This window comes from Akebia trifoliata, chromosome 2, assembly GCF_017979445.1.
Source record: "Akebia trifoliata isolate Shusen 1 chromosome 2, ASM1797944v1, whole genome shotgun sequence".
Taxonomy (NCBI): domain Eukaryota; kingdom Viridiplantae; phylum Streptophyta; class Magnoliopsida; order Ranunculales; family Lardizabalaceae; genus Akebia; species Akebia trifoliata.
The window spans coordinates 18,063,038-18,207,216 of NC_141376.1; the positions used below are offsets into that span (position 1 = coordinate 18,063,038).

The 144,179-nt window shown below is 36.4% G+C and overlaps 5 protein-coding genes across 9 annotated transcripts; 2 read left to right on the forward strand and 3 right to left on the reverse strand.

Moving 5' to 3' along the window:
• Positions 1-3,202: 3,202 nt before the first annotated feature.
• Positions 3,203-7,931, reverse strand: LOC147409848 (uncharacterized). Its single transcript, XM_086432021.1, has 2 exons — positions 7,926-7,931; positions 3,203-4,357 (listed from the first exon to the last, which is right to left on the reverse strand). Exons 1-2 carry the CDS (start codon positions 7,929-7,931, stop codon positions 3,203-3,205), a joined length of 1,161 nt encoding a protein of 386 aa, XP_086288147.1.
• A 4,741-nt stretch (positions 7,932-12,672) lies between these two features.
• Positions 12,673-19,610, forward strand: LOC147409849 (Photosystem II reaction center PsbP family protein). Of its 2 annotated transcripts, XR_015175439.1 has the most exons (4): positions 12,673-13,185; positions 13,351-13,506; positions 17,124-17,455; positions 18,187-19,610. XR_015175439.1 is itself a non-coding variant. In XM_086431930.1 (3 exons), exons 1-3 carry the CDS (start codon positions 12,700-12,702, stop codon positions 17,382-17,384), a joined length of 903 nt encoding a protein of 300 aa, XP_086288056.1. In that variant the 5' UTR covers positions 12,673-12,699; the 3' UTR covers positions 17,385-17,524. The 2 variants fall into 2 exon arrangements, 1 of the variants encoding a protein (XP_086288056.1); XM_086431930.1 differs by lacking the exon at positions 18,187-19,610 and having other exon boundaries at positions 17,124-17,524.
• A 15,580-nt stretch (positions 19,611-35,190) lies between these two features.
• Positions 35,191-40,777, forward strand: LOC147409850 (amino-acid permease BAT1 homolog). The gene is made up of 7 exons (XM_086431931.1): positions 35,191-35,500; positions 35,581-35,763; positions 37,839-37,958; positions 38,046-38,237; positions 39,133-39,435; positions 39,529-39,711; positions 40,125-40,777. Exons 1-7 carry the CDS (start codon positions 35,399-35,401, stop codon positions 40,626-40,628), a joined length of 1,587 nt encoding a protein of 528 aa, XP_086288057.1. The 5' UTR covers positions 35,191-35,398; the 3' UTR covers positions 40,629-40,777.
• Positions 40,778-43,567: 2,790 nt separating this feature from the next.
• Positions 43,568-107,708, reverse strand: SECA2 (Preprotein translocase SecA family protein). Of its 3 annotated transcripts, none has more exons than XM_086431933.1 (31): positions 107,346-107,707; positions 107,123-107,257; positions 106,956-107,025; positions 106,813-106,874; positions 106,589-106,709; positions 84,971-85,062; positions 83,659-83,724; positions 83,498-83,562; positions 83,332-83,419; positions 83,156-83,221; positions 82,914-83,029; positions 82,541-82,631; positions 81,512-81,595; positions 81,308-81,400; positions 81,047-81,142; positions 80,875-80,960; positions 80,328-80,406; positions 80,079-80,192; positions 74,132-74,227; positions 73,974-74,037; positions 73,234-73,523; positions 70,584-70,639; positions 67,041-67,158; positions 66,868-66,948; positions 50,958-51,037; positions 45,549-45,603; positions 45,391-45,460; positions 45,062-45,251; positions 44,853-44,976; positions 43,987-44,061; positions 43,568-43,910 (listed from the first exon to the last, which is right to left on the reverse strand). In XM_086431933.1, exons 1-31 carry the CDS (start codon positions 107,502-107,504, stop codon positions 43,746-43,748), a joined length of 3,147 nt encoding a protein of 1,048 aa, XP_086288059.1. In that variant the 5' UTR covers positions 107,505-107,707; the 3' UTR covers positions 43,568-43,745. The 3 variants fall into 3 exon arrangements, with proteins under 3 accessions (XP_086288059.1, XP_086288058.1, XP_086288060.1); XM_086431932.1 differs by having other exon boundaries at positions 106,813-106,877; positions 107,346-107,706; XM_086431934.1 differs by lacking the exon at positions 66,868-66,948 and having other exon boundaries at positions 106,813-106,877; positions 107,346-107,708.
• A 19,593-nt stretch (positions 107,709-127,301) lies between these two features.
• Positions 127,302-134,507, reverse strand: PAD4 (alpha/beta-Hydrolases superfamily protein). Of its 2 annotated transcripts, none has more exons than XM_086431935.1 (4): positions 134,356-134,507; positions 133,865-134,189; positions 129,032-129,748; positions 127,302-128,466 (listed from the first exon to the last, which is right to left on the reverse strand). In XM_086431935.1, exons 1-4 carry the CDS (start codon positions 134,373-134,375, stop codon positions 127,690-127,692), a joined length of 1,839 nt encoding a protein of 612 aa, XP_086288061.1. In that variant the 5' UTR covers positions 134,376-134,507; the 3' UTR covers positions 127,302-127,689. The 2 variants fall into 2 exon arrangements, with proteins under 2 accessions (XP_086288061.1, XP_086288062.1); XM_086431936.1 differs by having other exon boundaries at positions 128,243-128,466; positions 129,046-129,748.
• Between the last annotated feature and the right edge of the window lie 9,672 nt (positions 134,508-144,179).

Genomic DNA, 144,179 nt, shown 5'->3' on the forward strand with positions numbered 1-144,179 from the left:
AGCTTTCGAGTTCTTTGTGATCATCATTAGGAATTTACGGTAACCGGGTGACGAATTGTCTAATTAGGCAGATGCAAAAATGGGGTGTCTACAGATGCCCCTCTTTGGCAGAGGGTGGAAGCAAACTAGATGGCCAATCTATTGTGATAGATAGTGTGACATCCGAATGCCAAAGCTAGTGACAGCTCATTTTGCAGCCTGATTCGATAATTTGTCAAAATGTCCAGATCCTTGAGGGTAAGTTCTCCTTGGACTAAAAATGTCAAATCCTTGAATTTTGAAAATTCTCCTTAACTGATGCAAGTGCGTGTGTGTGCAATAGTGTAGTGAGGATTTTGAAAAGGCACACCTCCATTCTGCGCATTCATGTTGGGAGGATAACAAGTTTAACGATAGAGAACGTGTGTAAACATAAAATTTGAGCGAACCCTGAGCATAATCCGGGAAAATCCTCATCGGTATCTGAGCATATCTGAGCATAATCTGAGAAAATCCTCGGCGGCATCTGAGCAAGGTCTGAGCATAATCTGAGAAAAATCCTTGGCGGCATCTAAGTAAAATCTGAGCATAATCCGAGAAAGTCCTCGGCGGCATCTGAGCAAAATCTAAGCATAATCCGAGAAAAACCCTCAGCGGCATCTGAGTAAAATCTGAGCAAAATCTGAGAAAACCCTCAGCGGTATCTGAGCAAAATCTGAGCATAATCTGAGAAAAACCCTCGGCGACATCTAAGTAAAATCTGAGCATAATCCGAGAAAGTCCTCGGCGACGTCTGAGCAAAATCAGAGCATGATCCGAGAAAAACCCTCGGCGGCATCTGAATAAAATCTGAGCATAATCCGAGAAAACCCTCGACGGCATCTAAGCAAAATCTAAGCATAATTCGATAAAACCCTCGGCGGCATCTGAGCATAGTCCGAGAAAGCCCTCGGTTGCATCTGAGCAAAATCTGAGCATAATCCGAGAAAACCCTCGGCGGCATCTGAGCAAAATCTGAGCATAATCCGAGAAAACCCTCGGCGGCATCTGAGCATAATCTGAGAAAAACCCTCAGCGGCATCTAAGTAAAATCTGAGCATAATCTGAGAAAACCCTCGGCGGCGTCTGAGCAAAATCTGAATGTCTTACTCTACATACTCGGGGTGGAAGAGTAATGCATTATTTTAGGCAAAACAACACTTTCAAAAAGTTGAATTTTATGAAGGTCTGGTCAACGTTTTAACTTTCTTCGAACCCTGGGGGTTTCAAAAAAAAATGTTATCAAGAGGGTAACCTTTAATTTAGAGTGAACCTTATCCTTTGGGGTCAAAATTGACTTAGCTTCAAAAAATGCCCCTAGTTTGATGGGGGGTGTTATACTGAGGATATTTGAACATATTTGAAAGACGGAACTGCCCCTAGTGTAGGGGGAAATATACTTCTAAAGAATAAGGGATATCCCTCAATATGAAAATTAGAAGTCTTAGATTACCACAAGTGCAATAAGGGTTTACTCTTAATTTCAATTTTATTGGAAATCATGAGTCGGGCTCAACTGTTGGAACCGAGTCTCCACTCTTGAGATTCATCTTGGAGATCACATTCTTCTCATTTTAGTTCGCTTAGGAACATAAAACTGTTCAGATCAATCGTGGACAAGATACGTGTGGTTTCTAAGTCATTGCTTGGTTTGAGCTGAGAATAGAGGATTGGTCGTTCAGACTTCTGATGCTCTAGTTCGCCTTACTTTTCAACTCAACGAAGATTTTATTTTATTTTTTGATTGCTCTAATTTTTGCCTAGATTGCCTTTTTGGGTTTTCAATCTAGCGAGCATGCTCTAGCTTTTGCCTAAATCGCCTTTTCAGGTTTTCGATCTAGCGAGCTTACAATTTTTCTTTTTCTTTTGCTCTAATTGTTGCCAAGGCCGTCCTTTCAGATTTTCAACCTCGCGAGCTTGCCTTGATTTTTGCCTAAGTCGCCCTCTCGGGTTTTCAACTTAGCAGGTTTTATTTTTCCTTTTCTTCTTTTTTGAACTTCTGAAGTTACTATCTGATCAAGCTTTGTTTCCTTCCTTGACTTTTTCGCATGGTACTTAGGAGGACTTTCATAGGTAAGCGTAGGACTGGGCATAAAAGAAGGGATTTTAAGGCTCAAAACCCGAATGCCCCTTGTGTAGCATTTCTTTCATTTTGCTTTGAATTTTTCTTCCCCATTTTGACAATATTTTTTTTTTAATTTTTTTTCTTTTTGGATTTTTTTTTTTGTGGGAGAATTTATTTTTTTATTTTGATGTAGTCGGGCCTAAAGTAACTTCTCAGGTTGCCTACGTACCCCAAAATTTTGGGATCAGACCAAAACGTAGTTCGAATTACATTCCCTCCCCTAGGTTGGATGATCGGGCTAAGAAAGAAAAAAAGTAAGATTTTTATTTATCCTTTTTTGAAAAGGGCTGCGAGGGGCTGAGAAGGGAGATATTTAACTGGGTAACAGGGAACTTGGATCGGCCAGAGATGACCTCCTTAAATGTAGTACCGTTTGATCTGGTCAAGGTTCGTTGGTTCTGGCAATTTGACACCATCGTGATCTTGGAGTCTGACAGCTTTCCCAGGCAGTACCTCTTTAATGATAAAGGGGCCCCCCTAATTGGGCTTGAATTTGCCTCTAGGATCGAAAATGGGTGCTCGATTCTCTTTAAGTACTAGATCCCCAATTTGCAAGTCACAAACTTTAACTCTTTTATCAAACGCCCGAGTGACTCTTCTTTGATAAGCTTGCACGTGGTACAGGGCTCTAAGTCGTTTTTCATCAATTAAATGTAGCTCTTCGTACTGGTGACGAACCCATTCTACTTCTGATAATTGACTTTCCATTAGGATCTTGAGGGAAGGGATTTCCATTTCAACCGGTAAAACAGCTTCCATTCCGTACACAAGTGAATACAGGGTGACTCCAGTGGAGGATCGTATTGAGGTGCGGTACGCCCAGAGCGCGAATGGTAATTTTTCAGACCAATCCCTGTGCGATTGACACATTTTCCTGATAATCGTCTTGAGATTCTTGTTGGCTGCTTCCACTGCTCCATTAATTTGAGGACGGTAGGGAGATGATTTGTGATACCGGATCTTGAATTTTGAACACAGTGTAATGACTTCAACTTTGAAATGTGACCCATTATCCGAAATCAGTTCGGAAGGTACCCCATATCGACTGATGATATGCGCTTAGATGAACTTGGCAACTTTAGATGCGGTGAGAACGACGTACGAAGCGGCTTCTACCCATTTTGTGAAGTAATCAATGGCTAGGATGTACTCATGCCCATTCGATGCTTTAGGTGTGATTTTGCCGATTATATCAATTCCCCAAATAGAGAACGGCCACGGAGAAGTCAAACCAACTAGCTGAGATGGAGGAACGTGTATGAGGTTAGCGTGTATTTGACACTTATGGCAGGTCTTCACCAAATGATGGCAGTCTGTTTCCATTGTCGGCCAATAATACCCTTGCCTCATGATTCGTTTAGCTAGCATTTTCCCACTCATGTGAGGTCCACAATCCCCCGAATGTAGTTCTGACATTATCCATTCAGCTTGATTTTCATCAATACATGCCAAATGGATTCCGTCATATGATCTCTTATATAAATTCCCTGCACATAGTATGAATTGGGATACGAATCTCTGCAGAGTTTGTCGTTCTTTCCTAGATGCTTCAACTGGGAACTCTTGTTTTTCTAAGACTTTCTTGATGTCAGTATACCATGGCTTTCCGTCAGGAAGTCGAGCAGCGATGTCGACCTGGTAGCAATATGCGGGTTTATCTTTGATTTCGATGGTGATGGGCCTTAGTTCCATGCCTGGAGGTAAATGGATCATTGAAGAGAAAGTAACTAGGGCATCTGCGAATCTGTTATTTTCCCTTGCTAGATGTTGAAACAAGATGGTTTTGAATTTTCTCACCAGATTTAACATATATTCATGATAAGGTTTCAGTTTCGCATCCTTGGTTTTCCACTCTTCCAACGATTGATGTATGATCAAAGCCGAATCTCCAAATACTTCAATTTCTGTTATACCCAAATTCAATGCAGCCTCAAGCCCGGCGATGCACGCTTCATATTTAGCTGTATTATTCGTATTGGAGAAAGCCAGCTTAACAGCGATCGGAATGTGGCATCTTTCGGGAGATATCAAAACCGTCCCTATTCCATACCCATTTTGATTTGCAGCTCCATCGAAGTATAGTTGCCAAACTTGGTCTCGTGGTTCTTCTTCAAGGTTCAGGATATTTTCATCCAGGAATTGATTGACAGGTCTTATTCCCTCTATTACGGGATGATCGGCCAAGTACTCTGCTATTGCTCTTCCCTTAATAGACTTTTGTGTAGCATGCGTGAGAAATGTTCATAGGACGAAATGTACAAAGAGAACCTTATTGAGAAATGTTGATTTTTTTATTGTACTAGAAGTGTCCATATAAATCATTTTGATGTAAACAATTTTTTATATTTTTTATGAATTTAATATCAAAAAGATCCTTTTGACATTATATTTATTCATTGTATTCAAGTGTCCATATAGGTTCAAATGTAAATTGCATATATGGAATCTTTTAGATATAATTTTTTTTAATGAATTCAATGTCAGAAGAATCATTTTGTCATTATATAAATTATATTATTATCTCATGTCTAAAGGATCCTTTTAACATTGTATACAATACATTCTGATATAATGTCCTTCTGACATTGAATAAATTACATTCGTATCTCATGTCAAAAGAATCATTCTGACATTGTATACAATACATTTTGATATAATGTCTTTCTGAACTTCTAATATTATATTCAGAACATTGTACTCAAGTGGCTACAAGATGAAATGTACAAATGAATCATATATTTATGAAACATATCATAAATTTACTTTTTTCTAAAATATGAACAATGAATGAAAATTACAATCATTGTATGATTATAGTCAAGTTTAAGTTCTTTTTACATATATAGATAAATATGACATTAATTGTAGATACTACTAAGTATATGAAATAATTATGATTTATTAAGATTTAAGGTTATATTGTATTGCTTATTAAATTAATTAATTACTTTTCATTGGTCTACGTTAGGTCAATTGTGTTGCAAATTGTCTTTCATATACGTTAACATGGTATGTTATTATCTTTTAATGATATTAAATTCTATATTTTTTGTACATCTTGAAATATAAGATGACATATCTTAATATTTGTTTCAAACGCGTGTTATGTGTAACGCAAAAAGATTTAACCAATTCTTTTCAAATTTAATAGTTGAGTAGAAAACATATATAAATTCTATGAGCTTTACTCCACTACTATTTATGCCACGTGTCCCAATATATAGTAATTTAAATTTTCTCCTTATAGAGAAATTTCATCTAAAAAATTGTTACTTTTCATTTAGAATTAAAAATATTTCTATTTCAGAATATGAGGTTGCATTGACTTTGGGATGTTTGTATAGTAGTGATGAAATTGGTTCTATCTTAAATGAATGCAAAATTTGTGTACAATTATTTTAAAGTAAGTACTTTGACATGCTAATAGAGATAACATTATATTCTTTTGAGATTGTACTTAATACAGTCTTAAAAAATGAAAATATTATTGAATCTAAAAGAATATTTTTATTATACATAGCTGTTACATTTTTTACTTCTTAAGGACTCATTGAAGATTAGTAAAGAACTTTTAAGTACAGCATGGTGCGATGAGATCTTCAATGGGATCTCATGAGATAGATTAGTACACAATCACCTTTTAAAGTCTTTACGTATTTGTGCGACGAAGTTTAAGAAAATTAGTAAATATGTACATGTCGTTGGTTGTGCATTAGCACTTCAGGTAATTGAGGAAAAGTTCGAGTTATTAATTTAATCTTAGTTATAAGGACTACTTTTATAAATATTGAAGTTTATTTAAGTACTTATCATGTATTCTTATGCACTTAAAGGTATGGATATTTAAACATTTCCCGATAATAGTCCCTACACATTTTCCAATCATTTTCAAAGGTATCTCAAGTACCCTTATTGTTTTAATAAGAAATGAGAATTTTACGTCAGAAAGTTTGTCAATTGTCCGGTATGAATTATTGAACTACAATTTTAATCATATATATATATATATATATATATATATATATATATATATATATATATATATATATATAACTTAATATAATACTATTGATTTATATGTATGTATTATCTTGAATAGCTTATCAATAAGTTGAAATTGACCGATTCAGAACTTTGTGAGGCCGTCCTTACTCTATTTTGTAAGGGTTATAAGAGGAAAAAGAAAAATGGTATTCAGTTTAAAAAGAAAAACTCAAAGGTTAATAACTTGAAGAAGAAAATGACAGTGATGGAACGAAAGTTGAAAGATCTTTCTAAAGTTATTAAAGAATTGAAAAAGGACATTAAATGTTTGAAGTTATCTAATGAATCTGACCCTAAGGTATTGTCCCTCTACCATATGTGATGAATCCACATAATAAGTTATATTCACTTAGAGATCATTATGAATGATTGTTTTAATATCTAACAATACATCGTTAAATTCAACAAAGCCCCATACTTTACGCCTTCGGAAACCAAGTCATCTCCCCCTACCAACACCTCCGTCGATCCTCAGATATGCCTAAGGCATTAATCTACCAATGACTTAGTCAATCCTTCAAGTATGCCCAAGTCATCGTCTTTTAAAATCACCTCGACCATTTTTTCACTGGATAGCGAAGACGGACCAATTGGTAAATTGGGGATTTTCTAAGAACTGGTAGTCGCTACATAATTTAGGTATAGGAATCATAAATAACTCCAAAAATAAATCGAGTTGGTCCACAGATAATAGAAATGGGTAAGGGATTAGATTACGGGTTTCGGAAGGTATTAGGCATTGAACCCGCCCGATCAAAGTGATCGGTCTTTATTACGATCCAAAACTATCATACGGTCAACGGGTAAAAATTAAAGTCAAGCTAAGATCCCATCATCATCAATTTATATCGGGTGTGATAAATGAATCTTATGGTTAAAATTTTTCCAAATATTACATGATTTCTCAAATTTCACATAAAATGGAGAAATTTGAAAAAACCTTAATTTTATCCAACGTTCTAAAATTCACGTGGTGACATTTCAATCCACAGGTCCACATATGCAAACATTTATTGAATCAGCTAAAATAAGAACTTAATAAAAAATTTCAAATTTAAAAATCATGAATGTGAAATTGCTAAATAGGTAACTCATGAATTTTCTAAATTAGGAACTCGAAATTTCCTAAATTAGAAATAAATAAATACGTGATGAGTTCCCAAATAAAAAAATTCACAAATATGAATTTTCTAAAATTATGATTTTAGAAAAGTCCCTCGAGTCAATGAAGAATCTGAATTTACATGAATCTCCCAACTTGGCAACTATGATTTTCAAAGTTTAATTTTGTCATGTGAATTCTTCAAATTTCACATATTTAGATCTCACGATTGATAAGGCTAACATGCAATGAATTGATTTACTAAAAAATAATTTGATCGATCCACTAATACCAAAAATCAATGAGTCAACTTATTAACTTTGTGTTTAAAAATTAATTGAATCAATCTATCAATATCAAAAATCAGTGAGTCGATTAATATCAAAATTAGTGAGTCGATTCAATAATATCAAAACCAGTGAGTCGATCTATTAATGTCAAAATCAATGAGCCGGCTTACTGACTTTGTATATAAAAACTAATTTGATTAATTTATCAACGTTAAAAATCAATGAATAGATTCACTAATATTTTAGAAAATCAAGAACCGCTATTAGTGTCACGTGCACAAAAATCGGTGAGTCAATTTAGGTATATTAAAAAACTAAGAAATCAAGAATAAACGAAACAACTTACCTTCATCGAACATTTTGATTACTTGGATCCCTTAAAAAATTGAAATTTAGATGATCCTTATCGAGGTTTGAAATGAGACGTTATGAGATCAAGGTGTTTGGCTAGATTGAGTCTCAAGATCATGATGGTGGATGAGCATTATTCCTTCTAGTGTAATTTGAAATAATTTGAGAGTTCTTATAATAAAAGAGAGTATGGAGTAGAAGTGGTTTCCTCTGCTAGAGAAGGTGTAAAGATGATAAGGGAGGTGTTATGAAAAGAAGATATTGAAAGGATGATGGAGAGGCTATTACTGTGAGAAGAAAATGGCATGCTAATGGAGGACATTTGGGGATGCTAGTGGAGGGCATTCAGGGGTTGAAGGTACTGTAAATAAGAGTTGTTAATGGATGACGTTCGGGGGTTGAAAGTACTATAATATGGGTTGCTAATGGAAAATGTTTGGGCTGAAGGTGTTGTAATATGGACTACTAATGAAGGGCATTTGGGGGCTATTAATGGAGGACGTTTGGGGGCTGAAGGTGTTGTAATGGGGACTGCTAATAAAGGAGGGTGGAGAAGAAGGTGGGGGTCTTAGATGTGATGGAAAAGAGCTAGTCTTCTTTTCTTTCCTTTCTTTTCTCTTTTGCAAAATCTTTTTGTTTTGTTATTTTTTCTCTTACTTTTTTTATTCATTTTTTTTTGTTGTCAAAAAAAAAAAAAGGGAGTGGGGACATGAGAGAGAGTTGAGAAGAAAAAGGGTTGAGATTGGGACCTTTTTTGGAGAGAAGAGAGACTATCTTTATATAAAAAAAATTATTTCTATTTCTTCCTTCCCATTTCTTTCTTATTATTTTATTTTATTTTCTTTCTTTTGATTGTTTCTTCTTTTGATTGATCTAAAAAGATATTTTCTCTTTCTATTTGAGTTTTAGTGGAAGTAAGGAAAAAAACCATGATCTCATGCTTCGCAACCCATGGTACATTGGTAGGTAATTAATTTTCAATTTTGATTTTGATTGATTGATTAAGCTAAAATTTTGAATGATTTAGGTAAATTAATTTTTAATTTTTAATTTTGATTTGATTAAATTAAAATTTTAATTTGATGGGTTAATTATGTTTTATTTTTTTTTATCTTGATTGGTTAATTAAATTAAAATTTTAATTTGATTGATTGATTATGTTTTGATTTGAATATTGATTAGTCGATCGATTGGGTTTTTATTTCAATTTAATTAATCAATTGGATTTTAAATTTTCAAGTTGGTCATTTAATTGAATTGAATTTTTTTAATTTTGATTATTTAATTTGATTTTGGTCGTCTTTTCACGTGGTGGAAATCATAACTTAATATTAAAATGTTCGTCATTTTATGTCAAAAGTTTTGATTTTCCTAAGCGTAAGATTTCTAAAATTTTCTAATGTAGGTGAATTTTATCATAAACTTATTCTTAATCATGTTTTCCTAGGAATTGAGGTTTCTAAGTTGAACATCAATGGTCATTTTAGTTATTTTTGTAATCTTTTATAAAATTCACCGTTTTCATCAATTTTAGTCTCGTTAGAGTAGAAATCACATTCCAAGACTAATGAAGATATTTTCAAAACATTTCGGATGTGTGAGACCCATGAGGGGTATTTTTGTCATTTTTTGTAAATTTTAGCGTGAGGTTTCTTTTGATCACAATATGATTATTTCTAAGTCTTAAGGTCTCATTTTCCTAGTATTGCAAGGTCTTTAAGTTATCGACATGTGTAACAAACTTAAACATGCCTACTTAATAATCGAGTGTATGGTGTAGCGATTCTAAACGTGCATAATTCTATGTCACGTGATAAGGAGAAATAATATAGTAGAATTAGAAGGACTAAGAAGAAATAACGGGAATTGGGAAGAATGCCTCTCCCAAGCTTTCGAGTTCTTTGTTCTCATTACTAGGAATCCACAACAATTGGGTGACGAATCACCAAGTCAGGCAAATGCAAAAATGAGGTGTCTACACCTCTGATAATGGCTTCTACTATTCTTCTTAGTATACACAAGGCATCTCCCTCCACGAATGTCTCCACAAATAAGTATCTACCTAACAAAGAGAAAATTGGAATCGATATTGAAAAGACATATGAAATAATACCAATGAACAAGACACTTGGAGTATTATTCTCCTCCTCAACAAAGTACAAGATACCTTGCATGAATAATGTTAAAAAATATTTGGAGTAAGTTTTTATGATCATTTCCTATTTCTTTTTATTCAATTGTCTACTAAGGTTGATAACGGACGTACTTCGCCTAATATTTTCAAATCTAATTATCTTAATAATGAATAAAAATCGGAATTCAAAATCGATGTTGATAAAGTATGTATATACTTATTATTTAAAATTTTAATGTAGAAAAAATTACTCACATTTACTTCAAGTGTTGTCTAATTTTTTAGACTTATATGTTATTAGTTCGAAAATTGTTATCTATATAATAAACATCTCTCCACTGCTTTGTGTGGGTTTCACTTTATTATTTTTCTCTTTAGCCCTATTTCAATAGTACCCTCTCTAACTTCTATTTTTTATAGGATGGACTCTCATCTCCTCATATCAAGCCCGAGTCTGAAGACATCGACAATCTAGTCAAGGGGAAATCATATGATTTTGATAAAAATGTATGTGATCGATTGTCTTATAGTACCGATATGATCTATCCGGTATATATATTTTATGTTGTAAGAATTTCAATGAATTTATTTGGTTTTAAGACATTCAGTCGATTTCTTTGATTATAAATGTGTATCTATGCACATTTATAGTTTCTAATTGCATATTGTTGAAATTGTTACAATAAAATCAAAATTTTTATCCTCGTATCGTTGGCATCTATTGCAAATAAGGTATATAAATTTTGAAAAATATATCATTTAAAATGTTATATCATGATCAATTTAAATACAGTTCATTATACTCATATACAATTGTTTACTTCATATTTTAAATGTGTGAAATATCATACGAATAATTTACGTAATGTTGTCATTTTTTTATAGGAGGGTGGGTACTCCATGAACCTTGAGAAGCCTAAAATGGATGTCAAACTTTTAATATATTTCAAACCACGATATGTACCTTCAGATACATGAAAAAAAAAATGCAAGGAATTGAAGTAGGATGTATACGTGATTTGGATTTCATTTTGTATGTTCTAGTATTATTATGAATGAAATGTAATTATTTTACATACTAATTTGCGGAGCTACATTCGTAATTAATTTCATGATCTCAAGTATCTATTAATCAATAAAGAATTAACGTTGATAAATTCACATCACACTAATATAAATTTGGAGGATGGGTATTATATTTCAAGTGCATCTATTGATTTACTTAGGAGGGTTGGGTGGTTGAACGATCAGGTAACATTTTTCCATATTTAAATTTCTTTTTTTGTGACAATCTTGGATTGAACAAATGTCTTTAACTTTGTTGTCACACATAGATAATTGATGGATATTGCAAGTTTCTTAAAAGGAGAGAGTTACAATATCCAGATCATTTCCTCAGATGTCATTTCTTTAGTCCAATGTATATTATACGTCCAATTGACATAAGCACGTCTTTTATATATCTTTAAGTTAGATCTATATATATTTATAATGCATGTTGTATTATATCGGTGTAGGTATTACATAAAGAAGCTCAACAAGATTACTTTGCTTAGTTAGTGGGTAAGGTCTTGTTGAATAATTTTGAGAGTGTGTCGGACAAAAAATTGAAATAAAATAAAAACCTCAAAGCATTTATCAAACCTAACTATCTTAAATATCATATAACATCTTATGATAAGATTTGTTATTTTTTTTATCTTGTGCCTCCGTATATTTATTTTGTTGTTAAATCATATCGTATTCTCACATTATTATTAATTACTAGATATTTTTCTCTACTCATGCAGACGTTTATTGGGTTGTTGCAATATTGAACATAAAACATAAGAAATTAGAATTTTTGAATTCCTTATCTAAGGTAGTCGTATATCAGTCTATAAAGTTGAAATTCAAGCATTAATAAATTATTTAATAATTATTGCGATAATTTAATAAGGAATTTCACGAATACTTATCACATTATATTTTGTTAATGAATAGAAAGAATTCTTCCCGATAATACTTGAACAGATGGGGTCTGTGAAGATTAACATTCAAGATTAGACTTATTACGATCGAAAAAACATTTTTCAACAGACCAATACATGAGATTGCGAAATATTTATTTTGAAATATATTGATTATGCAAGCTGCGGGTTGAAATTTAATTTCGATCGGGTACTACTATATCTCATGTATATATCTTTAACTTAATTCAGAAATATTTAATTAGTAAAATTGATGATTGTTTTACACATCACTCTTTCTAAGAAGATATGTTCTATTTCAGGTTGCGGATTATTCTTGGGTGGTTGTACAGATTACATTACCTTAAGTTTTGTTTGTTTTTATTTTTATTCATTACACTGTTATCGACAATCTAATCATGTGTGAATTTGAAGATTTGAAAATTATAACCAATCGGGTGATTAGTCCATCTTTATTGAAAAATGTAAAGTTATGGTCTTCATATTTAAGTTAAAAATTTTAATTTTTATTTATTGACCTTAATAAAATTATAGATTTTATGTAAGGACTTGTGTGGACAAAATAAAAAAGTATAATATAATTACATGGTCACGAAAGCATTCACGTTGGAATGTTCTTATTACAAGTAAAAGTTAGAGTTCTAATTCCTAGAGATTCTAACAAAATGGATTTAAGAATCCCTAGGATTTTTATATCTGCTGCAAAACATGTTAAAGCCCTTGGTTCTGAAACTAGTGATGAGAAATGGTGGTTGAAGAGAAGAAGAATGAGGATTGGTAATGGAGGGTCCCTATTGTTGTCTTCTGCGACTGTTTTGAGTGTTTGCTTTGGTCCTTTAACACATAATCTCTTTATACCTCAACAACAACAACAACAACAACAACTACTACAACAAAGACTGTTGTCTGCACCGTCGGTCCTGTCTTCAACAACAATGGCTGTAGCTCCTTATAAACAACTGCAAACAGTTTATACAAGCAAGAGAAACGTTTGCCTTTCCGTACTACTAGGCTTCCCTAGCACTGCCATTTCAGTAATCTTATCTGCTCCTTCAAATGTAATGGCTTCAGAAGAGCAGCAGTTGGTCTTGGAGAGATACACGGACAAAAATGAGGGTTTCACTCTCCTCAGACCTTCTTCATGGATTAAGGTCTGTGTGTGTGTGTGTGTGTGGTTTTCTTTTGATTTGGTATACATCTTGGCGTGTGGTTTTCTACTTTGATTTGGTGAATTGGTTGATGTGTGCATGTTTGGGTGTACATTTGGGTAATTTACTGTACAGGTTGATATGATTTTATTTTGATTTCGACTATAGATTGATAAGGCGGGAGCAACGGTTCTGTTCGAGGAAGCAAACAAGGGAATCAACAATGTCGGAGTTGTAGTAAGTCCGGTACGTCTCTCTTCCCTCGGTGAATTCGGGAGTCCTCAATTTGTTGTGGATAAGCTCATCCTAGCCGAAAAGCGCAAGGTAACTCCAACTTATACTACTTATTAACTTATGTGTGGTTTCTCTTATATATATATATATATGGTGGATACTGTTTGTTGGAAACAAGTGCTATTGGGGGAGAGAATTTGTGTGCAACCCGATTTGAATGTTGGGTCGAATCAATGGAATTTTAGCAAACCTTTTAGAATTAGGCTTAACTATGTGTAGCTTCAATATACACCTATTTAGTAATGATTTTTGGTGTCATCACTGGTCTAAGGTAAGTGAGAAATTAAGATCATTCCCATATTGCTGGATTGTTGCATCTATAATGAATGACCACTTTATTACTAAAATTTGAGCTAGTGTAGGTAAACAAAGACAAACTATAAACTTTTTATATGTATTTGTAACTTCAGGTTAATTATGAAGGATTCATCTTTAGGTTGTAGTTGCTCACATCTGTCTTTAAATATGTGCCAGTGCATGGTCTCATGAGGAATGGAAGTTTTTTTTCCCCCCTCTTTTGGGGTGCCATTTGACATTTATAATGCTTAAGAAGAATGTTTTCTCTTTTGGCAATTAGAGGTAATGAAACATCCCCTGCTTGTTTTCTTTCTTCTACTCAATTGATGTTGTAAATAAGGAACCAAACCATGCTCAGTGTCATCAGAACCTTCTCATTGTCTCTCTACTCTCTGCCTTTTATGGATGTGGTTTTGTTGCAAAATCCCACATTACAGATGTCTTCCCTTGCCTATATGATTTTCCTTTTCCAGTTAGAGAATACTTTTTGTTTCTTACAAACTAATTTTCAATGGCAACCAAGGTGGCTTAACAATATGGATCTTACATAGACATGAATTGGGATTTTAATTTTATAAAATTTTGTTTTTTGATTAAATAAATATTTGAAGCGGTGCAAATGGTTGGTTATTTATGGAGAGTCACAACTTTGTTTCCATGAATGGACACATATTTTGTTTCTTGAATGGATTCATCTTTTGGGTTTCCAAGAATGGATACATCTTTTGGTTATTCAGGAATGGACATGCCTATCAACTATTCATGAATAAACACATCTATTTGTCAAGTGCCTTTATGGAGAGACATTTAAGATTTTCTTTATTCTCTATAAATAGGATTGGCAAGTAGGCAAAATCACTTATGTTTTCTAGAATTCAACTCATGTTCTTCAAGAATTCAACTCAAGTTTTCAAGAATTAAATAAATAAAGTGTTTTAGTTTTGTCAAGTTATTAAGCCGGAGATTACACACTATTTCATGGGAGAATTCTCAAGATTGTTGCTTGCAAATTCTCACTGTGGCTTTGTTGTATCCTAGAGACTATATTGTCGGTAATCTATTGTTCTCCCTCCTTTGGTTTTGATCTCTTTTGGGAGTGATTTGAAGCAATAACTTAATCTTGGGACATCTCGGGACAACCAAATTGGAAGGAGACATTAGAACCTTAGTTCTTTATCTTGTTCCCACCACAAGGAGAAGAGATCAGATATCTGATCTCACAAGTGGGGTAAGGTGGTTAGATCCACTTTGGGTCTAATTACCTTAACTTGATTTACAAGGAATTTGAATGATGAATTTGAATTGTGCTTCAAATTCCATAGATCTAAGCTGCAATTATGTTTCTAAGGCTTAATTTAGATAAATAAACTAAAAGACAGAGTACTCACCAAATTAGATCTGAATTCAAAGCACTTGGACAAAGCAAAAGTTGCAGAAAATTCTTAATTCCTTCTTCAATCAATGTTCTAGAGCAAAATTTATTGAGTTACTCTCTAGAATTCTTTGACTTGGGATCCTTGAGTCAAAGTAGACCACCTCTATTTATAGAAGCATAGAAGGGGGCTCTAACAATTAAAGAGAAAGGAAAGTTAAACAAAAATAGAAAAAAGAAACAAACTTCCCTCACTTTTCTGCTTACAGTGAGTTCAATTTGCTATACAATGAATTGGATTTGTTATCTAAAGAATTTCAACACTTAAGTCCCTTTTTTCCTCTATCATTTTGGCCTTCTAAATTGTGATCCATCCCTTTATTTTCTCATCTTGGGGTTCTTCAAAGTGCTCAGACTCCTTCAACCATTGCTTATGTAGCTCTGATTGGCCATATGGTGTCTGATTTCCAGATACAAAGTGGCTTAGAACTGTGAGCCCAAAATGATATATTACACCCATCAACAAACTCTTTTACGAGTGGGATCACATAAAATCTTAAAGAAAGCTATCTTTTCATGTCTCAAAGTCCAAAAATTCTAGTTTCTTTATTTTCTAAAACTCCATTTCCTGACAACTTGTGTCCTAGTGTCCACACATATGTGAGGTGTCTGGCAAGCAACTTTGAGAAGCAGGAATTGCTGACGTGTTCACACACAATGTGTTATATTGTGATAGTTTAACCATATTTAATTCAAAAAGTTCTTTTTTTTCGTTTAAAACTTCAAAATTTATCTAATCTCTTGTCTCTTCCACATATTAGAGGTTGATGAAAACAAGGAATGCAATGGGCTCTTTTCTCTAAATTCTGAACTTGGCTGGAATAACGAACCATTTGCCACTTTAGTGGAGATGTTTGTCCTCTATTTCATTCTTAGATATCCATTGGGAATAATGAAATGAAAAAAAAAATTAAGATAAAAGAACATTTCCCTATACCATAATTCAACAGAAATAGATAAATAATATCACACTATTGCTGTGTTTAGCAATTTAATAAACTGATGTGCGGAGGTTTGAATACACCAACATGAAAATAATGGGTTCCAATACCTAATGTCTTAGGATGTGTGTTGGGGTGTGTCAGAGCATACATAGGTTGATACGTGTCAGACACCACAAAATCATAAAAAATGTTGTTCCCTTGCCTTGAACCCACGATAATCCTATGGTTATGTCCCAATAAGCGCTTTTTTTTGTTTGTGGGGATATGAGTTTCCTTTTACTTTTATGTCCATTGGTTGTCCTTGAAATTTTGAAGGCCTTGAGGACAGGTTGTTTTTTTAGTTTGTCACAACCATTACTATTTGGCTAAAGGTACTTTGCCCTAACTTGTAAGCATGTGGTTCAATAAAAGGTTTTTCTTTGGAGCTTGACATGTTCTTTGTAAAGATTAACATTTATGGATGATGTTGTCATGACGTAGGGGCCCATGTCCAAAAGTGTCATGTAGCATGCTCTTTCAAGTCTGTTGACCACATGAAATTTGGCCCAGGCCTAATAGAAATGAGCCTGGTTGATGATTTCTAACCATTGGGCTTGAGCATTTTCATCATGATCCAGGACCATGGAGAAAAAGGTTGGCATTTCATACCCTTGATGAAAAGGCTCAAATCCAACAGGTAGAAACCATCGATCAGGCTAATTTTTGGTGTATTGATCCACCAATTTGCGTGGCATTGATGGGGTCAGTGGGCACCAAAGAGTGTGCCACATAGTGCTTTTTGGGGTTGGGGTCATGTGAGTATTGGTCTGTATTTATTTTAAAGTGCAAAAGTTGTTCTAAATATATGATAGCAGAAGATTCTGATGCATAACATAGGAAGTTATACCTGCATTTGCCATAAAAGTGCTCATGTGCTACAAGTTGTCTTGTTTTCTATCATATCTGTCGTTCAATTACAACCATGTATTGTACAGGAAAGTACAAAAGACGCTGAGGTGATTGGAGTTGCAGAGAGATTGGGCCATGGAGGCCTACAAGTATATGAGTTCGAGTACAAAGTTGATAGCACCAGGGGAGGGATGAAGAGGATATTTTCGGCTGCATTCGTTGCTTCTAAGAAGCTCTATCTCCTCAATATTGCTTACTCTGATCGACCTGAGAATCCTTTAGATACCACTACTAGAATGATGTTGGAACAAGTTCTGCATTCCTTTGACACATCATCATCCACATAATAGTATTGTTCATTCTTTTGATACAACATTATCTCGGACAGTTGGATATACCCCCACATTTAAACCATGAGGTAATGCTTCTCAACTTTCACCCAGAGTTTAGTTCATTTCAAAGGAAAATATCTGACAATTATGAGTTACCCCTCCACCCCCTTTTTTTATTTTTTTGAATTTTGAATTTTTTTTTATGGGTAAGCCATACTTGAACCCACAACCTCAAAGTTGCTTTGCAATGTATCAAACCAACTGAGCCATGGGTCTAAGCTTTGTGAGTTACCATGTTAAATGCCATTTTTTAGTTCCAACCATGAAGATCTCATAATCCAGTTGTGTGGAACACTGATCATAATGGGATCTACATTGTCAGAATCTAGGAGACTATTTAACATGATAGCTGACAGGTTACAAGTGACAATTATCTCGAAATTAGAATTTTTGGTCCTCTCTCAATCAGTTCACCTCTCTATTGAGACTCTGGATAATGGATACAGGAGTGAGGGGAATCATCATTCAGTGTTTTTCTTAAGGTTGAGGCAAATGGTATCGGGAATCTTCCAAGATCTCCTATGCCATATTCTTTTGTTCTTCTGTAGGAGAAGTGAGGGAACAGTCTTAAAAAAACTTGAACCTGTATATAGTTTGGATGGTTAAAATAGTCATTCTGATTGATTTTTTATTTACATGGAGCCATCAAGTTATGGGATCACACCCTGTAAATATGTAGCATAAACCCTTTACAAATTCTAGAATGTTATGTGTGGAGGATATTTTTCGTCTGACTTCAAATACTGACACAAGGCAGCTATGAGGCAATTCCACCAAGCTCCTGTGTATAAGAGGTAAGGAAGATCTGACCTATCGGTAAAGATCGGAGTAAGGGAGATCGGACGTTAGGTAAGCGAATCTTAAATCGAGATTCTGAGGACCGAGGGTATAGCTCAATCACGTCGTATCCCTGAGAATCAGGAATTCAACCATATTCGCGAGGATTAAGGGAAATCCCTAAAGGGGTGGACCCGTTTAAACGGAAAGAAGGGAAATCAGGGAGGATCTCAGGGAGGGAGCCCCTATAAATATGTGAGCACAGGGCATTAAAATGGATGTAATTTTCTCCCATAAAAACTATATATTATTTTCTTGTACTAAGTTTCTGACTTGGGGGTCGAAGAGGTGTTGTAGGCACACCTAGGAAGAGGAGAATCTGAACTCAGTGGGAATCTCGTGGTAGTGCAAGTTGTTGCATCTACATTATGTATGATTGGGGATTATAAATTCTTTGGTTTTACAAGATTGAAACTTATTCTTTAGTAGAGGTGACGCTTAAATTCTTTGTATGCAAATGTTGTGGTCTTCCAATTCATTTTGTACGTAAGCTAGGAAACAATGATCTTTAAGTTTGCCACTAATGGCTAACGATAAATGGGATCAGATTTTGGTGTGTTTTCCTTTGCGGTACCTTGATGTGATAAGAACATAAAAGAAGTCAAAAGTTCATTTTCTAACGAGGATTGCTCAATTCATTTGTGTTTTGCTCCCAGCATGTGTTCCTCTCTCTCATTTTTCTTTTGATAGGAAAACTGACTTCTTGATCTCTTTTCTCCCATTCTTGGTGATTTCAGTTTTCTATATTGTTATAATGTGGCCTTCTTTCATAGAGTTAGGACTCTGGGGAATGCTTCTGTTCGTTGTTTTGGTTTGTCTGTAAAGAGGAGAATGGAGAATCTTTGACAAAGCTATCTACGACATCAAAGCTCATGTGTTAGGGGAGTTTTCTTTGAAGGCTGTATTTAAATGGGATGGTGTGATTAATCATATCTTTCGCATTACAGAAGGCATTGTGACTCCATGCATTCTTTGGTCATCAGTCGTCTGGTGTATATAGAGATGGATTCATAACCATTTTTCAAAAATGGATTCCTTACCAATGGTGTTGGGCTCGTTTGCTGACTATATTGCATAGATGAGTAAAGAGTGGTTTTAACCAAACTTCAACCAAAAAAAAAAAAATGCTAAATTGGAGCACTCGGGACGGAAGAGTCTTCAAGTGGGCAAATTGAACTTGTAGAGTTGAGTTCATTGTAGTATGGTGTTGGGCTCATTTGCTGACCATCGTTCATAAATGAACAAAGATTTAACGATGGTGCTTTTTAATGCCAGCATGAACTTGACTTGTTCTTGATTTCTTATTTTTGGACTTTAGTTCCATTATAGAATCTTTTATGGACAATGACATAGAATTCCCCCATTTTAGAATCTTTAATACATCTTTACCCTAACTAAGTAACCTTATTTAACTAGGATTTATCTTTTTAAATCTTATATTTTTAGAATCCTTCTAATCATAAAAAAAAATAAAAATAAAAATAAAAAAAATAAAAAATAAATACAATGCCCATTTCCTAAAATTCAGGGATTTGGGGTTTTCTGCATTGGCACGCGGTTGGAGAGAATTTCCTCGACCTTATGTCCTCCACATCCTCAAGCTCTCAGCTATCCCTCCCCAAAGATAGATCAACTGTCACATATCCCTATGTGACACTTGATAATATTATGGGGCTTGTAGATTTGACCTACCACATATGTCATATATTCAAGAGTCGGATGTGCAATTGTGTATCCCGAGGAAAAATCTATGATTTTAACTTATGCCACTTCAAGGAGCCTCTTAAAATCATTATCCTATATTTAAACTAGTGGGTTATTTATTTGTTTATTTTTATTTCTTTTCAAAAGTGATCCTTAGTTTCAAAAGGAGATATCCTTGTGGTCGTGGAGTTGTTATATCTTCTTCTTCAATAAATAAAGGACTTAGTAAATGATTTTAGACACGATTGACAAAAAAAATTGAATTATATATTATTCTAATTAGAGGAGCCCCTCCATCTTCTAGTGAATATTGATCTTAAATAATTCCGTTTTTTTTATTATTATCAAACAAATGAAATGACTTAAATGCCCCCTTTTTCAATATGTAGTAAAACAAATACTAGATTTTTCTTCTAACAAATAGTTGTATAAATATTTTTTATTTTATTTTATACAAATGTGGGATATCTGAAGTTCTAAACATGAGAAGTGCCTTGGACTGAAAATGAGTTAAAAAAAATCAAAAGCCATTCTCGATGTTCGAAATTACGATGAAGGGATAAGATTGAATGTTATATATATTACTAAAAGACTACAAGTAACATGGGGTTGCTTCTATGGTTTCAAGACAGCCAATCTAAATTTGACTTGGTCAAGTCAAAACAAAGCACTTGATTAAGCGAATTCCCAATATAAAATTGGATTCCATATTGATTTTCTTGGCTACCGCATTGTACTCGTTGACCTTTTGGAATTTCGATGTCTCCACATGTATATCATCTTAAAACCCGGTTTAAACTAGAGAGCTTTTATTGCCACGAGTCCGACTTTGAAACGGCCAGGTCGCCTCAAAATTTTGGAGAAACCCTCTTCAAAACATGACACGTGGAATTTTATTCATTACACACCCATACGTTTTAACTAATTTTGAAATACCTCCTTGGGACATCACGTGTCATTATATAAACACATACTTGTAGGAGTTGTAGTCTTGTACAAGATTGTTTATCTTGCACAATATCGTTTTTAAATATTTAATCTTCTAGAGTGAAGTGAGGTGTGCATTCTTCAAAATAATAAATTATTTAGGGAAAATTACTTCAAGGACCCTCGTGGAGGGATTTTTTTTTTCTAAATAATCCGTAAGTTTTGGGCGGTCTCTTAATAATCCATTAAATATAATTTTCTTTTCTTAACAGTCCCTGGACTTCATCCCCCATATTATTCATGATTATTCTATCCTAACCGTTTGAATTCATTGTTTTCATATATAAAAAATGGATTTTGTACATCTCAATCAAGTTTCGGAGACTCCATTCCATCGGAAAGGATTTAAGAAGGAAGAACAAGTTATTTTCAAAGACTTTTTCAAACATTTTGAAGATGTATGTAAAAAATTATTTTTAAATTTTTTTTTTTTTTTCATTAACAAGTCATCATCCCAATTATTTATCAATTTTCTGAAAGTGTATTTCGTTACCTAGTAAAAAATATAGACTACAAATAAATTGATGCTCTTTGTACACTCTTTTAGGTGGCATGTTAACAAAACCTTAGATCTTTTTCTTTGTGTATCCCAAAGAAAAAGATCTATAATTCTATGACCTATTACGTCAGAGAACATATAAAGAGCGTCAGTCTATCATGCATGACTCAAAAATACAACTCAAAATTGCACAATTATCTCCTTCAGGCTCTAGATTTGTTCAGATGTTTATATGTAGTTTAAACTCATTTTGGAGTATGTGGTAGTTTAACTATTTTCAGAGTGTATAGTAGATTCATTTCATCTCGGAGTATGTACATTAGTTTCTACTCTTTTCGGAGATTTTATGTAGTTTAAACTCATCTTAAAGTCATCTCACACTAGTTATAGGATTCTTGAAATTCTTATATTTTGCAGAAGATAACCAGTGGTAAAATCTAATGAACATTTAGACTTCTGTGAAGATAGTTTATACTATTTTCCTAAGTACACTAAAGGCAGATTTCTAAGGGAATAGGTTATACTCGTTACAGAGTGCTTTGGACTACCTAGGCAATTGAAACTTATCTTCGAAATCTCTTACGACGTATTCTCAAAGACTTGCAGTGATCTTCTATAAGGATTTGTAAGGTCTTCCACTAAAGTTATCAAAGTGTGCAGTGATCCTAAGCGTACATAATTTCAAAGCTAGGTGTAAAAATGTGACGATCCAAAGCATGTGTAATTTCTAAGTCGAGTGTGCCAGAGAAAAGAGAGAAAGGAACCATGTAAAATGTTAGAAACTCTGAGGACCGGGAAGGAGTCAGAGAAAATCGGAAGAGGGTTTCTCACAAAATTTCAACTCTTCACATATATTATGCGTTCTTCATTAGGAATCCATAGCAACTGGGTGATGGATTTTTAAATCATACGGATGCAAAATGGGGTGTCTACAACTATCGATCGAGAAGAGGTTGTCAAACTTCTCATGAAGTAAAGAGAAGACTTTGGGGAATTGCTAGCCTCTGAAAGACATCGATACCTTTCAGGCCACCCCATTCATCAATGAGATCACACATGCACCTATGCCAAGGAAATTCAACATGTATGATGGGATGGTTGACCCTATCGACCACCTCTATTACTATCAACAGATGATGACTATACATGAGGATAACGGGACTTTACTCGGCCAGTGTTCAGGGAGTAACACTCATCTAGTTCAGACAACTTCCTGCAAGGTTAGTTCCATCATTCTACGAGTAGGGCAAGACTTTCCTAGTGTAGTGCACAAGTAACAAAAACTAAGGGAATGATGTTGATGCACTTTTCAATGTGAGAAATAAAGTAGGGTAAGCCTTCCTTGAGTACACAAAAAGGTTTCAATCCAAGATAGTACAGATTAGTAACTGTGACGAATTGACTCTATCATTGCCTATAAGAAAGGGTTTAGTCAAAACTCAAAGCTTTACGATCCATTAGTAAAAAGAAGGCTGAAGAACATAGACGAGTTCCTATTCCTAGTAGAGAAGTATTCCTAACTTGATGATGAACACAAAAAAAAAAAAAAAAAAAATACAAAGGTGCCCAAGGTCCGTGTTCCAGAACTTATACCAATCTATAATAGCAATGAACAAACCCAGGCTCCCCATCGCTAATTCAGCACAAGTCAAGCTCGAACGCCCTCACAAGGGAATAAGAGGAGGGAGCAAGGCTCTAAATTTATTGCACCGCCTTCGAACAGAAGAGCAATACCTTATACCTAGACTTATTTGAAGGTCACTCCTCTGAACACCTTAATGGAGAAGATTTTGGGGATTATACGCAATATCCCTTTCATAAGGTAGCCCATGCTAATGAGGGGGAGCCTGAATGACAAGACTAGAACAAGTACTATATGTTCCACAAGTATTATGGGTACACAACATAATGCCATAGTTTGAAGTTTTACATGGATAACCTCGTCAAAAACAAGTACCTTAAGGGATTTGTGGACATATGGAGCAAGAGTAATAAGGACAACAAAACCAATAACAACAAGTAAAACAAGAAGAAGAGACTTAGTATTAAGAGCAACAACAGCCACAGTATGAGGAGGTTGAGTATCCAAAGAATGTTATTACAATAAAGCCCGTGGAAGGATCTGTCAAGTTGGGAGTGTCGACAATAAATTTCAACAAATCTACCTCGAGATTCGTGAAATAAGATTGCAAATGATTTTATTGATTTTGATGAAAGCGAGAGTACAAATTTCAATGTTTTCCTCTGATTAATAGTCAAGTACAAAATAATAGCGTATGTAGTTTTTCTTCTCTCTGGGCTTTGCACTTTATCGGTTGAGAAGGTTACTTTGATAGTGGTTTTGTTGTGCTTGATCTTTTGTCAAGGTTTCTGTTGATTTTCTTCTCTCCAGACTTCGCGTTTTATTTGCTGAAAATGATTTCTTGGCTTCCGAAGAAGGATTTTATACTTGATCTTCTCTTTAATTGGAGTCCGGATCTCTAAAGAACTTTGCTTTGTTTCTGGAGGAAGGCTTGAGAACTTCTTCTTTTCTAGAGGGAGAGCTTCTATCTTCTGAGAGAAAGTAATCTAGATCCCCCTTTAATGAGAGAGGCTTTGGTATTTATAGACTTAAATATAATTTAGCCTTCCAATTATACCCCAACTTAAAGAGATTTAATTGATTTGTTTAAAGGCTACATTTGCCCAAATCTAACATTAAAGATTCTATAGATTATTATTGGGCCAAACTCATTTATTTGGGTGTAGGGCCTAATATTTAATATGTGGATCACTTGAATTTGTTGGGTCATGGGCTCTATATACAAAAACCCAAACCATATGAGGTCCATCCCGATTAATGAACCCCCAATTTAGATGCGAGACCCATTTATAACTTTAGGGACTTCATCTTTTATTTACAAAATTTGTAAAATTCTCCTCAAAATTTAGGTGCCTACAAATGCCCTCTCAAGGATGCATTGTCGGATGCGTAGCTAACGACGATGTGTCCTTAATTGTGTTCACAAGAGCACCATGATTTGGTAAAGATGAACTTTTCCATTGATGCTTCCTTTTTCATGAGATATGTTTGTAAGATTACTTCTTCATGATGTATTTGCGAACTGGAACTATTTGAACCAAGACATATGTGTATTTACCTTGCAATCACGCACATAGGTATTTGTAGCTTTAACTACTAAAATGCATTATGTGTAACGCGGGATTCCTTGGAATATAATATTTCATTTTTTTTTTCTTTTCTTTGTTTTTTTTTGCTATTATTTTCATTGGAGCAACCCTTACATAAGGCGCATCTACTCACATCCCAACCATAGCTGCCTATAGGTACGTCTCTCTTATTTTTCTCTTTTTCTATTTTATTTATTTTTTGTTTATTTTCAAATCCTTTTTTTTTGTTTATCTGGAGACAATAAGCAAAATAAAGAACTCGAGTTCTTTGTCTTCTTATTGCAATCCAAACCCATATCATCCCCATCGGGTATGTATTTCTTTATCTTTAATTTTCCCTTCTTCTCCTCTCTTTCCATCTCTCTTGTTACTGTACGTGGAGGCTAAAATAAAGGTTACTCTTTGTAATGACCTGAAAATTCTAAAATGTATTTCGAGGAAAGAATTTTTAGATCCGTGCATTAATTTAAAAGTTATCAAATCCTCGAGTTTCGCGTTAGATATTTTACAATAGGTAAATGACACCTTAGAGACGTAATTTGAGGAAACCGATCATATCATTAGATTCGTGTCAAAAAATCACCCGAAATAGAGTATAAGTTTGTCCAATTCGGCATTTGGGAAAAATAATTCCCAAAATGACAAGTATGTCCCAACTTAAGTGATATAAATATCTAAATTCTATTAGAAAAATCAGATTTTTCTTATTCTCCTCTCTAAACAAATCTCAACCATTTTCCTTCAATATTTGAAATTCAGATCTACGCCAAACGAGAACGATCCGAGCTTAGGCGCAAGAAGGAAAGTTGTTCCTCTCGCCGAGGGTTACGCGTGGACGCAAAAAAAAAGTTTCGATTTTCGCCGGAAGAAAATTTTGGAGATTGGCCGGAGGCGATTTTAAAGTCCGTTCAACCGTTGAAAATAGCTTGATGTAGGTTGCCTTCCCTTCTACCTTCTAGTTATGCGATAATTTCATAGAAAATCCATATGATTGTTGATAAATCGATTATTTCATTAAGTTTATACATATTTGAACGATTTGAATCATGTTTACATGCTTATTTATGATTGGTTTTAGTTCATTTGATGTAATATAAGCATTTTATAGTTAATATGATATTTGGATCGAGTTTGGTCGAGTTTCGACGAAAAATCAGCAATTCGAAAAAGTATCCGAATGTTGAGTTTGGTTCAAATTTATTTTGTGTTGCTTCCATATAGTATGTATACCCATTTTCCACATTTATTTCATTAAAAATAATTAAGTATTATTTTAAGTTCTTTAATAAATAAATAAATAGTTCGTTTTCAATTTCGACTTTGAAAAATTATTTTTCAACACTTAGTTAAATTTTCATAGATTTTCAGCTTTTATGTCTTATGGTTTTATCTTTGTTTTCGAGTCTCTCGACTTAACCAAAACCATCAAATGGAATTGGTTGATGCTTTATGGATTTCGAATTGCTTTAAAAGTAAAATTACTTTAATAGATATGTAGAAAATTAGATGATAGATTGATTGATTTAATCGATGGATGGATAAAGATAACGTATGTTCTCGACTGATTGATGGGATAGTGCCTCCAGTTTTACGTAGTGGCCATGCCACGTAAAACGTGATAGATGGATAGAGGAATGAGATGGTTGATGGATGGATATGACAGATAACTGTCACTGGAGGGTACTACTAGATTTTGTTTGTATTTTCGATTAAAAGAAATGATATATTATATACAAAATAAATTATTTTTTTTACCAATAAATATTTGTAGAAAACCCATAAAGAGTGACGCGTTGCTGTGTATCCGGAAGCGGCGAGTCAATCTAGGATAACATTAGATGTCATATGCTCTTTGGTAGTATGGGATATCTTAGAGCATATTACAGCTTATGAAATCCGAGAATTTCTCCTACTTATTTCCTAGGGAACGTTATGTGTAAAGGCGGTCTCTGTATAGTGTAGAGCTAAGCGGGGTTCACATGCATTGCCTCTTGATAGGCTTCGACGCGAGGGGTCTCCTGGGCTAGTTAGTGATCACTATTAGTCTGTAGTCGTCAAACGGTCGACCTCACCGTTAGTTGAACTCAGTATTGGGTTCTTAGTCAACGGCCAATCTGAGCTGGATAAATGGTCATCCAACCGTGGTATGCTAGACCGGCCACAAAATCAGATTATAACGATGGGATTCCACATCGGAGGTTAAGTTTGGAATATCGTATTGCCATAGCCAAGGCGGTTATATCGGCGTATTCCTCTGCTCTCTTATCGATTACACCGCCGTGTTCTTATTATGTATCGTTTTCTTATTTTGTAATGATTGATAGATGTTTTCATTTAAAAGATGCATATGTTACTTTAAATGATAGAAATGATAGGTTGAAATTATTTAACTGTTTATTGAATATGCTTAGACATTTATCGTATGTTACATTATGAAAAACTTACATTATTTAACTGTTTAACTGATTACTCGTGCAAGTATGACTCGTTGTTAGAACGACGTTCATCCTGCTGAGTAACATTCCCCTGTTACTCACCCTATCCTTCTCCTTTCAGATTATTCAACTTTTGAAGAACCGTTCTTTGAGGAGTCTTTTGAGGAGGTCCTCGAGGAGGATCAGATTGATGTCTTGCCGCCGTCATGTCTTTGATGACTAGTAGAGGATCTTAGCGGTTTTTGGTTGTAGATAAGAAACATGGTAGTTTAGAAATTTTTGTAACCTGATGAATTATGAGATTAAAGATCTTGACTTATATCAGTGTTTGTCGATTTCTTCTGTTTACTCTAGACTCTCGTATAGATGTTAGTTAAATGTTTATTCCGCTGCGTATATTTTCTTTTCATAAGTATTATTATTTATGAATGTTCTGTCAGATTGTGTGATTGATTACCTCACACCTCGAGATTCTAACTGATAAATCATAGGGATTCGTGTTGGGATTTCAGGATGTGACACTCTTGCTTTTTTCAAAAGAGCCAAACTATTCTTACTATCACAATAAGCTTCCAAATCTTGCTAAGTCTTATTGGGTTCACATTGTGATCTCCAAAATGTGAATTGAAGTCGGAAGGAAGTATAGGAAGACAACAAAACTTTAATATCTTTTTTCTAGAACGTGATGGATGAAATTTCAGTTTCTTCTCGTAACATCTTGAAGATTGTGGCGATGGACTGCCAATGTGGTAACCATGTGCGCTCACATGCTTAAGTTCGAAATAAAATATATATTTTTTTCAAAAACAGGGGCTGCTACCTCTACCACAAATGCAACACAAATTTTTTTTTTTTTTAAAACAACCCACACTTTCACGCACGCACCACAAATTTTTTTTTTGAAACAAAAACAAGGGTTGTGCCTTGCACTCACAAATACGACACACATATGCTAGTGTGGCCCACATCATACTCATTAATATGTAGAAGTGTACATGCTGCCAGATGTTTTTTTAAACATCAGGGACTCAAACAAATCATCTTTAATATTGATATAAGTCAGTAATAAAGTTTTGAAATTGAGACTTATAAGATTTTGGTCACTACAACGTGGTGATTAAACTAACATTGAAATTCCCTTATGACTTCTCTTTTTCTTATAAATCCAAAACTATTGATAACATTGATATAAAGATCTAATTCTTTTGAATCGATTGCAGCTTGACTAGAACCTCGAAATCACATAAAAGTATGGACCTCAGTCATTTCTCTCATATCTTCTTTGCATATTTCTTTTTTTTTATATGATGGATTGTAATAAGAATTACAAATTGGGAACTTATAACCATTGTTAGGCAATTTCTGGTGCATCTATCTGCTAGTTTGCTTAGCGGTGGACAATATTGAATTGTCAGAAGAGTTGCGTGATGAAAGATATACACGCCGAAGAGACATATGACGAAATATGCGTTCATACCAATTGGCTAATCTCTAAAGCAATTGTTCCTTAGTACTGCTCGGGAGTGGACAATGTCAACTAGTTAAAAGAATCTCGTGACGTAAGATTTGTAAATGTAGAAGAATCATGTGGCGAAATATTTGTACATGCTGGTTGGCCAATTTCTAAAATAACTGTTCCTCAGTAGTGCTTGAGAGTGGACAATGTCAATTGGCTGATAACATCAACTGGCTAAAAGAATCACATGACGCAAGATTTGTACACGTAGAAGAACCATGCGATGAAATATTTGTATATGTCGATTGGCCAATCTTTAAAGCAACTATTCCTCAATAGTGCTTGGGAGTGGATAATGTCAACTAGTTAAAAGAATCATATGACGCAAGATTTGTACATACAGAAGAACCATGTGATGAGATATTTGTATATGTCAGTTGGCCAATCTCTAAAGTAATTGCTCTTTAGTGGTGCTTGGGAGTGGATAACGTCAATTGACTGACAACATCAACTGGCTAAAAGAATCACATGACGCAAGATTTGTACACATAGAAGAACCATGCGACGAAATATTTGTATATGCTGATTGGCTAATCTCTAAAGTAATTATTCCTCGGTAGTGCTTGAGAGTGGATAACATCAACTGGCTTACAACGTCAATTGGTTAAAAGAATCATGTGACACAAGATTTGTACATGTAGAAGAACCATGCGGCGAGGTATTTGTACATACCGATTAGCCAATCTCTAAAGTAATTGTTTATCAGTAGTACTCTGGAGTTTACAGCGTTAACTGGCTAGAAGAACCATGCGATGAAGTATTTGTATATGTTGGTTGGCCAATTTCTAAAGCAAACTGTTCAACAATAGTGCTTAGGAATAGACAATGTCAACTAGTGTTAGAGCATTATTGAGCATGATGGCTTTTTTGCTTTATACTCTTATATATCTTTAGTTAATGTGACACTAATGCTTAGTGAGACATGATATTTTTGAATAAATGTGTTTATTATTTCTTTTTGAATTCCACTGAGATGGCTAGACACTCTTTCCACAGGTTTAACGAATAAAAATCATTCTAAACAGAGCTTACTACGTGAAGGTTGGGTAGACAACCATGCAAATCCTTTTCAGAAGGGAAAATTACTTTGTTTTCCCCATATTATGATAGTTAGTCATTCAAGAAGTGTAATATTTCATCTGTGGAGTTGAAGCTTGTCGTGCACACACCGATGATCTGTCCTTTGAAAGCACATGATACAAAAAAGGATACATCACTTGATATGATAACTTTAAGTGAATACCCTTCAACAACTGATGTACTCCCTAGAGATGAGATTAATATAGAGCGTCAGTCATCTTCCACATCATGATCAAACTAGCAATTGTCCACAGACTATTTTGAAACAGAAAATCATGCAATGTTTCACTCGATAGGGTTCAGATATTGAACCTCAAAGTGACATTCGATATCTTAGTGATTTTTGGGACTGAAGATTGGATGTGAGCTATAAGTTGTAACGCATAAAGTAGACACTTTTGCTTGGTGAAGCTATATTTACAGTTAGTAAGGAGTATAGTTGTCTTAACGGTATATATCGGGCTTTATGTGAGTTTTGGTGTCCCGAAACCAATACTTTTGTGACAGGTTGTGGAGAAGTTGACAATTCTTTATGAAAAATGTAGAGGATTTTTGGGCTTTCTATCATGGGTGAATATTATGAAAAAGTGGTTCCCAGTTTCAATGAACTCAAGAGTTGCAACGGTATTTCAGGGTTTCCTCTTTCTTGCCAGTATCTATTTAAAGCATATGTTTTACTGATGTTTAAAAAGAAGAGTGAATGTGTTAGCCACAATGAGTGGCTTGATTTCTGATACACCAAAGCTGAACAAATTTCTAATCCTCATCTGACGATGGAGTATAAAGAAAGGATAAAATCATTTTATTTTGATCGTAATGGCCGTCAACTTCCTAGAATAAAATTATGAAGACTCTTTTATTATCAAGTTACTTTGGTTAAGGAGAGTCATAGAGATGGAGAAAATCCATTTATCAGACTTGATTTCCTTGTGAATCAGAATATTGAAGACAAAGTTATGATGGCTGCATATCTCTTCTTGTGGTTGTGTCGCTTTGTTCTTCATTGCGAAGATGGTAATGTTTTTTGTCCAGGTACTTTTAAGGTAGCAACACTGATGACCCGATGTACCACATTCAGCTTGGTACTTTCACTTTTGTGTTGTTTATACAAGGTTTAACTCAGACCTATTGGGGTATGAAAACATCGATAGTTGTAAGTACTTCCATGAGTTATTGTCCCCTTCATTATTTATTTGGGTAGGTTGGACTTTATTTTCATCAGGAAATATTTAGTTACATTGTACTGACTTTGGACCTCCGTATTTGATTCGCATAGTTGGTGTTTCAAATTCATACTTTTGTTGGGAAGATAATGCTAAGGATACGATGAATTTTAATCATCACCATGAGTTCTAGTGATTTTAAATGGCATCTTGAAGAGGTTTGACTGTCAAAAGGTCATAAAAGGATACAGAATAATAATGGTGATGACCCTTATGAGATTCAAGCTTTTATGATAAGTTGTCATCTTGGATTTGTAGTGTTTCGATGTGGTAATGTTTGTGAGGTGGACATGTATAGTCCTCATAAGTTTGCTCGTCAACAAGACTTTCGTCAACGTATCTCTAGAACTCCAATTCCTTTTACAAGATCTATGGACGTGATAGAGTTGCACAGTTTGTAATTGTCTTTAACTCAGACCAAGAGTCGAGTCAACTATTTTATTTCTTAAAAAATGCAAGACAATAGTCAAAAATTTGATAAGAGTTACATAAATTGGTGGGCTTAAAACGTAGTGCCTCACTTGGATGCCCTTAAATTTCATTTTCTTAAGGATAGTGTCTTCATTCTGAACTGTAATTTTGACGAAAGGAAAGGAGTTGAAGATTACGAGGCATATTGTATTTTTCTTGTCATGCAAAAACCTTCTCGAAAAATAAGAATAGAGTAGACACGTATTGATGAATCGCAAAAGATCGTTATGGAGCCTAAATTGACATTGTGTTTCAAAAGAATACTGTCGACTCTAGCGACTATTCAAACGGAGCAGGCCAACATTCTTGGGATAGATGTAGAGCATGCTATTCATAAATCAAGCCCCGCGAATTCTTTGAAACCTATTCTTCAAACTGAGCCTAATGATACGGGTGTGACTCCGGGTAGGCAAGAAGTTGAAGTTGAGAATGATGTAATTTTACGCACTTTCTCTTTGTTGAAAATTTCACGCTTCTTATGCATATATATACATAATTTTTTGTGATTTAATTATTCTCACAAGATCATCAACCAATATATACTCCATTGCCAATTTGTTTGACTTGAAGGATTTTGTGGACTTCCCTGCTTTATCAGGTATGAGAGATGTTTGGAATGTTAGTCATCTTAGCAGAAGAATTTTAAACTTGGTTGGTACTAAAGACCTTTCGAAGAGTGATAAGGACAAGGTTTCTTCCTGTCCTCGCCAAAGTTCAAGGGGTAGTCCATCAACTTCAATTACACATATGAATCTTACCTACTTTTAATAAATTAGTTGATTCGTTCGTGATTGCCCCAAAACTATGTGGAATGCTTATTGTTTTTATTAAAACTCGACAAGCTTTCTTGCATGGAAGTGATGTCGACTTATGCGTACAACAAGCATCACATAGAGCTCGTGATGAATTCCTTTGATCTAGGGTTGGATTGATGCTCAATATTGGTTTCTCCAACCTTAGAAAATGACAATCTCTTCATATGCCTGCCATCGTCTCTTCCCTCAAGGACACTTTCAGAATTGATCCTGTGCCTTTTGTGAATTTCTTTGAGTCGTTTATACTTGGAGTGGAGGCATATATTTCTAGATGAGATAGAGATTTATCATCTTTATTAGCAAATGATAGGGATCTTCAACTATCTGTCCTAGACTAGGAAGCTCAATTAAAACGTCAATCAGTAGATAGTTTACACACACAACTAACTAAAACTAAGGAGAAAATAATTGAACTAACTAAACGAGAAGCTGAGTTAGAAATCGATTTGACTTAAATCAAATAACTACTACCACTAGTCACTACTTCTGAAAAGTCGCTTAGTGCCCAAGTTTGAAAAGAAAGGGATGTTCTACTCACTGTTGAGGCTGAGTGCACTTGCTTATTTAATGCTCCATTCATTGATGATGATGAAGTAGCTACTTGTGAAGTAGAGATGGAGTCTTTGAAGAAGAAGTTTTGGAGCCTTACTTCTCTATATTAAGCTTATCTTTTTTTTTTTTCACAGTATAAGACTTAAGAAATTATGACATTGTTTATTTTATTTGAAATTAATAAAATTATCTTCTTTCCTTATACAAGTATATTATTTTTATTGTTGGTATGGTTGAACTTGAAGTAACTTTACAGGCTATTTACGTACCAAAAATGGGATCAAATCAGAACGTAGTTCAGATAGATAATGCTCTAAGTTTTGCTTAGATTGCCCTCTCCTTTTCAATCTAGCAAGCTTTTTCAAACTTGTTTTTATGTTTTTTTGACCTGTTCACAGTTTTAACTGGTGCGGGTTAGGAGTATCATGTAGTTTAAGGTCGTACAATAATGAGCATTGTCAAATAATTTAGGCTTGTGCTGAGGAACATTGTCAAACTGTTTAGGCTTGTGTCGAGGAGCATTGTCAAACAATTTAAGCTTGTGCTGAGGAGCAACATTTTTTAAAGCATAGTATTATTTAAGAAACTTACCGTTGATTGGACCAAGATATAATACTTTCGATATTACAAGAAGGTACACACCATTAGTGTATACATCCTTCACTACGTGATGTCCATCCCACTTCGGATCTTCTTTCCAGAATGGTGTGAGAGGATGATTGTTCATTGTACGACGAGCACTAACTCACCAACTTGAAAAGAACGTGGTCAAAATTTCTTATTGAATGCATGTGACAAACGGGTTTGATAACATTTTAATTGTTGTTGTGCTTCCAATCTCTTTTCATCCAACATATCAAGTTCAGCTAAACGTATCTTAGCGCTTTCATCGCATGTTATATCTTTTTAGATCGCAATCCTTAGTGAAGGTATTTTACATTTCAAAGGGAAGACAATTTCAACTTTATAAACTAATGAGTAAGGTGTTGCTTGCATGACTCGCAATTTTCATCTATCAGAGGAGGTAGTACTCACTTATGGCAAACATGGACACTCATTGTCTCTCCTTCTGGCATAGTCAAACTTGTAGCAAGACTAACTAAAGTATCGACTTACTTGTTTTCAACTCTTGGTATATGCCTGATGATGACGTCTTCAAACTGACTTATAAGTTGTGTAGCATAGTAGTGGTAAAGTACCAACTCATATTTTCGAACGTCATACTCTACTGAGAGTTGGTTGATGACAAATTGTGAGTCCCCATACATATAGAGTTGGTGTAACTTCATCTCTAGTCCGAGTTCTAAACCATTGATTAGAGATTGGTATTCTGCAACATTGTTTGAATATAATTTCATTAAGGCAAACAAGAACATTAATACTTCATTTTTTTAGGTGATAAAAATTACACCTACTCTCGTTCCATCTCTTCTAGCTGCGCCATCAAAGAATATTCTCCAAGATGGAAGCATGTCAATAGAGAAGATTTCTTCATTAGGTAAGTCATAAGACAATTCCCATTCAGTCATAATATGCCAAGGATTAACCCCGAATTTAGCTTGTCACATCCTCAATGTAGATCTCACTTACTTTCCAGTAAAGTAGAGGAGAAGGGCCATAGTAAAAAAAGGATGTAGTGAATGGGGAGATTGACCACCTATTGAGGGGGAGGGGGAGGGATTGGTACTAGTCCCATTATGGAAGAAGCTCAAATCCAACATCCAATGATTGATTAGCGAGGACTAGTGCTTGTGGAGACACCATGTTAAGAGAAAATTGACTAGGAAAATGGGGAGTGGCATTGAAATTGACATCATTTCACAAATAACTGATGTGAATGTGTGCACAAATCATAGATACTTTTCATCAAGATACAAGAGAGAAGCATCTAGGGGTTTTGTGTGCACCTTCACATCGGCCATGTGAAACGACGTTAATTTTGATGTTAATGGAGCATGACCCAATTGACTATAATCGATTTCCCAACATACATGATAACCGCTCAAGTCAAATTTTCCTTCACGTGGTATGAAGGTTTTTTTTTTCTGTTTTGTTTACTAATCTTACTTATTCTCTTTCGGGGGCAGAAAGAAAGGTTTGGTCGACAACCGAATAAACTCGTTCCTTCCAAGAAGGGATCCTCAGGATATTTTTCTTTCTGGATAGATAGATATTTTTATAAGAGAAGATATAGATACATAGAGAAAAAAGTATGGGTGACTAACCAGGTGGAGAGAAAAGAATCTAGGAAGCGATCAATTACTCAACTCCGGATAACACAGGATATCAATCAACTACATAAAGACAACTCACGTCAAACAAGCCGTTATTGTCCCAACTAAAATTCAAACTTGGTAATAGTTTCACACTTGAGTCTTGCAAGGCATTACCTGTCCTTGCGCTGACTTTTGACTTTTAAACGCAGTACACCCTAAAAGCTTCTCTTCTCACCTCTGACTTAAGCAACCAAACTCTCTTTCTCTCTCCGAAAACCCATATCAGAAGAGATACCACTTATATATTCTCCCTCTCTCTCTCTCTGAAAACCCATATCGGAAATACCAACTTTTATTCCCTTTTGAGGAGTCTCTTTCTGTGAAAACCCATACAGAAAAAAAAACCAGTTTTATCTCCTCTTGTCTATTGAGGAGGAGCTAAAACTGATAACTTGATCATCCAATGGAACATCTCCCACAACCAACAAACCAAAGTCCTGTAATGGATTCAGGAGAGAAGCGTCTCAACGAGCTCGGATACAAACAAGAACTCCGAAGAGAAATGGTATAAATTTAACTTCAATTTCTTCATTTATTCTTGATTTGCTTCTTTCTTTTCTTGAATTATTAAATTTTTTTTTTCAGACTTTATTCAAAACTCTTGCCATCTCCTTCTCCACAATGACGCTTTTCACTGGGATCACTCCTCTATATGGCTCAAGTCTTCTATATGCAGGACCAGCTAGTCTTGTTTGGGGATGGGTTGTGGTCTCTTTCTTCACTTGGTTTGTTGGGATCGCCATGGCTGAGATCTGTTCTTCTTTCCCGGTTTGTTTCTTTACTTCTCTCTTTATTTGTATGTTTCTTTGATTGGGAACTGATTCAAGCATGTTCTCCTTTAACAATCTTGGCTAGATTGGGTCAACGATGAATTTGAATTAAATTTCATTCCCAAAAATCAAGATTTGGATTTTGTAGATTTACAAAACAACAGAGACAAAAAACTTCATGAATTTACATATCCGGATACGTTTTGAAAATCTTTTCTTAAAAGAATAATTTATCATTTTGTAAAAAAAATAATTATGGAAAAGGACATATATGTTACCTTACACAAAATAAAATAAAATATTTAAAACGGGCCTTTTTGGATGAAATTATAAAAATACCCTTATGCAATATCTTTTTAAGTGGTATTTTTGTAATTTAAATTACAATAGTGGTCATTCAGTTTAATTAAACCAAAAGTGTATATATATATATATGGGTCCCGTTCAGCAACAAACATTTTGGCAAACATTTTGGCAAAACATTTTTCAAAACATGGGTTAGAGGTTTTGGAATGGGCTGATTTTTAGTGAGGATGATCTCTGATCATCCTCACCAAAAATCAGCTCATTCCAAAACTTCTAACCCCAGTTTACAAGTTGAAAAATCGTGAACCGTCCATTTTTTGTAAATCATTTTTGATGGGGTTAGAAATTTTGGAATGGGCTGATTTTTGGTGATGATGATCTTCTCACCGTAGAGATCATCCTCACCAAAAATCAGCCTATTCCAAAACCTCTAACCCATGTTTTGAAAAATGTTTTGCCAAAATGTTTGTTGCTGAACATTTCCCTATATATATTTCTACAATCTATATCCATTTTTTCAGAAAAATTATTTACAAAAAATGGATAAATTTTACATTTTGTAAATATTTTCAAAATGAATCCAGATACATAATCTTTTCTAATTCCCAAAAATGTAGAAAAGAATTGTGAAATTCCCATTTCAATGGTAAATTACCGTTTTGGACTTTTGGGAATTAAAAGATTTCACTTAAAGTGGGTAAACATTTCCTATTTTATAAAATATTAAATTTCCCTTTAAGTGAAATATTTTAATTCCAAACTTGGTATTTGAGAAGTAAATTTTCCTACTAATCATTCTGAAATTGGTAATTTACTGTTTTGGGAATTAGCATCTATGGATTTTGTGCACACCTCCATATCAGCTCAGTGTTGAATTTAGTGTCCAGCAGTCACTCTAATATGAAAATTCTAAAACTGCGTTAGACACTGAGCTGACGTGGAGGTGTGCACGGGACCATTGATGCTTTTCTTTGAAATACTTCAAATTAAATGTGTGAGTGTGAGTGTGGGGGGAGGATTCAATTTGGTAGAGGTGGGATCCAAGGACCCTTCTGTTGGGATTTTGCATAATATTTGGGGTTGCATACATGCGTACATGTCCGTCGTGTACTCATGTGGTGCACATTGCATTTTGCATGTATGCTCGTCTAAAGGAGCCCTTTGCTACTTACCTTATAGAGCACCTATGAATAGTAGTCGTGGGCACTGAAGGCACTTAGGCATAGACATGCCTATGTTTTTGCTGTGGTGTAGTAAACCAAGGGGCATGGGCCTATAACTATAAGGGTGGGTGTGAGAAGTAGACGATTTTTTGACAGAGCTGGCCGTTGGTCATAAGGAAAGGATGCAACCTTTCATGTTTGCTATTTAGATTAATCCATCACAACCACTGAATCTTGCTAACTGTTGGTCAGATTGATCGTGGCCCTGATTATGAAATTCAAGGGTTGCTTACAACCCACAAATGGACGCATTAGAGTCAATAAACACCAACAGAAATCTCTAAGAAATCCAAAGTTTTTTGAGCATTCAGAATGTACACTTGTGTGTTGTAAGCCTGGAATTTTGTGTTGAATTTGAGAAATATGTCCATCCATTTTGTGGATCTTATACAATTTTTTTTTTGAATTTTGATCTCCTTTAGACACAACTCTCCAGGTTTTTGTTTCAAGAAATTTTCTTTATTACAGAAGAATTTTCTCCATTTTGTTATGTAACTTATTGTTTACGAACTTGGTTTGTTGCCTTTGGTGTTAAACTAAGCAGACTACTGGTTCTCTTTACTTCTGGGCTGCCCATCTAGCTGGCCCGAAATGGGGTCCCTTTGCATCTTGGTGTTGTGCTTGGCTGGAAGCAATTGGTCTTATAGCTGGCATAGGTACACAGGTAACAACAATCCATCAATACAGTATACCTTGTTTACTAATTGTTAGTTTGGTTTTCTGAGTTATGGTTCTTTTGCTTTCTTGGTAGGCTTATGCAGGATCCCAGACATTGCAGAGCATTATTTTACTATGTACCGGTACAAACAAAGGTGGCGGCTACTTAGCTCCTCGATGGTTATTCTTGTGTATGTACGTGGGCCTTACAATTATATGGGCAGTACTCAACACATTCGCTTTAGAAGTTATTGCATTTATTGACATAATTTCTATATGGTGGCAGGTAAATTTTTTTTTTTTTTGTTTCTTATTTTGTGTTCTTCTCTGTATCGATAGTAGTTTTCTGTTCAATGATAAGAACATCATTGCACTTAGCATAAATAAATTAAAAATACAAATTATTCATTTTAAAATTTTGTTCTGTTTTGGAACAGATCAAAGAAGATTGTTACAAAATCATGATGTTTGTTTTCAATCTGTTTCGTAAGAATTGACAAGTTTTGGTTTGTACCGATATGTACATATTTCTGAGAAGTTTTTGTTTGAAACAAAACATTTTCTCGGTGTCTACGATGGTCTTTTCGACCTCCTTCCCTCAGTAATTTTTCAATGCTTTTAATGAAATTTTATTACAACGAAAAAACAGACCAAATTTGATTGAAGATAAATAATTTAGAAATCCTTATTGCAAGACGAAGGGTTTTCGGACTGCAATTTGGACGTAACGTTGTGACTATTTTTGGGATTTTGTTGAAATTTTAAGGATTACGGGGCTGAAAATGGGTGGCTAATTTTCCAGTTTTTATAGTATGAAATGTTAGTGGAGAAAGAAGGAACAATAATAGGTGTTGTATTTTTCTGACCGAAACATAGGGGAATGAAACGAGATTTTAAACCTTGGGTGATTGATGGGGGATTAATGAGAAGGTCTTACTTGGTAAAACTTGAAATGTTTGTAAATTAAGATAAGTTTCTATTACTCAATGAAACGAGTTCACGATGATTCAGTTTAATTCCCTATCCATGAATATACAGGTTTACATTATATGCTTGGGCTTGTATACAATAAGCACAAGTTAAACCGTCTGGTATCCTGATATTTGCAATAAAAAACTTCTTCTCAATCTCTATTGCTCTTTTTCTTTTATAGTTATATAAATTTAATGAATTCTTGGCAGGTTATTGGAGGTACGGTTATAGTTATAATGCTTCCGCTTGTGGCGCTGACTACACAACCCGCTTCATACGTGTTCTCTCATTTTGAGATGTCAGACTCAACTGGGATCACTAGCAAAGTATATGCAGTCATTCTATCCGTTCTTGTCAGTCAATACTCACTATATGGATATGATGCTGCCGCACATCTAACAGAGGAAACTAAAGGCGCAGACAAGAATGGTCCGATTGCAATTCTTTCTAGTATAGGGATTATCTCCATATTCGGATGGGCATACATCTTAGCCCTTACTTTCAGTATTCAGGTAATCTTTTTTTTTTTTTTTTTTTTTTTTAATATTAATAAATCTTCAATTATTATTTTTGCGACTATGTGTCATTTTGAAATTCTTATGCAGGATCCAAGCTACTTGTTTGATGTTACCAATGAAACCGCTGGAACATTTGTACCAGCTCAGATACTCTACGATGCCTTCCATGGAAGATATAATAATTCCAGTGGAGCCATAATTTTGTTATTTATTATTTGGGGTTCCTTTTTCTTTGGTGGCCTTTCAATTACTACTAGTGCAGCCAGAGTGGTAAGTGAAATGTTATTTTTCCTAGTCGAGCTTTATCGGTATAGGTGTAAGAAATTACGAAAAATAAAATACAAATCAAAGTAAAGAGATCAGAACACATAATTTATGTGGTTCGGCAAGATTGCCTATATTTACTGGTGACAATGAGATCCTTTCACTATATCCATGAAGACCAGAGTTACAATCTCTCTTCCTACTGAAAAATCCTTCATAGTAACCCTTAAACAAGTTTCCCATGCCCCTAGGGCCGATAATCAAAAGTCAATTGTTGCCTAAATAACCTTTCAGACAAAAGTTGAAACCTTTAAAAAATAAATGGATTACAATGGATACATGGCTTAAAAATTTAAAATTTATATTAATTATTCTTATCTACTAGCATGTAAATTACATTGTATCATGGCACATTTCAGGTATATGCTCTATCAAGAGACGAAGGAATTCCATTTTCGTCAATTTGGAGAAAAATAAGCCATAAAAACAAGGTTCCTGCCAATGCAGTATGGTTATGTGCAGCAATCTGCATTCTTCTTGGACTTCCCATTTTGAAAGTTAATGTAGTCTTCACTGCTATAACTTCAATATGTACAGTCGGATGGGTTGGTGGATATGCAGTTCCTATTTTCGCGAGGTTGGTGATGGCTGAAAAGAACTTCAAAGCAGGACCATTTTATTTGGGTAAAGCAAGAAAGCCAATTTGCTTCATAGCTTTCATGTGGATTTGTTATACTTGTTCGGTCTTTCTATTGCCGACTTACTATCCCATCAAGTGGGATACATTCAACTATGCACCTGTAGCTTTGGGTATAGGTTTGATGCTTATTATGCTTTGGTGGGTATTAGATGCAAGAAGATGGTTCAAGGGACCTGTTAGGAACATTGATATTGTGAATGGAAAGGATAAAGTAATTCCTTAAAAGATTTGTTTGTAATTTGTAGAATAGAAACAATTCTTAGACAGCAAGCATTGGGTGTATATATTTCAGTTCAGATTGCGTTTTGTTTGGATGGAAAGATTCCCAAGTATTTGAAGTATTATATAAGATTCATATTGTGATGAGGTTAATCATAGTTCATGAAGAGTAGGATAAGATTATGATTTGGACTGATTGTTAATCCTTCAATACTCTTCCTCTTTTTAAACAATTATGAGGGTCATTGTAATTCAACCAAAATCAATAAAAATCTATTATTCTACGCCAAGAAATAAATTTCCATGACTATCAAGGTGTCAGCTTGCTAAGTTGCTAAGGTTTGTGGGTATTGATACCATGAACTGGGTTCAGAACTCTCCTTCGCTCACAAATTACTAACCACTATACCCGCTTTCCTATATATATATAAATAAATAAATAAAAAGCTGTTTATCCATGATTGAAGAATATGAATTTTTTTTTTTATTACTTATAATCGTCATGAATTGAAATATAATCAAATTTCTTTGATGATTTAATCCAGCAAAAGGTTGCCTAGGGATGCTCTATTAATGAAATATACTTTAGGAGATGTTGACCTGGTGTTCGTTAATGGCACCAGGGCCCAACAAAATCTTAGTATGGGTTCTTCTGTTTCTTGATAAAAATCGATAGAACAACATGCTCAAGATCTGGAATTTAATGTGGACTAAGAAAAGAAAAAAAAAAGGTGAATCCACTCCAAGGCACAACATTTCTTATAGAAGCTATTATCTAGGCAATAGAATATACATGCTTGGAACTTGTAAGTCTTATGTGCCAAGACTTGAAACAAAATAGTGAAGGTTTTGGGACTGTTAATTGTCCAGGGCTGAGAGAGCTAGTTTTACTACTAGTCGAGACTCTCACACTATGATATATTGTTGATAAAAGAGGAGGGTTGCATGAGTTTGGCAACTGGTGTAAAAATCTGCATAATATGAATCCAAAGATTTTGCTTTTCTCAAGGTGCCAACTTGATAAGTTGGTAAGGTTTGTGAGTGTTGTTGACACCATGACCTAGGTACTAGCCACTACTATATAGTTTTTTTTAAAAACACTTTGCTTTGGACAAGGTGGAGGTCAACCTAGCTCCCTTAACGTCCGAACTCAGAAGATCCTACTTCCAAGATGCAACCTCGGATCCTCAACAAACAATCTCATGAGTGAAGTCATCAACCCTGTTACCTGAAAAATCTCCAAGAATCATACCAACTTTTTTTTTCCCCCTTAATTTGACAATAAGAGCTATCGCAGCAGATCGACGGATATATCCCCCACAATAGTTTGATTTTGAAAATTTTAAAAATTATTGAACTCAACATTGTAAATGTTATCTAGATTTTTTTTTCATTTCTTCGACTTAGATATTGGAATACCCAAATCAAAAGTTTTTTTTTTTTTTTTTTTTATATATAAGTGAGACTCATCAAAAGTTGCAACGTAATCTTCAAAAAATTTAGAATCACTACTTCATTCTTCATTTTTTTAATAAATGGTTAAAATAAATAAATACACCTAAATGTTCAAACTTAGAAGTACATCATTCTCCATTTGTGATAAAAAAAATTGTTGGAAGTGATTGTAATCCCCATTAAAAAATCTAAGCATGTGAAGATGAGAAAAAGAGTATTTTTGATATTCAAAAACATTATCACGAGAGATGAGGTTGAAGGACTATTAAGAAAGAAAAGTTTACCAAATAAACTTTAATGCTGACATAACCCTCCAGTTTGGCTGAAGAGTCATTCTAAACTGACTCATAAATACACTTTAAAAAACACTTTGACTAATGTGGCAGTGTGCACACAACACAAGAGATTTCATTCCTTGAGATACAAGGAAAAATATCAAGCGTTCTATGCACACAGCCACGTCAGTGGAGTGCCTTTTTGAGTCGGTCAGGCATTTTTCTTTGGAGTATTTGAGATAATCAATGGGTTTTCAAATTGGTGATGTATATCCATCGACCATGGTCTACATTGGAAGACTACTAGAATGACATTTAGTGCACTCATCTTTCACCTCTAGCCAAAAATTTAAATAGCATCATCAAGCACTTCAATCTTTATGAAAAATTATTCAATCTACTCAACTGCATCTTCAATTTGTCGCTTCCTTCCTCACTTAACCCCTTTTAAAAAAACCCTTTGATTTTTCTTTGCCAAATTTCAGTCTTCTATTTCTCGAAAAATCATATTTTCTTCTAAGGTTTTAAGAGTTGAAGTAGATAGAATCTTAAGATTAAAGACCATGACCAAAAAAATTACGTAAGAGGTTAAAAATGTTTAGTTTTGGGAAAGAAAAGTCGAGGATTTTTAACGGGGACACATCATTAGTTGGAAATACAGGTGGGTACTTTGATTAAACAATGAGAGTAGACCCAAGGTCAACAGGGCACATAATTAGTTGGAAAGTAGGGTAGGGGGTTATCTCAACCAAACATGGAGTGAGTAAAAAAATTTGCCAAATGCAACAATAAAAGATATCTAACAATAAACTTTATGCAGATATTGAAGCTTTCCTAATGAATCCCATATTGTCCAAATGGCCTTGTAGATGTGGGGATGCTAGAAAATATCAAATGTTTTCTCAGGTCAGGAATTCTTTACTCAAATCATCCAAAAGCAGAATTTGATGCCAGTAAAACACTCAAACCCCTAAATATCTGAGCATCCTAGATCACCTATTTTTCTCTTAATTCATAAAATCATATCTTTTCACCTTGAAATATTGATCTCTTATTATAGTTACAAGTTTGAATAAACATTATAAGGATAAAAAAGAAAAATTCCAAAGCCTGATTTCATCGTGTTTTCTTGCTGAAACCTAGGAAAAGAGATGTGTGGCTGTAGATGCAAGTCTAATCCAAAATTATCCAGGCAAAAAAAACAAAAAAAAGATGCAAGTCTAATGGGTAGAATAACTTGTCAGCTTGAAACATGTGAAAACACCCCTATGCAAGCCTGCATCACAGCTGAAATGCACAAACAATAATACACTGCCATAATGTACATACATAAAAAATAAAAACAAAAGTAATAATTTTTTAAATATTTTTACAAAAAAGAGATTTTGCTTCTATGATTCGAATAATTCTTCAGATTCCATAGGAGATGACCAATACCGCAAGAGCGATTCTACCGTCAATCTTCGGGTTGCACTGAGCATCGAAATAAAAAATCGACACCCATCAATCTTGTATTCTTCAAGTGGGTTCCTGTGCCCAAAACTCCTCACATTTACCTGCCATAAAATGCAGATTAAGTTCAAAATTTGAAAGCCACGGATGTGTTTGAATCAAGAGATGCATTATATATACCGCTGAACTAAGCCTGTTCATGTTTATCAAATGGTCCCTCCAGAAACAATCAAGAGTCTTCACAAGAACTGCTCTCTGTTTCCAAACAAGAAAATGTAAGTATTTCTACAAAGCCAGTACACTACTATTTTTTTTTTTTTACCAGCGAAATTTCATTCAAAAGAGAGAATACAACAATATAATACAAGATACAATAGGGATACCCTCCCCGAGATCGAGGAGACCTACCAAGAACAAGGTACAATCGTCCAGGGAGAAGTGAAAAAAAAAACAAAAACAATACTAGGGAGCTGCCATTGGCTTAAGGAATGGCAAATACACCAACCTTCCTTGATCAAACAATATCCCACTTATACACAACCCTCAAAGAAAATCCCTTGAAGCCCATATATAACTTGGACCACAAAAAGAGATGAGCCTCGACTGCCAATATGATATTCTTGCAAGCTTCCATTGAATCCGTTTGTCCCTCTCCTTCCAAACACTCCAACAAACAGAAAAAAGGAAGCATCCTCCAAAGAATATTTCCATAATTTGAAGTATGATGAGTAATGAATGTGTTTTCTTCCTTGTTTTATCATTAATCAAAACTTCATTAGATATCTCCTATGTTTCCATGATTTTTGTATCATCTCAATAATTTCCAAAAAAGTCAATAATATTTCAAACTGATCGAAATATTTTCACAAAATATTAACATTTCCAAACTGACCGAAACACAGCAACATCAAAATTTAAACCTTTAAATGTAGTAAACTTGATCTTCCATCTCCTTGAAAAACCCAGCATCTAAGATTTGTAGCAAAAGAAATTCAAGCTGAAATTTGATCCTTGAACAAGAGAATATATTGAGAGAAGAATATCACCTCAATTTCCTTAATGTAGGCATCATCATAACCAGATTCTTGTATGACATCCAGATAAGAAGCAATCAAAAAGTCCCCCAAGTACTTGCGGAGAAGATTAGTGGTTCCTCGATACCTTCCATTCCTACATGTTACATAAAAGATTCCACGCAGAGCTTGTCAGATAAAGACTAGAAATTGTTAGAATGAAACATTGAGATTGTACTCACTTTGTCGACTCATCAGTGCATATGACTAGCCAACGTTTTAAAGAAGAGCACTTCCTATGGATTCCTCTGAAGGAATTTGGAGGTACGGGCAAATTTGGAAGGAAAAATTTGTCAATTTCTATAGAGCTTAATTCACATGGCTTTTCAAGTGAAGCCAATAAAGATTCCTCAGTGATTCCTGCAAACGAATCTAAAGAATTTTTTTTTCATGAGAAAAAATGTTAAACATGGTTCAAAGAATAGCTAAAATTCAGCTATCGGTATTCAGTAATGCGTGGCTAAAGAAGACACTAAAGAAAGAATGCATGAATAATTTAAGTTCGACTCACCAGCCAAGATCTTCCCTGTAATCCCAGCAAACTCATTTAAGAGCTTACCCAAATTCCAGCGACTTGGATGCTGGACAACAAAAGGGAGGCATATAGGTAAAAAAAAATGTGATAAATTGTGAACGGCATACTGCATACTAACGTAAATTGCAAAACACCTTCATTGGGTCAACATTTCCAAAGATGATTTCATCTACAACTGCTTGCATGTACCTACAAGAAACTTTTGTTCATTAGTGTGTTTCAAAATGATGAGTTGATTTTAGACAAATACACATCGAGCTTTCAAGAACTAACTACTCAGTAGACTAATATACCATAAAAAATGCCGACAAGCACAACATATGCCTTCTTTTTTTATTACTTCAAGTACTACATAATTGAATCTTGAAAGTTTAAGGAAACAGAATACATGGATAACTGGGTGCACATACATACTGTCCTTCATATATGAGATAGTATTGATTACTGGATACAAGGATATAGTTGTTGTGCTCGGATATGCCAAAATAAAAATGAAAGAAAGAGAATGATACACTTTGAGTAAAGATACACTGTGATACTCAAATTACCTTATTAATGATTACATAAGCTAAAAGTATGATCTCTAAAGTATTGGAATAATGTAGTTTATTATTAGTTTTCTATTTATTTCTATGTAAGGGCATTTATGTCTATTCCCACATTAGTTAATATAAATATCTGCCAAACTCTCATTATAAGACTTGACAATTCTCTTTTTTACAATTCTTCTTGGTATCAGAGCCTTAGAGGACCCATCGACTCCTCTTTGGGTTCCTTCACTTCGATTTTGGGATCTTGAAGTTTCATCTCCGTTCCTCTCCTCTCCTTTCTCCTCCCATCTATCTTTTAGACCTTGAGATCAAACTAACCAAGTAGTAGCTTCGTTAGAGGATCTCCCCTTCGGGGGTTATTTTTTTTCTTCTTTTTAGTTTGGAATACCTTGATCGCATGATGCAATAATGATGATTGTTCGATAACAAAAGACTGGTTTGCTGTTGCAACCAGATTTTTTTTGCTACAGCCCTAGGGTGTGCAATAGGGCTATTGGTTTGCTGATTGGGCTGCCTAGGACTGTGTTGCTGTTGTGTTAGGTTTGTGCGACAGCCCTAGGGTATGCAATAAGGCTGCTGGCTGGGCTGCCTGGACTGTATTGCTGCAGCTTTGGGTCTATGCGACAGCCCTAGGGCTGTGTTGCTGTTGTTTTGGGTTTGTGTAACAGCCCTAAGATGTGCACAAGCCTGTATGGATATATTTCTGCGCTGTTCTAGGGTTTTCTGCACTATTTTCTGCCCTACGACCACGTTTCTGTCTTGGGTTGCTAGGTGCTACTGTGCACATACGGGCTCTGTGATTGCCACTGTGGATTCCTGTGTGTGGCCATTGTGCATATACTTACTGTTTTCTGCCTATCTGATAATCGCACATTAGATTTAGGTTGGCAACATACCTTCCCAGAATATTCTAGCACGCCTTGTTGCTAAGTGATTTACGCCCTGGAAAGGATTTTGGTGCTACATTTGCCCCTGTAGCTAAACTTACTACTGTTCACCTCCTTATTTCTCTAGCTGCATGTCACTCATGACCTCTTCACCAACTCAATGTGAAGAATGCCTTTCTAAATGGTGATCTAACTAGGGTTATCTATATGGCACCCCCTCCTGGATTTCATCTTTAGGGGGAATATTCTAGGAAGGTATGTTGCATTCACAAATCTCTGTATGGCTTGAAACAGTCTCTGTGAACCTGATTTCAACGTTTTTCTAAGTTCATTTTATCTATGGAGTTTTCTAAATGCCACTCAAATAATACCTGTTTTATACGTTGAGGATTGGATTGCCATTGCACTATTGTTCTGGTTTATATGGATGATATTATCTTGATCGGAGATGATACCCAATGGATTGATAGGGTAAAAGTGCTATTGGGTTAAGAACTTGAGTCCTCTCAAGTACTTCTTGGGGATAAAAGTGGTCCGCTCTCATTGTGTAATTTTGCTATCTTAGTGCAAATATACATTGGATATTCTTTAGGACACTAATATGCTTGGTTGTCATCCTGCTTCCTCTCCTATGGATCAGAATCATCTCCTTCATGCAGAATTTGGTGATTTATTATCTGATTATTTTTCTTATCAAAGACGCATAGGCCATTTGATTTATCTGACTAACACTAGACTGGATTTGACCTTTGCGGTTAGTGTAGTCAGTTAATTCATGCATGCTCCGCACACTTTTCATTTTGACGCCGTTTATTGTATTCTTCGCTACTTGAAGTCGCGTCCTGGTCTTGGACTTTTCTACCCATCTACTGCTTAGCCTCATTTGTCCTGCTTCACTGATGTTGATTATGTTGGTTCTATTATAAATAAGAGATCTACTTTTGATTTCTATACTTTCCATGGAAGTAACCTGATCTCATGAAAAAGTAAGAAATAGAGTGTGGTTTTTCATTCTTCTGCTGAAGTTGAGGATAGCTATGGCCTTTGGCACATTTGAGCTTATTTGGCTTCGGACTTTGTTGACAGAATTAGGATTTCATGTCTTTAGTTCCTCCACATTGTTCTGCAACAACAAACCTGCTATCATGCTTGTTTCTGACTTTGTTCTTCACGAGAGAACTAAGCATATAGAGTTTGATGTCCACTTTCACAAGGAGAAAGTCTGATCTGGTGCTCTTCAAACAGTATTTGTCTTCTTCAGATCAGCTTACTGACATGCTTACAAAGTTTGTTGGTCTATCTGTCACTAACTCTCACCTTGTCAAGTTGGGTTTAGTTGATATATTTGCCTTAGCTTGAGGGAGAGTATTGGAATAATGTAGTTTATTATTAGTTTTCTATTTATTTCTATCTGCCAAGCTCTCATTATGAAATTTAACACTTCTCTTTTTTACAATTCTTCTTAAAGTACTAATACAATAATACTATCAATACATCTATCTATATAAAAATAGAAGACAATTCTCCATTTGTATGAAAACAAACATTAACATTTATAACTGAAAGCGCAAATGTGGCACAAACTCTAATGGATAATTAAGTATATAAAAGTACGACAAAAAGTCCAATAGAATAAACTAGTGTTATCATACACGATCACATACATTAAATCGCATATGCCACGATGGCATATGCGATTAAGTGATTCTGAATCATTATGCCATCACATATAAAATATTGGAGCGTAACGTTAAATTTTTTCATAATCTACCTTCTCCAATAAATCCCCCCCCCCCCCCCCCCCCAAATTCCCTACATTATTCTAAGTTATTTCTTATACTCTTTTGCTCACATATACTCTTTAAATCTTATTGTTACTACTACTTTTCAAATTATGAGTTTATGCATTCTAATATAAGATCATGGCATCCAGTGATAAAACTATTAAAGTGGAGTCCACTTTAATCATCCAAAACTAGAAATCGATGATTCCAACAGAGCAACCTTCGTATCATGAAATGGTTTAGGCATTATTGATTATTTGGCTTATTGACTTCTTTTATTCTTGTTATTAAATGACTAACAGTAATCAAATAAATTCAACTCTTTAAATTTTTTATTAATTTTTTAAATATTTTTTCTATTTGTTCCTGCTTCTATTTATTTTTTTGAAATAAAAAATTATTTTGTGCCAAATGCGACCGCATACGCCACATGCGGTTTTGCATATGTGAGCAGCATATGCTGGTTGCATGTGGTCTCATATGCTACATACATTGAATATTTAATTAAAATTTTAGATTTATTGCTTTTTGTAGTTTTCCACGAAAGTTGCAACAATTCAAAATTTATCACACTAGCATAACTTTGACAAAACTACCCTAGTTTTAAGATCCTATAGTTAATTCATGCATCCAATTGCAAAATAGACAAATTTAATCTTTTAAAAGAATGAGTTACTAAAAAATGGTGAAAAAGTTCTCAATCTGCCTTTTTAATCCTGGGGTTGGATAAAGTTAGGGGTAGTTGTTTTTGAGAAAGATATGCACAAGTGTGAAAGATGAAATGAAATGAGGTCTAATTCCCCAAAAGTCAATTTGTTACAGGGTAACATAATAGTGCATATTGGTTGAAACACATTAATATGATGAGGTCATCATAAGCCTACATGATCAGATTTGTTTAGATTTAAGCTTAGATTCTAATTTTTTTACTTTGTTAAAAGCCAAGTAAAATGTTGTAAAAATCATTCAGGAGTGACCATGACAACAACATTACACAATAATATGTACCCTTACAAAATATATAGCCCATGCATGTCCACAACATTATTATTTATGAAAAACACAGTATCATATAACCTTGTATGGTTGTATTGAAATCTTACTCGCACAGCAACTACAAATTAGTCACTACTGAAAATTAGTGACTCCTACCAACATATTTGACTAAATTAGCAATCTTTCCATTAATAAACCACTACTCAAAGTTGTAGACACAATTGAGAAAACTTATGAAGAACCAAGTTCTTCTATTTAAAAGAAAAACTATGGAATATACTAAATAGGATTAACATGTGTTTGTCACTATCTTAAATAAATAAATCAACATTATTACAGTTGCAAAAAGTTTAGGAAACATTAGTAGAACAAACTGCTTTCCTTTAAAAAAACTGGAAAAAAAAAAAATCCAAGAATATCCTGAATAAGTTTTAGCACATGTTGGCCACAATCTGTCCACGCACAAATGAGACAGAAATGAGTGTGGAAGGGAATCTTATAAAGTCAAGAAGAAGCAAAGTATTGACTTCTATTTATTTACTTAATGCTTCATTCAAATGGTAAAGGATGAGAATGGAGATAGAGTTAAACATGACATTAACACTGCGAATGATGCAACAAACTGAAAAATAAGAAAAAACCTGAGTGACAAAACAAAGTTACGGGAAACACAGCTGCTTGTTTTCTCAAAATAAAGTATAGTTGAGAGCTGCAGAAAACAGGTTAAAGAGACTACTAGCCCGTTTGGATAGAAAGTAAAAAGTTGCTAGGAAGAAATTAGTTTTGGAAGAAAGCAACTTTTAGAAAGTAGTTTCATTTTGCTTTTTAAAAAGTAAGGATTGTTTACTTTTTAAAAGTAGTTTTCTAAAATGAATCCAAACAGACTTCATAAATTTTTAACTTTCAAAAGTCAAAAAGTAACATTTTTGTGTGTAACCAAATGGGCTCTAGATCTCTCTTTGAGCAACAGAAATTTTATCATGTAAGTAGGAGATGACCACAAGAAGACAACTATATAATTCTAAAATTCAATATGCTCAAATGAGGATAGTCATGACTGCAAGAAGACAACTACAAACCTTTATGGTTAATCATATTGCAGTCGTTCAATGATTAGCAAATAGTTAAATTTCAGGATAAATTATATCCACTATCCCACTGTGAGGTATGCTTATTTAGACTATGTAGGATAATAAAGAAAAAAAAAAAAACTAACTACTCTCAAATTCAAACAATGAAAAATGTTTTCACATAGACCATTCATGCATATCATTTGATAATAAAATGCAAATCAATATGCGGGTGAGAATCGAGATGCAACTCACTGGAATATGTGTTGGGAACAACTTTCAGAATCACCTGCTAATATTGATTGCCTGAGTTCATAGACATGCTTCCTTTGCACCTGTTAAAAGTAAATCAAGTTTTCAAGAATTGTTTACTACATAAATAACTTGAAATTAGTCCAGAAAATTTCTGTTTTTCCCTTTGCTAGATATATTAGTATTTTATATATGTTCCATAAAGGCATATGTGTAATTTCATTTTGTTTTCTTGTTTTATATATATACCACGATTCATAGTGAGAAAGTCAAGTTCGACTCCTATTTTTTCCATTATTTTCTTCTCTAAACCCTAATATGATCTTCTTCATGGTATCAGAGCTTCTCTAGTGATCATATTTTGCTTCTTTCCTCTTCTTCCCCAATTTTTTTTTCTTCTTTTCTCTTTTGGTATAAACCAAAATTTTCTGATCTGATTTGTACCTATTATCTCATGATGGTTAAAATCCTCTGTTTGGAGGATTTTGTCTTTGTGGTTAGAAAATATCCCTAATGTGATCATAGATTAAAGGATTTTCATTAATTATTAGTGGTTGGTTGTGGTGGTTAGAGTAGAAAACTGAATTTATTGAGAATTCTTGGATACCCATTACAAATGCCTTAATAGGGTATTTATAGACCAACTATCCCTATTACAAGAATATTCTAGAAAACTATCCTATTGTAGAGGATTACAAGAATATTCTAGAAAACTATCCTATTGTAGAAGGTTACAAGAATGTTCTAGAAAGTCAAAAGTGATCAAGAATAATCAAGAAGAATATCCCATTTTCCTAAAATAAGCCTTGGAGATTTTTCAGCACTCCCCCTCCAGCTGGTGAATATATACTTTCCATTCCCAGCTTGCCAATGACCTTTTGAAATGTGGTTCCAGGTAATCCTTCCGTTAGAACATCTGCAAGTTGCCCTTCTGTTGAAATGTATGGGGTGCAAATTAAACCATTGTCTAGTTTTTCCTTTATGAAATGTCGATCCACTTCCACATGTTTTATACGATCATGTTGCATTGGATTATGAGCAATATTGATGGCTGACTTGTTATCACAATACAACCTCATTGGACTGTCCCAGATGATTCTAAGATCTTCCAGAATTATTTTGATCCACAGAAGTTCACAAATTCCTTGTGCCATTGCCCGAAACTCTACCTCTGCACTTGATCTTGCTATAACCGGTTGATTTTTACTTTTCCATGTAACTAGATTTCCTCCTAGAAATGTACAATAACCGGACGTCGATCTTCTATCCACCACGGACCCTGCATAATTTGAGTCTGTGTATGCTTCCAAATGCAAGTTTGCTCCCTTTTTAAATAAAATTCCCTTCCCTGGACTACCTTTTAAGTATTGGAGGATGCGGTATATGACTTGCAAGTGTATACTCTTAGGATTATGCATGAATTGGCTAACCACACTAACAGAATATGTTATGTCAGGCCTAGTATGAGAGAGATAAATCAGTCTTCCAACCAAACGTTGATACATCCCTTTGTCTACAATCTCATCTTTTGGAGCTTCACTTAGCCTATGATTTGCTTCTATTGGTGTCTCCATGGGCCTACAACCTATTTTTCCAGTTTCCTTGAGAAGATCTAGCACATACTTTTGTTGTGAGACAAATATTCCTTCCTTTGAACGAGCAACCTCTATACCTAGGAAATACTTCAACTTGCCTAGGTCTTTTATTTCAAACTCTTCTGCAAGACGTTTCTTGAGTGCTCCTTCCTTCGCATCATTACCAGTGACAATAATATCGTCCACATATACCAGTAGTGCAGTTACTCCCCCAAAGGCCGAGTGTTTTACGAATAGAGTGTGATCACCTTGACTTTGTTTGTAGCCCATTCCTGACATTGTCTTTGTAAACCTTCCAAACCATGCTCGTGGAGATTGTTTTAACCCATACAATGCTTTCTTCAACCTGCATACCTTCTTATCTCCTGAATTGCCATCAAATCCTGGAAGCCTCACCATATAAATCTCTTCTTCTAGGTCTCCGTGAAGAAAGGCGTTTTTCACGTCGAATTGGTGTAAACTCCAATCTAAGTTGGCTGCCAATGACAACAAAACCTTACTATGTTCATCTTAGCCACCGGTGCAAATGTTTCTTCATAGTCCACTCCATAGGTCTATGTATAACCCTTTGCAACTAACCTGGCCTTGTATCGTTCAAGTGATCCATCAGCTTTATACTTTAGAGAAACACCCATTTGCATCCAACAGGTTTCTTTCCTTTGGGCAACTTCACCAACTCCCAGGTTTTGTTCTTCGCGAGTGCATCCATTTCCAATTTCATAGCATGTCTCCATTCTTCTTTGCTTAGGGCCTCGGATAGTGTTTGTGGTATGGTTGTGGAGTTTAGATGGGTGAGAAAGCTTTTGTGTGATGGTGACACTTTTTCGAATGACACAAAATGAGACAATGGATATTTTGTACAATTTCGGGTACCTTTTCTAACTGCAATGGGTAAGTCAAGATCATTTTTTTCAAAAACTTCTTAAGACAAGTTGATGACAGGGATATCAGTATTTACCTCATTTCCGAGAGCTGGTTCGGACGCTTGAGTTAGCTTCGGCTTAGTAGTGGAACCTCTCTTCCTTGAGTAAACTTGCAATGGTTTCGTGACAACTGATTCAATACGAGTATGTCCTGGGGTTATAGGTTCAAGCTGTCCAGCTTCGGGTTGTTTTGATGGCTCAACTTCTTCTTGTTCAAGTTGTTTTAGTGTTTCAGTTTCAGGCAAGGAAAATGGTGGAGTGTTTTGGGTTGGTGGTTGGCTAGCTTGAGCAAGAAAGTCCATTAGAAAGCCATGATCCCCTTGGTCCTTATCTTCACTAGTAAGTGTCTCCCCCTGAAGAGAAGGTTGGAAAAAACTCACTTTGAACAAAAGTTACATCGGCGGATACAAAGATTTTGCGAGATGGTGGATGATAACATTTATAACCCTTTTGAGTTGAGGAATACCCCATGAAGACACGCCTAAGAGCTCGAGGATCAAGTTTACTACGACTATGAGAATGAATATGAACAAACGAGACATATCCAAAAACTCAAGGTGACAATTAATTGTGAGATACAAAATCAGGAAAAAATTTGGAAAAAACCTCTCAGGGACTTTTAAAATCAAGAACTCGAGATGGAGTACGGTTTATTAAGTGGGCTGATATAAGAATTACTTCACCCCATAAGTATTTGGGGACATTCCGTTGGAATAACAGTGCACGAGTTGTTGACAAGAGATGGCCATTCTTCCTTTCTGCCACTCCATTCTGCTGGGGTGTATCTATGCAAGATGATTCATGTATTATCCCTTCTTTTTAAAAATATGGAGATAATACTTGATTAAAATATTCTCTTGCATTGTCAGATCTTATTTTTTTTATTTTAATCCCAAACTGATTTTTGACCATGTCATGAAAAATAGGGAGAACCGTGCAAACATCAGATTTTTGTTTTAGCAAAAAAACCAATGTGACACTAGTACAGTCGTTCATAAACGTGACAAACAATTTAGCCCCTGAAATATTTGAAATTCTTGACGGTCCCCAAATGTCACTATGGATTAATTGAAAAGGAAATGAGGATTTTTTATTACTCAAAGGAAAAGAAACTCGTTTGTGTTTGGCAAACTTACAAATGTCACAATGAAATTCACGAATATCAACATTCTTAAATAAGGAATGAAACATGACACTCAAAGTCCTAAAGGAAGGATGTCCAAACTGAAGGTGATAAAGCCAAATCTGGTCTTTTATTGGAGATCTTGTATTTGACAACAAGGAAGATGGATTGTCAATCCTACAACTCTTATTTTTATTTTGCACATCAATGTAATAGAGGCCACTACTTTCCTTAGCATGCCTAATCGTCATCCCCGTAGCTCGGTCCTGAAAAATACAAGAGGGGATGAAAAGGTCAATCTACAATTCAAATCTTTTGTGAGATTTTGGACAGAGACTAGATTTATTGTAAGTTTTGGAACGTGCAAAACATTTTTCAGAATTAATGAAGGACTTATGTGAATATCTCCTTGACCTGCTACAGTAGCAAATGACCCATTGGCCAATGTAATTTTTCTGTTACTAGAACATGGACTATATGTGGAGAATATAAAGGAGCAATGAGTCATGTAGTCAGTTGCTCCTGAATCAATGATCCAAGAGTCGAAATGGTTACTATCCGAGACACTAAAGGCATGAGAAGAAGAAACCATACTTGAATGTGCAAATGAACACATACCTGATGGTTTCTCCAAGGAGTTGAGAAGTGATCTTAGCCGTTCAATGTCTTCTTTGTTGATCTCCTTGCTATTAGAATTCTCTTGAGCACCCGAGCCATCACTGCCGGTTTGTGCCAGAGTAGCATGTCCCTTTTGTTGCCAATTCTGCTGCCAGTTTCTTGATCCTCCCCCATTTCGACCAAAAAAGTTTTGTGGTCTCCCATGCAGTTTTCAACACTGCTCCTTCAAGTGTCCTGTCTTCTTGCGATAGTTGCAGATGAGATTGGCTTTGTTGCCATTTCTTTGATCTTGTCGTTTGCCTTCTGACTTTACAACAAGAGTCTTCTCTGAGGAAGTTAGCTCTTTAGGACTTGTTGTAGCTAATGCTGAGGCTTCCAGCGATGCGTGTGGAACAAGCATGACTCCCTTTCGGCTTTCCTCGGCACGAACAATCGCAATTGTCTCATTTAGAGATGGTAATTCTTCCTTTCCAAAGATCTGCACTCTCACTTGATCAGACTCAGGATTGAGACCCGCCAAGAAGTCATATGTTCGATCATTCTCAATAAATTTTTTGAGAATGGCAGCATTTTCACTATCTTTCATCATAATACACCTATAATGATCCATCTCTTGCCACATGTTTTTCAACAGATTAGAATACTCTGTAATTGAACGATTACCTTATTTTGTAGCAATAAGTTTGGTCTTAATATCATAAATCTAGGCTGAATCATTTACTTTTGAGTATATCTGTCGAACTGTCTTCCATATGTCCTTAGCTGTGGTGAGGAACATACAAGTGTCACTGATTTCCGGCACCATTGCACTCCAAAGCTAGGCCATGACTATGGAGTCCGCTTCATCCCAAGTAGCGAACACATGATCCTTTTTATCGGGTCTAGTACCAAGGAGATTACTGAGTTTTCCCTTGCCTTTGAGAAAAGTTCGAACCAGCTGTGACCATTTTAGGTAATTTTTACCATTAAGTCTGTAAGCAGCCTGAATATTCTACAACTCCCCTACGGCCTGATTGATTGTCACCATCTTAGACTGACTGGTGGCTCCTGACTCTTCTGACATCGTGAATTCAGCAAAGATCACAAGGGAAAAATAAAGGAAGGGTAAAAACAGATGAACAACAAACAAGATAACAAAAAAAAGAAAAAAATCAATCCCTAGGATATGAGCCTAAGGCTCTGATACCATGTAAAAAACTGAATTTATTGAGAATTCTTGGATACCCATTACAAATGCCCTAATAGGGTATTTATAGACCAACTATCCTATTACAAGAATATTCTAGAAAACTATCCTATTGTAGAGGATTACAAGAATATTCTAGAAAACTATCCTATTGTAGAAGGTTACAAGAATGTTCTAGAAAGTCAAGAGTGATCAAGAATAATCAAGAAGAATATCCCATTTTCCTAAAATAAACCTTGGAGATTTTTCAGCAGTTAGGTTTCTGATTGTATTTCTGACCTTTCAAGGTGTCCGGCGACTTCATCTTGAGAGATATTGGAGATGTGAGCTTTTATCTAGAAAAGGTTTTGGAGCCTTGTGATTTTATCTGGAGGAGTTTAAGAAACCCACGATTTCACTGGGATAGATTTCTCTATGTTTTTTGGAGGTTTTTCACAGATCTTGGCTATAAGGAATTCTTATCGAGGAGAATTTTCGATAGTAGAATTCGTTCACAAAAATATCTGAAAAACCTCTGAATACCGTGAGCAACGTGAACAAGAGGACTTAAAGGGAAAAGAAAATTAATTTTGTGGGGGAAGCGCCGAAAATTGTAGAGCAATTTCCATCATGGAGCAAAAGACTATCTTAGGTATATCTGTTGATTTGGTTGGAACTCAAATGACTTCTATTCGCTTAAATGGAAGTAGCTACATACAGTGGTCGAAAGTCGTGGAGATATTTTTGAAGGCCAAAAAGAATTCAAGAAAGCGGATTTGAAGCACGGAACCGAGGTCGAACAATGGGGCTTTTGCAAGTTGTCCATGCGATTGGAGAAGGCATGTACCTTCTCACCTTAGGTAGGTCACCCGTCATATTTCTAAAATGTTGGCATTGCTAATTTTAAAACAAATCATTTACAAAATCTTTTTTTTTTTTTTTCAAAATCTACTTCATTCAACTTTTTTAACATATGATGGAATGATAGTGTGTTCTATAATTCACTTGCCATACTTAGAACAATTTTCATGGCTTAGTTGGGCATGATTTAGTAAACCATGAAAGAAGAATGTTTTAGCCTTAAATCTATATGCTTTGAGTTATGGACTGTTTTTACTATGTTATGTGACACTAAGATCATAATTGGTCCATAGAAGTACATTGATAGAAAACCTACTAGGCACTTCTTATAATAGAAGAAATTTAGAAGAGAAAAGTCAAGTCTCTTAATGAGATCTTGGCATATATTTATAATCAATAATAAAGGAATGGACATAAATGCCCTTATAAAGAAATAAAACTAAATAAACTAATTTTAGTCAAACTAGAACTGACTATTCTAATATTTCCAATACTCCCCCTCAAGCTGGGGTAAATATATTAACTAGACCCAGCTTGGCAAGGTGAGAGATAGTGACAGAAAGTCCAACAGACTTTGTAAGTATATCAGCCAGTTGATCTGAAGAAGGAACAAAGACTGTCTCAAGAGCACCAGATCGAACTTTCTCCCTAAGAAAGTGAACATCAACCTCGATGTGCTTAGTTCTTTCGTGAAGGACTGAGTCAGATGCGAGTATGATAGCAGACTTGTTGTCACAGAACAGCGAGGAGGAACTAGCAATAGGAAATCCCAACTCTGTCAGTAAAGATCTAAGCCAAAGAAGCTCACATGTGCCAAGTGCCATACACGATACCCAGCTTCAGCAGACGAACGAGAAACCACACTCTGTTTCTTACTTTTCCATGAAATAAGGTTACCACCATAGAAAGTACAAAAACCATATGTAGATCTCGTATCTGTAAGAGAACCCGCATAATCAGCATCAGTGAAACAAGACAAATGTGGCTGAGTAGTACACGAATACAATAAGCCTAAACCAGGACGAGACTTCAAGTAGCGAAGAATACGATACACAGCTTCAAGATGAGAGGTACGCGGAGCATGCATAAACTGACTGACTACACTAACCGCAAAGGTCAAATCCGGTCTAGTATTAGTCAGATAAATTAGACGGCCTACGAGTCTCTAGTAAGATGAAGGATCAGATAACAGTTCTGCAGATTCAGCATGAAGACGATGGTTCTGATCTATTGGGGAAGAGGCAAGACGACAACCAAGCATACCGGTGTCCTGAAGAAGATCCAATGTGTATTTGCGTTGAGATAACGAAATACCACGATGTGAGCGGGCTACCTCTATCCCCAAAAAGTACTTGAGGGTACCTAAGTCCTTAACTTCAAAAGCATTACCCAATTGCCTCTTAACTCTGTCAATCCATTGTGCATCATTTCCAGTTACTATAATATCATCCACATAAACCAAGACAATAGTATTGCGACCATCTATTCCTCGTCAAGTAAAGCAAGTATGGTAAGAGTGGCATCTAGAAAATCCCATAGATAGAATGACCTCAGAGAAACGCTGGAACCAAGCTCGCGGAGACTGCTTTAGGCCGTATAGAGATTTGAGAAGGCGACATACTTTCCCAGAATACTCCCCCTGAAGACGAAATCCCGGAGGGGGGTCCATATAAATGACCTTTGTCATTGAGTAGGCCTATTTTTTTCGAGAGATCAGTCACAATCTTAGACCCATTCGAGATACACCTCACCTCATGTATTATTATATGATGTTACATGCATATTTATTACATAAGTATATAACTATAAGTGAACTGTAATCAATTGGTGATCTATACAATGCTTTAAATTGAAGATTAGAGAGAAAAAGTTATTAGATTGATTAGCCCTAATTAGGCTATATAAGTATTACATAAGAGAAAGAAGTGAAAAGACTAAAATAACCCTACAGACTTATTTAACACTCCCCCTAAAGTTGGTGCGTGGATATCAACAATGCCCAACTTGGACAAGACATCTTCAAATGAGGTTTTACTAACACCTTTAGTAAGAATATCAGCAAGTTGTTGAGAGGTAGGGACAAAGGGAGTACAAATCTGTCCAGAAACTATTTTTTATCTAATGAAACGACGATCAACTTCTATGTGCTTCGTTCTGTCATGCTGAACCGGATTTGCAGCTATGTTAATAGCTGATTTATTATCGCAATATAGTAAGAAGGGGACCGGCACAGGAAGACATAAATCAGCTAGTAAGATTTTGAGCCACAACAACTCGCATATTCCAAGTGCCATGGCTCTGTATTCTGACTCAGCACTTGACCGAGAAACCACATCCTGCTTCTTACTACGCCAAGTTACCAAGTTACCACCAACTTTAGTACAATACCCAGAAGTAGACCGTCTATCAGTCACTGAACCAGCATAATCTGCATCTGTCCATGCCTCAATGCGAAGATGACCATGATTGTTGAATAAAATACCTCGACCAGGACATCCCTTAAGGTATCTAAGAATACGATAAACAACAGCAAGATGAGATGTTCGAGGCGAGTGCATAAACTGACTTACAACACTAACAGCATAGGCAATGTCAGGGCGAGTCATAGACAAGTAGATCAATTTTCCCACAAGACGCTGATATTGGCCAATATCGGACACACACTCCCCCTCAGAATCAGCCAACCTGTGATTCTGCTCAATAGGAGTATCAGCTGGACGAGATCCAAGCTGATCAGAGGCACTGAGTAAGTCAAGAACATACTTACGCTGAGAAATAAATATACCAGACCGGGACCGGGCAACCTCAATACCCAGAAAATAGCGAAGATGTCCAAGGTCCTTAATCTCAAATTGACGTCCTAAGTAAGTTTTGACCTCGGTAAGGCCATCGGCATCATCTCCAGTAAGAACAATATCATCCACATACACAATCAGAGCAACAATTTTGCCTCGGGAGTGACGCAAGAACAAGGTGTGATCAGCAGAACTCTGATGGAAACCAAACTGATGCATGGCCTTAGTGAAGCGCTCAGACCAAGCACGAGGAGACTGCTTCAGACCATAAAGAAACCGGCGAAGACGACAAACATGTGCAGGAGAAGCAGAAGAAAGAAAACCAGGAGGTTGGACCATATAGACTTCTTCTTGAAGATCACCATTGAGAAAAGCATTCTTGACATCTAACTGAAAAAGAGGCCATCCTCGAATAGCAGCAACAGAAAAGAGAACGCGAATGATGGTCATCTTGGCAACCGGAGCAAAAGTTTCCTGATAATCAATCCCATAAGTCTGAGCATAACCTTTGACCACCAGACGGGCCTTATAACGAGCAATGGAACCATCCAGATTATGCTTAAGCGTGAATACCCAACGACAACCCACAGCTTTCCTTCCAGACGGAAGAGGCACAATTTCCCAAGTTTGAGTCTTTTCAAGAGCAGTCAACTCATCAATCATAGCTGCGCGCCACTCAGGATGAGCAATAGCATCTGCAACAGTAGTAGGAAGAGAAACAGCGGAAACAAAAGCAAGAAAACTCCGATAGGAGGGTGATAGTGCAGAGTCAGATATATAATTTGAAATGGGATAAGTACAAGTGCGCTTACCCTTACGAGTGGCAATAGGACGATCATCACAGGGAACAGACGGAGGCGGAGCTGGAGGCGAGGAGGCGAGCTGGTCGGACATAGAAGTGATGGTAGTATCACGTGGATGTCGAGTGTAAACCTGCAATGAAGGAGAGGACGAACTGACGGGGGGTGGAGAGGGAGGAACAGGCATGGGAAGGGGAAATAAAGAAGGAAAATGATCATCAGGTGAATCTAGAGGAAACCACTCAGATTGAATGCCAACGGACCCATTATAGTAAGGAGTATGCTCAAAAAAAGAAACATCGCGAGAAATGAAACGTCGTCGAGAAGGAGGATGGTAACAACGGTAGCCTTTCTGGGTAGAGGAATAACCCAAAAAGATACATTTGACGGCCTTAGGGTCAAGTTTAGAACGATTTTGGTCAAGAATTTGAACAAAACAGACACACCCAAAAACACGCGGAGGAAGTGGAAACACGGGACGATCTGGAGAGAGCTTAAAGAGGGGTGTGACAAACTGAAGAACACTGGAGGGGGTCCGATTAATAAGGTAAACAGCAGTAAGAACTGCATCAGCCCAATAGGATTGGGGCACGTTCATGCCAATCGAAATGGCACGGGCTAACTCAAGAATATGGCGATTTTTTCTTTCTGATCGGCCGTTCTGCTAAGGGGTCTTAACATTGGACATTTGATGCTCAATGCCAGACTCTAAACAAAGTTTCAAGACCTCACTATAAGTGTACTCAGTACCATGATCAGAACGGAAGGTCTTGATGGTACGACCAAATTGGGTTTGAACCATAGCAAGAAATTGCTTAAAGATCCCATAAACCTCATTCTTGTGTTTCATAAGATAAACCCAAGTGGTACGACTGTGATCATCAATGAACAAGACAAAATAGCGAAAATCAAGAGTGGATATGACGGGGGAAGGACCCCACACATCAGAATGAATTAAGTCAAACATAGCAGGTGTAGTAGGATTCATACTAAAAGGATAAGAAGAACGCACATGTTTAGCTAATTGACAAGTTTCACAAGAAAAATCAAGCACATTGTTATTATTAAATAAATTAGGGAACATGTGTTTCAAATATCCAAAAGAAATATGACCTAAGCGTAAACGCCAACGCATTACAAGAGCCTTATTAGATTGACTACTAATACTACTAAGCTGAAGAGCAGAATGGGTGCTAGGGGAATCGAGAACATCCAGGAGATACAATCCATTCACTTCACGTCCAGTGCCAATCGTCCTCTTCGACTCCAGATCCTGAAAGACATAATGAGAAGAATAAAAGATTACACTGCAGTTCAAATTTTTGGTAATGCTACTAACGGATACCAGGTTAGTAGTAAGTTGAGGAACATGTAGTGTGTTAGTTAAGGATAAAGAGGATGTAACAGGTAAAAGACCTTGACCAGCTATGGAAGACAAAGAACCATCAGCCAGGCAAACCTTGCGATGACCAGAGCAAACACTATAGGTGTGAAATAGGGAGGACATACCGGTCATGTTATCTGAGGCACCAGAATCAATGATCCATGGTGAGGGAGTGGTGGAAACACTGTGTGCAGATGCAAAGGTACCTGAGTGAGCAAAAATAGAAACCGGTTGAGATGAAGTCTCTATCTGATTGAAGAATTTTCTGAACTTGTCAAGCTCGGCTTGGGATAGAAATACCGAGTCTGATGAGGATGTAGTAACTGAAAGAGGTGTTGAATCAGTAGTCAACTGAGAAACTATATGAGCTGAAGATCGTTGAGACTGTTTACGTTGCTGATTAGGATGACCATGAAGTACATAACATCGAGCCTTCACATGACCTAACTTTCCACAATGATCACACTTATGTCGTTGACGGGTAGGCATAGACCCACTGGGGGGTTGTGTAGAAGATAAGCAAGTAAACATAGCAGAATGATCCCCTGAAGAATGAGGTAGGACAGCTGCACGACGACTCTCATCCGCTAAGACATATGAATAAGCAGTCTGTAGCGACGGAAAAGGATCCATACCCAATAAATGAACTCGCGCATACTCAAATTCGTCCCGGAGACCCGCTAGAAACTGAAAAACCCGATTCTTATCCAGAATTGACGAATATAATGTCTCATCAAGGGGGTCCTTCCAAGCATAGGATGAGGAATAGAAAGTCAGCTCTTCCCACCGAGCACGTAGCTGTGAGATATAAGTGGTAACTGAAGAGTCTCCTTGGGAAAGACGAGAAATCTCACGCTCCAAATTGAAGATTCTGACATTATTCTGACGTTGTGAGTAAATACACTTTGCGGAATCCCATATCTGTTTTGCTGTAGAGGAAAACATAAAACCAGCCGCAATGTGTGGTTGCATAGAAGTAACCAACCAAGAACGGACCATAGAATCATTAGCAAACCAATGGGAGTAAGAACTGTCAGTCTGTGCAGGTTGTTTGTCTGTCCCAGTGAGGTAGCCGATTTTCCCTTTTCCACCAATGAACATTTCAACTGATCTTGCCCAAAGGAGATAATTAGGACCATCTAATTTTATGGTAGTGATCTGAATACCTGGAAAATCAGTTGAGTTAGAGGGAAGACCACTCGATCCATTACTATTACCAGTGATTGAGGAAGAAGACGTCTCGGAAGCCATCAAAGACTAGATGTGCTTTAGTTTGAAAAAGAAACTGATCGCAGCACCCTAAAGGTGGCAATACACGATCGTAAGAGGCGTGGAAGATGATTAAACACTGTTGTATGTGACCCAAACAACCATCAAATCAATGGTAGGACACCAAGGAGTGGTTCTACCGTTGTCGTAGGCCTCAACTAGGGGTCCAGGTGCTGTTATGTGCCCCAGAACTTCCCAAACAGCAACTTGTTGTTGATGTACCCCACTAACGATGGCCTGACAGCCACAAACAACTAGCAACTGTCGTTGCTGCAGCCTCCTAAACAGCACCTGTTGTTGCCGCAGCCAAAGAACCAATCAACTGCTATTGCTGCAATCCAATAAACAGCATCTGGAGTGATCGCAGCCTCCCGAGAATAAATCTGCAATGATCGCAGCCTCCAAAATAAGGTCTGCTGTGATCGTAAACCACAAACTGCACCTCTGCAGTGATTGTAGGTGTTTGCAACCTCCAACACAGGGTCTGCTGTGATCGTGGACGCCTAGCTGCACCTCTGCAGTGATGATAAACCTCAAATAAGGATTCTGCTATATTCGCCAGACCCAAACTGCATCTCTGTAGTGATCGTAAGACCCAACTGCACCTCTGCAGTTGCTGTGGAAGTCAAACAGCACTGCTGCTGATGTCGTGGAAGTCAAACAGCACTGCTGCTGCTGTCGTGGAAGCCAAACAGCACTTCTGCTGCTGTCGTGCATGACAAACAAACACTATACTATCATGCTGTTGTTATTGTTAACTCCAAACAACAACCTTGCTGATAGAACAGCCTGATCACAGGCTTCAAACAGATCTAGAACCCCTATCGCATGATGCGATTAGGTGTAGAGTGGAGGAGAACCCCCGTAGGGGTGATGGGGATTGAAGACGAGAAGTGTGGAGGTGATTTAAGAAAGAGGAAGATGATGAAGGTGTAGCAGACGAAGCAGTAGTTGAAATCGAGAGAACCTTGCTCTGATACCAAATTGAAGATTAGAGAGAAAAAGTTATTAGATTGATTAGCCCTAATTAGGCTATATAAGTATTACATAAGAGAAAGAAGTGAAAAGACTAAAATAACCCTACAGACTTATTTAACACTTTAGATATGCATTTATCATGAGATTCACTTGTTTTTCTTCTACTAGTAGATGAAATATAGTAGATAGTTGCCTTTAAACATAATTAGATATATTTCTCGACTTATGCATCATGGTTTTATAAATAAAAGTCATGACACACCATATTTTAAAAATGAAATTTAGAAACTAGACTATTTCCTCACCCAATGACTAGCTTAGGATTAGTTGGTACGTTTTGGGCGACTTTGTCTCTCATACAATTGTTTTTCACCTTTCAGGTTATTACCCTAGAGAGGATACATTCTTGGTAGAGTACGTTGAAGAGGAGCCGTACTGGGAGGTTTGAGTCGTACTACAAGCCAAAGCTAGATTTAGAGATCGTGCCCTGCAGAGCCACTTGTCTGCCACCACTATGAACTTTTTTCCCCAACTATACGTCTTTTGTTGCTGAGAAGTCTTTTGCTTATATGTGTATTATCCTTTTGGGATTTACTTGGTTACCCCCTCCCCCCCAGTCATGTTGAGTAGACGTAATGTCGGATTTGGAGTATGACTCGTGTTATGAACAACCTAAATCCAAGATCTAGGAATCTGCCAAAAAATTGGTAACTAAAGATACTGATTAAAGGTCTCGATCAACATCACTGTCTTCTAACTTATCTTTAACAATAATGGCCGAATCTAAAGGCTTTTTGTCTTCCAGGTACTGTTTTAGTGCTTTACAGTTTCTTTTGTAATGCCCTATCTCGTGACAATAGTGGCATTCCACATCTTTCACGGCTAGTTGCGACTAAGACCGAGACTTCTTCCATCCAAAACTCTTACCTCTTTCCTTATTTCTACCACATTTTGATTCAGACTTTGCCACAAGTCCTGCATGGGAATCATCACCAATGAGACAGAAGAGCTCTAGTTACCTCCTCTAGATGCAAAGTTTTTTTCCCATATAACAAGGTCGTCACTAGATGATCAAAGGAATCTGGGAGTAATGCCAACAAAAGTATCGTTTTATCCTCTTCTTCAATTTTAATGCTAAAAGTTGCCAACTGTGTGTTTAGACTATTGAGCTCGTTGAGATGTTCTAACAGATTTGTACCCTCTTGCATCAAACTATAAAGTTGTTTCTTCACGTACTCCTTGTTCGTCAGATTTTTCCCATGTACAGACTCGCTAATTTCTTCCATATAGCCTAGGTTGTTTCTATGTTGATAACCTTATGGATGACTTCATTCATTAGATTGAGACAAATCGCACTGGCTGCCTTCTCGTCCATCTCTTCCCAATCATCATCATCAATATTTGCAAGTTTTCTGTCTATACCTACCAATGCCTTGTGAACTCCCTGTTGAATAAGGAGATCCTTCATCCTCCTCTACCAGAGAGAAGTTTTTCTTTCTGTTGAACTTCTCGACCTCGTACTTTGTATTTGTCATCTTCATGGTTCAAGAACAAGAACCCTATCTCTGATACCACTTCTTGTGTGAAAGCATAATATAAGAGTAAAATAAAGAAGAAAAAAACGAACACACAAGAACACAAGATTTACTTGGTTCGGCAAATTGCTTACGTCCACAGAGGAGAGGGAAAAATCCACTATCAACGATAAAGATTACAAACTCTCTGTCTTCTACCGCAAGGAACCTCACAGAGCAAAATAATAAATATAGAAACCGTACTCAAAATACATATATATATATATATATATATATATATATATCCAAAAAAATCGCCTCTGGGATACTACTCTCGAACCTCCACGTGGACCCAGTCGAGTAACCTAACCTGGTCCCTTTTGATATTGCCTTGCCTCTAGAAGTCCAAGCTCAATAAGAATCCTAGAAATCTCACAACAAACACCTTAGATGATCTTGATAGGGTTGTGTTGGGGGTATGGAGGTTGTGAGGGTTGGTTGGGTTGGTTTTTTTTTCCTCGTTTTGGTGGTGTTATTGTTTTCTTGCCTCCCAAATAGGAGCTTTAGGTAGATAGGCTGTTTTGTTCTCCTTTTTTGGTTTGCAATGAATTATGCTTATCAAAAATAAAGTAATAAACCTACCTCATGGCTTTAAAATTCAACAATTTTTCTTCACATAAAAAAAAAATGGACACTCTGATAAACGCATTATTAAGTTCAAGATGATTATGAAAGCCCCACTTGACCAAAGACTAACAAATACACTATCAAATCAATGATTTTTTTCAAATTACTATAGTGAATCCATAGTTTTTTTTTTGGGTACCAAAATCCATGAATTGGTTAGAGAAATATACAGAACTCCATAAGGCTCTTTGTTATGTGTACCTCTAATACTTCATCGAACTCTACAAGACTCTTTCTTATGCCAAAGAAGTATTTCTCAGCATTTATTTGGAGCGCCAAAAGCTACAGAGTTAGAGACAATTCAAATTAACAATGAATTAAGTACATCTTTAATAAAAGAAGACAAAAAAGAAAAATTGCTTTATGTCATGCACCTGTTTTACGATGGCATCACCTTCAATCGGTATATCCTCATTATTTGTAATCTTCGATATGAGTTTCACAGCCCACTCCGTGTCGAAATTGAACTTCTGAAACATCTCATCTTGTAAGCTGTTTCACAAATAAATGTGTGAGCAAATTAAGAACTTCGTGATCTTTGGCCAAAACAAGCATCCATGTAGAAGATGAGTCATTTGAATTTCACAATGACAATCAATACTGCTAGTTAATCTGATCAAATCACATTATCAATGAATGTTTTTCCTCAAGATATAATATAATCAGAGTTTCAATGGTGTGGCTCAAGTTAGTGAGGTGTCCTAACCTCAAGGAAAAGACAGAGCCTCGAGGTATGAGGTGTGAGACACAAGGGTCAAGCCCCAATTATGTGCATAATGAACACAACCTGAACTTAACAAATGTGTTTTCCTTATATTTCCCATTTCTCACCATTCCTTATAATTTATATACCAAAAATGACCCAAAATAAGATTATTTAATTCAGCTTATGCCACTTATTTGTGAAAGCTAAAACCCAACTCGTTTTCCCTGGATTTTCCCAATTAAGATAATTTGATGATTGTACTTTCATTTCTTGTTTGGTTTCTATTGCCTAACTTTCAGTGGATTCCCAACAATGGAAAGGTTCAAGTACACACGATTAATCAACGCATTACTTGGCTTTTGGGTAAGTGCCAGTGAAAATCTCTCCCCTATTCCTAATAAATGAATTCAAAATTTCATTTTTTTTCCTTTCTATCTTGGGCATGTTCTTTTCTATCTCTTGTTTACAATGTATTACAAAATCGAGTTTTCCCAATTGGAGCAACAGTGGTTCAGTATCTTGTTTTGTCTTGAAATGTTAAGGCCAAGATGTTTGAGTCCAGAACTCTCTTTTTCTTTTTTTTTCCTTTTTTTTTTAAACTGAGACATACCTATAGACAGAGAGTTTAGGCAATACCTACTTAGGGTGAGAAGGTTTGTAGAACATGTCCAAAGAATACTTAATAGTGTGAGATTTATAGAAAAAACTAAACTACAAAATAAATCAGTGGCAGAGCCAATAGCACCTTAGTGGGTCCCATGTGAAGTAGGATATTAAATAATAAACACAAAATAACATAAAACTTAAAATAAATAGAAACAAAACAGAATTTCTGTTTCAGCTTCTTCTCAAAACCAACATCTTCATTCTCATATTTTTACTTTAATAGAGAACCTGCAACTTCAATGTAGCCCAACTTAGAGTGAGTTTTGGGAGTTGAGGCAAGAGAAGAAACAACACCTAAGGTCAAGAGCTTCAAGAACCACCAAAAAATTTCTCGTTTAGGTGAAATCAAACCACCATCTCAAGCTTATAACAGCTGTTGGAGTAGTAACAACCTTAGCACACTTAATTATAAAATCCCCAAGGAGGTAGGAACTTACCATTTCTCAGAAATAGTTATTGATTTTAGAAAGAAGAAAAAATGTTTAGTTAAAAATGTTTTTAGTATTTTCTGTTAATTTTAATTTCAGAAAATTCATACATGTTTTGTTTAAGAGTTATGCTGAAATTGATGGTGACTTTGAATAAATATTTGGTTTTCTTTAGTCTTACACAAGATTTCATGAAAACTTGTAGATATTTTCGAATGATGGGAGTGGTTTCTGTTTTAATAAAGAATGATTTCAGTTTGAAGTATTTTTTGTTTTAAATTTGGTAATATTAAAGAGGTTTTGGACTGTTGCTATTTTTATTTTATTTTTTGTTATTTCTGTTTTAAATACATTGAACCAACTGAACTTTGTTTTTATTTCTGTTTTAAAACTCATTGAACTAGTTGAAATTGCTTTTACTTCTGTTTTAAACTCATTGAACCAGCTGAAAATTGTTTTTGTTTCTGTTTTAAACACATTGAACCAACTGAACTTACATATCTTTGTATGATACATATTTTAGTGACACAAACACATTAGATCGATTAAAGCTGAAAAAAATAATAAGTACATAACTATAATATTTTGAAAACCCTATGAAGAAAAGTTGAGTTGGGTTTCTAATAACATTTCAAAAACTAATGATTGAATGAACCATGTTTTTTATAAATAAAAGAAATGATTTGGTTGAATGATGGATAGTGAGAATGAATGTTTTCCACTGTTTGAGCATGTGATAAGTGACTCCAATGGTTTTAATGTTGTTGGCAATGCCACATAAGTCATGTTTTTTAAGGGGAAATTGAATGCATTTGGCTATGCCATGTAAGTCATGTTGCGAGCTATTGGATGTTCATCACACATGCATGTTTGAATTTTTTTTTTTTTTTAAGATAAAAAAATTATTATAAAGTAAATAATATTATTTATGTGATTCAATAAAAGGTTGGAGAATGCCGTCAAGAGTAACTTGTAGCCATGTATTCCAAACGTGACTAGTTACTCTAGGGTAACACCTAAGATATCTAATCTCCCTGGTGGTATGGGACACCTTGGAGAATATATCACTCGTGAGACTCGGAAAATTCCCTTCTATTTTACTAAAGAAATTTATGTAAAGGTGGTCTTTGTATAGAGTAGAAATTGTTCAGGGTTCACATTGTATGTCAGATTGGCTTAGACGCGGGGAGTTCTCCTAGGCTTGTTAGTGATCACTTTTAACTTTGCAGTCGTCAAACGAATGACCAATGTAATTGATCCTTTTTAAAGGATCTTGATCAAGGGTCAACCTAAACCAAATAAATAGTTACCCAAATGTGGTTTGACCTACTAGCCACAAAATTAGGAAAGAACAATAGGATTCCACACCGGTTAAGTACTGGGACAATCAGATACTTTGACTGAGGTGTATATCAATCGTGTACCTTGATTCTCTTAGCGACTACTGCCTTGTTTGTATTATGTTTTTTTATTTTTATGGGAAAGTACTGAATCTTATTTAAATTGTTGTTCAAAAATCTTAATTGATGTCTTATCAAGCATAGTAAGATTTCAGTTACTAGATAATTTTTGTTGAAAAATTTGCATGTTTTAATGTATAGAATATTAACAGTGCATGCTATATTGTATGTTTTAAAGATAAGTTTCTACTGGGTAACTTTGTTACTCAACCAACCTACACATAACAATGGCTGGAGACTCAGATACATTCGTTGAGCCAACTAAACATGTTGAAGTAGAAGAGGATGAGGAGGTTTATAATCATCCTTTCTGTTTGTGTTGAGAGGGGAGGTAGATATATCTTTTTGTGTATGTTAGAGTCTTTGAATCTTTTGTTTTGAGAGTATCGGAGAGCTCTTCTATATACTGACACGATGGGTCGCTACTTCTCTGTATGTATATTGAGTTTGAGAGATATGTTAATGATAGGATGGTGAGTTTTATTATTCTGCTGTCAATTATAATGTTTATATAGTTGATTATATGTTGATAATAGCATTGATCAGAGTTGTCATTGTATTATATTTTATCATACTCTATATGTGGGGAAGTCTCATTCTTCAAAAACTAACATTGGATCATGGGGATTTGTGTTAGAGTTTGAGGCGTGACAATACCTCACCATAAATCGTGTTGATCCAGGATCACCTTGTCTACCAGCTCTCCCACGAAGCTATAGAATAAACAAGACAATAATAACAAATTTAGTATTAAGCTAATGTAAAAAAAATGAAATACATAACAAATCAATTGAATTAATAGACTGAATAAAGCATTTAATCACCAAGATGGTCATGATTATTAGTTGTCCATGATGCACCTTCACTTGGACAAACACAAGCTTTAAAACTCAATCAAGAACAGTTGATGTGTTTTCCTGTTTTTTTTTAATCATTTCTTACAGTTTCAATGATAATTTCCTCAATGTTTCCAACATCTCCTCAAAATTTCCGTCATTCTATGATATTTATTTATTTTCCAATTGATCAAAATATATCTGAAATATTTCCATTTTCAGGCTAACCAAAATTTAATACCTTAATCACAATGTAACAGGAACACAGCATTTTCTAAGGTAGAATGTTCAAGGTTTTATACATTGTTACTTGTTGCTCTAGAGAACTTACAGATTTATACTATAGCTACTTTGAAACTACTGTTAATTGTACTTACATTACCTACGATCAATGTATTAAATTTCCATATGGTTGCCCATTTTGGTCAATCCAAAACTAAACAAACTTTGACAGAGTTGGAATCATTCATTTTTCATGGAAATATGGTGGAAATGATAGCAACATTATGGAATTTTTTGAAGTTTTAGGAAATAATGAAATAATCATAGGTTATGAAACAAGGACAGACTCGTGCATCGGGGTCCAAGAAGATAATGGCACTTTGAAAGGCCTAAAACTTTGACATGTAAGCACAAATTTATAATAATATAATTTTTAGCTATACTTAACTCAGAAATTTAAAAAATTAGGGAAAGAAATATAAAATTAAATAAAAACATTTGTCTACAACATAACTTAATACAATGAGATTTCTACTATCAAACCATTCTTGTGATTAACTTAATGAATTAGTGTATGGAGGATGTAACGCACTAACCCTCTTTCAAATATCATTTTTTTAATATAAAATCATTAAAAGCAAGAGTGACAATACCCTAATGCTAGAACATGTCTTGGGGTGAATCAGTGTGTGAATATGGTCCAACAAGGCAAAAAGTGTAGTGTCCTTGTTACATAGGTCATATACTATTGATAAAACTAAATAAAAGACTATACGGAGAGTAGACACGAAGATCCATAGAAGTATATTATATGCTAATGTAGGAATACAAGTACCTAACAACTAAACACAACTATACTGACACATAGAAATGAACAAAATCATCAAATCATGCCACACCAACTATATAAAAGCTATATAAAAGTTAAAAAAAAAACAACAAAGAGTACATGACATGTAGGAGGCCACTACCAAATAGACCTTTGGCCCCATCATTTATATCCTGGCCAAGACCCTCAAACATACATTCACTCATGTTTTCTATTCTTTTAAATAAAACATTGGTGTTTTTTAACTAATTAAAAAATAAATGCTTAAATGGATGTGCTAACATGCTCAAAATGCATTTTCTATCCATGCCTTTGCTGCAGTAGGGATGCCCCTAACCTTAAATTTTGTTTAGGTATTATTTTCTCTTAAATGAATGCATAGTTAATCAATTGTAACTAATTTCAACTAATGAATATGACTATTTGTGTAATTTACAAGTAGAATTGCAGTCATCTTATATGATTTGAGAAATTTTTGTAATTTTAAATTAATATCTTGAAAAAAGAGATTTTTTTTTAATACTAATTGGAGCAAGTTGTAATTAAGTGAAATATTCATGTACAACAATGGACATTTACCGTGAAAAATAAAGGAAATTGGAGTTCTCAACTTTGAAAATGTTTATCACTAAACATATAATTATCAGATACTTTAATTTTGCCCAATGTATATGTGTTCACATGATTTGATATTGATATTGGTATTGATATCGGATATTGCATAGATATTTCCACCTTACAATTTTTTATTAAATATCGTACATACAATAATGTTCTCAATTACAAACAACATTGTTTTGGGTGTCAACAAATATGTAAGAAGTATATATTGTAAAAAAGCTTATTATTAAAAACTAGGGAATTTTAATAAATGCACAAAAGATTGATACTTATCCGAAAAACGTAAAATTAAAGCACAATATCAAAATATTGAATGGCATACCCATATTGCATTTGATGCTCGGCATTTCTCATACTACTAGTTTTCATATTGTTAGTATGGGCATCTTGGCTAAAATCCTTGAATGTGTGTAAATCAGGTGCATGCATCATAAAAACCCATATGATAATGAGAAAATCCCAATTTCACTTCGGTCCTCTCTATCAATTGATGTAAGTTTCTATTTTTTCAACAAAGGTAGTTTCTTTTCTTTTTAATTTTCTAGGAGATTCAATGTTTGAGAAAAATATGTAACTTGGAGGGATTCTAAGCTCAAAGGTCTAAATATTTCCATTGACAGGATTGCATTCTATAATTGGACATTGTAACATTCCAATCAAAGTTCATTGATTACCAAATTCAGATGATAATTTCACGAAATATATACAAAAAGAAATTGTAAGTGAAATTCTGTCAGTTCCAAGGGAAATGAAAATATTTTGTCGAATTGTGTAAATTAATGTTATGCCAATGACTCACCTGGTTATCTATTCTCCTAGACTCATGTAAGGATGTCCCAATCACATGAAGCCCCCCCAACCTTTTCACTTCAGACCCTTCATTTGAACAATGTCCTTCGCAATCCTTTAAGACGGAAAGATAAGCAAATGCTATTGTAGGACCGAGAGGATAAACTTCAGTCTCCTCAACCAGAAGCTTTTCTAACTCTTGCATACCAGTTGACTGACTCATCTGTATGGACTCTGAGATCATAGATTTTGCCTCCTGATACGTCCAACCTGTCCCCTCACTTTTGCTTACATATTTAGCTGAGTAAATTATATGTGAACAGAAAAGAGAAGACAAAAGGAAAAAAAAATTTATTATTAGCCTGCCTAAAAATTAATCTGGAAACAGAATGTATTTTAATGGGTACCGCTGTAAAATTGGTGATATTAGGTTGACCCCCTTGCGAAATGCAAGATTAGGTTTATCCCCTTGTCCGTAAGTCAATGTTATTTTTTTCTTGATGATTTTAACAGTGAAATTTTGATTTAGTAATTTAAGTACTTAAAGATCATTTTGAAAAAAAAAATCAAAATTTTAACATTAAATCATCAAAAAAACGCAAAGTTGACTTATGGTCAAGGGGGGTAAGCCTAATCTTGCATTTTGCAAGGGGTAGACCTAACATCACCAATTTTAGAAGGAGGTGTTTCTAAAATACCCTATTTTAATTGATCTACGAATAAAATAATTCCATGCAGAAATTAACTAACCCATAAGTGCAGTCTTAGCTAGCAAAGCTAGGGATGATGGTCCAACCTTTATCTTTGACAAACCCTACATCAGAAGATAAAATTAAAAACTGAATGTATTTTAAAGTAATTGAAAAATGAAAGTATCCCCAAAGGAGCAATTAATAAACCCATGTCACCTTTTGTGAAATCGGTTCGCCATCAATTTCAACATTTGGGGCCTCTCTTGTCAAAAATGATAGTAAGCTATCCTCTATAACTTCTTTCGCCAGCATCTTGAATTATCACAAACAAAAATGGCATAAAGATCACTTTCTAGAAATAAAAACGAACTTGTCAACAGCAATAGGAAAGCTTTCCATCCTATGTAACAAGGACACAGAAACCTGTGTCAGTGTTTGACAGGTATGACGACTGACACAGCGCCTTTTAGAAACCAAAAAATGAATAGACATTTGTAGCCATGCACTATAATATAATATTTTAATTATTTTATTTTTTAAAATAAAATAAGAATAGAAATATATGAGAAGTAACAGAAAACATTTTTAAGCACCATAACGTAATAAAAGTAGATTTCTAATATCAACCCATGACTGGGTCTAACAACTTGATAATTTAGTTTATGGAAGATGGACTACACCATCTTTCAAAAGCAATTTTCTTTCATAGGATATTATTAAAATAAAAGGGTAACACTAGCTTACGTGTAAGATGTGTCGAGGCGTGTCCGACACAGCAACAATGCCAAAAGTGTGGTGCCCTTGTTATAGGTTCCATCCAAAAACATAAAATAACAAAATACAGTGATTTGAAAAAGAACTTTAGATAATCTTTTATCTATAATAGCATCCTGAAGACAATGTATCATCCATTACTCTTTTAAAAGGATTCAACAACATAGGCCTTCCATTAAAAAGAAGGTTATACATACAATTGAAATTTAGAGATTGAAGTTAAAAAAAAATTATGATTAATTAGCCCTAACTAGGTTTTAAAGCATTACATAGTCTGAGATAAGGAAAAGACAAGAAAGGACACACAAACTTATTTAACACTCCCCCTCAAGTTAGTGCGTGGATATCAACAACACCCAACTTGGACAAGACATCTTCAAAGGCCATTTTGCTAACACCTTTAGTAAGAATATCAGTGAGTTGTTGAGATGTAGGTACAAAGGGAATACAAATCTATCTAAAAACAATTTTTTCTCTAGTAAAATAACGATCAACTTCGATATGTTTCGTTCAGTCATGTTGATCCGGATTTACTGCTATGTTAATAGCTGATTTATTATCACAATAAAGTAAGAACGGGATTGGCACAGAAAGACACAAATCCGCTAGTAAGATCTTGAGTCACAACAACTCACACACTCCAAGTGCCATAGCTCTATATTCTGACTCAGCACTTGATCAAGAAACTACATCCTACTTCTTACTGCGCCAAGTTGCCACCAACTTTAGTACAGTACGCAGAAGTGAATCGTCTATCAGTCACTGAACCAGCATAATCTGCATCTGTCCATGCCTCAGCGCGAAGATGACCATGATTACTGAACAAAATGCCTCGACCAGGACATCCCTTAAGATATCTAAGAATGCAATATACAGCAGTAAGATAAGATGTTTGAGGCGAGTGCATAAACTGACTTACAACACTACTAGCATAGGTAATGTCAAGGCGAGTCATAGACAAGTAAATCAATTTTCCCACAAGACACTGATACTGGCCAATATCCAACACACTCTCCCTCAGAATCAGCCAACCTGTGATTCTGCTCAATAGGAGTATCAATTGGATGAGAACCAAGCAGACCAGAGTCACTGAGTAAATCGATGACATACTTACGCTGAGAAATAAATTTACAGGAATGGGACCGCGCAACCTCAATGCCCAGAAAATTGCGAAGATACCCAAGGTTCTTAATCTCAAATTGACGTCCTAAGTAAGTTTTGACCTCGGTAATTCCATCATCATCATCTCCAGTAAGAACAATATCATCCACATAAACAATTAGAGCAACAGTTTTGCCTTGGGAATGACGCAAGAAGAGGGTGTGATTAGCAAAACTCTGATGGAACCCAAACTGATGCATGACCTTACTAAAGCGCTCAGACCATGCGCGAGGAGACTGCTTTAGGCCATAAAGAGAACGGCGAAGGCGACAGACATGTGTAGGAGAAGCAGATGTAAGAAACCCAGGAGGTTGGACCATATAGACTTCTTCCTGAAGATCACCATTGAGAAATGCATTCTTGACACCAATTGAAAGAGAGACCACCCTCTGATAGCGGCAACAGAAAGGAGAACACGAATGGTGGTCATCTTGGCAACCGGAGCAAATGTCTCCTGATAATCAATCCCATAAGTCTGAGCATAACCCTTGGCCACCAGACGGGCCTTATAACGATCAATAAAACAATCTGGATTATGCATAAGGGTGAAGACCCAACGACAAGCCACAGCTTTCCTTTCAGGCGAAAGAGGAACAAGAAATAACAGAAATAGAAGCAAGAAAACTCTGATAGGAGGGTGAGAGGACAGAATCAGATATATAATTAGAAATGGAATAAGTACAAGTGTGCTTACCCTTACGAGTGGCAATAGGACGATCATCACAAGGGACAGAAGGAGGCAGGAGGTGAAGAGGCGAGCAGGTCTGGCATAGGAGTGATGGTAGTATCGTGTGGACACCGAGAGTAAACCTGTAGTGGAGGAGGTGACGAACTGATAGGGGGTGGAGAAGGAGGAACAGGCATGGGAAGAGGAAATAAATAAGGTAAGAGATCATCATAGGAATTTATGGGAAACCACTCAGATTGAATGCCAACGGACCTATTGTAGTACGGGGTATGCTCAAAAAGAAAAACAACCCGAAAAATGAAACGCCGTCGAGAAGGAGGATGGTAACAACGGTATCATTTCTGGGTAAAAAAATAACCAAAAAAAAATACATTTCACAACCTTAGGGTCAAATTTAGTACGAATTTGGTTAAGAATTAAAAAAAAAACAGACGCACCCAAACACATGCGGAGGAAGTGGAAACACAGAACGATCCGGATAGATCTGAGAAAGGGACATAGCAAACTAAAGAACTCGGGAGGGGGTCCGATTAATAAGATAGACAACAGTAAGAACTGCATCGGCCCAATAGGATTGGGGCACATTCATGCCAATAGAGAGGGCATGGGCTAACTCTAGAATATGACGATTTTTTCGTTCTAATCAACCATTCTACTGAGTGGTCTTAAAATTGGACATTTGATGCTCAATGCCAAGTTCTAAACAAAGTTTCAAGACCTCACTGTAAGTGTACTCAATACCATGATCAGAACGAAAGGTTTTGACAGTACGACCAAACTGAGTATGAACCATATCAAGAAATTGCTTGAAGATCCCATAAACTTCACTCTTGTGTTTTAAAAGATAAACCTAAGTGGTACAACAGTGGTCATCGATGAACAAGAAAAAATAGCGAAAATCAAGAGTTGATGTGACAGGGAAAGAACCCCACACATCATAATGAATTAGGTCAACAAAAGCAGGTGCAGTAGTAGTCATACTAATAGGATAAGAAGAACGACATGCTTAACTAATTAGCAAGTTTCACAAGAAAAATCAAGCAAATTATTATTATTAAATAAAATAGGGAACATGTGTTTCAAATATCCAAAGGAAATATGGTCTAAGCATAAATGCCAACGCATTGCAAGAGTCTTATTAGACTAACTACTACTATTAAACTTAGAGGCAGAATGGGTGTTAGGTGAACCAGGTACGTCCAAGAGATACAAGCCATTCACTTCATGTCCAGTGCCAATCGTCCTCTTCGACCCCAGATCCTGAAAGACACAATGAGAGGGATAAAAAATTACACTACAATTCAAATTTTTGGTAAGGCTACTAACAGAGATAAGACTAGTAGTAAGTTGAGGAATATGCAGTGTGTTAGTTAAGGATAAAGAAGATATAATAGGTAAATGACCTTGACCAGCCATAGATGACAAAGAACCATCAGCAAGGCGAACGTTGCGATGACCAAAACAAACAATATAGGTTTTAAACAGGGAAGACGTACAGGTCATGTTATCTTAGGCATCAGAATCAATGATCCATGGTGAAGAAGTGGTGGAAATACTATGTGCAGATGCAAAGGTACCTGAGTGAGCGAATGTAGAGACCGGCTGAGATGAAGTCTTCATCTGATTGAAGAATTTCCTGAACTTCTCAAGCTCGGCTTAGGATAGAGATACCGAATCCGAGGAGGTGGTAGTAGCTGCAAAAGGTACTAGATCAGTAGTCGGTTGAAAGATTACATGAGTTGAAGAACGTTGAGACTGTTGACGTTGCTGGTGAGGACAACCATGAAGTGCATAACAACAAGCCTTCACATGACCCAACTTTTCACAATGATCACACTTATGTCGCTGGCGGGTAGGCATAGACCCACTAGGAGGCTGTGGAGAAGGTAGGCGAGCAAGCATAGCTGAGTAGTCTCCTGAAGAATGAGATAGGACAGCTACGTGACGACTCTCATCAGCCAAGACATAAGAATATGCAGTCTGTAGGGACGGAAAGGGATCCATACCCAATAAATGAATTCTTGCATACTCAAACTCATCCCCGAGCCCGGCTAGAAACTGAAAAACTCGATTCTTATCCAGAATCGATGCATATAATGCTTCATCAACAGAGTCCTTCCAAACATAGGACGAGGAGTAGAAGGTCAACTTTTCCCATTGAGCACTTAGCTGTGATATATAGGAGATGATTGAAGAGTGACCTTGTGAAAGGCGGAAAATCTCACATTCCAAATTAAAGATCCAGACATTATTTTGACGTTGCGAGTAGATATTCTTTGTTGAATCTCATATCTGTTTTGCGGTCTTGGAGAACATGAAACCAACTGCAATGTGTGGTTGCATAGATGTAACTAGCCAAGAACGGACCATAGAGTCATTAGCAAACCATTAGGAATAAGTAGTATCAGTCGTTGCTGGTTGTTTTTCCACCTCTGTGAGGTAACCGATCTTCCCTTTTCCACCAATAAACATTTCAACCGATCGGACCCAAAAAAGGTAATTAGGACCATTTAATTTCAAAGTGGTAATTCGGATGCTTGGAAAGTCGGTTGAATGAGAGGGAAGACCTCCTGAACCAGTAATATCATCGGTGATCGAGGAAGAAGACATCTCGGAGGCCATAAAAAGTATATATGTGCTTTGGTTTGAAGGGAGGTCAAAATAAAAAATAAAAAATAAAAAATAAAATTATGCGGCTGCTGTTATCCTCAAACAACAAGGCTACTATGATTGCAGCCTCCAAAATAGGGTCTAGAGTGATCGTAGCCTCCAAACAAAGGGTTTGTTGTGATCGCAACCACCTAACTGCACCTTTGCAGTGATCGTAGACCCTTAAGTGCACCTTTGCAGTGATCGTAGGCCTCAAACAAGGGTTCTGCTATGTTCGCCAGCCTCAAACTACACCTCTGCAGTGATCGCAGGTCCAAAAACACCCTTCTACTATGGTCGCAAGGTGTTGCAGATATCAGAACAGCAATTTGTTGTAGTCGTAAGCAACTGTGGAGGTGTCTTGTTGTGTCGCAGAGGTAATAACAGCAATCTATTGTAATTGTAGGCTTCAAAACAGCATAACAATAGCAACTGCTGTGTCGCAATGCACTGTGGAGGTGATCTTCAGCAAACCAGCACTAAACCATCACGTTGCTGTGATCGTCAACTCCAAACAGCAACCTTGCTGAGAGAACAGCCTGATTGCAAGCTCCAAACAGGTCTCAAACCCCTATCGCATGATGCGATTTGGGTGTAAAGTGAAAAAGAACCCCCGTAGGGGTGATAGGTATTGAAGACGAGAGGTGTGGAGGTGATTTAAGGAAGAGGAAGATGATAAAGTTTGTAGCAGATGAAGGAGTGGGGGGTGGTGGAGGTCGAGAGAGCCTAGTTCTAATACCAAATTGAAATTTAGAGATTGAAGTAAAAAAAAATTATGATTAATTAGCCCTAATTAGGCTTTAAAGTATTACATAGTCTGAGATGAGGACAAGACAAGAAAGGACACACAAACTAAGAAACTTAATAATAACAGACTTATTTAACACATACCTTCGGGTTTCCACCAAGGATTATGTCCGTACCTCTGCCAGCCATGTTAGTAGAGATAGTAATGGCATATTTCCGACCTGCTTGGGCAATAATTTCAGCCTCCCTCGCAGCATACTATAGAAGAAGTAACCGAAGCAGAAATGAAACAAAATAATATGAGGATACAAATCCAATCAAATAGGGATTTTCAGCTAAGAAGACAAATCACTCATCTAAACTACAAGCCATAACAAATTAATTTTAATGAACCTTTGGCCGGGCATTGAGGACATTGTGGGGGATATTCCGTTCCTTCAGAAGATCAGACAAATACTCTGAATTCTCGACACTGCAACCAGATGAAGAGAGCTTTCTCTAAGCAAATGATGAACTACTGTTTTAACTAAACAAAAAGGTTGAACACGTATGTATGCCTGCACAATTCAACCTCACTCATATCTAAATTTAAGCAATTAACACACAACGGACTTGAACAAATTAAAAGATGATTAGCTGAATTTTTTACATCCTAAAGCAATGAGAAAGAAATCATCAACAGAAAATACTTATAAAGGAAAACTTCCATGAGTATGTAACAAAAGAAGTTTTGGGTGAAATGTGTTAACAAATAGAAGTATTTTGCTTAAAGTGGGGAAATTTTAAAGCAAGATTAATTTCCTTCAAGACAAAACTATGAACTATACCATGTCAAGATAGTAATGAAATGGTACCAGATTAAGTAAGTCCATAGGGAACTTAGTGACAACCTGTGATGCAACACACAATATTTTGATAAAAACAGTAGTAGAAGATTTACCTTGTGGTTCCAACTAAAACAGGACGGCCCTGTTCAAACATGTATTCAACTTCTTCCCGAACATTTTCCCATTTTCCGCGTGCAGTCTAAGACATGCAATCCAAAGCATGTCAAACATATATACTCTGTTGTGAAGAAATGTATCAATCAATATGAATACTGAAAAAAGTACCGCGAATGCTTGAATAGGCAAATCATTACGGATATTTGGTAGATTCGTAGGCACTTCAATGACTGGCATCTGGAACATTTTAAGAAACTCTTTCTCCTGCATCCATGAATGATAACACAATTGCAAAAATAACAGATCAGAAGTAAATAAAATTGGTCATATCACGACAAAATAGTATGAACATAATAAAGCAAGAATTAGAAGAAAAAAAAGTTAATAATAGAGCTAGCATGCCATGTAAAACTCTATATAAATGCATACTTCAGTTTTTGCGGTTCCTGTCATCCCTGAAAGCTTTGGATAGAGCTTAAACAATGACTGGTAAGTAATTTGTGCCACAACGATTGAGTCAGCCTAATAAGTGCCAAGTAATTGCAATACTGTCAATTAGATAGTTGAAGTGGGTTGTTAACATACATGTGTAGAACATGACTCAAGAAGATTATAATCAACATCAAGACATACCTGGATTTTAAGACCTTCTTTAGCCTCTACAGCCTGGTGAATTCCCTCAGACCATCTTCTTTTCTCTTCCACTCTCCCGGTCAACTGCAAAAAATTTGGGATTATTCTTGCATACTCTACACAACATTATATGATGATGACGATTCTACACAACATATAAAATCCAATAATTGCACATAGTTAATCCGGTTTGAGACAATCAGAATAAGTAGCCGAATGCATAGAATGATATTAAGTAAATACCCTTGTGGAAATAATGCAAGCAAAAATCAGTAAATGATGATATGTATAAACCCCTTCATCTCAACTCAGTTAAAATAATATAAATGAAGATTGCATTACTATTGATGTCATAAAAATATGCAATTGTGATACGAGTGGAACCAATAGGATCTCGAATATCCATAGAGGACAAAACGATAGGGGCTAATATTAATAATTTTTTTTTTTTTTCCCACACCCGTTTGGGATAGGACTAGTCCCTACGGTCGCACGCCCCGACCCCATGGAAGTTTCTGAACATGCAACAAGATAAGTCAGGAGGCCACAAAGTTGTGAACACATGACCAAAGGGAGAAAACCCGTTGCTAGGTTTACCGCTGAGCCAACCCAGTGGGGGTTATATATTGACTACCTGATCTGATAAAAAACCTCAACAATATTCGGGTCAAAATACCTATAGGATGAAATACTCTACACAGTACATGTTGGTAGTTATAACAACGTTAAAAAATCACATGTGAGGAAAAGGCCTTCGGTAGATTCGTTTCTGAATTCTAATACCGAAACCAAATACTGTTTTCATTATTTTTAAATAAAACTATATATTGTCTATTAATAAATGCACTCAACAAAGTCATACCAGTTAAGAAAATAATAAATCAACCAAAATATTTAAATAAATAACAATCATTCATTTTTTATAGGTTTACATGTGAAGGCGGGGTTTTGGCATTGGACTAAAAGAAATAGGAAATGGTACTGTTAACTAAATACATTACCAAAATTATATTAAGATTGGGGAATTACCTCATTGATTATGAGTGCCTTCCCATTTCTAACAATGTATTGGACATCGCGCCGATAGAACTCTTTGGCCTTCAAGGCATTCATCACGAATCTGCAATATTTGAATCGTGACTACAAATTTATATTAATAAAGAACGTATTGGAGCTATCAGTTAGATAGGACAAGGGGAATGCCCTCAAAAGGCATCCACCCACTATCTGCTCAGTTCAGTCCATTAACTTACACATAGTTAACAGAAAGAGAATCAGATTTTTGTTTAAAGTTGTAGTATCCCTAAAGATTTCCTAGAAATCTAGAACAAATGAGAGATCACTATCAGTATGTCATACAGATAAAGTAAAAAAGAAAAACAATAAGAAAATATGCATGCACCTTGCCCAAGGATCATTCTCATCCCATAAGTCATTTGTTTCAAGAGCCAACTCAGCAAGCACAATACCTTCCTCAGTCAACTCCACAGAATTATCCTTAAGTTCTACATTGTAATGCTGTCAGATAAAAATTATATGATATGTTAACAAGATGACTATTGTAGAACATATTAGAACCATGTAAATATATATGAAAAACAACTGTGGGCAATCAAATAAGTAGCAACAACAGACTAAACTTACAAGGCCTCGTATAAGCAGTTCAGCTACTTTTGCTGCAACGGGATATCGTACAGCATCTTTACTAGCCTGAAAAATGTAGATATAGAAATGAAATACTTATAATTCAGCTCTCTAGAGAGGGTTATTATTGGAATTATAATGCCAGATGGGATCCATTAAAATATGGCTAAAATTACCTCACCACTTATTAACAAGGGATTCCTTCCTTCATCAATAAGAACTGAATCAACTTCGTCCACTATCGCAAAATGAAATGGCTTTGGCCTGTTTTGAGTGCAGTACACTACTTGTAGTTCAAGACAACAAAGAATCTGAAATTCATATTTAGACTTTAAAACATACCATCTCATAACAAGTTGTCCACTGTTTCCAGCAAGATTGTCTCTGAGGTAGTCAAAACCAAGTTCCTGACGGACATTTACAACTACCACAATATCACAAACAAGGGCCTGAAGGATTCTATCTGGTCACAAAGGTGAAAATACAAACAGGAAAAAACTTACAGAGTTATTGGTGTATGTTATATCACAGTTATAGTTGGATCTCCTCTCTTCAGCTGTCATTCCCCTCTATAAATGCAAACACAAAATATAAAAATCTCAAAAAAATTTATAAAAAAAAAAAAAAAAAATTTATATATATATATATATATATATATATATTGTTATTGAAGATAGACTTATAGACAATTAACAGGAATATGCATGTGCTACTTAAGTAATGGTGTTTCTCTTTTTATGACTAATTAATAATAAGAGTTTTTGTAGATACAAGTAACATGATTTTATTACAGGGTAAAAGGATACACAAAATAGCTGTAGTTCTTATGTATACATAATTTTTTGTTGTGAAAAATCAAGTATCTATGGGCATAATAGGAAAATTGTAAATAAAAAATGTATTTTAGAATACAAATATAAATATAGATATTGTTGTGAAAATCCCAGCTAGAGCTTTCAAAGGTACCCTTTCTATTGCAAGACAACATACAGATTGAAGAATACGGCATTTTGAAAACTCGGAACAAGAAAAACAGATTGCTATGAGTAACTTCCAGCAATTTTGTAAGCTTAAACAACTTAAGGATGGTTTGCATTGTCTCTCTGTCAAACAATTGTAAAGATGTTACAGAAATTGCCTCAAATTGATTTATAAACTACCTTAAAATAATATTATCATGCCTTGATAATATAGCGCTTATTTTTGGTAAAGGGTGGCAAAAGAAGTCCCATAATGAGGAGTCAGGCCTCAGGGTGAACACAACCATTCTCTTTAAAACATAGTACAAAATAACATTGACAGACCACATGTCATTGTGCCAAATGCTGATACAAAGAGGTAGACACACTGACTTCAAAAACTGGATACGCGAACATGTCTACCAAGTTGATTCATATATTAGACAAGATGTTTTATACCCAAGCTAATATGAATTAAAATAATATAAACAATACAAGAAATAGTTTTTTTTAATGGGTAAGCTGGACTTGAACCCATGACCTCAAAGTTGTTTTGTGATGTGTTAAACCAACTAAGCTATGGGTCAAAGACCAATATAAGAATAGTTGAAAACAAGATATTAAAATAATCAAGGCTTGCTTGAGAAAGAGTCCTACATGTGTCTATCACATGAATCTGATACCAAAAATCTCAGAAAAAGGACTAACCTTGTTACATGGGTAGAATTTTGCCAGGGTTGAGATAAGTGCCCCCACATTTAATACATAGGGATAAGAGTTCTGGCCCAGCTTACCAGCCAACAAAAAATTGAAAACAGAAATTGCAAATTAAGTCATTCCATAAGCAGAAAAATACCTGGATAAGACCCACTGAAAGACCTAGGAAGCGATGGACACGACCCATCCACTCTGCATCACGCTGTGCTAAGTAATCATTAACAGTAACCACTGTTGAAACAACCAATATGCAGGAAAGAACAAACGACTGCATTAGATTTCTCAAGAAAGACACCATTTCTTTTACCTAAGTTTCAATGAACCTTTCATATATTGATGCAAGCATCATCCACAAATCATGACTAACAAAAAGAATCAACCTGGGTTGAACACGGAAAAGAGTATAATATAATCGAATTTCCACATGTTGACTGAAAGTTTTCCTTCTCTTTTTTTCTCTTTTCTATTTTTTCTTTTTTGTTTGATAAGTTTACAACTCATTCAAAAAGAAAAAGGAGATACAGCCAAGTTTTAAAATGTCATCGAATGAATGTTTCGTTCAATGAAAAAACCAATACCGTATCGGATGATACATGCCGATAAAATCCAACACATTCCTGAAACATTCAATGTTTCGCATTGGTCTCAGCCGATACAGTCTGATATTTTAAACCAGGGATACAGCAGTTCGCTAAGGAGACCTACAAAGAAAAAAACTACAGAGCTAGAACAGCTAAATGATGTAGATCATAAAAATATGAATTATAAAACAAGTCGCATAAATATCTGAAAGAAAATTGATTTTCCAAAGAGGTTGTTATTTTAATTGCCTATTGCTCATTAATGCAAATAAAACAGTTTCCGACATAATTTCTAATACATAATCTAACAAAAAAATTACACCGTCATTTTTAACTTACATTTGTAAAATCATATTCTAATATTATTTTAGGCGCAAACTACTCTACAATGATACATTAAACTAGATAATTAGATGTAATTGTTTAAAAACATTTTACAATTCGAAAAAAGTGATTCCACAAAATTCAAAGTATTGATCTTTCCTAAACAAGTGGACAATGGTTAAAAATCAAGAAGTCAATTGAAGATGTAATGAAAAAGACTTAAGGAAAAAGTCATGGATCTTCAAATCTTATATCAGCAGTTGTAGATTAATTCTAAAAGAAGAATAAGAGAAAAGATTATCTGAGATTAGGGTTAATCAACCCTTCTCCCATTATTTATATATTAACTATTTAGAATTACAAAATAGTCCTCATAATACTAGAAATTAGTTAAACCTCCTCTAATATACTAAAAATATCAAACTTAGCTATTTCTACACTCCCCCTCAAGTGGGGCATAGACATCAATCATGCCAAACTTGCTAAGAGATTCGATCAATTTCTTCTTTGGAACCCCATTAGTCAATACATCTGCCACTTGATCTTCAGATTTCACATAAGGAAGACACGTAATTCAAGACTTCACTTTCTCTCTAATAAAGTGTCTATCAATCTCAATGTGCTTTGTACAGTAGTGTTGAATTGGATTGAGAGCTATATTGATAGCTAAGTAGAATCTCACAGGTTCTGCCACTATAACACCAAGTTCACCTAACAAGATGCAGAGCCAAAAGATTTATGCGATATCCCAAGCCATAACTCGATATTCTACTTCAATACTAGATAAAGCAACCACAATTTGTTTCTTACTTATCCAACTAAATTACCTCCAACGAAAGTGCAATACCCTAAAGTTCATCGTCGATCTTCTTTAGCTCCAGTCCAATCTACATCTGTGAATGCTTCTATTTTAAGATGGTCATGATTAGCATATAAAATTCCCTTTCTCGAAGCGGTCTTCAAATACCTGAGAAATCTTTCTATCGCTTCTAGGTGAGAAGTTCGTGGGGCATACATGTACTGACTAATAGCATCAATCGCATAGGCTATGTCTAGTCTAGTCAATTGCAAATAAAAAATACGTCCCACCAATCTCTGAAATCGCCCAACATCTGTTAATAATCTTTCTGTATCATCAAGCTTCTAATTCGGTTCCATTGGAATATCTGCAGGTTTGGTGCCGAGTTTTTCAATATCACGAAGTTAATCCAACGCATACTTACGTTGGGAAATAAATATACCTTTCTTGGACCGAGCTACCTCAATGCTAAGAAAGTATCTTAGATCTCCCAAGTCCTTAATTTCAAATTCAAAAGCTAAAAATTTCTTCAACCTCTGTATCTCATGTGAGCAATTTCCTATAACCAATATCATCAACATACACGATGAGGATTGTAATGAATTCCTTTTCATTTTCTACAAAGAGAGTATGATTTGCATGACTCTAAGCGTACTCTACCTGTTTCACTACTTTGTGAAATTTATTGAAGTAAGCCTAGGAAGACTGTTTCAACCATAAATGGACTTTTTTAATCTACACACCCTTCCTTTACTTTCAGGAGTCTAAAAACCTGGAGAAGAATTCATGTATACTTCTTCTTGTTCTCCATTTAAGAAAGCATACTTCAAATCTAACTAATGTAAAGGCCAAGATAAATTTGTAGCAAGGGATAACAACACCCTAATAGTGTTCATCTTGGCTACAGGTGCAAACATTTTTGTATAATCAATCCCCTGGGTATGAGTGTACCATTTTGCTACGAGTCTTACCTTGTACCTTTCCACTATGTCATTTGCTCTGTGTTTTACAACAAACACCCACTTGCAGTCTACTGGTTCTTTTCCTTTTGGTAAAGTTACCATTTCCTAAGTATTTTTTTTAATAAAGTATCAATTTCTTTTTGGATTGCATCCATTTAGGAGTTTTCAAAGCTTCTACAACACTGTGAGGAACGGGAATTGAAGAAATAGAAAACACAAAGGCACGATATGCAGGAGATAATGAAGAATAGGAGATGTGGCTAGAAATAGGGTGCAATGTGCAGGAGCGTGTTCCCTTACGTAAGGCAATAGGAATATCAAGATTAGAAGAATTAATAGGAACAACAGAAGATTATTACCTGGCGCTGGGGAGTCCAAATGGTTGGTGTGATCAGCGAGAGTCTCTTGCTAGATTGTCTTATGATGACGAGAATAAATTTGTAACTCTTTTATTTTGTCAATTAACTCTCCAAACAAAGGCACAGGAGATGAAAGATTACATATATCAGAGGATAGAGGAGCTACAATTGGCAAAGGTAAAGAATTATGATTATGCCTCTCTTTTTTTTGGAAAGGTGATTATGCCACTCTTCCATACTCATCATCTCCCCCTGAAGAGAAATAGTCAAACAAAAGTACGGAGTAGACTTTAAAAAGGTGACATCACTGATGACATATCATTTTCCAGTGGACGGATCCAAACACTAGTGCCTTTTCTGAGTCAATGAATATACCAAGAAGACACCTTGAATAGCCATAGCATCTAACTTAGTACGATTAGGACCAAGAATATGCATGAAACAGAGACAACTAAAAACACGAAGAGGCAAATGAAAGAGAGAATGACCTGGAGCTAACAGTTGAAGGGGAGAAAAAAAATGAAGGACCCGAGATGGCATATGATTGATAAGGTATGTAGTAGTAAGTAAAGCATCACCCCAAAACTTCTCGGGGACAAACATGGACAGGCACATCCCTTGAACTACTTCTAGAAGAGGATGATTCTTTCTCTCTACCATACCATTTTTTTATGATGTGTAAACACAGGAACTTTGGTGAACAATCCCATGCTCTACAAGGTACTGTTTTAAATCGCTTTCAAAGTATTCTTGAGCATTATCCAATCTGAAAATTTTTATGGATTTGTCAAACTAAGTTTGAATCATTTTGTGGAATAATTTTATATCTTGAAACTTCATCTCTAGTGTGAATCAAGTAGGTCCAAGTATATCTACTGTAGTCATCCACAAAAGAAATAAAATATCGGTATCCCCCTTAAATTGTAATAGGTGCTGGTCCCCACACATCAATGTGCACAATTGTAAAAATTGAAGATCTTTTATTACTTGGATAAAAAGAAGTTCTACAAGGCTTGGCTAACTGACAGACTTCACATTGAAGATCAGAAACAGACACTGACTTAAACAATGAAGGAAACAAAAATTTTAAAAACTGGAAAGATAAATGACCAAGGCAAACATGCCACAAAAAAATAGACTGCAAAGACTAAATAGGACAACTACTCTGACTAATTGATTGAAGAGCTGTTGAAGATGAATCTAGAACATAGAGACCATTCGTCATTCTACCACTGCCAATCATCAACCTCGAAGCCAAGTCCTGAAACATACAATGATTAGGTAAAAATGTGATAGAACAATTTAATGATTTTGTGAGGCTACTAACAAAAAGAAGGTTAATGGACATGTTTGGAACATGAAGTACAGATGATAAAGACAATGAATATTAATTTGGATGTCCCCTTTTCCCAAAATTGCAGATGGATTATAGAAAGGGAACCATCTGCAATTTTTACCTTGTCTTTACCAGATGATAACTAGTACGAATTAAAAATTGAAGATGTACCAGTCATATGGTCTGAAGCTCCAGAGTAAATGATCCAAGATGGACAAGAAGAAAAGAAACTAGCAATATTTGCAGAGGCATGTATACCTAACTGGGCAAAGAAGTGGAACTTGTGTCTGTCCATCAAGTCTTATAAGAAGGTTTCTCAAACACTTTATTTCTTCTCGGGATGTGCGTAACTCAGTAAAAGGATTAGAACTAGTGGAACTGGGTTGTGACTAGTCCTGGATGGCAACATGAGCATTCGGCTTAAGTTGGGGATGTTGCGATTTTCCCTTGTTGAAGTTAGTTGGCCTGCCAATCAGATCCTAACATGTTGCCCTAGTATGTCGGATTTTACCATAATGATCATAATGGAGATTATCCTTATCATAGAAGAATTTTAGAAGAAAAAATCACAAGTCTCATAATGAGAGCTTGGTATATATTTATAACACATAATAAGGGAATGGACATAAATGCCCTTATACAAGAATAATATAAATAAATTCATATAAAACAAACTAGAACTAACTATCTATTCTAATATTTCCAATACTTCCCCTCAAGCTGGGGCAAATATATCAACTAGGCCCAGCTTGGCAAGATGAGAATTTATGACTGAAGGTCCAGCAGACTTTGTAAGCATATCTGCTAGTTGATCTGGGGAAGAAACAAAGATTGTCTTAAGTACACCAGACCGAACTTTCTCCCTAAGAAAGTGAACATCAACCTCAATGTGCTTAGTTCTTTCGTGAAGGACTGAGTCAGATGCAAGCATGATAGAAGATTTGTTGTCACAGAACAGCGACGAGGAACCAACGGTAGGAAATCCCAACTCTGTTAACAAAGATCTAAGCCAAAGAAGCTCACATGTGCCTAGAGCCATAGCACGATACTCAGCTTCAGCAGAGGAACGAGAAACCACACTCTGTTTCTTACTTTTTCATGAGATAAGATTACTGCCATAGAAAGTACAGAAACCAGATGTAGATCTCCTATCTGTAAGAGAACCCGCATAATCAGCATCAGTGAAACATGATAGATGTGGCTGAGCAGTAGATGAATAAAATAAGCCTAGACCGGGACGAGACTTCAAGTAGCGAAGGATACGATACACTGCATCAAGATGTGAGGTACGTGGAGCATGCATAAACTGACTGACTACACTAACTGCGAAGGTCAAATCCGGTCTAGTATTAGTCAAATAAATTAAACGGCCTACGAGTCTCTGGTAAGATGAAATATCAGATAAAAGTTCCCCAGATTCAGCATGAAGGCGATGATTTTGATCCATTGGAGAAGATGCAGGACGACAACCAAGCATACCAGTGTCCTGAAGAAGATCCAAAGTGTATTTACGTTGAGATAACGAAATACCACGGCGTGAGCGGGCTATTTCTAACCCCAAAAAATACTTGAGGGGACCTAAGTCTTTAATCTCAAAAACACTACCTAACTGCCTCTTAACCATGTCAATCCACTTTGCATCATTTCCAGTTACTATAATATCATCTACATAAACCAAGACAATGGTATTGCGACCATCTGCTCCTCGTCGAATAAAGCAAGTATGGTCTGAGTGACATCTGGAAAATCCCATAGATAAGATGACCTCAGAGAAACGCTGGAACCAGGCTCGCGGAGATTGCTTTAGGCCATATAGAGATTTAAGAAGACGACATACTTTCCCAGAATACTCCCCCTGAAAACGAAAGCCAGGAGGGGGGTCCATATAAATAACCTCTGTCAGATCACCATTTAAAAATGCATTCTTCACATCAAGCTGGTGAAGAGGCCATGAGTGACAGGCCGCTAAAGAGATAAGTAGACGGACAGTAGACAGTTTGGCTACAGGGGCAAATGTGGCGCCAAAGTCCTTTCCCGGAGTCTGCGTAAATCCCTTAGCGACAAGTCGAGCTTTGTAGCGATCAACAGTACCATCTGCAAGATACTTAACTGTGAAAACCCATTTACAACCAACAGTCTGCTCCCCAGAAGGAAGAGAAACAAGATCCCAGGTGTGATTCTTCTGCAATGCATCCATCTCAGTAGTCATGGCTCTAGTCCACATAGGATCACGTAAAGCCTCAGATACAGACCGGGGAACCCGAATAGAGTCAGTAGTGGAAAGATAGGCTCGATAGGAAGAAGAAAGACCCTGATAAGAAACAAACTGGGCGATAGGGTGATTAGTAACACACCCTCGCTTACCTTTGCGTAGTGCAATTGGTAAGTGAGAGTCAGAAATAGAAGGAACAGGCGTAAATGTAGAAGAGGATATACCTGAGTCCAAGGAGGAAGTTGGCAAAGGTTGAAAGGGGGGAGGGCGACGAGAGTAAACTTGCAGCGGCGGCGGTGAAGATGAAGATGGAGAGAAAACTGGAGATGGTAGCACTGTTGGAGAAGAATCCTGTAAAGAAGAAGAGTCCTGCAAAGAAGGTGAAGTACGAAAATATGGGACATTTTCAAAAAAGGTAACATCCAGGGAATGAATAATACGATGAGAAAGGGGATCATAGCACCGATACCCCTTTGACATAGAAGAGTAACCCAAGAAGACACAACAAGTAGCTTTATCATCTAATTTGGTACGATGAGGAGTTCTATCCTGAACAAAACAAGTACACCCAAAAACACGAGGTGTAATAGGGAAGAGAGTGCTATCAGGTCGAAGAACATGAAGAGGTACTTGTCCCCCTAAAGTACGGCTCGGAACACGATTCAGGAGGAAAGCAGCAGTAAGAACGGCCATATTCCAATAGGACTTGGGAACATGCATCCCTCGCAGAAGGCAACGGACTATGTTCATGAGGTGACGATTCTTACGTTCCGCCACCCCATTTTGCTCAGGAGTGTAGGGACATGATAACTGATGAAGCATACCACGCTCATGAAGATGGGAGCGAATCCCATCAGAAATATATTCCCCACCATTATCTGTTCTAAGAGATTTGACTGTAATGTTGTATTGAGTTTGAATCATTTTAAGGAAATTAACAAAAATAGGTAAGACTTCAGAACGAGAACGCATTAAATAAACCCAAGTACAACGAGAATAGTCATCAATAAATGTAACATAATATTTATGACCATTAAAAGCAGTAACAGGGGAAGGCCCCCACACATCAGAATGAACCAAATCAAAAATAGCATTAACTCTATGCATGCGAGGAATATAAGAGGCACGTGTATGTTTAGAAAGCTCACACACAGAGCATTGAAATTTGTGTCCACTACAAGATTGTTTTAAAGCAGGAAATAAAGAACATAAGTGCTGAAAATTAGCATGTCCTAAGCGAGCATGCCATAAGTCTAAAGTCTGAGAAGAAAAAGTATGAGTTCCAGTGAGTGGGAACACAGAAACTGGGGCAGCAGTAGGTGGAGCTTCAAACAGGTACAACCCATCCCTCTCATATCCCTTGCCAAAAGTCCTCCTCGAAGTCAGGTCCTGAAAGACACAGTGAGTAGGAAAAAATGTTACAGAACAATTAAGCGATTTTGTAATACTACTCACAGATAGAAGGTTAAGAGATAAGTGTGGAACATGGAGAACAGAATTGAGAGGAAAACCAGGAGTTAGAGATATAGAACCCTTACTGTGAACAGGAGTAAGAGACCCATCAGCAAGGCGAACCTCCTTATGAGTAGTAGGAAAAATAGAAGAAATAAAATGATTGGACTCACCGGTCATGTGATCAGAGGCACCAGAATCAATGACCCAGGTCAGAGGAGCAGAGCTAGACTGAGTGGCATGAAATGCAGAAGAAGTACCTGGAGGAGTGGATGCAATTGTCGAGGATGAGGGAATCTGAGCCTGAAGCTGATCCCGTACAATAGCTGTAATCTGTGTCTGAAGATGTTGCAAATCAATAGTACCCAGGGAAGCATGATCAACAGAGGTAGATTCCACAACAGCAGCACGGGGCTGTCCCCCAGAAGATCTCAACAAGTGGGGATAGAGTTGAAAGCAACGAGCCTTCTCATGGCCAATCTTCCCACAATGACTACATGTAAGACTATTTCCTTTACCACGCCCACGACTCCCACGGCCTCGATTCCCAGATCCTAAAGTACGGGAATTAGAAAAACCCAAGTTGGCTGCAAGAGCCATCTGATCTGTATCTGGAGCTGAGATAGTGACAGGAACCTGAGTCTGAGAGGGAATGACACGGCGACGACGCTCATCGCTATCAACAGTCGCGAATATCTCAAATAATGAAGGTAGAGGAGTGGTATTAAGAATTTGGGTCCGCAATGCCTCAAATTCAGGGCGTAAACCCATGAGGAACTGGTATGTCTGATGCCGAGCAATCCTCTTGACCACATGTTCAGCTGCCTCTGCAGATAACTCGGCCATGGACTCATAGTGCGAGAGCTCCTCCCAACGGGACTGAAGAAATCCAAAATAATCTGCAACACTCTGATTTCCTTGGGATGCTTGAGCAATATCACGGTAAAGTTCATAAATCCTTGAGTCATTGCGAGCATGTGCATATGTTTGAGTAAGAGCTGACCACAAAGAAGAGACAGTCTCATGATACATAAACATAGTGTAGATGCGTTGCTCCATGGAATTGAATAACCAACCAAGAATAGTGCAATTATCAATTTCCCATTGTTCAAATTTGGGATCAATGGGGGGTGGCTTAGGAATACTACCTAACAGCCAACCAGATTTTCCCCGACTACCCAAATAAAGTCGTACAGATCGAGACCAACTCTGAAAGTTACGACCATCTAGTGGCGCATTGGTGATACGCTGGACGGAGAAATTGGCCCCAAGAGTGGTGGTAGAATCCTTAGTCTCGTGAGTCGTAGTCATTGCACACTATTACTACTGTATTTGGATTGAAGAGAGATCTCACGTGTCAGTACTGATTAAGGCCAAATAATCTTATTAATTGCTGTCGGCAACACTAGAACCCACTCCTACTGTTGTTATAAGATTGAACCGACCAAATACCACTGTCGTGAGATTAAACCAACCAAAATAGTCACTGTCGCAGGGCTGTATATACCCTAAGAAGTGTTCTAGGGTAGACTCTGTGCTGTAGAAGTATCGTAGAGCAAAATCAGATCTTGTATAGCTGATGGAAAGTCAAATATAGACCTGTAGTCCAAGGTAGATGAAATCGCAACACAGCTAAGAGATGAAGTAGGGCTGACTGTGTGTTATAGAAGTGTCGTGGAGCAGATCAGACCTTGTAGGACTGATCGAAAGTCATAAACGAACCTCTAGATCACAGTAGATGGAATCGCAACTCAGCCAATAACCTACTGTTGCTGTCGCAGGTACTTTTAGGTTATCTAGACCCGATCGCAGGCACTCTAGAGAATGAAGGTTGAATCGTAACTCAAGTATGAACTTATTGTTGCTGTCGCAGGTCACTGTAGATCATCCAGATCTGATCGCAGGTGGGAAACAGGCCTGGAGAAACCTCCTGATGCTGTCGTAGAGAGCTTTAAGGCTTGTAGGTCTGATCGTAGATGGGATTCAGACCTACTGCTACAGTCGCAGGGTATTGTAAGATCCTAAAGGCTGATCGCAAGAAACTTTTGGGGCTAATAGACAAGCACCCAACAACACAAGGCTGATTGCCAAAGGGTAATACTAACGTAGAGAAAATAGAGAGAAAGAAAAAAAAAATTTATTGATCACTGTGCAAATCTCTATTGCAGCATGTGAATTAGAAGATGGTGATTGGGTTTTTTCTTTTTGGCTCTGATACCAAGAAGAATTTTAGAAGAAAAAATCACAAGTCTCATAATGAGAGCTTGGTATATATTTATAACACATAATAAGGGAATGGACATAAATGCCCTTATACAAGAATAATATAAATAAATTCATATAAAACAAACTAGAACTAACTATCTATTCTAATATTTCCAATAATCATCACTCAATTTCCCACTTCGTTTAGATCCTCCCTTATTGTCTTTTCCAGACATAGAAGAGAGAAAAGTTGTGGGAGGTGGTTCAAAAAGAGGGTGCATCACAGACCTTCTGCTTTCCTCGTTCTTCACAAAAAAAATATACTTCCTCAATAGATGGAATGGAATCATGACCCAATATCTGAACTCGAATAAAGTCATAAGTTGGATGCAACCCGGCCAAAAATTGGTAGACTCGATTCTGGTTAGTCAATTTGCAGAATTCCATTGCATCCATAGCATTCCTCCATTTAAGCACATGATAGTGATCCAACTCTTCCCACAAGGCTTGAAGAGTGAAATAATATGTAACCAAGCTTTTCTCCCCCCCGGCGAAAATAATTAGTAACCACCTGGTGAAGCTGATACACGCTAGCTACATTTTTCTTCTGAGAATATGTTGTTTTAATTCCAAAAGAAAAAGTTGATGATTTTCATAAGCCAATAGTTGTGGAAGAACGTCTAGAACACTATGTTGATGTTTTTCCACTTAAATTGCCTCCCCAGTTGCCTCCTATGCAAGATATCCAACATTGCATTGATCTAATACCCGGTCCAACCATTCCAAACAAAAACAGCTTATAGAATGACACCTAAAAAGGTAAGGAAGAGCTCTTGGAGCGAGGGTATATACGACCTAGTCTTAAGCCCATGTGCAATCCCAACACTATTAACTCCCAAGAAGGATGGTTCTTTGGAGAATTTGTGTGGATAGTCAGGCTATAAAAATGATAACTATCAAGTACCATTTTTCGATTCCTAGGTTGGACGACATGTTGGATTGCTTAAAGGGTGTAAGAGTGTTTTCCAAGATTGATCTACGAAATGGGTATCATCAAATTAGAATAATTTGGACAACGGATGATTGAAAAACCGCTTTCAAGACACACAATGGGCTCTTTGAATGGCTTGTTATGCCATTTGGACTCACCAATGCTCTTAACACTTTCAGGAGAGTGATGACTCAAATGTTGCAACCTCTTTTGAAAGGTTTAAAATGGGACGGATTTGATCCAAAATCCAAGTGATCCAAATCCGAATCCGAATTTAGCGGGTTTGGTTCCTTCAAGTATATCCGAATTAAAATATGGGTCGGATATGGGTTGATGTCCATTGACCCAAGTTGGATCCGGGTCGGATACGAATCCATCCTTATTTTTTCCAAGATCCGAATGATATATTACTTTGCAAGTTGTATTTTTATATTTTTTAAGCTATCTTTCATCAACCCACAACAGTTGGGTGTAATGGTCAATGCTTCTCTTTAAAAAGAAGAGAGATTCAATTCAAGTCACCATTTAGACACATTTTAGAAATTTTGTTTGAAATAACCTTGAACGGTTTGACATTATCCGACCTAAATCAATTAATTCAGTCGGATCGGATCTAGATATGGATTTAATGAAAGCAAAATGGTTTGGATATGATTTTAACTAGTAGGATCCGAGTTGGATCCAGATATGAATCCGGATAAAAAATCGGATATAGATATGGACAAACTTGTATCCGGTCCGAACCCGAACCATGTTAAGCCCTTCTCTTTTGGGAATGTTTCGGTGGTCTACTTTGATGATATATTGATTTAGTTAGAAATAGTGAGAGAAAAATTAATTAACTAATTAGCCCTAATTAGGCTTTAAAGAGAATTACAAGTCTAATAAAAAAGGAAAATACTAAAAAGGATAAAGACTAAAAGTCTACTAAAGAAACAAAATTATTCAACACTCCCCCTCAAGTTAGTGCATGGATATCAACAATGCCCAACTTGGACAAGACACCTTCAAAGGCAGTTTTGCTAACACCCTTAGTAAGAATATCAGCGAGCTACTAAGATGTAGGAACAAATGGAGTACAAATTTGCCCAGAAACAATCTTCTCTCTAATGAAATGTCGATCAACTTCGATATGCTTCGTTCTGTCATGCTGAACCGGATTTGCTGCTATGTTAATGGCTGATTTATTATCACAATATAGTGAAAAAGGGCTTGTTACGGGAAGACACAAGTCAACTAGTAATGTCTTAAGCCACAATAACTCACACTCCAAATGCCATAGCTCTATACTCTAACTCAACACTGGACCGAGAAACTACATCTTGCTTCTTACTATGCCAAGTTACCAAGTTGCCACTAACTTTAGTACAGTATCCTGAAGTGGATCGTCTATCAGTTACTGAACCTGCATAATCTGCATATGTCCATGCCTCAATGCGAAGATGACCATGATTACTAAACAAAATACCTCGACCAGGACAGCCCTTAAGATATCTTAAAATGAAATAGACAGCAGTAAGATGAGATGTTTGAGGCGAGTGCATAAACTGACTTACAACACTAACAGCATAAGCAATGTCGGGGCGAGTCATAGACAAGTATATCAATTTTCCCACAAGACGTTGATACTAGCCAATATCTGACAAACACTCCCCCTCAGAATCGACCAACCTGTGATTATGCTCAATAGGAGTATCAACGGGACGAGAACCAAGCTGCCGGAGTCACGGAGTAAATCAAAGACATTTACGCTGGGAGATAAATATACCAGAGTGAGACCGCGCAACCTTAATACCCAAAAAATAGTGAAGATGGCAAAGGTCCTTAATCTCAAATTGGCGGCCTAAATAAGATTTGACCTCGGTAATGCCAGCACTATCATCTCCAGTAAGGACAATATCATCTACATAAACAATGAGAACAACAGTTTTGTCCTTGGAGTGCCGAAAAAATAGTGTGATCAGCAGAACTCTGATGGAAACCAAACTGATGCATTGCCCTAGTAAAGTGCTCAGACCATGCACGAGGAGACTGCTTCAGTCCATAAAGAGAGCGATGAAGACGACAGACATGTGTAGGAGAAGCAGGTGTGAGAAAACCAAGAGATTGGACCATATAAACTTCTTCCTGAAGATCACCATTGTGAAAGGCATTCTTGACATCTAACTGAAAAAGAGGCCACCCTCTAATTGCGACAATCGAAAAGAGAACCCGAATAGTGGTCATCTGGGCAACCAGAGCAAATGTCTCCTGATAATCAATTCCATAAGTCTGAACATAACCCTTTGCCACTAAACGAGCCTTATAACGAGCAATAGAACCATCAGTATTATACTTAAGCGTGAAAACCCAACGACATCCCACAGCCTTCCTCCCAGGTGGAAGAGGAACAAGTTCCCAAGTCTGAGTCTTTTCAAGAGCATTCAACTCATCAATCATAGCTGCTCACCACTTAGGATGGGCAATAGCATCTGCAATAGTATTAGGAGGAGAAATAGTGGAAACAGAAGCAAGAAAGCTCCGATAGGAGGGTGAGAGAGCAGAATCAGATATATAATTAGAAATAGGATAAGTACAAGTGCGCTTACCCTTGTGAGTGGCAATAGGACGATCATCACAAGGGATAGTAGGAAGCGGAGTTGGAGACGAAGAAGCACGCTGGTCTGGCATAGAAGTGATGGTCGTATTACGTGGTCGCCGAGAGTAAACCTGCAATAAAGGAGGTGATGGGTTGACAGGAGGTGGAGACAGAGGAACAGGCATAGGAAGAGGAAATAATAGGGAAGAAAGGTCATCATTGGAAAAATTGAGAGGAAACCACTCAGACTGAATGGTAACTGACCCATTATAGTATGAGGTGTGCTCAAAAAAAGAAACATCCCAAGAAATGAAGCGCCTTCGAGAAAGAGAATGATAATAGCGGTATACTTTCTGGGTAGAGGAATAACCTAAAAATATACATTTTCTGGCCTTGGGATCAAAATTAGTACAAGTTTGGTCAAGGATTTGAACAAAGCAGATGCAACCAAACACGCGTGGAGGGAGTGGAAACAAAGAACGATCTGGATGGAGCTGAGAAAAGGGAGTAGCAAACTGAAGAACTCGAGAGGAGGTCTGATTAATGATGTAAATAGTAGTAAGAACTGCATCGGCCCAATAGGATTGTGGCACGTTCATGCCAATAGAGAAGGCACGGGCTAACTCTAGAGCATGACGATTTTTCCTTTCGAATCGACCATTTTGTTGAGGAGTCTTGACATTAGACATTTGGTGCTCAATGCTAGACTCTAAACAAAGTTTCAAAACCTCACTATAGGTGTACTCAGTACCATGATCAGAATGGAATGTCTTGACAATACGACCAAACTAGGTATAAACCATAGTAAGAAATTGCTTAAAGATCCCATATACTTCACTCTTGTGTTTCATAAGATAGACCCAAGTGACGCGACTGTGATCATCGATGAATAAGACAAAATAACGAAAGACAAGGGTAGAAGAAACATAGGAAGGTCCCCACACATCGAAGTGAATTAAGTCAAACATAGCAGGTGCAGTAGTATGTATACTAATAGGATAATGAGAACGCACATGTTTAGCTAATTGACAAGTTTCACATGAAAAATCAAGTAAATTGTTATTATGAAATAAACCAGGGAACATGTGTTTCAAATATCCAAAAGAAATATGGCATAAGTGTAAATGCCAACGCATTACAAGTGCCTTATTAGACTGACTACTACTACTACTAAGCTGAGAAACAGAATGAATGGTAAGTAGAACAGGTGTGTCCAAGAGATACAAGTCGTTCACTTCATGTCCAGTGCCAATCGTCCTCTTCGACTTCAAATCCTAAAAAATACAATGAGAAAGATAGAAAGTTACACTGCAATTCAAATGTTTGGTAATGCTACTAACCAAGATAAGATTAGTAGTAAGTTGAAGAACATGCAATGTATTAGTTAAGGATAAAGACGGTGTAACAGAAAAATAACCTTGACCAATAATAGAAGATAAAGAACTATCGGCAAGGCGAACCTTGCGATGACCAGAGCAAACACTATAGGTTTAGAACAGGGAAGACGTACCAGTCATATTATCGGAGGCACCAGAATCAATGATCCATGATGAGGAAGTGGTAGAAACACTGTGTGCAGATGCAAAGGTACCTGAGTGAGCGAAAGTAGAAATCGACTGAGATAAAATCTCCATCTGATTGAAAATTTTTCTGAACTTGTCAAGCTCAGCTTGAGATAGAGATACCGAATCCGTGGAGGAGGAAGGAGCTGAAGAAGATGCTGGATCAGTAGATGGCTGAGAGACTACATGAGCTGAAGGTCGTTGAGTCTGTTGGCGTTGTTGATTAAGACGACCATGAAGTGCATAATAATGAGCCTTCACATGACCCAACTTTCCACAATGATCACACTTATGACGTTGACGGGTAGGCAGAGACCCACTAGGTGGTTGTGGAGAAGATAGGCAAGCAAGCATGGTTGAGTGATCTCCTGAAGAATGGGGTAGGATAACTGCGCGACGACTCTCATCAACCAAGACATAAGAATACGCAGTCTGTAAGGACGAAAAGGGATCCATACCCAATAAATGAACTCTCGCATACTCAAATTCATCACGAAGCTCGGCTAGAAACTGAAAAACTCGATTCTAATCCAGAATCAATGCATATAGTGCCTCATCAACAGAGGCCTTCCAAGCATAAGACGAGGAGTAGAAGGTCAACTCTTCCCATCGAGCACGTAACTGAGATATATAGAAGGTGACTGAAGAGTCACCTCGCGAAAGGCGAGAAATCTCACGCCCTAAGTTAAAGATCCGGACATTGTTTTGACGTTGCGAGTAAATATTCTTTGCGGAATCCCATATAGCTGTCTTGGAGAACATAGACCCAACTGCAATGTGTGGTTGCATAGATGTAACTAGCCAAGAACATACCATAGAGTCATTAACAAACCATTGGGGATTAGCAGTGTTAGTCGTTGTCGGTTGTTGTTCCGCCCCTATGAGGTATCCGATCTTCCCTTTTTCACCAATAAACATTTCAACCGATCGAGCCCAAAGGAGGTAATTAGGACCATCTAATTTCACGGTAGTAATTTGGATGCTTGGAAAGTCAGTCGAATGAGAGGGAAGACCTCTCGATCCATCACCATTACTGGTGATCGAAGAAGAAGACTCTGAGGCCATCACGAGAATCTATGTGCTTTGGTTTGAAGGGAGATCAAATAAAACAAAAAAACAGCAAAAAAAGGTCTAGAGTAGATCGTAACTTCCAAATACAAAGTCTACTGTGATCGTAGCCACCCAACTACACCTCTGCAGTGATCGCAGGTCTCGCAGCCACCAAAAAAACAGTTTCTGGATTGTCGCAACCTTCAAATAAAAGGGTTGCTATGATCGTAGCAACTCAACTGCACCTCTACAGTGACTATAGGCACCAATCGAAAAAAAAACAGAACTGCGACTGTTGTAACCTTCAACCAGCGGATCTGCTGTGATTGTAGCAGCCTAACTGCACCTGTGCAGTGGTCGTAGTCAACAAACGAGGGCTCTGCTATGATCGCAAGCCTCGAACAGCACTTTTGCTGTTATCATAGAATCTAAACAACACTTCTACTATTGTTGATGAGTCCAAACAACCCTCTGTTGTTGTTGTTGAGCCCAAACAGCACCTCTGATGTTGTCGTTGGGTCCAAATAACACCTCTGTTGTTGTCGTTGGGTCTAAACAGCAAAAGAGTTGTTGCCGCAGGTTGCTGAGGCTTTGATACCAAGTTAGAAATAGTGAAGAGAAAAATTAATTCACTGATTAGCCCTAATTAGGCTTTAAAGAGAATTACAAGTCTAATAAAAAAGGAAAAGACTAAAAAGGACAAGGACTAAAAGTCTACTAAAGAAACAGAATTATTCAACAGATTTATAGTCATGGATTGAAGAGTGTCTATTCCATCTTCAACAAGTGTTTGATTTGTTAAGGAAAGAGAAGTTTTATGGTAATTTGAAATATAGCTTTGACGTTGATAGAGTGATTTTCTTGGGGTATGTGGTGCCTTCCAGTGGAGTACTCATGGATGAAGACAAGGTCAAAGCGATTGTGGATTGGCCTACACCTACTAGCATTCAAGAAGTGAGAAGTCTTCATGATTTTCCCACTTTTTATAAAGGGTTTATCAGAAATTTTAGCATGTTAGCAGCCCCTTTCACGAATTGCCTTAAGAAGAAGGTATTTAAGTGACACAAGAAGCCCAAGATAATATTGTGCTCTTGAAGAAGGTACCTACCGAGGCTCCCGTTCTAGCTTTACCCGACTTTGATATGACTTTTGAACTAGATTATGATGCTTCGGGAGATGGAATTGGATGTGTTCTTAGTCAAGAAGGATAGCCCATTGTCTTCTTCAGTGAAAAGTTGAATGGTGTCAAGCTCAAGTATTCTACTTATGATTTGGAGTTATATGCCATAGTACAAGCTATCAAGCATTAGGGTTACTATTTGGCTTACAAGGAGTTCATTATTTGTATCAAACATGAAGCTCTTAAGTACATCAATATGCAATCTCAACTAAACAAACAACATGCCAAGTCGGTGAATTTCTTACAACAATTCACTTTCTCTTTGAAGCACAAGTTGGGTATTCTTAATAAGGTGACTGATGGGTTAAGTCGACGAGCTACTTTATTGATAGAGATGAGGAATGTAGTGGCTAGTTTTGATAGTTTTAAGAATCATTATCAAGAGGATCCTTATTTCACTCATATTCTACATACAATTCAACAAGGTAAACATGTTGATTTTCTACTCAAAGATGGCTTTCTTTTCAAGGTTCTAAGGATGTGTGTACCAAAATGTTTCCTACAAGAGAAGCTTCTAGTTGAGTTACACAATTTGGGTCATTTTGGCCAAGATAAGACCCTTGCATTACTTCAAAAAAATTACTTTTCGCCGGAAATTACAAGGTATGTTCAAAGGTGCCATGTGTGCCAAAAGGGCAAGGGTGTGGCTACTAATGTGGGGTAATACTTACCACTTCCGGTACCTAACAAACCATGATTATGCATTAGTATGGACTTTGTGTTGGGTCTCCCACCCACTCGAAGAAAGAATGACTTTATTATGGTGATTGTGGACCGGTTCTCCAGAATGGCGCACTTTATTCTGCGTTAGAAAACTATAGATGCTTCACATATTGCTAAACTCTTCTTCAAAGAGGTTTACAAGTTGCATGGTGTGCCTACATCTATTGTCTCTGAATAGGGATGTCAAGTTCCTTAGTCATTTTTGGCATACTTTATGGAAGTTCAGAGGAACTGAATTGAATTTCAGCACTTTGTTTCACTCTCAAACCAATGGGCAAACGGAAGTTATCAATCAAAGCCTAGGGAATTTGCTCCATTGTCTAGTTGGGGAGCATATCAAGGGCAGGGATAATGTTCTTCCTTTGGCTGAATTTGCTTACAACTCCTCAAGGAACCGGACTACTAATACTTCTCATTTTGAAGTGGTTTATGGTTCAAAACCCTCTAGTGTTGATTTGGTTCCTTTACCTACTAACAAGAGGACCAATGCTAAGGTTGAAAATATGACAGCATTTATAAAGGATCTTTCATGCACAAATCAAATTTCAAATTGAGAGCTCAAACAATAAACATAAGGAAGTTGTTGATCTACACAAGAAGAAGAAGAGAGTTGTGTACAATGTAGGTGACTTGGTTTGGGTGGTTTTAAGTAAAGACAGGCAGCTGGATGGCTTACAACACACCAAACTTAAAACTCATAAAGCGAGACCTTGCAAGATATTGGAGCGCATCAATGATAATACTTACAAGGTGGAGCTTCCTCTGCATTTAAACATATCTAATATGTTTAAAGTAAAACATTTGCTGCCCCATTATGTCGCCTAACTCATGGTTGCGTTCTTTTAAGGATGGCGAATGATGCAATCCAAGTTAGTTACTTGTTGGAGTTAATTAGTTAATTGTTTGTTATTTTAGTTATTGACAACGTGAAATAGTTAGTTATTGGAGGGAGTTAGTTAATTGTTAGTTTCTCTTTAGTTTTATTTTGTTACTTATAGTGCTCATGTAAGGGTAATATTGTCATTTCATGGGGATGTTATGTTTCTATTTTGCTTATAAATAAATTAACCATCAAATGTAGTTGTAACTAGTTTTAGTTGAATAAAATAGATTCGATAGAGATTTTTCTCTTCCAGCTTAACTTCTCAACATTTCTTGAAGTTTTTACACAAATTAATCTAAATTTCCAGATCTGATTGCATCACTATCCAATGCTCTACTCCATACAACATAATTGATCTTATTGATTGGAACATACCGATTGAATGATTCTCCAAAAGACTCCACTTTATCCATCCAAGACTATTTTTTGGGTAATATCTTCATCAATCTCTCCATCTTTATGGATAAAAAAACCTAACTAGTATGTTTTTTTTATAGGTAAAGAGAATTTCATTAGAAAAACGGAGGTCGAGATGACCAATCGAAAAGGTACAAAAGAAACAAAAAAGTAGGGAAAAAACCCCCCGAAACAACCCAACAAATCCATAGCTAAATTACAAATCCTATCTCACCTGACAAGGAAATCCTCAAAGAAAAAAACCCTAAATTCTTTAAAAAGTTCACACCAGAAAAACAACAAAGCTAAGATCTTCATCACATTAGCCTTCACCTCTCTCTCCTTATCCTCGAAAACATACGTATTTTTCTCCTTGCATATGCTCCAACACAAAGCATAAGGCAGGAGACCCCAAAGAGTACATTTATGGCTAACAAAATGACTCCCCCAACCCAACCAACTCTCAATGAAAGCCTACACCGAGTAGGGAAAGCAACTAGCTACACCAAACGAAGTTAAGAAATCAAACCATATCTAGCTAGTAAAAAAGCAATGAAGAAGGATCTAGGAGTGTTCATAACAAAGTTGCATTACATTTAAACCATATCCATCCTACATATCGTTAAACCCTTAATTTTTTAGTCATCCCTCCGATTCTAATTTTTATTTTATTCCCTCGAGTTCAATCAACCAATACTACATCATTTGCAAGTTGCAAATTAACATATACAAATTCCTTGAATGTGAGTAATTATCCCATCATAACTATTGCAAGAAGTACAGACTTAGGGCCAATCCCTCATGTAAACCCAATGTCACTCGAAACTATCTCAAAGTCACAATCAACTATTATGATACTAGTTACAACTCCAACATACATGTCCTTCAGCATAGACAATGTACTCAGCCAAGAGTAATTTCTACTTAATACCCACCAAATTAATTTTGTTAGGCTCTATCATATGCTTTTCTTAAGTCAATAAAAACTTTGTATGGATTCTTCCCTTTTTCTCAAGAAGCTTCTCCAATAATTGTCCAAGTGAGAGGGCAGCCTCGATGGTTGACCTCCCTAGCATGAACCCCGGTTGATTATTTAACATATTATTGTTTCTTTTATTTACCTTTTCTCCATTACTCTCCCCATAATTTCATAGTATGGCTCATATGTTTTATCACATAACAGTAGTTCAATTTTGCAAATAGTACTTCTACCCCATCATTTGGCATTTGTTTTTAGTCTCTATAATCTTGTTGAATAACTTAGTTAACTAGTACAATTCAATTTCTTCTATCAACTTCCAAACCTCAATTGGAAAACCATATGAGTCTAATTTCTTGCCCATATTTATCTTAGCCAAAAACTTATATTACTTCTATAATCCCTAATCCTTCAGTAGTTTATAGCCATATGGCCTCTATAGGATTACTGTTTCCTTCCATTTCTAAGTTCCCACTTAAATATGAAATCTTTGTATTTGAGACCAATATACCCCGGAATGATTGAGGACCAATGAAAGATTAAATCTTTGGTTGCTGTGAACATTGCTTGTGACCTTCCATTACTTCTAACATAGAAGCTAATAGTAAACACAAATGGAGAATGTCATAGAGGGTTCTCCCTTGCAATTACGGTGATCTCCCAGTTGTTTTCCATTTCTCTTGAAGGATCCATTCAACTCAACTAAGTCAAAAGAGGTTTTCAGTCCTTCTAATCATTGGAATATGTGTCCAATCATGTTGAAGTTGATTCTATAGCTTTAGATGGAGGATTTTAAATCCAAATAATAGTGAGTAGTAGTAGTAGCCCATGTAGCATACGTGAGAACACTGCAAAGCAGATTTGGGGTAACTGCAAGAACCTACAACCAATTTAGTTGCAGCAGCTGATTGAAGGGAAAATCACACCCTGTATTCATCAATCCATTCTCATAGTTGGAATCATAAAAATACTTAGGAAACAATTTCAACTCTCCCCAATTATAAACCTAAGTAGCCCTCAAAGCATTATATCTACTTTAATCCCAATAACTCATCCCAAACCTAATCAATGCCGGAGAATAAATTGGAAACCTCTCCACTCACACATTAATGATCCCAGACATGCAAACAAACAAGTTCCATTGCTCAGAAAAGAAATGAAATTACTAATGATAGAAAAGCATACCATGTACACCCTCGCCCGTCAATGCATTAAGGTAAGCCGCTAAGGTAGAAACCAGAGTTTTCCCCTCACCAGTCTTCATCTCAGCAATGGACCCATCATGAAGGACGGCCCCACCAATAACCTGGCATTTATTTAAGGATAAAAATTAACAACACTTCCTTTATACATAGACATTGAAATTTGAAACAAACAAAAAAAGCACCAAAATAGATAAATAATATTACCTGAACATCAAAATGCCGCATCCCAAGCGTCCTTCTTGCAGCTTCCCGAACAACAGCAAATGCTTCTAATAAAAATTAAGGAAAATAGGCATTAACCCATTGCATAAATAAACAAATAGAGTTGAAGCAAATTAGTCACAAACCGGCTTCAATGTGTGCAAGTGTTTCCCCTTGATTAAGACGACGGCGAAATTCTTCAGTTTTTGCACACAGCTATTAATCAATAATGTAATTGCCATAATAAGTGAAACCCAATTTGATCAAAATAAAATATAAAATAAATGTTGAGAATTGGACTAAAAATGCAAACCTGTTCATCAGAGAGTCTTTGAATCCGAGGTTCAAAAGCGTTAACTGATTCAACAAGACGATAGTAATCGCGAACAACCCAGTAATTTAAGCTGGTAAAGTCAGTCCAATTCTTTCTAAGAGTCACAAAGTTGTCCTGAAAGATTAAGAAATGAGAAGAGAATATAAAATATGGGGAAATACAACAAGAGATAAGGGGGGGAAAAGAGAAGAGTAGAAGATACCTTGAGAGAAGCAGAGATTATGAGTTTAGGAGAAGAACGAAATCGATGAGAAGAAGAAGAAGAGAGATTGGGGAGAGATTTGAGGCAGGCGAAGGTGGTGTGGTGTTGGAAGTGTTTGGTTGTAGGGTTTGGGTTTAGGAGTGCAGGCACAAGAGCCATCTCACCTCTCTCTGTGTGAGGTCAAATTTTGGTCGGGTTTAAGGTTTCCCGCGTTTCAGTACTGGGCACAACCTCGGCAGATGTAACTGTGGAATTACTTGCGGTTAAGTATCTTTTTTATTCAATTTTATAATACTAGGCAAAATCTCTCTTTCCAGAAACTCCAACGAAAATAGCCATGCCACGAGTTATTAGCCCCCTAACTATTGAACATGGATTGCTGTGGACTTGGGGCTTGGTAGCACATTTCAAGAAGCTTGTAAGTAAGGTAGGTAGGTAGGCAATACGGACTACACGTGAGGAGGTCCCTAGGGCCAATGAGCAAGGCATAATATCCAAGGATGTGCTTGGATGGCGTATGTTGATGTAAATGTATTTTTTCGCTCTACCTCAAGATCTCTCTTGAAAGCTCATAGCTCGGCGGGCAGCCTGTTACAAGGCCACTTCGACGATCAAGTTAGAATTAGTACCGAACTATTAAAGAGTTCTCAGAGAAGAATTTTTCTAACCTTTGTCATAAATTGCAACCTGGTATTTATAAGAGTCCTGATTGATGGATCTTCTAAGATATTCTCAATGATCTCTCTTGAAGTGGTTAACCGACTATCTGACCTGACAGTTGCAGGAGTTGCTACAACTGCCCTGACAGGTCTGAGGTAGTTGCAACTAATCTATCAGGCTATGCGCTATCATGTCTGTCATCTGTTATGTCAGTGATAGTGTTGTCACCTCTGTCATGTCAACATTAAATGGTCTAAGATAGTTCAACCAACCTGTAAGGCTCGGTAGTTCTTCACATACTCGGTGGGTCAGTAATTATTCCTCCTATAAACCACGTGTCAATAGCTCCGAGAATTGCCCTCCACAGTACCCCCCTCTCGAGGTCTTGGATCTATATCCGGGGCCCCGAGATAAATAGAAGTTGACACGTGGCTAACTTCAATTGGGTGCTGGGTTGTCTTGGCTCATTAATTGCACTGACTTATGACGTTCGACCGCTCATTCTTCGAGGGTGGCAGACATTATAATTGCCCTCGTGAATTGTGCTCCCGATCGTTGGTTTGAGCGGCATAATTATGCCTCTCCAACACGTGGCGCTTTGTGATTGGTTGATAGCATGCGCGTGTTCGAACGGTTATCTCACTCCTGTCACCATTAAATGCTTTGACGTTCTCATTATTGCTTCGTTTCTCGAGGGAACCCTGGCCATTGATTTGGTTACACATCTCAAGGCGTCTTAGGCTTATATATACATTATTCCTTCTCATTTTCCATTTTACTTTTACGCTTTGTGTCATTTCTCTGTCTTCTTATTCCCTCTCTTACGCACTCTTAGCTTGGCTCCAGCAAACCTTTATCACGTTCTCCGAACGACTTAAGTTTGATTTTTCGGCCGCTTTCACCATCAGGTTAGGGTACCAGCATTTCTCCCTCTCCTCTAAAAGTTTTCTTTTCTTCCTATTTCCTTTTGTTTCCACCCTTCTTCTTCCAATGGCTAGGGGGAAAACTTATTCCCCCACTCGCCCTCCGTTATCTGAGGTTAAGGAGGCCTATGCCATCCTTGAAGACGTAGAAATGTCCTATATGGGCGATCCTTCAACCTCAGGCCTCCGAGTTTCACTAAGTAAGCTAACTCGGGAGGTATTAAACTTTTACAAGAGGGCCTCGGGCCAAATAAGCGGGAACTTATTCCGCTTAATCCACGGCCTTGAGCAAATGAATGCTCGGCTTGACGAGGGTCTCAAGCTCAGTCTCCTCGATATCATGGCCTAATTCGCCTTGAAAAGGTTCCCCAAAAAACAAGGTTTCTTCTACTTGACCAAGAGGAGAGGGAAGTCATCCTTATTTGAGCTACTTGACTTGGACAAGGAATGGTTCTTGTTCCCAATCAAGTTGTCTAGTCGATGGAAGAGCGCTCTAGGGGACGAGCTTCCCCTTCTTAGCTACAATTACTTTAGTCCCCACAGTGAATCTCTACCTTTTTTCCGTTTACTCTTCTTTTTTAGCTTTGGTGCATTCATGGAGTTTTAATGCCCTCTTTCAATATTGCAAACTCAAGCAAAGACAAATATAACGGGGACTCTGTAATTATCAATCACATTTTATCAGATCCCAACCTGTAACACCGTGCAACGGAGCATTCCTCCCTGCAAGTCGGATCAACCAACTAGCCATTGACCCCCAACGGTTAAAAGACAAAGACATGTCTATTCGTTCGAAGCGCCCTATCCCCACCGCTGATTCGGCTCTAAGGACGAGCTCCTCGAAGTAGCTCCCTCCATGGTTCAGATCGAAAGAAAAGAAGAAGAAGAAGACAAAGACCAACAGCCACTCCTCAAAAGGTTGAGGAGAGGCTCGGATCCCCAGCCCTTGATGTCGGTTGCACCTTCAACCCGATCTCCTCCGCCTCCTGCTGCCATCGCCCCCCTCCCCCACACCGAGCCATCTCAAGCCTCGGTGTCGACCATTGGGTCAAGGCCCCGTGATGCTGACACTACTCCTTCCCCATGGGTGGTCAATCCAATGGTGGGGGGAAATCCTGTCACTGATAGGGATTTCGTGCTATCCAACCCTAGGGTAGCGCGGGCTTTCTTTGAGTGCTTAGTTTTCCCGAGGGATAGAGAAACCATAAATAAAGACTTTGCCGAAGACCCGGCACATTTCTTCAATAATGTTTTCCAAGCAATGGCAACGGTAAGGTTTTCTGACGAATTCTTTTTTTAGTCAATGGCATTCTGTGCTCCTTTGCTCATTGCTTTGCTCGATACTTTCTCTCTTCAAGTTCAATTTTCCTTGGCTAGTCAAAGGACACAGTGCTGACCGAGTGGGACAAAGTTGAAGATCTTGCCAAGAGGTTCTAGGGGGAAAGGGATGCTACAGCAACCAACTCCCTGAAGTTATAATCCAGACTGGACAACACTTTGTTCGAGCTAGAAGTGCTTAAGAACAAATTTGCTTCGGTAGAGGGGGAAAATGCATTGCTCAGAAGCCAAATCGAGGGCAAGGAGCTGGAAAAGGAGAAGGCATTGGAAGAGCAACTTGCATCCCTGCAAGCACAGCTTGATGCTTTTGATTCAGCCTAGGAGAAGGCCTACAACAAGCTTAAAGCGAAAATAAAGAAATCCAATAAGGCTAACAATTAGGTTCCTCTCGAGCAGACGAATGTACAAGATCCTTTCGAGCATACAAGCGAGCCAACCCCCAATGACACCGATGCACCCGCTGACGCTTAGCTTTCATTTTTGTTTTGCCCTTCTCTCAAACTTGTAATCATTTTTTTTATATGCATAGCTTCCCCTTTTTGTAATAGAACTTTATCAATAGAAAGTGTGTGTCTGTACTATCTCTGACTTATAATTTTAATTTTCGGAATGTATGACTTAAAAGTTTTCTTATAATGTCTCGACTTAAATCTTTAGACTTACCAAGCATTGGTGTGTTTAGTATTCAAATTGCCTTAATCCAACTAAGAACTCAATTGAATCAACTTAATTTGAATACCTTGGTTTACCCAATTCAACCTTTCTAGCCAAATTAAATTGAATCGAATCGAGCCGAGTAGTATCTCTCTAATGGTCGCTGAACCAACTCCCCAGTTGGGCTTGGCACCATTTGTAGACACCCCAATTTGAACGGGCCCTTACTTGAAAGGGCCCAAAAACAACAGTTTTTCAATAAAAGGTGTCGACAGGCCCCAAAGGCCCAAATCACTAAAAATGCGACATTTTGATCAAAGCAAAGCCCTTAAGACTTCCTTGGGGTCTAATAGGCCCACTTGAGAAGGCTCGGCATGCTCCCATTTACCCCGCTCCACTCAAAATATTGATTTTTCGACAAAATTGGCCAACGGGCTTTAAAAGCCCAAATCACTAAAAAGTGACTTTTTAATCGAATTGAGGCCCATAAGACCCCCCATTGGTTTAAGGGACCTACAAAAGGGGTGTGACCTATCCTACACGTGTTCAACCCTCACCGCGCCGCCTTTGTACCAAATGCTCGATAAAATTCTCCAACAGGCCTAAAAGGCCCGATTTGCCAACATGTGGCATTTTTTATCAAATCAATGATTGTAAAAATCTCAAAAAAATTAATAAATTAAAAATGTGAGACTTGGGATGCCTACCCCTCCTCTACTTTCACCGCTCCACCTCCAAATCCGCAAACACCCTAAGCCCATTCAAGGCCCACAAGCCCTCAATTCTTTCCTAAATTAATTTCTTACCTTACCTCTAACCTAAAATCGATCCCATATCACCTAAACCCTAAAATGAACCTACCCTAAAAAATCCAACCAAAAACAAACCCCATCAAAGCCAAAATAATCTATAACCACTTCCAAACCCAAGCCCAACACTAAAAGCCCACAAACCACTATCCATATCCAATCCACCTCTAATCCACAACCCATAACCCATTAACAACTACCCACATCAACCAATCACTCTCTTCACACCAAAAGATGACACATGTCATCATCCCCACTCACCTCCCTCATCTAATCACCTACCCCCATCATCATTCTTTAAACAATTCATCTAACCCATATCACTTCTCTCCAAAATCACATCAACCCATACCTTACCCTAACCTAACCTATCCCCATTAATCAACCACCCACAGCATAACCCATATCCTACATACCCTAACCTATCCTCATTCTCTAACACCATCAACCACCCACATCACAACCCATATCTCCTACACCTCACCCCATTACTTTCCCTTAAAACACTCCAATAAAATCACCTCAACCCATACCTCCCACCATCATCATCAAACTAACCCATACCCTTCTCTCTAATCAACCAACCACCATCACCAATCAACCAATCTCATCATTTTCCCATTTGCTACATGTCTTCATCCCCTCAATCATCCCAAAATCCAATCAATCAATCTCTTACACTACCCATCCTCCCAAATCTAACACCTTACCTCTTCCATCAACCCTACTCTCAATCAAACACCTAACACCTTACACCCCCATTCTCTCCATCAACCATTACTCATCTCATCTTACCAAACACTCTACCCAAATGGGTTTGGGTAAGATCCAAGCCATTTGGGTCAAATACAACCCATTTTCATTCATTACACAATTACCCCCACTTCTACCCCAAATTTCATACCATTTCCTTCTAAAACCCATGTCATTATCTATTCTCCTAACCTTTCACCCCATTATACCCTTAAAATACTCTCCAAATACCTATAAATATACCCCTCTCATCCAAAAAATGGTTACCAATTCTTAACCACTATTACCAATTCTCATTAAACAAAAATCTCACCAATCCTCTCTTACTAACTCTACACCAAGTCTCACAAAAAATTAGATTCTCTAATCATCTCCTCTCTACTCTCACATCAACCTTCTAGAAAGAAAGTGCTCTTTCACATTTATTAAGGACATTAGAAAACATTGAAGAAGAAGAAAAAGAAAAGCAAGGAAAGAAAAGAGCAAGCATCAAGGTGGGTTTAAAGTACACCCCCTATCTTTCTAACCCTCTCCACTTTCCTCTTTTCTTATCCCCCTTCCCTCCTTTATTTTTATTTTAGCATGCCTCTAAGATGTGATGCCACCCTCCCTTATCTCCGTTAGATTGGACTTCGGTCCAATCGAAAGTATAAGGGATGTAACCCTTTTTTAAAATAAAAAAAACAAAAATCGATTTTTATCCTTAAAAGATTTTAAGGCAATTAGTGTGAGGTTCATTCTCAACTCATGAGAATGAACCCTCAACCTTAGCCAATATTTTTCCAAATCCTATGTAATCCTCAATGCAAAAGTTCATAAGAATCATTTTCATCAATGGAATGATCCTATGATCGAGCCGATAGCAAACCCCTATTTAGGGAACAAATACGCAACACGTGTCACTTTATATTTCACTCTTTAAAAATCAAAATGACCGAGTTCTTTGAGGTTACCGTCACTTGGCGGGGAGAAAAGGGTGTCTAACACCTTTCCTTATCTCCAATCGAGCCGCTTATCCCGAATCTCAAGGTTTGATTAGTTCTTATCCATTGAGAGTCACTACGCGCCAAAATGTCACTTTTTTCCAAAAATGTACATCGGGTGACCATTCACACCCACTTATGATATGAATGGTGGCGACTCCAATTCATAGTAGATGTGACCATCGTAATCGCGAAAATCACGTTTCTACAGCTGGCGACTCCACTGGGGAGTAAGGTTATACCCTCGAGTCAACTCGGTCTCTTCCAAAAAATCAAAACAAAAAAAAAAGATTTTATCTTTATTTGATTTACTAACATAGTTTGTGTTTGTTGTTCATGTTCTTTTCTTTTTTGTTTCAAGTGACATGTTGTAATATTTATTTAATTTTGCTTCAAGGATATTTGTAAGGGGGTCGATAAAAGAAATAAATGAAAATGCACGTGTGCACTTGCGAGCATAGACTCTTTGCACGACCACCCCACCCTCAATATATTTAGCCTCGATGGCTAGTAGTTTTACGGCTTGAGATTGTTATTTCAAGTGTTGGGGATGAACACATCAAATTAGATCACCAACCAATGACGTGCGTACTTCGATATGCATCGAGGTTTGAAGATCGGGTAGTCGTGAAACCACCTACTAGCCGCATGCATGTGCGCAATTAAACAATGCTAGGACACGTGTTATCAAGTTCATATCAACCCCCGAACAAAGTTGTACTTGCTTGAAGTTTTTGTCGGGCCTCGAAACCCACGTTGTAAGCCCAAGAAGGCACGTTTGTATAGATCCTAAGCGGTTCTTGCTTTTTATTTTTTATTTTTCCTTCCCTTGGGTAAGAGGGAGGAATGCATTGCATCATTAAAAAATTTAAAAAAAAAACAGTGAAGGATGAAAAACAGTGAGCCACATTGAAAACAGGGGTTAAGAAAACTAGTTGCTGTGATTGGATTTCTTTCTGGTCCGTGTCCATAACACGGATGGATAAAAATGTTTCTCATCCGTGCGTCAAATATGGATGAAATAGAATGTATATCGCCCGTATATGAAACATGGATAAGACGAAACGTGCTTCAACCGTTCTTGAAACACGGATGGAACAGTGGATGTTTCAACTGTGTTCAAAGGACGGATGAGACAATGATTGTTCCACCCGTGCCTCGAACACGGACCAATACGAATCTCAGGCTTGGAGTTCCCCTACCATCGTTCAAACACGAATATCACAAAAACAAAAAAACAAAAAAAATGAAAAATTGAAAAAATGTAACTTTTTTTTTGCCCAAGTAAAAAACCAGAGGCAATATGCCTCAATTTCAGATTAACAAACTTAAAAAAAAAAATTTAGCCAAAAATTCGTACTGGTCCGTATTTCAAGCACGGATGGGTATAAAATACCCGTATCCGTACTTGAAATACGGATGTAAATATATATATATATATATATATATATATATATATATATATATATTTTACTCATTTTGTTCCCGATATCAGTCTTGACAACTTTTGTTCTCAGATTTATTTATTTTTTGATGTTTAAGGCTTAAAAATACTCAAATAGATCATTTTTTATTAAGTTTAGGACTTACTCCTCGTCGCCTTTCTTTGTTTGATCAAAATAGAACTCGCATACATTCTATCGATCAAAGTTGACCCCACCTAACGTGATACACTATCAACCCCATTTACAATCATATCTGTTTAAATGGGTCCACGACCCATACCCACTTTCAAATGGGCCCACGACCCATATCCATCCAAAAATGGTCCAGACCCATACCCACTTCTAATTGGGTCCGCGACCCATATCCATTTCAACTGGGTCCACGATCCAGATCAACTACAACTGGGTCCAACTCAGATCCACTACAATTGGGTCCACGACCCAGATCACTACAACTAGGTCCACGACTCATATCCATTTCAACTGGGTCCACGATCCAGATACACTACAACTGGATCCCCCCGATCCAGATCCATCACAACTAGGTCCACGACCAGATCCATTTCAACTGGGTCCACGATCCAAATCCACCACAACTGGGTCCACGACCCAGATCTACTACAAATCGGGTCCACGACCCATATCAAACTAAGTCCATGATCCATATATGATCTAACAAGGCTAACAACCGATCAATCAACTTGAATTTATTCAATCTTTTTCAATCAATAAAAAAAACAAAAAAAATAAAAGAAAAATTGTAAAAGCACCAATTGCAGTTCTTGATCAAAGTTGATGCCGAGAAAGATTTTGTCCTGTTGATACGAGGGGGACAGACTACATCTATTCAATGAAATGAGGTGATTTAAAAGTGCCATTGTGCGCCGCCTCTTCCCTGGAGATCTGCCTGGCCAGCGTTGATTTCAGAGAACTGAATTGAAGGCTACAAAAAACATGGGTTATTCCAACTTGATTTATCCTAGAAACTATCTTTTAAAATATTTTGCCGACTCCATGTCGATGCCAGCTCCGTGCTGATGAAACTATTTTTTCAAAATATTTTACTGACTCCGTGTCGATGCCAGCTCTGTGTTGATGAAATTACTTTTTCAAAATATTTTCCCGATTCCGTGGACAGCTCCGTGCTGATGAAACTACTTTTTCAAAATATTTTACCGACTCCGTGTCGATACCAACTCTATGTTGATGAAATTACTTTTTCAAAATGTTTTCCCGACTCCGTGGACAGCTCCGTGCTAACGAAATTACCTTTTCAAAATGTTATACACACTCCGTGTCGATGCCAGCCCCGTACTGATGTAATTCTTTTTCTCAATGTTATACCGACTTCGTGTCGATGCCTGCTCCGTGTTGATGCCAACTCCGTGTTGATGCCGACTCCGTGTCGATGCCAACTCCGTGTTGATGACGACTCCGTGTCGATGCCAACTTCGTGTTGATGCCGACTCTGTGTCAACGCCAGCTCCGTGCTGAGATAATTCTTTAAAAAAAAAATATTTTACCGACTCCATGTCGATGCCAACTCCGCGCTGATGTAATTCTTTTTTCAAAAAGTTTTACTGACTCCGTGTCGATGCCGACTCCATGTTGATGCCAGCTCCGTGTTGATGCCGACTCCGTGTCAATGCCAGCTTTGTGCTGAGATAATTTTTTTTAAAAAAAATAAAATTTTATCGACTCCGTGTCGATGCCAGCTCCGTGCTGATGCCAACTCCGCGTTGATGCTAGCTCCGTGCTGATGAAATTCCATTTTTCAAAATATTTTACCGACTCCGTGTCGATGCTAGCTCCGTATTGATGCCAATTCCGTGTTGATACCAGCTCCGTGCTGATGCCAACTCCGTGTCGATGCCAACTCCGTGTCGATGCCAACTCCGTGTCGATGCCAGCTCCGTGCTGAGATAATTCTTTTTTTTCAAAAAAATATTTTATCGACTCCGTGTCGATGCCAGCTCCGTGCTGATGAAATTCCATTTTTCAAAATGTTTTCGACTCCGTGTCGATGCCAGTTTTGTGTTGATGCCAATTCCGTGTTGATACCAGCTCTGTGCTGATGTAATTATTTTCAAAAATACACAATCCAGCTCCGCGTTGATGCCAGCTCCGCGTTGATGCCAACTCCGTGTTGATACCGGCTCCGCGCCGAGTGACCCGTTGTTTTAGAACCCGTTTACCTTCTAATAAATAACTTGACCCGACCTAATAAAAACATCATGCATCTTTATTTTTGTAAAGAAAATAATAACGCTTGGTCTTCTGTACCCACAGGTGGTCAAACAAAAGAAATATAAGCAGTCAGAGGTACCTCCATATTTTCTCAGATCTTCCACTGTTATCATGAGTTCTTTCGAACTGGCACAGCCCCCAGCGGCCGAAACGTCAGGTATCGATCCACAAATAGTAGCACTATTGAAAATAATTGAGAGGCAAGAAAAGATGTTGAGTGTCGTGTTAGCCAATGCCAACATCATACAAGTCCAGACAATACTACAGCTTGCATCAGAGTCAAATCAGGATCTACCCGAGCAACCTCCGCAAGGACCACAGACCACTATGCCTCCCGCAGTGCCGGAATACCAGGGGCCTCCGCTCTATATTCCACAGAATCGACCACCCCCTGTGGTCATTTCTGCTGACGAATGTGAGTATGATGAAAGGTGGCTCAACAAATCGAGTCTTTGCAAGAAGAAATGAGGAGGATGAAAGGCCTCAATACTATGAGTGGGACTCGGTTTAAGGACCTCTGCTTTTACCCAAATGCACAATTACCGGCTAAGTTCAAATGTCCGGAGTTTGAGAAGTACAATGGGGTGGGATGTCCTCTGTCACACCTGGAACTATATTGCGGATCTATGTGCCAATACGGCGATGACGACAGGCTATTGGTGCAGTTGTTCCAAAGAAGCTTAACAGGGCCGGCACTCAAATGGTTCTCCGGGTTAGACCACACTCTCATTAAGAATTGGCAAGACCTGGCAGAAATGTTCTGGCACAATTACTGATTCAATACGGATGTTGGCCTAGATCGGAACGACATGGCGAAAATGACAAGGAAACAAAGAGAAACGGTGAAAGAGTATGCACAGAGGTGGCGAGAGTCTGCCTCACAAGTGAAAGCGCCCTCGATCCGCGGGGTGCGCGGATCCGCTTTTGACCCTTGAAGTTTGGGAGTCGCCACCTAGTTATTGTGGTCTAGGAACCATACTGACTCTAACATGGATAAAAAGAACTAATCTACCATAAAAAATCTGAATTCGGGGATCAAGTTACGGGGTTGGAAGGTGTTAGGCACCAACCCCGCCCGGCCAAAGCCGGTCTCTACTAAAGTCCCAAGTAAATTACATTGCTAAAACCTAGATAAAAAAATAAATAAAAATAAAAATTTACCTTTCCGATGGCAAGGACTTGGTTCCCTCAGATCTGACAAAAAGAGCTCCTTGTACCGTGCTCCCTTGCTTCGTTCTATTTCCGGATTTGACTTCGGATCTCCGAGGCAAGGTATCTCCTTGTTTTTGAATCTGAACTCTTCAAGTTCGTTGCGGATTTGGGGGTGTTTTTAGAAGGCTTTTGGGTGTTTTCTAGACTAAAATTGAAGGAGGGATGTTAGTTAAGGAGTTGGGGCTCCAAAACTAGGGTTTATGGGGGGCTAGGGGAGCTTCTAGACCTACTTCTCTTAAGGTTTATGATTTGATACGAAAATAGGGTGTGAGCACCTCTATTTATAGATGTTTTTAGGGGTTGATTTGGATAGAGTTAGTGTTTAATTAGAGATCTTTTAATTTAGAGTTGTGTTTTAGTTTGACTTGTTTTAGGTAGAATTATGTTTTAATTAGAATTGTTTTAGGTAGAATTATTTTTAAGTTAGAACTCTATTAGATAGAGTTATTAATCAATTATAATTCTATTATGACTTTTGGTCTTATTTGATTGACTTTTAATGTTTTGACTTTAGTCCTAATTGATTGACTTTTAATATTTTGACTTCAGTCTTGCTTAATTGACTTTAATTTTGACTTCAGTCTCACTTGATTGACTTTAATACCTTGACTTCAGTCTTACTTGATTTACTTTTAATTTTGGGAGAACCCCCCTCTAAAATATCTTTAATTCTTTGGACCCCCAAATGGAGGGGTCCTTAAAGAAATATCCCACGAACCCTCAACAATTTTACCCGAAAGTCCGATTGATCGATTTTTTAGATTCAAAATTTTAAATTAATTTCATTAATGTTTAAATTTAATAATTTAATGTTTTATTTATTAATTTCAGAATTTTTTATCATGAAAATTGTGAAATTACCGTTTTGCCCCCAGAGAGGACTTTTCACATTTTAAGTCGGTTTTTAATGTTCTAGGATGTTTTAGAATCGGTTTTTCGTAAGGAATTAAATGGAAATATTAGTTTTTGTTATTTATGAAATTTTTTGTGTGAAATGGTTGTGAACTTTATGAGGGGCATTTTCGTAATTTTGTCAAATTTTGTTAAAATTGGTGAAATGATTTATTTGGTTCCAATTTGTCATTTTATGTGTTCGAATGGGTTTTCCTAAGCGTAACGTAGGCTCTAAGGTTGTTTTGAGGTTAGGGGTATTTTGGTAATTTGGTAATTTTTAGTGATTTTTATCGTGAAGCTTCTTTTTGGTCTGCAAGATGATGATTTCTATGTTTCTGGGGTCGTACTTTCCTAGCGTAGCGTGGTTTCTAAGGTTTTGTCAATTCGAGATACCTCATCTGGATTTCTGAAACAAATCTGGTAACAAAATAAAGCAATGGAATACACATCCATCATTGGGAATCCTTGCGATCGGGTTGACGAGTTGATTAATCAGGCGGATGCAAAAATGGGGTGTCTACAACAAGTAAGGCCCGCAATGACCGAACAAGATATGAACACCACGTTTATCTCGACACTAGGGCACGCCTTCTATATTCACCTGGTGGGGCACATTACAGACACGTTTTCAAATCTGGTACAAGTAGCAGACCGGGTCGGGGATAGGATCCAAACCGATCTAATATTTGATTTTACAAGTCTAGGGATAATGACAGGAATCCATTTTTAAAGAAAGCCAGTGCCTACAGGGAAGAAACATAGGTCAACAATGTATAACCAAGCCGACCACTCTTCATACCGGTCCCAATACCGAGACCACAAGCTCCGTCAACTTCATGGACCCCAATGCCTCCACCAGTCTGGAACCCCATACCTCAGAACCAGTTCAGGGCAAATCCTCCACCAGTGGCACCACAGTATGGGTAAGGTCAACAAGCGTGGCATAACAGAATTAACAGAGTGTTTACTCGGTTGCCAATGACGTTATCAAAATTATTCTCGACTTGCTCAGGGGAAAGTACCTCACGAAACGACCACCAAACCTAGAAGCCGAAAAATGACCAGGGTACAATCCAAGCTTATTTTATGAATTTCACATGGGTGCTCCAGGGCACTCTACAGATCAATGCTGACAACTCAAACATCAGGTACAAAACTTGATTGATAAGAAGACCATCATACTGGATGGACCTGCCAACTCACCTCAGCAGCAGAACATCAATCAAAACCCTCTACCTACTCACAATGGAGGGGGAAGTGGGCACAGGTTAAATGTTATTCTCGAAGAACTTGATTTCAATCCGTCAATGCTGATAGCGCCGGTTGAGTCGAAGGTTAGAATCCATTTAACTCAGGGATCATAAGCACCAACAGTCAACACATTTAACCATTACACAACAATTCCTCATTGAAATACACGACCGCCACTCAGATTGATTGACCTCACCCTCCATCCTACTCATCAAGATCCTAATGCTACCACTCGACCACCTCTCATCATACCTTATACATTGCCAAGTTCCCAAAATACAGTTCGACCCCCCCTTCACATACCTTACACTTCATCTACTCGACCACCACTCGTTGTCCCCTATACTTCATCAACTCCTCAAGTAGCTCCTTCTATCACCACCACATCCAAATCATCACCACCACCCCTCATTCTTAGTGTAAAACCTGATCCACCTCTCATAACCATATGCTCACCTAAACCATTCCCCTATAGTTCCAACCAAGTAGTTCCTTAGAGTTACGAGACCATTATCACCACAACCACGGGGGTTGAGACCATAAAGAAAGCAATGGTGGCTGATATCGGCCATATGACAAGGGCAGAGAGAGCTAGAAATGACTAGAAAATGGGGTAAATATCAGGGAATAAACAAAAGAGATCGCAAAAGAGGTGACATATGAAGAAAAAAGAAAGGCAAAGGGAAATGGTAAGTTGTACAAAGATGACAAGACAGAAAAGAAGGTGAAAGTAACAGACAAAGAGGCTGTAGACTTCATTAAGCTCATTCGAAAGAGTAAGCATAATATAGTGGATTAATTGAACAAACAGCCAGTTCAAATCAGTATTCTAGGTCTAATGCAAAAGTCAGAAGAACACCAAAAGGCATTACTGAGAGTTTTGAAAAAATCGTATGTACCTGCAACTACCTCACCAACATAATTAGAGCAAATGATTAGTCAGATCATGACCCCCAATCACATTATCTTCACCGAGAGTGAATTTGTGCCTGAAGGACGGGGGCACATGGAACCGTTAAACATCATGGTCATGTGCAAGGGCATGATGGTTGCCAGGGTGTTGATTGATAATGGCTCAGCGCTTAATGTTTGCCCGCTTGAAACCTTCCAAAAACTCAATGCTGATTGGTCACATGTCAAGCCCAACAACAAGGTTTTCCGAGACTTCGACAGTTCAAGAAGAGACTCTTTGGGAGAGGTAGACCTACCGATTACTATAGGTCCTTGCACCTTTGAGGTAACGTTTGAGGTCATGGAGATACCAACAACATTCAACTTGTTACTAGGCAGACCATAGATCCACATAGCAGGAGCTGTACCTTCTTCATTGCACCAAAGAGTCAAATTCATCATAGGGCAGAAGATGATATCAGTGTTGGCAAAGAATCTTATTCCAGTTGGGAGAGCCCCAGATGTGCCATTCATTGACATTGAGCTGACAAAAGACAAAGCACTCTACCATTCCTACCAATTCGCTGCTATCAATCATGTTGAGAAGGGGAAGGAAAAAGTAAAAGCGGAACTATCAAGGGAAAATCTAATGATCGGACAAGTTCTGAAGAAAACAGGCTACCAACCCAGACAAGGGTTGGGATCGGGAGGAAAAGGCAAAGCTACGCCAGTTGAAGCAAAGAAGCACAATCCTTATTTTGGATTGGGATTCAAGCCCACGAAAAAGGATATAGCATAAATGAACGACAAGAATAAAGAACTTCGATTAGCAAGAAAGCAAAACCGCGAGCCGAGTCTGGGCAAAGTTCTTTACATCAGTGTCAACTTCCCGAAGTCTCAAACCAGACCCGACAGCTTATCAGAACCATCGATGACAAAATCAGTAAGAAAATCGAGAACAATAAGTTCCAAACCTCTGCACATTCAAGAAGACTCAGTTGTTGAGTCGCAGTCATCCTTCATAGAAGGCATTGAATTTTGATTCAATGGGGATTCCAACGAAAGTCTATCAGAGACTGCTCCAGAATCCACAAAGGTGGAAATCATCAAAAGTAAGGGGAACGAATCACCCTTCCCCACTGGCATCGATTGGGCATCAGTCATCATCCCACCAAGCTTGGGAGGGACTATGCCTCATTCTAACGACAATCAATCGGAGATAATGGTCATCTCCGAACCATTAACCAAATCACCCAACAAATCACTTTCTCATCTCATCCGCCCCCTCAAAAAAGGAGAAGTTTTAAACAACTGGGAGGAATTCCCGTTGACCCTTGAGGCTGTTGAAGCCTAAATAAAAAACGTCACTAGACAAATCTAATTTGCCCGAGGATCATAACGAGCCCTCGTCCTCGGGTAAAGACTGTTTTGATGGCTCCCTATCTTTACTAATGAATTTGCATGATTGTTTTTCTTATTTCAGATATCTAGAAAATCACAAAAAAATAAATATTACTCAAAAATAATAAAAAATAAAAAATTTCTTAAAAAATAAAAAAATAAAAAATCTTTTAAAATTGCAAACAAATAAATATTTTTCAAAAACCAAAAAAAGAGTTTTCAAGGGATTTGTCTAGATCAAATGAGTACCCAAATAGAACAGAATTTGAAAGGGATGAGTATGATTTCGATCTTGAACTCGACTTTGACCTCATGGGGATCGAAGAAGAGTCTGAGGACGAAATTGAGTATCCACCCAAAGAAATCAAAGACTTGGTAGAACGTCATGAGAAAGGTGTTCAGCCAAACATTGAGGATACAAATTCAATCAATCTTGGTACTGAAGATGACCCACGAATTGTCAAGATCGGAGCCTTATTAACGTCGCAACAAAAAGAAGAAATGATCAAACTCTTACAAGACTATCAAGACGTCTTCGCATGGTCGTACAGGGATATGCCTGGGTTAGACACAGATTTTGTTGTACACAAGCTACCAATTACCTCTGGAAGTAAGCCGATCAAGCAGAAACTAAGAAGATTAAAACCAGAATGGACCCTCAAAGTCAAGGATGTGGTCATAAAACAATTCGAAGTAGGATTTCTTGCAGTCTCTACGTATCTCGAATGGTTAGCTAACGTCGTCCCAATACCCAAGAAGGATGGGAAGGTAAGCATGTGTGTTGACTATCGAGACTTGAACAAAGCCAGTCCTAAGGATGATTTTCCACTTCCACATATCGACACTCTAGTCGATAGTACAGTAGGGCATGTCATGTTCTCGTTCATGGATAGCTTCTCAGGCTATAATCAAATAAAAATAGCAGAAGAAGACCAAGAAAAGACTGCATTCATCACACCATGGGGTACTTTCCACTACAAAGTCATGCCATTCGGGCTGAAGAACGCATGGACGACTTACCAACGGGCGATGACCGCTATATTCCACGATAGGATCCATAAAGAAATGGAGGTCTATGTAGACAACATGATTGCTAAATCCGACATTAAAGAAGACTATCTGGTAAATCTCAAGAAACTGTTTGACAGGCTAAGAAAGTACAGCTTAAGGCTCAATCCAGCAAAGTGTGTATTCGGGGCAACATCGGGTAAGCTACTAAGATTCATCGTCAGTTGGAGGGGCATCGAGATAGACCCAGAAAAAATCAAGTATATCCTTGAGATGAAAGCACCCGTTTCAGAGAGAGATGTTCGGGCATTTCTAGGGCGAATATAGTATATCAGTCGGTTTATTACTCAACTCACACCCATCTGTGAACCGGTCTTCAAGCTACTGAGGAAAGACACGCCAAAGAAGTGGAACAAGGACTGTCAGGAAGCATTCGATAAGATCAAGCAATATTTGCTCAATTCACCAGTCTTAGTCCCTCCTACTCCAGGATGACCCCTGCTGATGTACATCTCAGTGCAAGAAACGTCAATGGGATACGTATTAGGACAACATGATGAATCTGGACGGAAGGAACATGCTATTTACTATCTCAACAAAAAGTTCACCGACTATGAAGTAAAATATTCAACACCTGAGAAGACTTACTGTGCACTAGTCTGGGCATCTCAACGACTAAGTCACTATTTGCTTAGTTACTCAACTATGCTCATCGCCAAGATGGACCCCCTGAAGTACCTTTTCGAGAAACTGGCGTTAACAGGTCGTACAGTGAATTGGCAATTACTATTATCTGAGTTTGACATCACCTATGTCACTCAGAAAGCCATCAAAGGGCAAATCATCGCCGATTACCTAGCCGAGCACCCATTTCCGAATTACGAGCCATTAAAAACAAACTTCCCCGATGAAGCCATACTATTCGTCGAGATTGAAGACAATGATGACAAATCAGGCTGGAAAATATACTTCGACGGAGCAGCTAATTAGAAAAGAAACGAAATAAGGGCAGTCTTAATAAGACAATCTACCATATTGATATCCTTCACACACATCTACCATATTGATATAGGAGCAGTCTTGATAAGACAATCTACCATATTGTTTTCCATAAGACAATGTACCATATTGATATCCTTCACACACATCTCCATAACCAAATGAAGTTAATTTGGGCAATCCATTCACCAAAAATTTCAACACCATGACTTTTAATTTATCCATGCTAAGGTGATCCAATGTAGCATGCCAGATTGATGCCCTATCATTTGAACTCATACTATTAACATAAGAGGTAGTCGAAGATAAAACAAATAAATCTTTAACTCTTATACCTATATGAACGACATCCGCCTTCAATTTTGAAATATTCCGAAGGAATTTCACATCTTTGGAATCGAACAACACATAATGTCCCGAATCCACTGCATTAGCAATGGAGAAGAGGATTTTTTTTTTCATGCCTGGTACTTGAAAAACACTATTGAGTGTGATGTGATTAGCTCCATCGCATTTGATGGTAACAACTCCTTTTTTTTCAACAGGGTAAACAGAGTTGTCTGTCGTGATAATAATGTCATTGCTATTGTAGTTGTGGGAACTTGAGAACTTAGACTTGTCACCAGTGAGATGATGCCCACAACTGGAATCAATGATCCAATCGTTCTTAAAATTAATTGATGTCAAAGCATCAATTGAATTGGCATTTGCTATGAAGCATTTTCCTCACTCATCCAGGTATAGCTTCCTTCTTAGTTACATTTCCTTCTTTCAATTTTACACGACAATTCTTCCTTATATGCCCAAGTTTACCACAACGGTAACACTTGACACCTTTTTGATTTCCATTATTTTTGTAGGATGATTCTCCATCATTATGCTTGAAAGAAGCATCACTATTCCATTATTTTGGAACCTCTACCTTTGTCCTTGCCCTTATAATAATTTTTTTGTTGCTTGAAAATAAAGCATCTCCATCATTCCTCGTAATTGAGCATTCGGCCATTTGACGAGCTAAAGACTCTTGAGAAGTAAGAAGTTATCGAGCTCCATAATTGACTCCACCTTGGCATTAGTCTTTCGCCATTTTTTCAAATTATCAACATTTTCTGGAGTATCTTGTGGAGCCACCGTGTTATCTCCACCAACAACCACTCATAAGTCTTTGCCAAGAAGATAAGACTCCATGCATGATCTCCATATCTTATAGTTAGATTGAATAAGCAACTCAATACCAAAGCCATTGAATTTTCCAACCATATCTATCTTCAAGAGAAATTGATCTTCTTCACCAAAAGAGTCAAGATGATATCAATACCACCATTGTGGCTCTGATATCATATGGAGAAAGACTGAATCCAAAATTTTCAAAATTCCGCTTTTCAAATAGTGTAGAAACATACTAGTCCAAGACTCACAACCAAGACAAAGAAGAAGAACAATTAAAGATGATCAAAAGAGAATTACTAAATTAATTCAAAAGGAAACTTTACAAGTTGGAAATGGGACCTCCACTTATACAAAATATGGAATTTGGAGTGTTAATGGTTATCTTACTTACTTTCTCTCTTTTCAAGGACTTGGTTGTGAATGAGACTTCCTACATGTATATATAGGTGGTGGTGGAAGTTTCTAGTATGTTAGATTGCTTGTTCAAGAAGTTTCAAGGGATTTTCTAAAGGGTTCAAGATGGAAAACGAAAATACATTAAGACTTAAGATTGGTTGCAGGGGAAAATGGAGGTAATTGATGGAAATGGGGTTCATCAATATGGGAAAAGGTGATGATGTAGAAAAGAGAGAGAAAGTGACATGTGTCAACCACACATGTGAAATGAGGCCCATACAAAATTACATAAATACCCTCACTACAACCCTTAATAAAATAATACTTCTAGAAAATTAACTTTAAAATTTAACATTTCTTTCTAACAATGATTACTCTTTGCTACTTCCCTAAGCTTATTTAATTTGTGTACAAAATGCCAAAGAAGGATGAACTTGATCACAAATTTTTTTACCTTTTTATTTTGGGAATTTGAGGGTCTCATCATTGCCACCCTATGGAATTTTGGTTCAAATTTATCTGAAGTTGAGTGCTTCGAAACTTACTGTATAATAATTGTCACTATGATTATCTTCTTTTTAATGTTCATATTGATTTGAATTTTAGAGCAGCAGCTGGTCTGTGGAAACCGATCAATTGGGAGGGCTTCTTGTTGACATGCATCTCTTTTAATTTGTAAAGTAGTTAAGAGCCATGGAGGTGTCCCAGATAATCAAAATTATATTTGAATTAAAAAGGTGACATTGCATAAATTGGATCTGTACTTATATATATATAATCTCAAAATCATAATTAGATTAGATGGTTATTTATGATTTTTCTTTCTTGCTTATGTAGGTATTTTAATTTCTTGTTAGAAACTCATGTGTGGTCGGATAGATTCTAATGTAATTCATGTTTGAAATTCATTAATAGATATCTTGAACTCCAACATTAGGACTCAAAATATGAGGCACACTAGATTATTAAAAAGAGAAATTTCACAAAAAATGGTGATCCAAAGAATTCTGGTCGAGCTACTAGTCTGGTCTTGTGGGCTTGATTCGTTATCCATAAGTGATATTTTCCTAACAGAGTCACGATGATCGCCTCCACATACCCCCATCAAAAGTGGGTCCCAATAGACCCAATGAATCCACCATGAAGAACCATAAGATAAAACAGTAATTACACATAAACTAAATAGTTGGCATCATAATACGAGGAATCAATGCTACCAATGACCTTCATATGCTAAACTACATGAAGCATTTCGTTGTGTTAGCTTCTCAATGTTCTGAAGTGAGCTAAGGAGCTACTTCACCACCCTTCTAACCAGGAAATGTGCGAGGGATTTGCATCAATTGTGATTTCAACTCCATCCATTCTTCCTCCCACAATTTATAGCTAGATTTCTTCGCTACAACATCCCTAGAAACTTCTTTATTTTCAACCAATCGTCTAGCATACAATTCAAACTTGTTGATGTTCTCCCAAAGTTGAGTTAACTTCCGAGGATCGTTTTCGTTTCTAGCATTGTTTACCCACTCACGTGCCTCTTCAACCCTTGCCCAAAAGCACGAGTCTTGTGTCAACCCTGCAAACTTGCTCCTCTTGTTATTATCTTCATTGGTAACCTTTCTATTGTGCCACCACCTATCAAATACTTCATATCTCCTTTCCCTCCCATGAGTTAAATAATGACCTTTAGTCCTATGTATTCCAGATCGATAATATTCAGCGATGTCTAAAGGTTCGACAAGGAGTTTGTAGAATTGAGATGCATTGACAAACTTGTCTCGCTTGTGAAAGTCATGGGGAAGTTGATTAGTTTCCAACATAGATAATAAATCATCCCAAAAGTTAGCGAGCTTAACCCGATTCATGTTGATTCTAAAGTCTCTCTTATCTCCCCTCAGTTTGAAGGAGTCGTAGTAACCCATTTGGTCGTCAGAGTCTTCACAACAAGTCTTGTACCACTCGATTTGGGCTCGGTAAGGTGTTATTTTGGATAGACGGACTGCGAGGTTAGCACTATTCAGGTTTGGTGTACGACCCATTTGTCTTGCCTTCATTAAGCACTCTCTTGCCTGCCTTGCTACCAAGTCCTGTAAGTTGATGCAAATCGAAATGATTCAACAACAGAAGCTTTTGTTTGTATTCATATTACAAAGTATATTTAAATAGAAAGCTATATATATAGCTTGTTTACCCATGCTTACTATAAATAATAATTAATGATTATAGCTTGACCGTAGTAGAGATGAGGATGTTGAGATGGATGAGTGGAAAGACTATGAAAGGTAAGTACTTGCAAATTCTTGTCGTAAGAGAAATTGAGGTTCGTAAAGAGAATGAATTAAGAAGATAGATCTAAAAGAACATGAATTGAGGTCGTAAGAGCAGATATGATATGACCACACTTGCAATAACAGAATACATGACTTTAGAACTCACAAATGCATGGTATCTGCAGCAAATGATCTATGACTCTAACCAGGACTAGTTTCTTTTAGTAGAGAAGAAGATTCACAATGGGCATCTGCACACATGGTATGTAAAACTCAACAGGACTAGTTCCTTTTGGTAGAAGAAAAAAGAAAATTCACAATGTGTTATATCTGCATCAAATGGTATATGACTCTCACCAAAGATCCAAGTGAAGATTAATACCTGACATTCCATACCCGATGCCTCCAATGCCATGGAGATACCAACTTCATAGCTTGACTCAGGCACTGGTAATCCTTTTGGGGTAAAGCTTCTCCTCCTCAAAAATTGTAGGGACACTCTCATTACAAGTTCTTCATACCTTATATGATCATCGATGCTAGAATTTGCCGAACTATCCGTAAACATCAAGTATAGAATTTGAATAACAGAACTTACATTCTCAACACAAATTGTTCCTTCTTTGGAACAAAACATATAACTTCCAAATGGCTTATACGGACTCCTCCTCGTCAATTCATCTTGTGCTGCCACCATATGAACCAATACATAATGATGTAATTTACTCTTATCTTCTTCTGATAATTGTGTCGCTAAGTATCCGGATTGTGGAGATGTCATCAATAAGAGCCAATGTTTTAGTAGACAGTTTAGTTGTGGGATAATGGGAGGAAGAGGAGCGAAGAGTAGCCTTGGAACGATATCGTGTTTCGAGACTAAGTGGCAGAAATTACTTCCCCATCTTTCTCTGAGAATTGTTTTTGAGAGAGACTGATTGCCAAGTAATGGAGAACCAAAGGTGATGCAAAGGATTGAGCGAGGTGGAGAGAGGGATTGTGAGTGAGATAACAACCAAAGAGCTGCTAGAGAAGCTGTTGTTCCTCCTATGGAATGGCCTGTTACTATAATTGACTTACTTTTCTCCATGATTGCCATCATCTACACATACAAATAGCCAAATCATCAGTGTTTTACAACCAATCTTTAACTAACTAACTAACTACTGGGTGGGCCCTTGCACCAATTGGAAAAAATCCTAACCATCCATCAAAATAGAGTTTCTATAAAGTGCTTTAAAAACCAGTGCTCCGACTGAGTTCTATCGAATTTTATAATAAATTTGGTTTATCTAATAAACTGTTGATATTTTTAAGTACTACACTTTCATGAATATAAATCAGATAAATTTTCCATTTTAACTTACTGTTCATTTTAATTCCCAAACAAACTTGAAGAGCGAGATCGCATATTTTTCAAAGTGACTATCTCATTGATATAAAGTAATGAGATCACGGATTTTGTTTTTTTTTCTTTCAAAGTGACAATGTCGCTGATAATAATAAATGACAATCTCGCTACTTTAAACCAACCAGATTGTCACTTTGAAAAACCTGTGATCTGATTTTTTGTGTTTTGGTAATTAAAACATGTAGTGAGCCTGAATTGGAATTTTGTCATATTCAGCTCTATGAATTAATAAAATAAAAAAAAAAAAGGTAATTTAAGTTTTCTTTTTTATATATATATACATAATTATAAACCGGTCCAACCAAATTGAGCCAAGGTCCAATATTAGTCAAACCAATTTGACATATTCTTGGTTTGATCATCTATTTGATTTTCAAAACATTATTTCTAAAAGCCTTACCGGGCCAACCTGGTAGGGTCTGAGCCATTAACACCCATGGCTATGGGGTTCAGGATAACTCGCCCGAATCCAACATGGTTTTGTGCCAAGGTCTTCATTTTCTCAAGTACTAGGTTTAACTTTAACCCTGGTCAAGGATAGGATTAATCCAAGATTGACTGCAACTTAATAATTAATTCAAAACCACCAAACTTTCAAACAAACCACAGTAGAAGTGGGGCCAAATGATTCATATCTTGGACCAGATCACGAGTCAACAGTCAACCTTTTGACGAGTATAAATCTTATACACTTGGGAGTTGGCTAATGACCCTACTCCCACTCCTCTTTTCTTTCGTAGTCATAGATCAATAATAACCCAACAGAGAGTCTATGACCCGACCCACACTTGAGACCTAGAAATTTATAGCTATCTAAGAGCACAGGATCATACATTAAAGTCAAAGTCATGCCTATTAACGCGTGAGTAGGGTTCCTCTATTCCTAGTGTTTGACTGTTGACTTAACATTAACCACTAATTCTTTTTTTAATTTGTTGCCACGTGGTACATTATGCTAACTTGCTGTTACACGGAAAATATATTACCACTTTAATGAGGGGGGTACTGATTATATTCCAACATAATAAATCATGATTATTTTTAATAATTTTTTTTTAAAGTGATAAATTGCAACTACTAGTGGGTGGGAATGCAATTATTCCATCCCCAATTAAAAATTTCAAGAGAGATAAAAAGAGAACACCACTAGAACAAATGACACTTCACTACGATTGTTAATGGATTAGGTCTGGATCATCAATCGATTAAGGATCGGATTTGACACATAATTGATCCAATGAGTATCAGGTCGTCGGACACTTGTTGGGTCGGTCTAGACCAATGAACAAAATCTAATTAAACTTTATATATTTAAACAAAATATATAACATAATTTATATATTTTCTTAGATTTTACCCCGGATCAAGTTTTTATCGAATCAGAACATGGTTTATCCAAAACTAATTCGATAAGATATCAAATTGGAATCTTGACGGATTAGACAGGCTTGAAATCCAAACCCCAAGTTATTATATTAGAATGGATTGGATTGGATTGGATTTGAGACCTAATAAGATCCATGGCACTCCTACCCTCCACAACCTCCCTCTTAAAAAATGTTTTGAGAAAATACCTTTTAAGGTTTTGATGAAAATTAGAGATACCTCCTTATGTTATCATCAAATTAATGACATCCCTTGACTTGAGTCTTGCATAAGATACTAACATTAAATGACTAATAATAACGGATATAAAAAAATCTTCAATTTTTTTTTTTCATTAACAAAACCCAACCCATTGTTTTCTACCTCTCTAAGACAATATTTTTTAAACCTATTCCGAACCTCTTTAAGGATGCTTTAATCCCATCATCTTTAACCCCTTCACATATATATATACCCCTGATTTTCCATCCCAAAAATCTATCGTCTTCATCACAGATTCAACCTTAGAAGTAGAGACATGGTTCTTTAGAACCAAACATTAAAAGTGAGGTCTTTTCAGTCATTTTACGTTAGTCTCTCATGGATAATCTAAGTCAAACACAATAGTATCCCTAATTTCCACCAAAACCTAGAGGATTCTTCAAGGTATCCTCTAATCTTAAATATATGGTGTGGTTATATATAACTTTGAGGTGAAAATAAATAATAATAATAATAATAAAAAAGTGTCCATTATCAAACAGCAGGTCAACTGAAAAAAATAAAATAAGTTGAAGGCCGGCATCTTTTACAAAACGTGATTTCCTATATTTCTCTGTTGAAATGATGTGTTGGATAATCCTAACTAATTACCCCTTTAGTTTCAAACCGATGACATGCCCTTTGACCTAAGTCTTTCTCATAAATGACCTAAATACCCCCTATAAAACTATCTCTTCAAACCGGGATCATTCATCAGAACGAAAATGGTATTATCGAGCAAAAGATCATCACAACCTAATGTATATATAAGTTCATTGCGATGTCATACAGCACAGCAAAAAATTTCTGGCCGAAAGGGAATTATCACTTAGGTTCGAATTAAAAAATTATTTATTAAAATATTGAATTATATTTATATATTGTTGTGTTAATTATAATATATATTTTATAAACTCGATTCTTTTAAGGATTTTCAATTTTTTATTATTATTTATTAACACGGCTAGTGGTTTTCAATGTTTATTGAGTAAACAATTCAACCCTTACTAATTAACTCAAAAATCAACCCCTTCCGAGTTTGTTTATTGAGCCACCTCAAAATTCAATCTCACCCACCAACGCGGCCAAATTCAGAAACACTGTTGAAGTTCTAAAAATATGGAACATGGTTTTAAAACTTGGTACAAGTTGACTCAACTCAACCGTGTCATCTTATCTTGGAGTTGAATCATTAATAGTATTTCTAAATTATTATTAACATATTTATATATATATTTTTAATAACATTAATCATTTAACTTGGAAAAAAATTAATAATTTTGCATTAAAAACACAAAATTAAATCATGATAGACTCCACAAAATTTCCCTTCTTTTCTTAAAATAAGTGAGTGTGTTACTTAGTGGGTGAAGACGGGTTTTGAACTCAGATTATGGTATCATCATCACTCATAGTTACTAACCTACCTATCCAGTAAACTAGCACTTTTGAGGTTTCAATAACGTGTCAATGTATTTTTAAAACATCAGATTGAGTCATCTCGGTCATGGGCAAGTTAATGTGATTGAACAAAGATTCATACTTATTGTCTCCCACAATCACCTCCAAAATTGGATTGACTTGCCAAAGTCATTTAGAGAAACAAATTTGAAAATCATCCTATGCAAACAATCTACCAAAAAACATGGTGAGAGTCATGGTTTCAAATTAATTGCGTAAGAGATAAGAGTTATCTAGATATCGTTTAAAAGAATGAAACGGATATTCATTGTAAAATTGTCTCATACATTGTTTCATTTAATAATCGAGATGAATCGAATGGACTAGTAAAAAAAACTCAACATGGTCAATTTGGATTTTTTTATTATTATTAGAATAATTATAACATATATATATATATAACTCAACCTCATAGAATAACTCAAAAACTCACAGACGTGACAGGCGCAAAGAATTATAGATTTTTGTCGGGATACACAATTGCACATGTTTATGAGAATGTGCAGTTGTGTATCCCAAGGCAAAAGATCACATCTGTGAGAATTTTAGTTATCGTGTCAGGTTGAGTTAAAAAATCACAAGATTAAATAAAAATAATTTGAATTGTGAAACCATGGAGATCATTGAGAGTGCTACCATCTTTAAATCAATATATAAATATATATAATAAAAAGGAAAAAAGGAAAAAAAGAAAAAAAGAATAATAATTAATAATTGGACCTGATTTTGGAAGTCGGGGGTGTTGCAGATAGAGAGAAAGAGTTTTTGAAAACCTGCATGAACCATAGGGGGCTCTTCGTCTTCCTTCTCTCCACGTAACGAAGGAAATAGACCATTGTGAATTTCCACCAAATTACTTTCGTACGGATTGAAACCCACGACTGTTTGAGAGAAAGCAACATAACCCACATCCCCAATTTGATCCACCACAAAATTCTTCCCATAATGGACCACCCTATCATACGCCAATCTGCAAAACCTCCACGATTCTGACAACAATGGAGTCGAACCCATAAACTCTGCCAACATCTCACTCGTCTCAAACCTGCACCACCACCCATTACATGTTTCATTATATATTTATATCTATATCTATATTGTATTTCTCTCTCTCTCTCTCTCTCTTTGGAAATAAAATTTGATTTTTTTTTCTTCAAAAAAAATAATAAAAAAAAAAGCTTTAATAGAAAGAAAGAGAGAAAGAAACTCACGGTGAAGCTTCGGCTTCCATTGATTCTTGCTTAGTCTTGTTCTTGTTCTTGTTTTTAATTTCTTCTTCTTTCGCTCTTGGGCTGGAATTTAATTCAGGATTTCGAACTTTAGAGAAGCAAAAAACGTGTTAAAGGGTCTCGGTGATGTAACATGGACCCCTCCATTTTAGGGGTCTTTGTTTTTTTATATATAATATATATGCGTTTAGTTTAAGAGTCATGAATACGCGTATATAAACCGGGTCGAACCGGTGGAGCCAACCGGATTTTACTAATAAAATCTGTTTGATTAGTGAACCTCCCATTTTTGTGAACATTATCTTTTTATCAATATAACTGAAGATAATTCAGAATATATATATATATATATATATATTTCTAAAGTTTTTTTTTTTTTTTTTAAATTAATATAATTAAGTCGATACAACATATTGAATTAGGGTCTGATCATGGCTAGATCAATTTAATAAGTTTTATTCAATCACCATTTCGATTTTTAAAACCTTAGGTTAATGATAAGAGGGAGACTGATTTCTCTTGCGTACCCGAGTTAGCTAGGTATGTTGATGAGTTGGATCAAATCCCTGAAATTTCTTAAAGAATGATTGGATAATTTAGGATTTAAATCAATGATTTGGGATTTGAGGATGTAGTGATTCAATTATGAATCAACCATATCCAATTTTGATAAAACTTGATCCCATAACATTGAAAAGCATAAATTACTAGTAAATAAACACGAAATCCCAACCATTAAAATATAAAACCCAACAGTTGTCATACTGGTTAACTATCCCTAAGAGTCGATAAATGATTACCCATGGAAAATGAAAGTGGGAAAATGATTTTCAATAAAAAGTATAATTTTCAAGGGTTTCATTATATGTAGTTCGTGAAACATGAATTCCCACCCAATGCAACTTTCTCCTTGGAAGGAATAATATTTTCTTCTTGGAAGGAAAAATATTTCTCCTTGCAAAGGAAAATATTTTCCCAATTGATCACGTAGGAAAAAGATTTCCACTTCCTAACGTTTTTCTTTCTGAACTCCCCCCACCAAAAGCTAAAAAAGCATCTCTATTATTTTTTCCCGAGGAATTTATTTTTTAAAGGAATTCAATTTCATACTATTTCCCCCAAGGATTGAATATTTTGTTATTCAGTTTTCCTCTAATTATAGAAATCCTAAGATAAAATATCTACTAGGATTTTGAGTTTTACCTCTTGTAATTTTTATTTTTTTGGCCAATATATGAATCCCATTATATATATATAGGACATATGAAAAAACATATGTAAAAATAATGTAACATTAATAAATTTTCAAAATATGGGTTAGAAGTTTCGGATTGAGCTGATTTTTTGTGAGGATAATCTCTATGATGGCAAGATCATAAAAAAAAAAAAAAAAAAAAAAAAAAAAATCAGTCCAATCCGAAACTTCTAACCCTATCAAAAGTGATTTAGAATGTGGACTGTCGATTTTTTATCAATTTTTGTCAATAATTTGTAAATCACTTCTGATGGATTTAGAAGTTTCAAATTGAACTGATTTTTGTGAGGATGATCTTCTCATCATAGTGACCATCCTCGCAAAAAATCAGATCAATCCAAAACCTCTAACCCATATTTTGAAAAACCATTGTTTTTACATATGTCCCTTGAACCGCCTCCTATATATATATTGTTAGGTTTTTAGGGAGTGTACCTTTTAGTCGTAGTGGAGATCCAAACCTAGAGTAGTGTCATGTTGAGTTAATCACTAGAGATCAAAAATCCAAATATTCGTTACGTCGACGCTTCTAGAGCAGTTACGATTCTTTTCACACCTTATACCCTAGGGTCTTCAATAGAAATCCAGAAAACTATCAACTTAGAAAGAAGAAGAAAATAGAGAGAAAATCTTCCTTTTGTTGTTATTTTCACGTCCTTTATCCATATCTATTATAGAGATAAAAATAGGAAAAGAGGTTGCAGTCTCCTTAAACAATAGGGACTCAATCTTATTAGGACTCTGACTCTAAGAGGAGTCTTAGTAGATGACAAAAATGGGTTAGGTCCACATGGACACCTAAAAAACAAATATCTCCCACTCAACTATGGTGGGACTCAACAATCATCTCCTCATATCAAGTTATGCATGTATTTTCTTCAAACAAGGGAATAAGGTGTGCGATCAATGGGAGTTTGACTTCTAGAGAGAGCATTATGCTAAGTTTTTATCTAACTGATAAAATACATCTCATCTCCTATAACTCACATATGCCCCAGACTTATTTGGCCACATCAGATTGAGTATTTTCCAAACCCTTATAAGCCTAAACTCATAACAATGTTTAACTATGTACACAATGCACGAGCTTTCTTTCCAAAAATAAAATAATTTGTAAATCTATGCATTTAGTTGAATATGCAATAGTATAAAAAAATCTTTTGAAAATAGAAATATTAGTGCCAGCACAAACTCTAGTCATTGTGTACAATTTATCATCAAAATGTGATGTCAAATAATTTTCCTCAAGCTCTCATGTTTCTTAGTTTTGATTAAGTTACTTTCCCAGTCATGTTCCATTAGACTTTATTAATCCTAGTCACAAGTAACATGCTACAGTCAGTAAACATTAATTTTTACTTTACAATAAAGTCATTAGTCACTAAGGGCACAATAATTACCTAATTATTCAATATACTCATACAATAAGGAAATAGAGAGTCATTCACTTACTCATATAAGTAAAAATAGGTTGAAAAATAAATAGCGCATGTAGTATAACTTACATACTATGGTGGAGTTCCTTAAGAGTTCGTCAACCTCGACACCATATGGATCTAAGTTTAGTCGCATTATGAGTGCCTGAACTGAACTTTCCAATCCAATTGCTTACCAAAGCACTTGATTAAAGTTCACATCTGACTTTCCCAAGTTTTATGATTCTATAAGTCTATGAATCATGATCGATTCTTATGAATCTCATCTCGACAATATTCGAGGTGACAATAATACAATTATCAAGTTCGCAATCATTGTGTTTTGTAAATTGGTTTAATCCTTAGGGTTTAATTGTTTAAATAATACTTTTTTACTCATAGTCTATGTGCCACGGCGGTCATTGTGTGAGTAAATGACCTTAACTTGATGACGAAAAGCAAGTCCATGTTCAAAAACATAGTTAAAAGTGTGTGGCATAAGATAATAAAAAAATGCAATATAATTATGATTTAATCAAATGGAAGGAATAAATAAATAAATAAATAAATAAATAAATATATATATATATATATAAAGAAATATCAAATTGTGACAATAAATCAAGAAGTTTATTACAATCATAGATCAACACCTACGAAGTCCCAAACTCCTAACATGAGTATGATGAATGTCTCAGGGAATAAGTTTAGTCAGAGGATCTTATACCATCTGACCTGTAGAAATATGTAGTACAACTACCTCTTTTTGTACAATCATGTCTTGAATGTAGTGGTAACAAATGTCGATGTGCTTCAATTTTTCATGGTATTTAAGATCCTTTGCATATGCTAGTGTTGTCATGTTGTTACAATACAATGATATAAGAAGTCTGGCACTATGCACTATACTAAGTCAAATAAAAAATCTTTTTAATCACACAGCTTCTTGAACCATAACACTACATGTAATATATTCCAAATCCATTGTGGATAAATCAACACAAGGTTGTTCTTACTAGACTAAGAAATAAAACCACCTCCATGCAAGAATGCAAAACCTAATGTGGATCTACGCTTATCTAGATCACTAGCTTAATTTGCATCACTATAGTCTTATAATCTCAAATCTGATCCTCGATAACATAATGTATAATCTACAGTTCCACGCAAGTATCAAAAAATTCTTTTTATTGCCTTCCAATGAGTAGTTCTTGGATTACTTTGATAATGATTGATCAATCATATTACAAAGCAAATATTTGGTCGAGTATACATCATAGCATACATTAGACTTCTAATTGCATTTGGACAGGGCATTTGTGCCATCTTTTCTTTTTCTGTATCCTTCACAAGGCAAAGATTAAGATGTAAAGAATTTTCCTTCTAGACTAGAGTGTTTATGTGCTTGTAATTTTATATACAAAAATGATCGAGCACTCTTTTAATTTAAGTCTCTTGAGACAAACAAAGAAGTCTCTTGGAGCGATAATGAGTGATCTTAATTGCAAGTATAAAATTTGCTTATCTCATATCCTTCATTTAAAAATTTGAGGATAATCATTTCTGAGTGGCGACAATCATTTTCAACTAATAGAATGTTATCAACATACAAATACAATATTAAGAAACTATTTTCACTCCATCTAACATACACACAATAGTCATCTTCCATCATCGTAAACCCATTTGTAAAAATGGCTTGATGAAATCGAAAGTACCATTGCCTAGATGATTACTTCAAATCATAGATAGACTTTTTAAGTTGATAGACTTTACACTCATGTCTTTCTATTTTGAAATCTATAAGTTGATCCATATAGATATCCTCATCTAAATCCCCATTGAGAAATGCCATCTTATTATTCATCTGAAAGAGTTCTAAGTCTAAATGTATGACAATAGCTAAATTAAAACGAACGGATGTGAGTCTCACTACTGGTAAAAAAGTTTCATCATAGTCAATACCATCTATTTGGGTGTATCTTTTCGCAACCAGATAGACTTTATACTTATCAATAGTTTCATTAGCCTTTCGTTTGACTTTTAGAATCCATTTGTTTCCAACAGTCTTATTCCTAGGCGGAAGATCAACAAGTTCTTAAACTTGGTTCTTCATCATAAAACTAATTTTTTTTTTACATAGTAGTCATCTATTCTTTAGAAGTAGATGATGACAATACCTCCCAATAATTCCTAGGTTTATCATCATCAATTAGGGCAAACCTGAATAATTCCCCTTCAATCTCAAATCAAAGATAGGGTATTGTTCTACGTTTACTCATACGTAGCTCAAGATCGTCATCAATAACATCTAGTGGTATACTCCCATTGATTGGTATACTCTCACTATCCTCGACGATCATCGGATTATTAGAAGGTTTAGTTACCCCACCTTCGTCGAGAATAGGTGGAAATTTCTCTTTTGATTATGGATTTGGTTCTATAATCTTATAAAACTCGTGTGATATCTGAGTTTTTTTTTCTGCTTGGAAAATCATTCTTAATGAAATCTATATCTCGTGACTTAATATCTACCATTTCATCATTGTCTCGTTCATAAATAAACACAAAGCCCTTAGAATGCTCAGAAAATCTTATAAACATGTATTTCTTAACTTTCATATCTAACTTTCCAACCTGATAGGAAAGAATATGAACACAACTAGATGACCCCCATGGATGTACAGGATCCAAATTAGATTTTTTACCTATCCATAATTCATATGGAGAGGATGTAATAGATTTGGAGGGTACCCTATTAAGGATGTAGGCTACAGTCAAAAGAACATCTCCTCAAAAAGAAATAGAAAGGTTTGATTGCACCATTATCGATCTCACCATGTCTAAAAAGGTTTTATTCCTTCTTTCTACTATACCAATTTGTTGCGGAGTAAAATGAATTGTTAATTGCCAACGGATACCTTTTTCTTTATAGAACCTTTTTATAGTCTTTGATAAATATTTGCGTTCTCGATTAATTTTGAGAATATTAATTTTTCTCTCCAACTGATTTTCAACTTCTAACATAAATTTCTTAAGGGAATTTGTTGCTTCAGATTTGTGTGAAATCAAATAAATATATCCAAATCACGAATAATCATCAATAAATGTGATGAAATAGGTAATTCCATGCCATGTCTTCACATTAAATGGTTCATAGATGTCAGAATGGACTAATTTTAAGGGAATTGACACATGTACCACCTTTCCAAATGATTTCCTACTCGACTTTCTGACTAGATAATGTTCACAGACCGAAAATTTGACTTTTGAAAGTAGACTTAATAACTCATCATTTGCTAGTTTTGTCATCATATCTTATCCAATATAGCCTAATCTAGCATACCATTTTATAGAATTAGAAAAAATACTATTGGAAATCGAAAAAGAATCAGGGTTTAAATTATTAAAATTAACACCTAATTTAGATAAATCATTTGAAATAAAAGCGTATCCATAAACAATCGAATCCAAAGAAATGCTAACTATTTTTAACAAAAAAATGAAAATCTAAATCTAATAGCGATGTAACTGAAAACAAACTAAGTCAAATTCCTAACGCATAAAGAACATCGTAGAGTGACAATTGCTTTCTTTGTGCATCTGTCGTTGGTATGTTTCCACTCTCACTACATCTTTACTAGAATTGTTTCCCATAAATATCTTTATGTTACCATGAGAGACTCGAGAAAACTCTATGAACCCTACTATATTATTTGTTATATGTTTGATTGCTCTGAAATTTACTATCCAATTGAGATCACAAGAATCAGTAACAAGCACCTTTGTGCAAAAAAAAAACAATGAAATAGGGTATTAAAATTGATTTTTACCTTCTTTGGCTCAGTACATTCACGATCGAAGTGATCTAATTTCTTATAATAGTGGCATGCCATCTTAGATTTGTATTTCTTTCTACTATGTTTTTCTCTGCGACGTTTGAAATTTTGATTATTTTTTGGCGCAATATCATTAGTTTGAGTTCTTTTCATTGGCTTGCACTTGGATCTAAAGTTCTCACGCTTACTAGATTCAATAGTAAAAGCGACACTGTTACTCTTTGCAAACTAACATTTGACTTTTAATTCTAAATGTTGCGACAACTGAAAGAAGTTGGTAATACTCTTATTTACGTCATATTGAGTTTCATCTGTTCCTAAGAATCAAACAAAGATCTCAAGACAACAAGGATTTGCTGCTCTTCTGTCAGAACATTTCGAGCAGTTTTTAGATCGCATATCATTTAAGACATTTTTATAAGATTCTTGATCATGGTGTCATTAGCAGCCTTCTTATATGAATCAAATTTCAGTGTCAATACGAGCAATCTGATTGCTGAGGTACTTGCAAAAGAAAGCAAAACGTCCTATATTTCTTTAGTTATCTAATAACCTTCGAATTTGCCAATAAGATCATTGTACATACTACTAAGCATAGTAAAATGTGCGCACCAATCTTGTTTCTATCAATTCAAGTATGTGTCCATGTTACGACGGTGTTGTGTAGAAGTATCTTTTTGCTGGTCTATCCATAATTATGGTCAAAATATCCAAAATCCATTACTTATCTAGGAGATATTGGATCTTACGGTGTCAAATGTCATAATTATTTCCATCCAGTTTCTTTTCCTTATTTAAATCCTATTATTACGTTTTTAAATAACATTGTTATTTACTATATTAAAAAAAAATAATGCACAAATTAAAAAAAATGTATTTATATTTGTTATATTTATCAATTATGCCACACACAAAAATTGATCTATCTCTTAGATCAGTCAATCAAGATCAATGTTATGACATTAGATTGTAAAAACTAAACATTGACAATTGTCAAAGTTAACAATCATCTCTTTTGATCTTAATTGCTAAATTTGTCACGTGCAAATTTTAAAGAGGAACCCAAAAGATTACCACTCTTATTAGTAATAAAATAATAAATATTTAAATTAATTTATTATAATAACTATGAATTATCAATTAATCATGGATAGAATATATATAAAAAAAGTGAAGTCTGCCAAAATAAATGCTTGTATATTAGGCCCATCACTTGATAAGCCAATATTATTTAGGCATACTAAATATAATGTAACACCCCCAAAATCAATGTAATACTATGTCAATCAAGACAAATTATGGACTTTGATCTTAATTGAATTTTTTTTAGCAATTCATATTTGCATGGTATGCGCTACACTATTATCAAGCAATTATTATTTATTTTTAAGGTACATCCATACAACCCCTTGAAGGGTGAGGTACATTAACATAACTTAGAATAAAAAATGCTCTATGACTACACCGAATAATAGGCCAAATAAAATAAAGTTGGTTAACAAAACAATAATCGATGTTATTTAATTATACAACCTACTGTTGTATATTAAAATACCCAATTCAATATTTTAATAGGAAAAAAGAGTTATGTTGAACTCAATGTTATTTAATTATACAACTTACTGTTGTATATTAAAAAAAAAACTTAATTCAATATTTTAATAGGAAAAAAGTTATGTTGAACACTTATCCTTTTTATTTCTTATTACAGAATCACTTTCCCATGTATAGTTTTTGGATCCATGAGGTTCTAAAGGAGAGAGAGATTACATAACCCACTATCGCTTCTTCACTGAAGCTGAGGATGAAAGAGGGAAATTAAGCCAACACGAACCAAGATTGAGTTTAAAGAGGTGAAGAAGAAAATGATGGAAAGGGAAATTTGGGAAGCTTCACCACAGCGCCGGAGCTTTGATCCAAGTGATGAACAGTGTGAATCGACAGCCATGTCATGGATCTGAGGTGTAATCCAAGTGCGTCTAAATCCAAATTAGAAGGTTGCGAGCTTGATCCATGCTCACTAGACAAAATCAACAGATCAGGTAAGTCTGATTTGATCTCCTTTCATGTTCTTCATCTAATTCTTTTGATCTTACCTTATTCTCTCTTAGTTTTTTATTATTATTATGAACTTCAACAAGAAGTAACAAAAATTAAAAAAAATAGGATTTTCAAATAGTTCGACGAAGGTGGGAAGAAAAACCCTAAATTTCTGTCTAAAAAAAATGATTTAGAAAAATCTCAAATTTCTGTCCAAAACTGATTTAAATAAAAATCAATTTCTTGTAGATGAAATCTTAGGTTTTTGTTCGATTTAAGTTTTGGTTCAAACAACGGAGCACAAATCAAATAGCTTTGATACCAATATTAGGTTTTTAGGGAGCATACTTTTTAGTTGTAACGAAGATCCAAACCTAGAGTCATGTCATATTGAGTCGATCGTTAGAGATCAAAAATCCAAATACTCATTACGTCGACGCTTCTAGAGCAGTCACGATTATTTCCATGCCTTCAACCTTAGGATCTTAAATAGAAATCCAGAAAACTTCCAACTTAAAGAGAAGAAGAAAATAAAAAAAAATCCTCCTTTTGTTGTTATTTTCACATCCATTATCCATATTTATTTATAAAGATAAAAAAATAGGAAAAGAGATTGCAAAAATACAATTCACAATTCTAAAATAATTTTGATGGGGTTAGAAGTTTCATATTCGACTGATTTTTGGTGAAGATGATCTCCTCACCATAAAGATCATTCTCACAAAAAATCATCTCGATTTGAATCTTTTAAGCCATAGAGAAGAAAAAAATTATCAGCGTTTTGTCATCCTAAGATTGTCAAATGAACGATCCCCTATATATATAAGGTGGCGTTTAGATGCGCTAAAGAGGGCCAAACATTTTTTTCAATGTATGGGTTAGAAGTTTCAGAATTAGCTGATTTTTTGTGAGGATGATCTCTATAATGAGGAGATCATCCTTACCAAAAATCAGCTCATTAGGAAACTTCTAACCCCATCAAAAGTGATTTATAAAAATTGGACGGTCCATGATTCTTTAACTTGTAAACTATGGTTTGAAGTTTCGGAATGCTGTGTTTTTGTGAGGATTATCTCTTCACCATAGAGATCATCCTCACAAAAAATAGTCCATTCTTAAACTTCTAATCTCTATTTTGAAAAATGTTTGGCTCTCTTTAGGGCTTCCAAGCGCTTCCCATATATATATATATATGTCGCGAGAGAGAGAGAGAGAGAGAGAGAGAGAGAGAGAGAGAGAGAGAGAGAGAGAGAGGTT

What these genes read in the sequence shown, in the direction of transcription:
- SECA2 (XM_086431932.1), bottom strand. Translation starts at nt 107,504, where the DNA reads ATGGCTCTTGTGCCTGCACTCCTAAACCCAAACCCTACAACCAAACAC. An exon ending in TAATCTCTGCTTCTCTCAAG is followed by an intron (nt 107,258 to 107,345) that starts GTATCTTCTACT and finishes TTAATCTTTCAG; the next exon opens with GACAACTTTGTGACTCTTAG. An exon ending in CCTACATTAAGGAAATTGAG is followed by an intron (nt 44,062 to 44,852) that starts GTGATATTCTTC and finishes GTTTGGAAACAG; the next exon opens with AGAGCAGTTCTTGTGAAGAC.
- LOC147409849 (XM_086431930.1), top strand. Translation starts at nt 12,700, where the DNA reads ATGGATTTAAGAATCCCTAGGATTTTTATATCTGCTGCAAAACATGTT. An exon ending in GACCTTCTTCATGGATTAAG is followed by an intron (nt 13,186 to 13,350) that starts GTCTGTGTGTGT and finishes TTTCGACTATAG; the next exon opens with ATTGATAAGGCGGGAGCAAC. An exon ending in TCCTAGCCGAAAAGCGCAAG is followed by an intron (nt 13,507 to 17,123) that starts GTAACTCCAACT and finishes TGTATTGTACAG; the next exon opens with GAAAGTACAAAAGACGCTGA.
- PAD4 (XM_086431935.1), bottom strand. Translation starts at nt 134,375, where the DNA reads ATGGAAGCCGAAGCTTCACC. An exon ending in ATGGAAGCCGAAGCTTCACC is followed by an intron (nt 134,190 to 134,355) that starts GTGAGTTTCTTT and finishes GTGGTGGTGCAG; the next exon opens with GTTTGAGACGAGTGAGATGT. An exon ending in CCCCCGACTTCCAAAATCAG is followed by an intron (nt 129,749 to 133,864) that starts GTCCAATTATTA and finishes TTGTATGTGTAG; the next exon opens with ATGATGGCAATCATGGAGAA.
- LOC147409850 (XM_086431931.1), top strand. Translation starts at nt 35,399, where the DNA reads ATGGAACATCTCCCACAACCAACAAACCAAAGTCCTGTAATGGATTCA. An exon ending in AAGAACTCCGAAGAGAAATG is followed by an intron (nt 35,501 to 35,580) that starts GTATAAATTTAA and finishes TTTTTTTTTCAG; the next exon opens with ACTTTATTCAAAACTCTTGC. An exon ending in TAGCTGGCATAGGTACACAG is followed by an intron (nt 37,959 to 38,045) that starts GTAACAACAATC and finishes CTTTCTTGGTAG; the next exon opens with GCTTATGCAGGATCCCAGAC.